General features: G+C 38.4%; 1 long non-coding RNA gene across 1 annotated transcript; it reads right to left on the reverse strand.

Moving 5' to 3' along the window:
- Nucleotides 1–49,403: 49,403 nt before the first annotated feature.
- Nucleotides 49,404–121,535, reverse strand: LOC119625872 (uncharacterized). The gene is made up of 4 exons (XR_005242071.2): nucleotides 121,423–121,535; nucleotides 118,694–118,742; nucleotides 59,484–59,669; nucleotides 49,404–50,209 (listed from the first exon to the last, which is right to left on the reverse strand). It is a non-coding gene; the product is annotated as an uncharacterized lncRNA (long non-coding RNA).
- Between the last annotated feature and the right edge of the window lie 9,321 nt (nucleotides 121,536–130,856).

The raw sequence follows: 130,856 nt of genomic DNA on the forward strand, positions 1-130,856 counted from the left end.
ATCCAATAATTCTATTTTCAAAATACTAAGCATAAATGATTGTTTGAGATATCTGCAACAATTGTAATACGATTTGGCAATATTGCAATTTTCATAAGTAACAAAGTCACAGTTACTGTTTATCCTACTGTGGCTTGTTTCCAATAACTACAAAAAAAAAAAAATGCTGCATTTCAGTTAGAAGTTAGTGCAAAGAGAAATACCGAGTTTGCCCATCCAAGTTCATGGGCACCGGATTATATCCATGAAATTGGAAAGGTATGAACCCCAGGTTAAGAATCCCTATTTGGACACAGACAGCAATAAAACCATGACAACGTCTCTCATAGCCAATGTTTCAGATATAGATAAATTATGACAGAATATCCATCTATTCAGATCTTCACTCCAAAAAAGACAAAGGACCTTTATTGGTCTGCTCAAGCTGCTATAACTGAATACCACAGACTAGGCAGCTGAAACTACAGAAACTTATTTTCACACAGTTCTGGAGGCTGGAAAGTCAAGGTGCCATCAAGGTTGGTGTCTGGTGGGGGCTCTCTTCATGGCTTGCAGACTGCTACTTTCTTGCTGTATGCTCACATGCTTTTCCTCTATGTGCACACTCTCTTCCTCTTTTTTTTTTTTTTTTTTTTTTGAGATTGAGTCTCACTCTATTGCTCAGGCTGGAGTGCAGTGGCATAACCTCGGCTCACTGCAATCTCCGCCTCCCGGGTTCAAGCGATTCTCCTGCCTCAGCCTTCCAAATAGCTGGGACTACAGGCAGGCACCACCATGCCCGTCACCACGCCCGGCTAATGTTTGCATTTTTAGTAGAGACAGGGTTTCACCATGTTGGCCAGGCTAGTCTCAAACGCCTGACCTCAAATGATCCACCTGCCTGGGCCTCCCAAAGTGCTGGGATTACAGGCATGAGCCACCACACCCGGCCTCTTCCTCTTCTTATAAGGACACTAATCCTATAGGGTTAGGGCTGCACCCCTGACCCCATTTAACCTTAATCATCTCCTTAAAGGCTCTGCCTGCAGATACAATCACATTGGGGTTGTGGCTTCAGCGTAAGAATTTAGGGGAAACACAATTCAGCCCATAACAAGACCACTCAGCAGAGATGGTTAACAAGGAGCCCACAGTCAGACCCAAGTCAAAAATGAGATTTGTGTGTCTGCATAATGTTGGCCCACACATAGACTTTTGAACTCTGTAAATTAATTTTGAACATTAAGAAATCAGTATCTTTCAACCAAACAGATGTGATTTCCAATTTCTCTAGATTTGGAAATCTCGGGCCCAAATTTTCACATCTTATTTGGTTATAGTCACTAAAGCATGGTAACGACTACCCCGTTTACAACACCAGGCCAGCCTTGCTCTCATAGATACCCACCTGGACTCTGTTAGTATTTGAGAATGCAGCCCCTTGTAGAGATAGTATTACCAGGAACCCTAAGAGGCCGCAATGATGCCCAGAACAGCCTCTGATCGGCAGGTAAAAAAGAGCAAACAGCTAGATCTTCATAGAGTTTGATTTAATAGACTGTTTAAAGGTATTTTTTATTTTATGCTTCATTATTTGTGGGAAAGGGGAAGGGAGGCCAAATTACATGTCTAGACTCTTATCTCATTACTGAATTATTCTAACATCACCACATCTTTCAACTTTCTCTACTACTGTCCTGAATTGAACTAGGGTCTGCATATATAAATATTCTTCCAAAACAACATAATTTGCACAGAAAGGATGAGGCTGCACAACATACAAAAAATAATTTTTAGAAGAAAAGAGAAAATAACAGGGTTGATTTTTGTGAAGGTGGATGCAGATGGCAGATTATCTTCTTAATTTCCTTGTTATAAATTTTACACACACTGAAAGGGGAAGTAAAAGGCAACACATTGTGTTCAGCCAAAAAAAATAGATTTTACCCAGACATTAGGATCAGCTCCTGTTGGAGCCTTGAGAGTATCATTCCAGGAAACATAAAATTTACCAGACTCACTATTATATCTCAACTTAGCCTGAAAACAGGTGTTGGACTTCCCCTATTTTCCTGGCGAAATTTGGTAACAGTCATCCTAGCACAACACACCTGTTCATCAACCTAAGCTTGGTAAATATGGCCTTTCATACTTGACTTTTCTTATAGCATGCATCTACGGTACAACATTTACATGCTCCATACTTGATTTTTTTTACTTTTATTTTAAGTTCAGGGGTTCACATGCAGGCTTGTGACATAGGTAAACTTGTGTCATGGGGGTTTGTCATACAGATTATTTCATCACTCAGGTATTAAGCCTAGTACCCATTTCCTGATCCTCTCCCTCCTCCCACCCTCCATCCTATGAAAGGCCCCAGTGTGTGTTGTTCCCTTCTGTGTGTCCAAATGTTTTCATCATTTAGCCCCCAGGTGGGCTATAAGTGAGAACATGCGATATTTGGTTTTCTGTTCCTGCATTAGTTTGCTAAGGATAATGGCCTCCAGCTTCATACATGTCCCAGCAAAGGACATGATCTCATTCTTTTTTATAGCTGTGTAGTATTCCATGGTGTATATGTGCCACATATTCTTTAATAACCTATGCTTTTTAAAAATGTGTTCACTTTGAACATTTTTCAAGCTTGTAGAATATTTTCAAGAATAGTATAAAGAACTACTCTATACCTTTCACTGAGATTCACCAACTTTAATAATTTGATACATCATTTATACTCTGTCTCTTCCCTCTCTCTATATATATATACACACACAAACACATATATACATACACATATAAATAAACCTATGTGTATATATACACACATAAACACGTTTTTATTGTAATTGTTATTTTCTAAAACATGTGAGAGTAAGTTTCAGTGAATTATTTTGCCCTGAGAATATTTCTATTTTTCCAAAGAGTGTTAACAATGGTTAAGTTCATAGAACTACCTAAGACTCCATTTAACCTATGCTGGTTTGTCAAATTGCAATACCAGTAGTAACACTGAATACTAAGAACACTGTAGAAAAAAGAGGGATGAAAGAGACCTTGTGTGTCTTTGGTGTAGCCCTAATTAAATTTTTGTGTAGGAATTTTCTTTCACGTGACATTGCCCTTTATATACTAGGAATATACTCTGAGATCAAAATGCACCCTCTTTCCCCCTCAGATTTCTCTTGGACCACCCATTCCTTGGCTTTCCTAAAGGTATTGCATGTTATATGGCACCTTCCCATCTCCAGGTACCCAATCCCTCACTGTGATTGACTTTACCTAAAAGTGTTAAGAGCGGATAAGCTGATTGACCCAGTTTATACTAATATGGGAAGGATGCTGTTTACATTCTCAAAGACATTTACATTTCCACAGCGACTTCACTGATACAAATTAATTTCCTCCGTGGTGAAAATAAAGGAGATAAATTAAAATCAAATGGAGAAATAAAGACATGAGAATAAGAAGAGTTGGAAACTGCCACCTAAACATGAAAAGGCTGTCTCTGTAATCAACTATCTGAAACTATTTCTTTTTCTTTCCCTGTATGTAAATCTAAGATATCACCAAAATATATGGACACTGAAAATTGGCTGATATTTCTGGCATTTAAATAAATCAATAGCTTCCAAATATTTGTCTGACATTCATTTAAAGTAAGGATTAAGACACTGCATGAGGGAAGAATTGGGAAATAAAACCACTTCCCTTAAAGTATTGCCATCCCAAGCAATTCAACTCTGACCTCAAGTTTGCATTCTCCTTTCAGCCTAACGAATGGACCAACCTTCTTAGAAGGTGAATTATTGAGATAAGTTTTTGCCAGTTATGGTGACTCAGCTGTCCCATTGGCTGTATTTGACCGTTCTTATCACTATCACACTGCCCAAAGCACACGCACACAACTACACAAGGCTAGCTGATCAAATTTGCCCTGCCAGTCACATTCAGCAGAAGTTTGAAACTTGTGACCTGGGTGCAATGTGTTTTGCCTGATCACTGGTTTATAACAAAATTTGAGTTAGATGCCTGCTTTAAAAAATCATGAGAGTTTAACATAAGAATCTACATTTCCTTCTTCTTTTAAAAACCAAACGATATCTTCACCCTGGACCCAAATTCTTGCACAACAACAACTGACTAGAGCTCAGCAGCAACATCACCTGGAGACCTTGTAACCAGGCAGAGTATGCTCCCCAATTCCCACCTGCTGAGCCCTTCCTCCCTGCCCTAACTGTGCCCACAGGTAGTTACATCTGCAATCCTGACATCTGAAACTTCCCCTGAGAGAAATCCTAGTAGAGATTATTTTTCCATGCCCTTACTTTTAGAGTGATGTCTTATCTTTTCCAATGATATTCTTTGACATTGGCACCTTGGCAAACTGCCCAGATTGGCCATTAATTGGGGTCAGAAAAAAAGTCTCTAAAACACAGATTTTTAACAAGAGTTTTTGTGGCACAGCAGCTGTTGGGGTAGAGGGATGAGGAAGGAAGGCAGAGACGGGCTATAAAAGGTGGCCTTTATATCCTTGACAAAATTATGTCAAGGACAGGCTATAAAAATGGACTTCATGATTTTACAGGCCAGTTAAATAGAAGTGAGCAAGCTGGCTTATTCCCTTTTCTTGAACGTCTACGTGGAGTTCTTGTATTCACATTGTTCTTCCTCTTAGAGCAATTCAAACAATCGATGGAGTAGGAGCAGTGGGAATCAAAGTCCAAATTCCAGAGTCCTGTCAAATAGAAATTCTCTCAATGATCAATTTCTATCATTTAATCAAATCATTTTTTAACTAAGCAGGAATCTGTCAACTGGTGTTCATTTCATGCCCCATAGCTCTGGTAGAAAGATTTTTTTCCCCTTTTCTGTTGCTTCCAACCGTGTTAAATTGGCAATTTTCAGAGAGGTGCCTCCTGCCAATTATTAATGAGAATCAGTCTTGACTTTTGCAGATTCAATTTTATAAATTGGTTTTATTGAAAGTGAAAAATAGCATAAAGAACTACAGAAAGGAGAAAAATTAAGAGTGTACCCAAAGAACAGAGGCCTTGTTATAATCTGTCTTTAGAAAAGTGATTGTGTGCTTTGGGTCTGGACCTAGCATGAGATGGCTTATGATTCTTTTCCAGGTTCAGACGCTGACCTTTCCCATCCTGATCTATACACACAGGACAGTAAATTATCATCACTACATGACTCTGAGGTACTGCAAGGATTAATGACTTACAGATCAACCTGCATTCTAGGATGTGAAGGGTCTCATTGCAGAGAAAATTATTGTCATATTTCTTTGAATATTACATTGTTCACCCAAAGAGGTGATACTAAAGAACTCTACCCAAAGCTCAACCCAACAGAAACATTTTCTCAACTTTCATTACTTACTGTGTCAAGATTATAAAGAAGCCAACTTTCTTTGTTTTTCCAATGTATATATATTTTTCATATTCTCTTTTAAAAAGTCAATTTTGAGGGTTGATGCTTTATACACAGAAATTTAAATTGGTCTAGCATATCTGACTTGTATCTAGTATTTCTTATTTCTCTTCAAAGAAGAAAAGATGATTTATGGGGCAAAATTTGACGTAGAATATCAAATCCCGCTGATCTACTTTGACAAGAATGCTTCATCTCATCCAAACACATAAATCTACTTTATTTTAGCATGATGTGATTTTCAACACAATGTTGTCATGAAATGAAAAAGAATAGCAAATACGTATTGAATACTTTAGTGTACCATGAACTGTGCTAAGCAGGCACTTTAACTGCAGTAAGTAGCTTTATACAACCCAATAAGGTAAAGATTAATATTCTCCTTTTTAAAAAAAGAACAAAGAAACTGAGGCTTGGGGAGATGATATAATTTGCCCAATTTCCCACAGTTATTTAGTAAAGGAGCTGGGAGTCAAACCAGGTGGTCTACCTCCAGCACTGTACTACAAAATAAGGCTAGTGAACCTTTGTATCCCGTGTGCCCTCCTCTTTGGGAGGATATAAGCAATGCCCTGTAGTATAGAAGCCTGTCTAATTTCCCTTTACCTAGCATTTCTATAAGTTACTTCACTGCAGAACCTCTTCTCCCCCAGAATGCTGATTAATATTAAGAATCTTCAGAACGTAGTCAGGGAAGTTCTGCCTTAACCATCTGAGTACAGATTATCACACCACACTTGCTCGCTCACACAACTCTCTCTGCCTGGGACGCTCTGTCTCCATATACTCAAACACCAGTCATTTAAAGCCAGCCTGGCATATCTTTTTTAACTTCCTTTGGGATATCTTTCCCAAAGATCCAGAATGTACTTTCCCTTTGCTTAACAAAAACGAAATAAGCAATAGCACTTTTCTAGCACTAGAACATTCTCTTGTTACTGCCTCATTCTATGTTTTTCTCCTCTATTTGACTGTGAGCTCTTTAATGGTCTGCTTGAATTGTTGTATGACTAGTGGCAACCACAGACCTTGACACAAAATAGATACTCAATGAACACTGATGGAATAAGTTATTGGTCCTTTTGTAAGGAAACAAAGTATTTCACAGTTATTCTTGTTCAAGAAAACAGAGGCGAAAGAAAATGGTGAGAAGTTAAGAGGAGAAAAGAGGTAAAAAAATAAATCAAGCTAAAAATACAAAATACTAATATAATCTTTACTTTTGAGATTTTTAATTTTATTTTTGCCAGTGTATAAATGTGGTATGCTGTAACTCATAACAAATGACAGGAATAGAATTTTTTGAGGGTTTACTATGTGCCAGTCACCACTCTCCTCTTCACACGTAGGAACTTGTGGAAGATCATCCTCAACGAAGTAATTGCAATTCTCCCACACAGTCTCCACCAACAAGGAAGAAAAAAGTGGAAATTTAATTCCCAGTTTATAGATCGCTCCAGTGAGTTCTGAAACAGCAGGCAAAACAGATGTTGCCCTGACTTCCACTCCCTGGAATGTGACAGCCACCTTGATTGCCCTTTTCCAGCCATTTAATTTGGTTATTTAGGGAGGCAGTGACATTGATGCATCTGTAAGAGGTAGGCTGACATAAATCAGATCCTCTTACATTTTCTAAGGAAAAACCTCCACCTTTCCATCAGACTATTGCATTATTTCTACAGTGATACTGAAAAAAGGAGAGAGGTGATTCGTATTCATCAGGATTCTAAAATAAATGAAAAATCTGCTGGCCTGGCAAATAGGTAATGCTGCTATTCAGAAGACTTGCACATATGACTGGATTACCAACAGATGCCCATAAAGTGCTCCTTCTCACCTCTTGTCACCTAAGAATGAATTCTGTATGTTTCTTTATCCTTTACTAATTTCCAGAACATCCAAATCCGTCTGGTATTGGTGGGCCCTGACATGCACAAATAAATAAAGGCCCTTGTCGTCAAATCATTCACTATTGATTAGAAAAGGCAGATACATCAATAGCTAACTACCTTCCATATACACAATGGTAAAACTTCAAATGGCTCCTAGCCAATAAGGACCAACACTTTGCCAGGCTCAATAATGTATTAACCGTCCCATAACGAGGATGCCAGCTGTCAGCCACAGGAAATATTAAAACAGGGAATAGAATATTTTCAACAATTCAGTTAATGATTTCCAGAACATGCTTGCCAAAGCCCGCGCAGCATCTTTGGATCATATTAAGGTCCCTGCTTTAAAATCTTCTCTGGCTCCTAATTGCACACGGGATAAAATGCTCACTCCTGTTCTGCATCACATGGTGGTATGGTACTGTAATTAAGAGTTTAGCTTCTGGAGTCAGGCATGTTCTAACTTACCTGCTATGTGGTCTGTAAATTACTTATATTTGGTCTTCTCACCTGTAAAATGAGGGCAATAGTAGTACCTACTCAAAGGGTTTGGAGAAATTTAAATGAGATAGTCTATGTGGAACGCTTAGTATGTAATATATGTAGAAATAATGCTGGTAGAGTAAGTTGTGGTGGTGGTAGTGGTAAAATAGTAGACAGGTAGCAATTCTAGTTTTTAGTTTTCCACAATATAATACAACATTATATTAATATATTTGTGTGTATGTATGTGTATGTCATGTATTTATATATTTATATATTCATATGCACATATGTATGTGCATATATGTATAATTTTAATTAGACTATCTTATTTTGAAATAACATTTCTTCCATTTATTTAATATTGGACATTTTATTTAATCTAAACTTTGCTTTGATTTTCTATCTATAAACCGGAAATCATGATAATATCTACCTCAGGGTTATCTTAAGGTTTAAATGGCATGAAACATGTAAAGTAACTGACACGTAGTAAATAAGGGCCCAGTAAGTGTTTATTTTCAAAAATACCTTTTGCAAAATATCTTTTGAAAGATAAAGTATCTTTGTTTCTATGGTAGGAAACATTATTATTATTCTTATTACTTCCAATTCATAAAAATTATTTATTTCCTGACTCTCCCCTTGAGTTTGCAAAATTCTAATAAATTTGACAGGCATACACGAAACGACATACTAGCAGCTGTACTCCTAGGACACATATGCAATTTCTGTAGTATGAGAAACTTCCAGTTTAAACCTAGAAACTCTGAGTTATTGAAGTTGAAAGTATAGAAATCTACTCTGTCACAATCACTTTCAATGAAAACTACAATTTATGACAAGTTCCATAAAACCTGCTTAATTCAACATTTACGAGAGACACTGAAGATAAATGAAAGGTATAGAAATGGAAACCTTTCTAATCAGTCATTTGTCAAGAATAAAGGACAAGAATGATAGGCATGAAAACAGACTAGATGTGCATATAAATAACCTACTGGAAATAAATGATTAAATATTTTTATAAATTTAGCCAAAATAGTCTTTGGTCCATAACATAAAGCTTAATTTACGTGCCTGTAAAAGATCAGGTGCACTGATTCATTCAGCACACCTAGGCAGGCACAGGTTAGAGTTTGGGGAAGCATGTACATGTCACATATTTCAACAGGAGTAAAAGAAAAGATAACAAAGCTGATTTCATAAGACTAGAAAAAATCTCCTCTCTCCTTTAATTGCCATGGTGGGTGAGTTGCAGTATGTAATTAATCCCCTGGAGGAAGTTTTGTAGCTGTGTTATATTGTTGGAAATGAGTTAACATTGAAGCACAAAAAACAACACTATCAAAGGAAGTGGATAGTTCTATAGAGTGAGGAAGATGCCACAGGTAGACCACTTTTTGAATGTCCCTTTCTTTAACCCAGTAGAAGGGGCAGGTGCAGGAAGATGACATGGCCAGATGACTGGAGCTCAGTGGGGAATGGGAATATGGTTTACCCTATACTGTTGGTCTTGGCCCCACAGGGGAGCTTTTGTGAAGCACCAGGGATTGGGCTTTCTCTATATGTTCAGTATCCATTTTCTCAGGACTTTAGGGAATGATAAACTGCTTGAGGAGTGATTTGATAAGTCTCCCAAGTCATGTTATTTTCCGCCATTAGAACTTCTGGTTTCTCACACTCTCTACCCCTTGGGTGAGTCCAATGAGTGCTGTTGTGCTCAGTGTGAGGAGTGGCACGAAACCACCCAGCTCAACCCAGCCAACATTCTCCTAGACCAGAGGTGCTTGAACACATTCCCCAAATGATTGTAATGTACACCCAGGTGGAGGAACACCACTCAGCCCTTTCTTGACTGAAGGCTTCAGCCTCAGGCTGCCTCCGTATCACTTAGCTCCCTTCTCCCTAAGAACTGATTGTCCCTAACAAGTATATCTGCTCATCCACCAGTAAGCTTAGAAAGTCTTCCTACTGTTCTAGTCTCTGGTCAAAATGAGCTGACCTGCCTGTCTCATGGACAAGCACTCATTTGGCCCAAGGTAGCTATTTTAATTTTAATTATTTTTAATTTCACTTTTGGGCTGCAGGCTAAATAACAAATAAAACTGATACTTGCTTTTAGGTTTGTCTAGATTCTCAAAATGTGGTTCTCAAATGTGCTCCCCAAATCAGTAGCATCAGCATCAGCTTGAAACTCATTAGAAACACAAATCGTCAGGCCCCACCTAGGACCCAATGAATCAGAAACGGTGGAGGTAGAACCTAGAAATCTGTGTGTTAACAAGCCCTCCAGGTGATGCTGATGCACAATCAAGTGTGAGAACCATGATTTAGCCTCCCGATGGTTCTCAGACTGTAGCTGGGTGGGGTTCAAAAAAGAAAGTTTGGCATGTTCCAGCTTCTTTAGAGTATTACAATGCCTACAAGAAATCTGAACTTTAGTAGGTGACCTACTTTTATTTAAATTTGTAGACAATCAAACACAAACTCAAATATTTATAGAGACCAAGAAAGTAAATAAGTAGATTGAGCATGGGCACATCACTTAGGGATGCAGTGGGATCCGAGTGAATTACAGAGCACTTGTCCCACTTAAGATATTGACAAAAGAATATTCAAAAACCACGATGCAGACAAAGCAAACCATTTCCTTGGGGTCTCACTTTGTCCTGCAGGTAGCTTGTTTGTGGTCTTGATTATATATCATATCTCCTGCTATAAACAGGAAATAAGGGTGGCTGTTCGCTGGACCAAGTTTTTTGGTTCATACAAAAGGGAATGGTTATTTTAAAACAGGTTTAGTCCTCTAATAAGGTGAAGAATTTTGCCTCAATATTTATAAATCCTGTGACCAAGGTGCGTGCTCACGTTGGTATTGAGTCTAATACCATGATGTCCTGATGAAGGAGGTCCTACAGCCCTGAGAGGAGACTTAAGGGAGAACATTCTGTGGGAACAGTACATGGACTACCTTATCTGTTGCTTGGGCATCAAAAGACGTTTCATTGCTTCATCTTCCTCTCAACAAAATTTACTTGCAGTATGTGAGCCTCCAAAAGAAGTATAATTAACTCACATGAAGGGGTAATATTTAGTGATAATATGTTACCCACAGAAGGGCCATTTGCATTTAGAAAGGATGGAATCCTGGAGAAGAAATTAAGCATCCTCTAATTCCAAGTATTGGCAGCAGCTTACGGTGAAGTTGTAATCAGGTCTATTAACTATATATCCATGTAGTGTCAGAATTTCTGATATTACTTTATGATTTTTGTGTACAATTAAATGTTTTAGTGTATTCACAGAGTTGTATAACCATCATCATAATTTCAGAACATTTCATTACTCCAAAAAGAAACCACATACCTACCAATATTTACCCCTCAATACCTCTCCCCAACCCCAAAGCCCTAGGCTACCATTATTCTGCTTTCTGTCTCTACAGATTGGCTCATTCTGGACATTTAATATAAATGGAATTATGCAATATTCAGTTTTTGTGACTGGCTTCTTTCACTTATAGTGTTTTCAGTGTTCATTTGTATTGTAGCATGTATCACTACATTATTCCATTTTTATTGATGAATAATATTCCACTGAGTGAATATAACACATTTTGTTTATCCATTCATCGGCTGATGAAAATTTGTTTACACTTTGTTTATTATGAATAATGTTGCTATAAACATTTGTGTACAAGTTTTGTATGAACATATGTTTTCTCTTCTTTTGGATATATACCTGGGATTGAAACTGCTAGGTCATATGGAAACTATGCTTAACCTTTTGAGAAACTGACAGACTGTTTCCCAAAGTGGCTGCACCGTTTACATTTCCATCAGCACTGCATAAGGGTTCCAATATGTCCACATTATTTGTCTTTTTGATTAAAGTCATCTTAGCATCCTAGTAGATGTGAAGTAGTAACTGGCAATCTTGGTTTGCTTTTACCTGATGACTAGTGTAACTTTGCTGGTATTAAATACAAATAGTTGTAGAGGATTTACAATGTACTAAACACTGGGAATACTAGAGTACACAAAGCTTAAGTGGATTGTGTACATGTCATATTCTATTGCCTTATGAACCATGTATATCTGAACAATAGTAAAGATTTTGGTGGTTTAATGGAGCAACTTATATTCATTGGGTGCTTACTATGTGCCATGGAGTATGCTTTAATGTCTCATAGGTATGATCACAATTATCTCCCACAATAATTCTGTTTTTAAGTAGCATTTTAATTCCCACCGAACCTATAAACAATCCAAGGGATATAGAGTTTATGTGATTGTTCCAGATGAAGGAGTCAAATGTTGATATTGCACCCATACAAGCTCAAGTCTGGTTGCCCCCAAATTACGTGCACTTTACTTCTAAACTGCTCATCTCATATTTTCAAGTGAAATTTTACATGTAGAAAAAATAAAGCCAGTAAAATGTGCTGCTTGACATTGCATTTGGTCATTCATTTCACGAGAACCAAGCAAAGAGTTGAAGCTACGAGTTTGGTTACTTGGGCAAGACCTGAACCAAAAATTCAAGAATATGGTCTTAATCTCATTTCTGGGTTTAATTGAAAATGAGCAAGTTTACTTATCCATCTCCCTCTCCACACAGGGGGTGTGATTAAGTCCAAATTTCCAAGTCTGAAATAGAAAATATTTTGATATTGCTCAATGAATTACCCATGGCAACCTGTTGGATTTAAAATGGGTTTTCTTGGGTTTGTTTGCTATAATTTAAATTTAAATGATTTCTGTGACAGTAACCAAAGCACCATGAAATTTCATTTCATATCAGTTTTATTATTAAATTGACAATGTTACATATGTATTTATATGCTCATCTTCTGACAACATTCTCTTTACCCGCCCACCATTTGCAACCAGTTTACTGACTCGGAATGAATGACAGATTAATTCTAATTATAAATATGAATACCGTTTCTGAAGTTTCCATTGATTTGTTTTTGTCAGCTAAGATACTGTAAATGTCAATGCTCCTTTTGATTCTCACAAAAATCTATGTGTATTAAAGGCAGCAATTTCCTGAACATACTGATTATTCCTCATTGGCCAATAACAAGAGGATTTATGATGTCAAAATAACATGGGCAGAAGTACTGATGACAATACATTTCTTCTCTATTTTTACACTAACTAAATTAAGCTCTCAGAAAAATTTTCTCTTGGTGCTTATTGCATTGATAATTTCTCCTTCTAACAGGCTAGGAATTTTTGTTTGCCATATTTTTGTTAGCGGTTTTCATTGTCATGTGTGCCATTTAAATTCCCAGACTCCCTCATCTAATTTCTTCATGAGTGTCAGTTTGGCATCTCTGCTTGTTCAGTGAGTTCACAGCTTAGTTAGGCTTACTTCTTTCAGTCACTGCAAGGAAAGTGATATACTTTAAAGATTTTTAAAAGGCTAATTGCTAAAAATAACCTGAATAAACCCTTTGAACAGACCAAGCATATTTTATGATTTAAAAAAAAATTCTGGCATTAGAGTAGCCAGTTGTAACTATAAAGTTTACATATTATTTCTATATTATGTTTCTAGTCAAGATTTTATTCAATGTCACCTTCCTACTGAGATATCTGAATTTCCATGATACATGTTTTTCTTCTCCGCAATGACTAATAATCCCCATTTGTTAATCACGGATGTGTTCCTGGTGGTCTTTGGCTAGAGGTCATTGCCAAGGGAAAATTGTGGATTCTGCCAGAGATGTCCTTAAAGTACAGGGAAGATGTGACAGCACACAGTCGAAGGCAGTTATTGCCAAAAAAAAAAAAAAAAAAAAAAAAAAAAAGGACCATTTCATGCTGGTGTCCTGTCCTGTTAACACTGTTCAATCAACTGGTTATGCTTATTTTACTCTTTGTTCGCTAAAACTGAAGATACAAGAGTAAACTCCAGTCTAGTTTCAACCTACAAATTTCAAATTGGTCATGTCCAAATTAATTGGTTGTGGCTGTCTGTTATTCATTAATGCACTTCACTGTTAAAAAATATTTTTTGAAAATAAAATGTAGCCTTGGGAAAATTTAAAAGCATGAACACATCTAATCCTCACCAGCAGGAGTAATGGCTTTTATTTCTCCTACTTCCAATTCAAATCTGCCTTTGTCCCCATTTACATAATCACATGTAATAAATGTTACTTGACTTGCATTGGCATGTATAAATGCACAAAACGTACTTAAAAATCAAGTTTGCGATAATAGCATCAATGAAATGAAAAAATTAGAAGAGCAAGGCTAGCTTGAAACTGTGACCAATTTGATCCAACTAAATCCTTATTTGCATGCAAGTAACCTTAAAATTTCTTCCCGGGGTTCATTCCACCTTTCTCTTTTCCTTACTTCCTAATAAATGGACGGATAAATAAAAATTAAGACAAGCTTATTGTTAAGCTAGAATATTTCCTCTTTTCTCTCTTTTAAAAAAATCTTAGTATAGTACTTTCTCTCCCTACTCTCGGTTGCATTTCTGGGTCCCCAGTTTAAAATATTTTGTACTTCAATTAAGATATAGACCTCTTAATACCATCATTTCCAAATAGGCTATTTATCCCCCTCTTCCCCACCCCCCACCCATAGCACCACTTTCTATTGCTTTTAAAAATGTATACACATCATGTATAATTCTGGCTCTGAGTTATAAATAGACACAACCAAGTTATTCATTAAATGGCTTTCTCTTAAATTTTTTAAGACTAGAGATGGTGAAATCTGACGAACTTCAACTTGTTACTCTCCATATTCCTTTCCATATAGCAGAATACTGGGGAGATGATAAGTTTATGTCAAGGATATATTTTTTTGGTCGATAAGGCTAAATTTAATCCTCAATATAACTGTCTGAATTACCCCTGCCAGGCCATTTGAAACCAATCTCAAACCCTTTTTGAAATAACACTAAGTATAAATAAAATAACAAAGATTTTTAATAAATAAGTGACTAGAATTGATTTCAAGAAGCAAGATTACTATTAAATCAATACTTCTTGACCTTAGAATCCAGTAAATTCTGTAATTTTTTATCCTTCATTAATAATATTGCTTTTTTTTTTTGAAGGAGCAAACATTTAATCCTATAGAGTAAATATTAATTTTAAAGAAGTTATTTTTATCTCCCTCCAGATTTCTGGAGTAACTAAATTCCTCAAAGGAGAAAAGTAACTATTGTCCATTTAAGCTCTTATCGAGATAGAAATAGCACTGGGTAGTTGCAGGTGTATGGGAAAAAACAAAAACCAGCTAAAACAAGAACTAGGCAAAGAAACCACAGGCTAATAGAAAACCCAAAATAAGGAAGAGAAGACAGCGAAAATCCCAATCAGGGTGACACGCCATGACTCTTCCAGGCAAACCCAAACAAGGGAGAAAGGGGGTGGCAACTGGAGGGGGGTCCCTGAAATCCCCTCCTTTTCCAGAATACCTAATAATTTATCTCACACCCTAATTAAAGAAACACTCATAAAATTAGAAACCCAAACTCGTTGTGAGTGACTCCTCAGGACCACACCTGCACTTCTCTGTTAAGTGTGTACTTTTGCTTTGCAATGAAAGCTTCTTCTGACTTGTCCCTGAATTCTTTCTCAAGATGGTGTCAATAATCTGGAAAACTGGCTGGGGCTAGAGTCCCACCAGCATCCAGAGGCCCTCCTGAGCCTTCCAGCAATATTATAATCATACTACTTTATGCATCAGGGTCTATCCAAGTATGATATGGAAGGATGTACTACTAATGGGCAAAACCGTATGTTTGATTTGTCTCAATGAAATGTACAGTGTTTAGATTATTATGAGCTGTTATAAATGTGGACAGACTGTCAAGATGGCTTTCCCTGTCTGTTTTGGCTCTGGTCTTGAAGCTGAGAACACCACAAGAAGTGCCAGGCCACTATAGCGGCATACGATAAAAAGTTTGTAGAACTAGTTTTGTAAACTTTTAGGTTATCAGCCACTAACTAAAAAGGTATAAGAAAGAAGTATTTGCAGACACAAAAAAGAGGACATATGTTGTTTGACTCCACTCATCTGAGGTACCTAGAACCAGCAAATTCAGAGATGAAGTAGAATAGAGCTTACCAGGAGTTGTCGGGGAGCGGAGAATGAGGAATACAGAGTTTGTTTGGGATGATGAAAAAGTTCTGAAAATAGATAGCGGTATGGTTGCACAACATCATAAGTGCATTTAATGCCATTGAATTGCACACTTAAGAATGGTTGGAATGGTACATTTTATATTACATATACTATATCACAAGATAGGTATGTAGACAAATAGATAAATGAATACATTAACAACATGGAAACTTAAAAATAAAAAGTGCCTGGAAATAGAAGAAACAGGCAGCTTTTTCCTCCTCTCAAGAAAAAACAACAGATGCTATCTGTGGACGTGCTCCTTCTGAGTACGTACTACCCAACAGATCCCACAAACAAGCATGTGTAACTCTTTGACTGCAGGCTTTCTCTAGCTGACTTGTCCTGTACACAAGGTGGGCAGAAGTGCAGGGGATATAACACCCTCAGTGAAAGGCAGGGGATCTATAATACCCTCAGTGAAAGGCAGAAAGGAATTGGTGGACGAATGCCCCAGCTCATCTTTCCCCAATGGGGATGACTCCAAGGACGTGCAACACTATCTCCCAAAACTCCCCAATGAGAATGAGTCCCAGTTGCTTTCAGTGGTATAAATTGCTTGATAATTTTCCCCTTATTGGATTCCTGTCTTTCCCTGTCTCAATCCCCTAATAGTTATTCCTGGGATCACCTCTCACATAAATAACTTGCACTTAAATCTTGGTCTCGGAGTCTGCTTCTTGGAGAATCATTCTGAAACTTGAAATGTTGAACGAGGATTTTAGGATGCAGGGTTGGTTCCTGACACACACCAGAGAGACCTGCCTGGCAGGTGAGGAGAATCTGAGTTGCCAAAGAACAGCTTGCCTTCCTGAAGCATGCAAGTGGCAAATGTGCTCACTGACGTGGACCAGGGAGAGAGAATCATCATAAGAGCAGTCCTTCCAAGAGGACTCCCTGGAGCCCAAAAGAAGGGCGGTCTGGCAGAAACCAGATTCTGAGGGGCTAATCATATCTACAGTGGGCTCTGCTTGTATTAGGGACATTTGTAAGGTTTCTGAAGAACTCACAAAATTACCCAGAAAATACAGAATTAGTTCTGGACATTTGACATACCAAGAGGTCACCAAAGCAAATGGTAGTTATACCAGCCTGATAATGTATTTTTTGACACTAACTTCTTTCTCCTTCTGCTCCTGCCCTGGGGAAACGAGAGGCAGCACAGAAAGTCAGACAGTGGATATCAAACATAAGGTGAAGAAATTACAGAAGAGCCTGTGAGACTTGCCCCAACTCCCTACTCCAACCCGACATCAGATTTATAAGCCCAAGCAGGTCTGAATTGGAGGAGGCAAGTTTTAAGCTGGATGAGAATCTGGGATATTTATATGAGATGGGTCAGGAAATTTGTGAGACTAACCTGAGATTTCAACTAAGAGGTGGAAAGGCACATGTTCATCAGAATTAGTGAGCAGATGCCATTGTAAGAAGGAATAAGCTTATTTTCTGCTTGATTTCTATAGATTATGGTTTGCTCAACAAGCTACTACATAAATATTTTTTCCATTTTGATTCTTTAAAATAATAGCAAAATTACATCTATAGGATATCTAACAGAAATGTTAAAAAGGGTTATCAAAGTTGATTCACACCCACATTGTGCACAGAGAAAAACTGTGATGCTCTAAAATCTCATAGTATTCACAGTGTGCTTTTTGCCATAGTTGCACTAATAGAAAATGACCTAATTTTCCTTTGTTCCTTTGGAACATTTAATCTGTCTTCTACAGCATCTTCAATGAGCATGTGTTGCTTGTATAAATAGAAAATAAAATGATATTAAAAAAGAATATCATGCTATAACAATGAAGATGAGATGGAGAAAGTTAAATTAATAGAGGCAACATTGATATCCATCATGTTATTAACCAGATCAACAATGACCAACAGACTGTATTCCATCACTGGAAGAAATAATTCCTATTTATAATTTTAAAAAACCCTGAGGCCACTGGAAGATCCTAACGCACCTTCCAATTGTTGAATGTAGATTGATTTCCAAAGCGAATTCTTTGAAAACTAGTGTAGTTTTTGTACCCAAGGTAAAAAAAATACAAGGCTGCTCGATTTACTAGAAGACCCCACAGCCTACCCTGCCAAATCACAGAACATAGTATATCTTCTTTTAAGTCCTAGTATACACAAAAAACATTTTATGATCAGAAAACAGGCTTGTATCACTCAGAGTCCTCTACAGTTCTCTATTCTCAGAAATTCTATTGACCATTTTGGCTACCAAACCTTCTTATTTGGACATCCCTTTTGTACAGACATCTCTAAATGTTCAGCTGAGAATTTCTGCTAATTAATTTTCTTCTTCTACAATAATTAAAGACCTTTAAAAGTCATGATCTTCTCTTTTCTAATTAGATGCAATGATTAGAAAATATTTTATATTACACAGCACTTTGCCTCTAATTGACTACATTTTCCCTTTAATTAATTTTTGTACAATGATAAAGCATTTTTGCCTTTGGGCCCTTGTAAATGTTTGTGTGCACATAAAAACACACATGCAGTATACGTATAAGTGCTGCTATTTCGCTGACTTTGCCCCAAGTACAGTCTTGAAAGGAGAAGCAAATAAAATACATGTTATATGTGATATGAATATTGTCACCATATCTTACTGTTTGTTTGTTTGGTCTGGTTTGAGGTGTGTCTTTAGCACTGTTTTCATTAATTTTCTTGAAGCCCTAAGCATTTGAGGAATAAGTGTTTATATGGCATTTTCTAACTTTTTCCACCTTGTTTTCATCCCCAAACTATTAAGAAAAGCTCATCATTTTGTGCTTGGATGGGCTTGCAATCTGGGGCTTTGAAATACCATAGAACCCAGTTCATACTTCAATGACCCCTTGTAGCTCTTCCCTGCCCTAGTGAGAGATGCTGAGTTTGGGGTGCCTAAACTACTACCTACGGCACTATTTCCCTCTCTCTGCATCTTCCTTCTCATCTTCACCAGAGATCTTAGTGACTTCACCTATAGAATTTCAGATTGCATGTCTCAGAGCTCTCCTAATCTCACCATTATTAGGAAGAGCTGTTTGTTTTGGCTTCTTGAGATGGGACATTATATGTATAGTGGCCTATATGTGAGAAGAAAACAAACACCTATGCAATAATCACCATGGTCAATGGAAAGACAGCAACTTCCCTCCCCTCTCTGTCCTGTAGAAGCACTGATTTTTCATTCTGTACACTTTTGCACTTTATTTTATTCACCCTTGTATTGCTCACATATATGTCTTATTTATGTGTGCTTTGTCATTCTATATAAATTGTAAATTTCTCAAAGGAAAGACCTACATTGCATAGCTGTTGACTAATGTGGAGGTCAGGAAGTACTTGCTCAACAAACTTGACTGAATCAAGTTTAATAGTCCAATGGTCAAAACACAGGATTGGAAAGCAAAAATTCTTTCCAAAGAATATGATTACTGCAAAAGATGCTATACTCTCTTTATTCTCTTCATTTGAAAAATGATCTGAATATTTTTAGTATTATTTTTTATTTTTTTTATTCGCAAAACTCGAGAGTGTCAATCAAGTCTGTGGTCTTCAAACCAAGTGTGGTCTTCAAACCAGCAACATCAGCATCACCTGGGAGTTTGTTAGAGATAAAAACTATGGGACGCTACTGAAGACCTACTGAAGTGCAATGTGTATTTTAACAAGATGCCCAGGTGGCTTTCACATACATTAGTTTGTGAAGACCTGTTGTAAAATACATGGCCAATGTTTTCCACCAACACCATCACCACCACCATCTCTACTAGTAGCATTGCTAGCACCACCACCATCGCTACTATCATCACCAACACCACCATGACCAGCAACACCATCACCACCATCACCATCTCCTGTTATACACTGAGTATAAACACATGCCAGAAACTGCACTAAGCCCTTCATATGTGTAGTAGTATGTTCTCACACTGCTAATAAAGACTTACCTGAGACTGAGTAATTTATAAAGGAAAGAGATTTAATGGACTCACGATTCCACATGGCTGGGGAGGCCTCACAATCATGGTGGAAGACAAAGGAAGTGCAAAGGGCTCATGGTGGCAGGCAAGAGAGAATGTGTGTAGGGGAACTTCCCTTTATAAAGCTATCAGACTCGTGAAACTTATTCACTATCACAAGAACAGCGTGGGAAAGACCTGCCCCCATGATTCAATTACCTCCTACTGGGTTCCTCCCCCAACACATGGAGATTATGACAATTTAAGATAAGATTTGGGTGGGGGACACAGAACGAAACCATATAAATATGCATTATTCTATTTGTGCACAAGTACTCTGTTTGACAAATACTACTTTTTTCTCATTCCACGTAACAAGATACAACAGCTCATAAGTGGAGGATCTGAGTCTCAAATACAGTTCTGTTTGGGCCTGAAAATCTGCTCTGTATCCCAGTGCCTTTCATTTTCAAGTGAGAGTTTATATCAATTACAGAGATGGATCATTTTGGGTGGAAAAACCATCTAATTGACAGAAAAAGAAAGGCTGTTCTTGAATAAAAAAGCTTTTCCTGCTGTATAAGTGTCTGATTAATTTCTGTCGAAATGTAACTTAAAATTTTTTTAAGTATTTTTTCTCTTTGAGTTTTTATCCCCACAACCCCTTCTGTAATTAGCCTTCAGTTGTTATTTTGAGAAAAGGAAGCACTAAAGAGTTTATAAATTATAAATTATCACAATCTGTAATTTTGTTGAACCTCTCAGCTTTCATTTCTTCCTTTTACAGGTTGGTGCAAAAGCAATTGCAGTTCTGGCCATTATTTTTAATTACTTTTAATGGCCAAAACCGCAATTACTTTTGCACCAACCTAATACTTAGGAAATTTATCTTTTAAAAAGGGAGGGAACAAATGCTGTGTCCTCACATGGCAGAAAGCAGAAGGGTAAAAAGGGGTAAAGGGGGCCTAACTAGTTATCTCCTGCTCTTTTATAAGGCATTAATTTCACCTATGACAGTGGAGACTGCATGGCCTGATTGCTTACCTCCTAAAGACCCTGCCTTTTTATGTACTGTTACACAGAGCATTAAATTTGAACATGAATTTTTGAGGGCACATAAACACAAAAACCATAGTAATAACTATATACCATTTTAGTTGCAATATTCTATAATAAGATTACTATTTTCTTGGTTGATGTCATTTTGCATTCCCTATCAAGAGCTAAAAACTTTCTAGTTCATCTCAAGCCTAGTAAAATTCATAATCCTCTTCCAAACATTGTCTCCAGCAACTAATCTTTGTCCCACTGCTCTGATTTTCATAATCTCTTGCAGTAATCTCAAAAATGATCTCTCTGACATTCCATATACCCAATCCATACTTCCCAATGCCTTCAACTCTGTCCTTATCCAACACATATGACATTATCTTCCAATTTAAAATTTTTTTATGGTTCCACATTGCCTGTATTAGTAATAACTAACACTTTCCTCATACTAATTTAGTACTGCACAGAGCTAAATGTCTGTGTGCATTAGGTCATTTACTCCATCAGAATTCAAGTAAGGTAAGAATTGCTATCATACCCACATTACCAATGCATCTCTGAGAAACCCAGTAATTTGCCTAAGACCACACAGCTATTAAATGTTGGCTCTGGGTCTCAAACTCAGTTTTGCCAGATTTCAGACTCTCACACCTGTAGCTCCCATGCCTTATTGTTTGCAGAATAGATGGCAGGCCATGTAATCTGTTATCCAATACTCTCTATGCTATGTCTTGATGCCATCCTCCAAGCTGTGCCTTCTACAATACTCCTACAGTATAGAGCTCAACATTTCACTGTCTTTGAACATCCCTTGGACTTTATTATGTCTATGATTTATTTATACTATTCCTTCACCTCTATTGCCATTCCCCCTTTTATACATGTTCAAATTGCCCACAGTTCTTGGATGCCAACACCTGTATTATATTTTCTGCATTTTTTTTTTTTTTTTTTTTTTTTTTTTTGAGATGGAGTCTCTCTCTGTCGCCCAGGCTGGAGTGCAGTGGTGCAATCTTGGCTCACTGTAAGCTCCGCCTCCCGGGTTCATGCCAGCCATTCTCCTGCCTCAGCCTCTCAAGTTGCTGGGACTGCAGGCGCCCGACACCACATCCAGCTAATTTATTTTCTGTAATTTTTAAGTAAAAGTTAAGTTCCCCCTCTTCTATATCCTAATAGCACTTTTTTCTTGCAACACATGTAGTTTTAATTACAGGTGGATTTGCCATGTAAGATTCTTGAAAGCACAGTGCTCAGTAAATACCTCTTGAGTAAAATTGAATACAAATTTATTCTCATTCCACCTCTAATTTCTAACCTTAAAAACAGATGTAGTTTAATAGTTTAAAAAAAATTGTTATTGGGTGCAGTGACTGATGTCTGCAATCCCAGCACTTTGGGAGACCAAGGTGGGAGGACTGATTGAGCCCAGGAGTTTGAGACCAGCCTGGGAAAAATAGACCCTGTCTCTACAAAAATAAAAAAATAAAAAATTGGCCAGACATGGTGCATGCCTGTGGTTCCAGCTACTTGGGAGGCTGAGGTGGGATGATCGTTTGTGTCTAGGAGTTCGAGGCTGCAGTGAGTCATGGTTGTGCCACTGCATTCCAGCATGGGTGAAAGAGTGAGACTATCTCAAAGAAAAATTAATTTTTAATAGGTTGTTCACCTGGATTGTGTAAATTAGCAAATGGAAATCAAATCTCATATCTTTACCTTCTTTTGGGATCCTCCTTACATTAAACTAAAAATTGACTTTCGATTGAACTATTATTACTTTTTGTTTTTTACAGTCATGAAATTTTACTAAAAGAATTGTCCCCTCAGTGTGTAGAAATTTATTTAGTAGGTTCCCTCTTCTTAACCAAGAGGCTAAAAAGAAAGTGTCAACACATAGAAATTAAAGACTGGACCTGTGAAGTCTCCCCAGATGTGGTACCTGGTGGTGGACAAGGGTCACGGGGATACTTTTCTGTTCTTTGTAACTTTATGAAAGCACAAAACCTTAGTTACTTTTGATTTATAATAGTGGCAAGGTCATCCTTATCATGAAAATAAAAAATAAAAAAAAGAAAAACAAGGTCTATATTTTCAGACCCTGAGATTCAATTTATCATGAAGATCAATGACAGTTTTATTCTCTAGAAAGATGAACTATTCCTTTTGCTATAAAATTATCACCTTTGTTCAGACCTTATGTTGTTGCTAAAGTACTGTGAAGCTGGAGTTGTAATAGAATACTTTATCAATAGAAAAACATTACATTTGAACCTTCGTTTGTATAGCCGCCTTCTCTTTCCAAACAAAAGATAGTATATGAATCCACTGCTTGAGTTGTGAGGACTAAGTGAGAAGCAGCCTACCTCATTAAACTGGTAATGTAACTAGAAGGTTGAATGTTTTCTGAGAGCCATCTAGGGGATGAGAAGACAAGAGATAAGGCCAGAAATATTTGGAGGAGAGTTCAGGGGGGCAAAACAGCATAAAAAGTAGAAGAGAAATCTTTGCTGACCTAAAAACATTATAGAGCAAAAGGGAGAAAGAAAATAAATTAAAGCTCTAAATAGGAAGTATACTAAGTATCAGACATTGTTTCTGAATTTAAGACTTCAAAAACTAATTGAGGAATCACGTATACAGCCATTCTGTCATTTATTCATTCATTAAAAATTTACTCAAAATCTGTATACTATCTACCAGGAACCAGGATGGGTGCTGGGGAATAAGATAGACACAAGCCCTACCCTCACATCACTGTCAGTTTAAGGAGATGGACAGGCACTATAAATGTCATCTCAATAAAAAACATCAACAGCAGGGCTGATTCTAGCAGCTTGTCTCACATTTACATTGCCCAGAATTTACATGATCAGAAGAGCGGGACTCCACTTTTTTCCTCCAATGATTTTCTTTCCCAGGAGTCATGCCAAAGAATGTAAGTGTAGCTTAGTCTTGTGCAAACATCAGTCCTAGCTGCCATGTGCTCTTGCTAAGTAGATCTGAAATTAAGACATGACCACTGGATGCTGAAAGAGTCACAGTTTATGTCAATGCTTGTAGCCTCAAGCATTGAACGTTGTTGCTACTGCTTCTCTACCTCTTGATGTCACACATTGGTGAAATTACTGGTGATGGATGCTCACTGCTAAATGTTATAACTCCTAATTAAAACCTTTAAAATCACTCCACAGACTTTCCTGTAGGATGACAAGGTTAGGAAACAATCTCTCTGACAAAATACCAACATTACTCTTCCGTATAAAACAGTTTTCAGAGAGATTAGTCCATTAGTCCCAATTCCTTCTACCTTGATTGTGAATTATTTTAAGGGCCTCTGTGTACTTTCCTACTAGCAGGTCATGGCCAGATCCATCTCTGTTGATCTGATCCTTAAGTATTAGGTCTCAAAAGTTACTTGATCATTCTCCAATCCCAGAAGACCTCTCTGCTCCTCTGTAATTTTATGTAATCTCCACTCAACCCTAGGCAGCAATATCCACACTCCATATTCCCAATGAATCTGTTAAAAGTGTGGCAACACATCTCTGTCTGCTTATAGATTCTGTGTCCTGAAACTGGCTCACTCTGAATGTCCTGTCAAAAAGTGAGTAGGGTTAATTTTTGTAAGGAAGGGGTCCAGTTTCTGTTTTCTGCATTGGCTAGCCAGTTTCCCCAGCACCATTTATTAAACAGGGAATCCTTTCCCCATTGCTTGTTTTTGTCAGGTTTGTCGAAGATCAGATGGTTGTAGATGTGTGGTGTTATTTCTGAGGTCTCTGTTCTGTTCCATTGGTCTATATGTTTTGTTACCAGTACCATGCTGTTTTGATTACTGTAACCTTGTAGTATAGTTTGAAGTCAGGTAGTGTGATGCCTCTAGCTTTGTTCTTTTTGCTTAGGATTATCCTGGCCATACGGGCTCTCTTTTGGTTCCCTATGAAATGAAAAGTAGTTTTTTCCAATTCTGTAAAGAAAGTCAATGGTAGCTTGATGGGAATAGCATTGAATATATAAATTTCTTTGGGAAGTATGGATATTTTCATGATATTGATTCTTCCTATCCATGAGCATGAAATTTAGGCTGTGGAAAAATAGGAACACTTTTACACTGTTGGTGGGAGTGTAAATTACTTCAACCATTGTGAAAGACAGTGTGGTGATTCCTCAAGGATCTAGAACCAGAAATACCATTTGACCCAGCAATCCCATTACTGGATATATACCCAAAGGATTATAATCATTCTACTATAAAGACACATGCACATGTATGTTTATTGCAGCACTATTTATGATGGCAAAGACTTGGAACCAACCCAAATGCACATCAATGATAAACTGGATAAAGAAAATGTGGCACATATACACCATGGAATACTATGCAGCCATAAAAAAGAATGAGTTCATGTCCTTTGCAGGGACATGGACGAATCTGGAAGCCATTATTCTCAGAAAACTAACACAGGAACAGAAAACCAAACACCACATGTTCTCACTCGTAAGTGGGAGTTGAACAATGAGAACACATGGACACAGGGAGGGGAACATGATATAGTGGGGCCTGTTGGTGGGTGAAGGGCAAGGGGAGGGAGAGCATTAGGACAAATACCTAAGGCATATGGGGCTTAAAACCTAGATGACAGGTTGATAGGTGCAGCAAACCACCATGCTACATGTATACCTATGTGACAAATCTGCATGTTCTGTACATGTATCCCAGAACTTAAAATAAAATAAAAAATAACTAAATAAAAATGATTAGGGTAAGTAACTATAGTACAACAGTAAAAATATATACATGATGGAATATAATCAATTATAAAATGTGCAGGGCTGACTGTACATCTCCTTGGTCCTCTTCTACACCTTCCCCACAGGAGCTGTACTTTTTCTCTCTCCAAAAGTCACTATCACTGTCCTTCAAATAAAGCATCACTCTCCTATGTAAAGGACAGAAGAGTCACGTATGAGTCAGACGAAGAAAGATGAGAACTGGTAGCTGATTCAGGCTTTCCCATGAGTCTTTCCTGATTGGTCCTAAGATTTTACATAAATGTTGTATACTTGCAAACATAAAATAAGCCTCTAATAAATGTTTATTGAACTGAATTGAACATCGCAAAAACTACTATGAGTATACATATATACACTGAAGTTGCATCATCACATTAAATTTTATTAAATATTGTCACTTCTCCTTTTCTATAGAAGAAAAATAAAGCAAAGAGACCACCAATTTAAATAACGCAAAACAGGTAAATAATTAAACAATGCTGACAATGCCACCCAACAAGCACATGCCCTAAAGTGAATGGGCATGAGAAAGATGTAAAACTGCTCTGCCTAAGCATGATTTAGTCCCTATGGAAATACAAACTGCCGTAATCACATCATGCTGAGTGTGAATTCGAGGGTTCACTGTATGCAATGTTTATGCAATATGGCACCTCCACATGAGCTGGGTCCATAATCTTTAGTTGTTGCTCAACTGAAGAAAGCAAGGTCTGTTTCAGTGTTGGAGGAAAATTGACTATGTTGGACTCATTGAGAGACTCAATATCAGTTTCCAATGTGGTAGCCAATTTTGCATCCACATTACCAAAAATATATAGAACAGAAATGCATTAAGCCATGGTGCCAAGTACTCTAATGACTACAATGTTGAGAAATGAAGTGAAAGACAATAGTAATTTGACCACATGTGATATTCACCTACCCGATATCTTTAGACTAACACCCCAGGGAGATGCAACTCCATCATATTTATGAAATTGTTCTAAATCTAAGTTTTGGAAATATGTTTTTCACCTACCTGATATCTTTAGACCAACAATGAGGAAGATGCAACTCCATCATATTTATGAAGTTATTCTAAATCTAAGCTTTGGAAATATGTACTTATTAACACATGCCTTATTTTCATTATAATTTAATTTAAAATACACATAGCATAGCTGTGTAACTTGAACTAGTCACATAAATTCTGTTTCCTCATCTATAAAACAAAAGGGTCAGACTTTGAACACTCATATCCCTTCCAGTAGTGTCATTCTCATTCAGAATACATTAAATTCCATTCTATATGCAGAATACCCTAATTGGGAGATTACTGGTTGAAGCTTCATTATGAAAATCGAGCTAGGAAGTCATTTCTGTGACATGGAGAATAGTCAGACAGAATTACGTGTATGAGCTTGGTGAGTGAACTATTAAGATTAATACTAATGAGATTCTGTTTTTATAAGTTGTCCCTTGACAGCAATTCTTAAATAAAAAGATAGGACTAATGTCTCAGGCACAATTCAGTACACAGTCAGCAAATGAAGAAATACCTTTGTTAAATTACCTTTGTGTCAAAAGCCTGTTGTCTGTGAGATTAGTTCTTATAATCATTTTTTATGTAAAAAAAAAAAAAAGCTGCCATTTATGGACAGGTGTTTATTTTGAGGTCACATTAGAAAAATATTTAAAACAGTTTTATATACCCAAAGAATTTATTGGGCACATTTGAAATTCCATTCACAACAAATGCAAGAGGAAAACAAAAGTATGATTTCTGATTATTTTCTAGAAGCACTGGGAACTTAACCCTACCAGTTCCATAGTGAAATGATGAAGCCACTCTTTAGTTATGCATATTCTGCTACTCTATTAAGGCATTTGCTAAAAAGTCAATTTTTCTAGAGCACATTAATACATATACTAATAGAGGTGTTTCACAGTATATTTTTATTATAAAAGTTTACATTTTAATCCAGATTTCAGCATTGCCTATACTTAGAAGGAAAGACTGTCTGTCATGGAAGGAAAATACCATACCCTGTTAAACTCCTTGAGAGAAATTTCTTTTCTAGTAGTTATTTGCTTTGCTCTCAGAAAGCATACTTAGTCACATTTTAATAGTCCCTATGACCTCTTTCTATATAGACAGCTGTGGAAGAAAATACTGAAACTCAGGAATTTGTCAAAGTTAATTGAAAGCAGCAGAACCAAAATTTCAAATTTAAGTTATTTGAAATTAGAGTTCAGATTATTCATATGTCATCAGATAATGCTTTGATGTCTTGACCTATGTGTTTTTTGTTTCTAATATTTATTTCGATTTCATGACTCTTCCCCCATTTAGGCCCTAGCTTAAGTGTTTTATGTTCAACATCTCAGGAAAGAATAAAAAGGATGACTCAGAAGAACACAAAATGATCAATTTTTGGCTTTTGGCTTTTAAGATAGCATAATCGTGTAATGACAAAAGATGAGTGCTTTATGAAAGAATACTTTCTGACCTTTGGTCCTTCTCCCTAAACCCCATCACATTCATAACCAAGGGCTGTTAAAACAGGAGAATTCGTGAGGAAAAAGAACGTGGACATGGGTGGGCTTCACCAAGGACCCCTGAACCCTTGGCTGAGCCCCAAGATGGGGACAATGGAAAACCTACAACTGCATGTTCTCACTCATAAGTGGGAGCTAAACAATGAAAACACATGGACACCAGGAGGGGAACACAAGCAACAGACACCAGGGCCTGTTGGATCCCCCTGGGACAAGGGGAGAGAGAGCATAAGGATAAATAGCTAATGCATGTGGGGCTCAATATGTAGGTGACGGATTGATAGATGCAGCAAACCACCATGGTACACTTTTACCTAGCTAACAAACCTGCACATCCTGCACAGGCATTCCAGAACTTAAAATAAAATTAAAAAAAGAAAAAAGAAAATCTAGAACAGGAAGGGAGGGCCTTGTCCTAGGTGTAGCAGATTCTCCTTGGTTACCCTCAACACATACACCATATCTATCTTCCCTCTCTCTCTCTTTGTTAGCAATAGAGATTGTACATTTTAATCACCACAAAGCCTTCCAGCCAAAGAACTGTATTTCCTGGCATTCTGTGCCGCTGGCTTTGATCATGTGACTAAGTATGGCCTATCTTCTCTCTCCCTCATGACTTAAACAAAAAAGAATAGTGAAAACCGGACTATGAGATAAAGCCACTGCATGAGGATAGCAAAGCAACAAGGTAAGTGAAGCCTTGAAAATGACATATTTAAAGGATTTTATCAGCCTTAAAACAGCGTATTAGCACAGAACCACCTTCCAGTATTTTCACATGAAGGAGAGATGAACATCTACATATTCAAGTGACATTATTTTGATGTCTCATAAAATAGCTCCAACTACTATCCTAATACACTAGCTGAAGCCCAAAAGATGGCCAGATATGGTTTATTTTTTCCACCCAGCACAGTGTGAACACAGAAAATTTTTCTGCGACATATCTCTAGGCAGATGGGACTGAGACCTCCTCAGAGCATTTCAATGGCCACCACAGAGTCTGGAAGGGCAGGGAGCATAGGAGCAGAGATCCCCAGTACTCAGAGTAGTGCAGGAATGGGGGATGGTCTACCAGGTACCCCCAGATGACAGAGAGACGGAGGACTGGAAAATGTCTGGCAGTTAGAAGCAAGGAGGAATTGCAGTAGCCACATGGACTAATGGCCAAAGTCCATATGGAAATGGCAACTTACCAGCAAATGCCAGTGCTAAGAGCTAATAATGACCCAAACAATCTTGTGCCCACTCCCACTCTAAGTTAATATGCTCTGACATTACAGACACCCACTGGAATTTAGATACAACCCCAGAAAGGGAGAAAATGGGGCAGCCCTGAATTTACTGAAATTAATTTTTTTTACCACTTAGAAAAATAGAATCTTGTAACAGACATTAAGTTCTAAAACACTCAAGTTCCAAAAACTAAAATTGTTAACAGTTCTTACATTTCTTGGTTTGTGGTCTGTGACTTGTACTTGATACCAAAACAATTGTTAGGTGGTGGAGGACAGTGGAGTTAAAAGTTATTAAATAATAACCAGTTTCTGGATATTCATTGCATTCATTCATTTACCAGCCCTTACATAATGTATAGCACTCAAATATTTCTAAATATCTGTTGAATTATTCCATTTCACTGACTGTGGTATTATATGAATAAACTTTCCTGAATAAATTATTACAGGCAAAACTTAAAATTGTTCTCCTCCTCTTTTATATGTGGAGAAACTGCCTGAAGTTCCTATAAACACTCTGTAATCTATACACCAACTAATTCCTTGAATATACATGTCCAATAGTAGAATGTTTTTTGTTATAGCCTAGCAAATTTAGTGACAATATTGGGCAACATTTTTCTTTTCAAAGCTGTTTGAGTGGTATTTTGCAGGTGATGAAACATTTAATATGGCATTATCCACAGGTAATCTTCCAATTTCCCTTTTTGACCTCATAAACTATTACATATTGTATTAGTTATTTATTTAACACATTTTTAGCATTCATTGTATATCAGGGACTGGGTTTTCACTGCAAAGACAGCAAAGAAAAAACCCATTGAGGCTCTTACAGATTCAATAACAAAGGAAAGCATTAAACAGAAGGAATAACTGTTTAAGATGAGGCCTGATAGTTGAATTACATTTACCAGGCCAATGGGGTAAAAGAAGAGAGAAGGAGAAGGGAATATTTTCCAAAAAGGAGAACATATTTGAAGTCTTAGGTAGAGGAAACTATGTCTGAGGAATTCCAACTTCAGTTGACTGTATCATAGAAGGAGAAAGAAAAAGCAAATGAAAAATGAAACTACACACAAATGCAGATTTGAGGAGCCATAAATCCCTAGAAGGAACCTATGGGGAAAAGTCCGCTTTCCTAAAAACTATTCTAGAAAAGCAGAGTCCTGCAATCATAAGTCAAATGCGTGCAAACTTGAAGCCCCCTTGAGGTGCCTGAGATGAAGTCAATTGTTTGCCTTTCCACCTCTCAGGAGAAACTATCAAAAAATCCAGAGGGAAGAGTGACCAGCAGATTTGACCACTTTTACGACTGTATATTTTAGCAATTATTTAGATCCTTGACATATACTTTAGATTAATTTTATTGATTTTCCCAAGATTTACAGTTTATAGATTTTTTAAAGAAAGTTTTCCCTATTCCCATTGCCAGTCCTCAATATGAGCCTGGAAATCTTTTTAGAAAGGAGATCACCAGTTGAGACGAACAGAAAGGAAAATTGATTTGCCTTCCGTCCCTCACACTGTTTTACTCCAGAAATGGGAAAAGGGAATGCCTGAATAAGGGATGATTGTTGGGTGCAGAATTCTTAAATTCAAAAAGCTAATTCAGTTCATTAATAGATCGTTAATAGATCATTAATAGATCTTCCCAAACCAACAGAATTTAAGATCATTCAAATGTATCAAGAGATGGAAAACTTACGAGTGTTCAAGGAAATAAGAGTATACTTTAGGGAAAAAGTCATATTTCTCAAATTCTAAACACTAACTCATCATGGCAGGACTGCAGCCAGATTCCCCTGAGGACTTTTGGAGAAGAAACACCAATTAAACAGATGATGACAGAAGGAATCTGAACTTATAAAGCAATCACATTGCACAATATTCCCTTAAAATATTCCCTTAAAAAGTTTAGGCAGAATTAAGGGGTATAATGACTGCTCCTCAAGGAAGACAGACCAGAAAAATTAGTACAGAATTCCAGAGTTTGTAAGATATTTACTATCCTAGACTACTACATCTGAATCAACTAGTTCACTGAATTGTAAGCATTCAAGGCTTAGAAAATAATTGAAAATAGTGAGAGAGGAAAGAACAGGAGAATATTTAAATTCCTCAACTGTGCACAGTTCAAAAACTGGCCGTAAACAAGAAAAATATAAAATACACTACATGAGACCCAAAAACCTTTCCCTTAAAAGAAGATTGTTCAAAGATTCAAAATTATAAACAAAAATAAAGTTTGATTAAATAGGAGACTTTAAAAAGAGACTTCAGGTAACTTTCAAGCAATATTCTGGGAGCAGACTCAACCGTGGAAGTCAATAGAACCTATCCTGTCTTTTGTAATGGATTCAAATCTGAAATGAGGACTTGGTCAGAAAAATAATTGGAGTGAGGTATCACCAGTTTAGAAGATCTGCAACATGTGGCTGAGTATTTTCAAAAAGTTCTAGAAAGTAAATAAGCTAGAAATAAAAACAAATATCTGATTATCAGATAAGACAACTGACCACCCAAAGAGCCAAGGATACTCTGTTCTCTTAAGAATCAAGAACCTGTAAATGAGGACACTTACAGATATTGCAAACAAAAGTGTTACTGGAAGACCCATGTTACTTGTTGGTTGAGAAACAAAGAGTCAGCTGTACAAATCTGTTGAAAGGTACCACTCCAAGAAAACTATTGGAAGCTACCAATTCCTGTCCTTTCACTAAACCCCAGAGGGAAATTGTTTACAAATATAAATGAACAACAATACACTTTTCTTGTTGATCAGTGCCACTCTGTACACCATCAATCCCACTAAAGAAGCAGATCTCATCCTTTAGAGCACTAAAACTACTAAAATGGTGGGATTTTCTAGTGATTCTAAAGCTTTTCCAATGTTCCAACTTAAAATTGTTACTTCGAGACCAGTATTGGAAAAACCCTCCTTTCTTTCCTGACACAACTTTTGCAAATTTAATAGGTGAAGATCTACTTTGCCAGTGGAACTGCCAGATTAAAAATACTATAGAAGTATTATTTTTAGACGTTTCAGGAAATTCTCCTGCACACAATGAAATTACGACTGATACGGATGTTAATATATCCTCATTATGTATGATTCAAAAAAATCTTAGAATTTAGCTGTGGTTCCAGAAACACTATGGACAAAATATTCTTCATACATAGGCAAAAATAACTGAGAAGAATCTAAAGATTCCAGATTGATGTTTCTAAAACTTTACCTAAATTTTCTCAATGGCTTCTTAAAGCTGAAGCCAATGAAGACCTTAAACCAATTGTGACCCCTACCTGGGACATTCCAATTTATGAAACGATTGTAAAAAGACATTTTACTGGTGCAGTTATTTGTAAATTATGTAAGGTCTTACCCCTTACTCACAGTCTTCACTGTCTTTGTTATTCTCAATACTCTGAAAAGGTAGGAAAAAAACAAGTAAAACATTAAAACTGAAATTACCTAACCAATCAAATGCCTTTGAGCTCCCCTCTAAGTTCTTTTCATCCTATCTCCTTTTCCCTTCAGGGTCTCAAACATTCTCTTCTTGCGAACCATGAACTAGTCCGTGCCAGACACATGTGCTAAGGGATAATGTCACCTATGCTTGGTTCCAATCTTTTACAAGTTCAATATAATAAAAAGAAATTAACCCAATATACTCAGTCCTATCATTAACAGGCACAGACTATCTTTTCTCACCAATTACCTAAGCTGTGTTTCACGACCTGAAAGTAAGTGAGCTAGTGTACTGGGAAAGAGTGATGTACATTCAGGATCTCATACAAATCTTGCAGCAAGTCTTCAAACTAGGTTTTATTATTATCTCCATTTGACAAAAGAGAAAACTCTTGGTTAATTCATTTGCCCAAAGTCCGATGTCTGGTATTTGAACCCAAGTTGTCCAAAAAACCTTAATCACTTAGAAAAATGACACATGCAAGGATTTGGACATTAATTGAAATCCAATTTCATCAACACTGGTTAGCTCTTCAAAACTGAAATTCAATTATGCTTGATGTTATATTCCATAGAACTATGGCCAAATTTATTAATACTTGCCAAAGCTGTTCAGTATTTGAGGTAGTTCTTTCTTCTCTCCCTTATAGATTTGGTCACATTAGTTCATTGGAAATTGTTATTAAAAATGTTGTTTATCATGTGTGAAAAGAACAGGGATAAGTCTTAAAGCTAATGATAAGAGAATGCACAATCCAGCTGTCATGCAAGGACCTAACCAAAAACAATGTTGATTTTTGAGAATTGAGTGATTAGTAAAAGAAGAATGATCAGGTTTTCAGAGTTCCAGACAGTTCCATCATTTTGTGGTAGTGATTATGAAACATGGCCTGACTTCTTGAGTACACACGGGTGACTGTGATTGGGTGAAATTTCCTCCTCCAGCACTTTCTTCTGGATTTCCAAATATATGACACTGACAGAAACGAAGCTGGCAAATCAATACATAGAGAATTGTCTCACATATGTAGCTCTGCCCAGGTCATACATATGCATATTGTTTTCTCATTAGCATGTACTGAAAGGAAAGAGCATACAATAATACAGGCACATTGGCAATCTGTAAAGAAATGGAAATAATGAGGGTCTCATCGCTTTTAAATTTCTTTAAATATATTTTTAGAAGGCAATTTCTGTTGATCTGTATATTCACTGGTGTGTGTGAAAAAACTCTCCTGGATTTGTTTTTGTTTTGCCATAGACATGACATGCATTTTCCGTAAGTCTGAGAAATTAGATGCAGGCCCCACGTGCTTTTTTCATGCTGAAACTTACAAGCACTTGATTTATGGGTCTTTTAAAAGTGCAGAACACCCACAGATCTGCCAACTGACTTTTATTTATTATCAATTTTCTCTAGTGTGGACTGAAGTAACTCCATCAGTTATTCTCCACCATTACCATATTCACTATCATCTACCTATATTCTTTTTCATTATGCAAAGTATTAATGTTCCTTTCAAATCCCTTTCTGCCCAGTGCTTCTCTTCATTTTCTTTCCCCATCTTTGCCTTTCATTTTCTACACTAAATTTTTACTTATCTGATGATTGCTTTCAAACCCTTTTGTATTAACCTTAGATTTTGAACTTTGTCATAAATGTTTTATAGACCCATTTTCATTACCCCAAAAAAAAGCATACTTGGGTTTCCAAATCCATTTGATTGTTGAACCCAACCATTTGACTTCAACAGGGATATGCGTAACAAAGGATATATTTCAAATGTACAATATGTCACCAAAATATCTGGATTTTGGCAGGATCAGTTTTCTCATTATTCCATAGGCTCTAACAACTGAGTCAATTTTAACTGAATTCACCAAAGAAATATTCCTAAATTACTAATGCAATGTGCAGCCTTTGCAAGAAGGACCTGTACTTTGTCAGGAATTTATGCAGCCCATGAATAAGCAAAATCATGTTCATTTAAAAGTCTTGTTAATCCTGAGTGAATTATTTAGATTCTGCCACCAGTCATTTTGTAAATTTAAGGTGTCACACTGATTTCATAAATGAATGAACAAATGAAAGGGCTGATAGAGCTATGACAAAAAATTTAAAACCACAGACACTAAAGAAATAGCATATTTTAAAGCCTTTTTACAAAAACAAAGGAAAAACACTTTTCTAGGCATCTCCAAATTGTGATCCCAGCATTCCCCCTAGTTAGCTAATAAGTCTATCTAACTTCTACTCATTATAAAGTTAATCATTGTGTTGTAGTATATTGTTTCTTTTCAATTCTGATATCAAAATTACCCTTGATAACTGCTATATTTGAAGATGATTGAATGGAACTTTTAATCTGATTAATCAAAGAGTTCAAAATACAATCATAGTAATTTTATATAGGAATACATTTTGCTAGAAATCACAGAAAAGCCTACCACAGTGGCTACAAACATATTTTGGTATGGTGATCCAGGAGTGCCATGGCAGTTCAGTGGTATCAACAGGGATACAGGCTCTTCTGTCTTTCCATCTTCAACCTGTAGGCCTTAACCTTCATTTTGTTTGCCTCATGATCACCAGATAGTTGCTATGCTACTAAACCTCACATCTGTAGTTCCAGCAGGAAGGAAGAGAGAAGGCAAAGAGGCATAGGTTATTCTTTTTTTCCTTGATGAGATTTTGCCTTTATTTCAATAAAGAGAATCCTGCCTAGGAACGCTGACCTCATTGGCAAAAAATGGTATCACTTGACCAACTCAAAACTCTTCCAAAACCAAGAATGTGAGTATTTTGGTTTTCTTGTCTGTCTACTTGAAGAAAACAAAGGTGAATAGGACTATGAATGACCATGGTGTAATCTATCTGCTGTATTTCCAGTTTATTCCTGTTGTAGAATCTAAAAGGAGAGCATGAGAGACTACTGAAGATATTTGATAGGAAAGACAAGGGGATCACAAAGACAATAATAATTGAGCATAAGATATATGGGTTAAGATTGGTGGAGTATGGTGGGTGATGCAGCTAGATAAGTTTGAACCAGATGTTGAAAACCGATGAAACCAAACCAAAGATATTAGATGTGATACTATGGACCACTATTCTCCACTGGGCTGTACATTAGAATCACTTAGGGGGCTTTCCAAAAATGTTAATGCCAGCTAAATCTGAAATTCTGGGGATATGGCTTAAATATCTATATTTAACATTTTCTTCATGTTATTCTTAAGTGCATTTAGGGCTAAAAGGGTGACTCTGAAATTTATTTTGAGAACTGAAGATTTTAGAGTAAACCATCAATGGAGCAAACTATTTGCAGATTCATTCAAAATATAAATATGGAGAAAAATTAGCTTGTCAATGTAAGTGTCCTTTACAGAAAACTCAAGTAAATATGTCCTTAATGGATAGAGCTTAAATATGGATAGATATTTAGATCTTGAAGATCTGTTTAGAAATTATTTGAAAAAAAAGTACTAGTATGTCATTGTTTGTAGTTTTAATGCCATTAATCATGAAGACCTGAAAAGCCCAAAATTTATCAATGTCAATTCTCAATTATATATTTTAAGGAAATATTTCCTTCAAAACACTTGAGATATTTTGATTTGTGCAGTAGAGTCATGAGTATAATGTTTCAAACTTTAGGGATTATCTATTCACATTTACTCTGCAGATATTATTTTAAATTGGTCAGGACAGGCTAACTTCTGTGACAAACAACCCAAATCTCAGGAAATAAAGATTTACTGTTCTAAAATAAGGGAAAACAGTGAACATGGAGAAGAGAGTGGGAAGTTTTAAGGAATTGGGCATGAACTTGGCTTACAATCTATTGTCCAGAGCTAAGTCAAATGGCCCCACCTAAATGCAAAGGACACTGAGAAATATAGTCTTCCGTGCCCAGGAGGAAATGGAAACAGAAGGTAGGAAACACATGGCATTGCATCTGCCCCAACTACTTAAACACTTTTGAAAGTGACCTTTCGAATAATCTAGAAAAAGCCATAGAACTTCTCCCTAGGAAAACGCATGCTTTCACATCATTTTATGTATAATTTCACAGGTTGTATGGATCCAGCTTAAAAAACCCCACTCTCCAACTCTGAGAGTTGATTATGTAGATTTGCCATGAGTACTTTCCATAACAAAAAAAAGAATCATTGGACAATTTCAATGATTATAAAACATGTATACTCTAGTCTGTCTTCCATATCTCCCAATCGTTCTCATAGGAGTGAACTGCACGTATAAGAGATCTAGGTTGGATACTCTTTATGAGAATCTAATCCCTGATGATCTGTCAGTGTCTCCCATCACCTCCAGATGGAACCATCTAGTTGCAGGAAAACAAGCTCAGGGCTCCCACTGATTCTAGATTATGGTGAGTTGTAGAGTTATTTCATTATACCTTACAATGTAATAATAATAGAAATAAAGTACACAATAAATGTAATGCATCTGAATCATCCTGAAACCATCTCCTCCCACCACCCCAACCTTCAGTTCATGGAAAAATTGTCTTCCACAAAATTGGTCCCTGGTGCCAAAAAGGTTGAGAACTGCTGTGTTAAGCCTTTCAAATATTTGAAGAATTTTTTCTTTTGGTTGCCTAAGTCAGAGGTTACAAACCACCTAAGGACTGGAATGGGCTTGCAGACAGGTGCTATTTAGACTGAACTCCTTTTTTAGGCAATGAGCTTGAATGCCTTCACACCAGGCATTTTCTACTCCAGTTTCCACCACACCTTACTTTATAACCAGTGACTTTCTTCATTTAAGTTCATGCCTGGTGCCTGAAGGTATGTGATTTTATATCCTTTCTAGGTAAATCAGGAGTGGTAAATAAGTTGATCTCATGTGCCAATTTTGTGAAAAATGTCAAAAGTGCATCCAGATACAGTGGGAAAGAATCTTGTCACTGAAGGATCATGTCTGTTGTGAAGACAGGAGATGGGAGGAATGGCTTATGTACCATTTTTTGTAATTCCTGCGCTAATCATTTACTGTCCCCTCAAGCATCTTTTAATAACTTCATTTCTAGACTTGACTTTTCTCTAGTGCCCTAGTTTATCAGTGAACCTTTTAAATATGGTTCGAAGAATGTGGATACTACATGTGATACAAACAGCAAATGAGATGAAATGGACTATGACTTCTGTAGACCTGAAAGTATTATGCTAATTCAACCTAAGTTGCATATTTGGTATAAATGTCATATAAGTTATTTGTGTCAAACAGATAGTGCCACAATATCCTGGAGTATTCTTCACACAAACTGCAATAGCATCTGACTTTTCTTTATGCCATTTTGGGGATATGATTTTAAATATTTTATACATCTATATGTGTGTGTGTGTGTGTGTATGTATATAATCTAGCCCATTAAAATCTCTTTGAATTCTATCATTTTGATCTAAGTTATTTGCTATCTTTTCTAATTTTACCTTTTTAAATTATCTGTTAATGTGATAACCAGGCATTATCATTTAAGATGTTTTAGTTGCAGGAAAAAGAAGTGCGAGTCAAATTTGTTTAAATGGTAAAGGAGACTATCAGCTTATTACCAGAAGTGCTGGAGTAGGTACCAGAAGTTGCTTTGGATATGGATGTTTGATCTGTGTTATAATATGTTATCCAGGACTCAGGGGTTTTCTACTCTTCCTTCAGCAACAGTGTCAGCAGCATCCTAGGGCTGTTCTTCCTTATAGTCATGGGTGCCTGCTATAGCAATTGGGGCTATACATTTCCACGCTTACATATAAGAGATGATACACCTTCTATTCTAGTGACAATTTCCCAGAAGCTCCAAGAAAATATCTCATTGTTTCCCATGGGGCCACCTCCTCTCAAACCCTGATGTCAGGGAAGTGCCATGAACTGAATGACATAAGCCTGGATTCCAAACCAATCATTGGCAAGGATTATAGGATGGTTATGATTGATTTAACTAATCAAGTCCAATGCCTAGAAATGGTATCAGCATCTATACCACTTAGTCTTTCACAAGGAAGTTGGTATGCAATGAATATCAGCAAGGTAACATCAGTGTCCAATATGCTGGTCTCTTCCATCTTTATCCAAGTCATTGATGTATTTTTTTCTCCCAGGAGTCACATTCTTCCACACTCACGCTTGCAGTTTACCTGGTTCTGTTTTAGTTACCTTTTCTCTCTCATTCAAGACAGCATTTTCTCCATACACGTTCCTTAAGCTTCTATTACTTTCTCTCTTTGGTGACCCTATACATCCTATAGAACCCTAATCCTGTCATAGTACAGTATGGTATAGTATGTATTACTTGCTATTGTTAGCATGTTCTTCTTTCTTTGGTTTCTCACACTAAACTGCAAGTATCTTGAAGGTGAGACCATGTCTTAATACCTTTGGCATCCCCAATGCCTACCCCGAGCACCTGACACATGATAGGACATCTATAAATATTTATTGAATGAAAAAATGTTGAAGAAGAAGAAACTACCTTCAGATTGTGTGATCATACCACCTAGAATGTTTCTAAAGTAACATTAGTTAATTAATTACTTATATTCAGTAATTTAATTTAAATAATAATAGTTTAAGTATGGTTGGCCAAAGAAGTGGCAATATACCTAACTATATTACCACCCAATCCAAATTTCTCCAAATGGATATCCTGCAAACCTAAAACTAAGCTTTCACTGAAATAGACTATCATTGGTTCATTTCAAATTTAGCAAAATGAAATTCATTTGTGGGACTGGTTCTTAGTAAACCTATTCTAGTTTTTTCTCTTTTTCTTTTTTTTTTTTTTTTTTTTTTTTTTTTTGAGATGGTATCTCACTGTCACCCAGGCTAGAGTGCAGTGGTGCGATCTTGGCTCACTGCAACCTCTGCCTCCCAAGTTCAAGCGATTCTCCTGCCTCAGCCTCCTGAGTAGCTGGGACTACAGGTGCATGCCACCACGCCTGGCTAATTTTTATATTTTTAGTAGAGACAGGGTTTCACCATATTGGACAGGTTAGTCTCGAACTCCTGACCTCGTGATCCTCCCACCTCAGCCTCCCAAAGTGCTGGGATTACAGGCATGAGCCACTGCGCCTCGCACCTCTTCTGGTTTTCTAAGATTATTGATGATTTCCTTTCTTTTATTCCTACATGTCCACAACTAATCTATTCATTAACAACATAAATAGAAATATTCAATATGGTATCACAGATCTAAGTCGAATGATTCTAGCCATTGTAATGTGAGGCCAGACTTAAGCACAGAAAAAATAGTGGATGCAGCAGTTTGTCATGTTGCTAACTGGGTCTGAAGCATGGTTTTTACTTTCTATTAGTGTTACTTTCTAAGTATTATCACTCCTCTCCTCTCAGATTGTCAGCATTCCTGCCTGTTGTTATGTGGGGGAATTTCCAAGTGTATGAATAATGCATGTTTTTCTCTTGTTATAAAATTTTTCCTGGATTTTTCTCAGGGAGACTAATTTCACATAGTATAAATTAAAATTACATATTTCTATAAGGCAATCCAGAGCAAAAGAAAAACCAAGGAAAGCAATGTTTTACACGAAGCCAATAAAAAGCAGGCAGATTAGCTCTAAATCAACTTGCAGTGTGTCAGAGAAGTAAATTTAACTGCTCAGAGTCACAGAGGGAGAATCCATCTTGGTCTCTGTGGTTTAAGTAAGATTTTGACAAGAAATTTAATAACATGAAAGAATAAATGTGATACTATACACAGTGGTTTGTTTCATGAAAGAAAAGGATGAAAAAGTTACTAGATGTAAGTCATTGTTCTCAATTCATTGTTTCTAATTCATTGCATCTATTCAAGAAAACAATCCTCACTCAGCCTCTATGACTTTGGCATTTGGAAATAAAAATGGAAGGGGAGAAGGAGTTCCCCAGAGTTTTTGACTGTCTGAGTGTCTGGGGCCATAAACACCAAAGCAATACATTAAATACATACTGTACCATGAAATGCAATACATTCTTACAGACTGAAATTAAAAATAGATTAATTCTAGATTTTCTGATGGTAAAATTTTGGATAAGTACATCAGAACTAAATGTTTATCTTTTCTCTGGTATTCAAGTTTTACAAGTCTAATAAACATATGCCTGAGAGTTTTGCCAACCGTATAATCCCACACTGGAATTTATATTTGTTCCAATGGGTTTCTACTGTTTCTAACCATTTCTTAGCAATGGGAAAGATACCTAAAACATCAAACATCTTGCCACACCTAAAATGTGCTGTGTGGTTTACATGTATGCTTTATGACTATATGCTTTATGGAAGAATTGCATTATTTCTAGAGCTTTCCTGGAGTAAGATGTTTCCTAAGGAGAATGTGCAGTTTTCAAAGATAAGGTGAAGGATTTTCTTGATCTCCGAATTTCTTAATACCTAATGTAATGTCTGACACTCAGTGGTGCTCAATAAACATTGCTTGAATAATAACAGAGGTTGGAAAGACCATAGTTTCAAAACCATTAAGACCTGAGTTCAGATTCTAACTCTTCTACTTATTAGCTCAGTGACTTGGAGCAATTTCCTTTTGCTCTCTGAGCCTTAAATGAAAACAACAACATCAGCTTTGCCGATTGTTCTAAACACTTGAGACTGTATGTGAAGGGGGAAAAAAAAACAGTAGGCATGTAATACAATTGCAGCTGTCAGTTGCATTGTGTCTCCCTACATTTATATGGTGAAGTTCTAACCCTCAGTACCTCAGAGTGTGTGATCTTATTTGCAGACAGAATCTTTACAGAGGTAATAAAATTGAAATGAAGTGATTGGTGGAGGGAACCTAAGTCAATGTGACTGGTGTCCTTATAAGGAAAGGAAGTCTAGACACAGATTTGCATATAGGGAAAATGATATTAAGAGATATAGGGAGAAGACAGCCATCTACAAGCCAGGAGAGAGGCCTGAAATGGGTCCTTCTTTCATAGGCCTGAGAAAGAACCAACCCTGCCAACACCCTGATCTTGGACTTCCAGCCTCCAGAACTCTGAGACAATAACTCTCAGTTGTTTAAATCACCCAGTTGAAGCCACTTTACTATAGCAGCCCTAGCAGACAAATGCACTGGTTCAATGAAACCGGTTTATTCCTCACACATGTCTCTTTGGTCTCATTCTTTTATTGCATTTCCCTTCCTTGAACCCCCAGCATTTTCTCTTTGCTGTGTCTGTGGATGTCGTCTTGAAATGGCCCAGAGTCATCAAATCTTGCTCTGGTCCACATTGAATCTTGTGGCCAACAGAACTTAATCACAATCATCACTTTTTGTGTCCAGCTCATACCTGTCTCATGCCAATTAAGTGGCTCCAATTTAGGCAAGAAGGACAATAAATGGAATACAAATCAATGGTTCTTGTGTCTAGAAATAAGTAAAAGGTTTAATATAATTTTATCAAGATATAATTAATGACTCCACAGTGGTATAGTGCTACATTTTCTAAAATTAGCTTCATGTCAAAGAATTAAAATTAAGAATTAAAGAAGAGTTTAGAATCTCCTGGATTTGGCTAGCTTGATTCAAGAGCCCAGATGATAAACCACTCTCTCAACCATTTTCTTGAGTTCAAATTTCTTTCCTGTGTACTTTTTAGTATAAAGATAAAAATTGTAACCCTGCCTAGTGCCTTCCTTGGGTAGAAATAAGAGATGTATCACAGCTTAAAGATTCTGACCCTGCACTAAAATTGCATTTTGTCCACAGCAAATGGACTGAGGATTTAGTGGTCTTGAATTCAGAATCTTTTAGCTGTTCCAACTTGACACAAATGTGCATGTAACTAGCATCCTGGCAAAGAAGCAATTCCCTACTAGGAATTAACTAAATGATGTCTGTTTCCATTATTTGGATTTGCCTCCTTCGGCTAAATGCATTTTCATTTCCCCTTGAGTTTCACTTCTTTCAATATTTCTTGGCTGTGATTGGTTTGATTTCTGACATTTTGGCAGCCACAGTTCAAGAGATGAATGCAACTAATTTGGTAGATAAAATTCTAATCTTTCCTGTCTTGATTGTCAATTTTTGAAAGGTAATCTGAGATGATGTCTCTATCCTGTAATTTATTTTGTCTAGATTTGACTAAAGCCAGGTTTGAGCCGTTGATTACATTCTCTGATCCAATCACCTGAAGGCTAAAACCAATGACACAGGCTCTAATTGAAGCGGGGGGGGGGGGGGGGGGGGGAGGAAGCACAGCTCTAAAATCTTTTGTGACAAAACATTAGCCCTAAATTTGTCAGTTGAAAAAAAGTGTTGATGAAGTTGCTAATGAGTGAACTTGGCTTTCTTCCTTGAAGTCTGCCTTCCTCTGCTCTCCCTGGTCCGGCAGAAAGCTCTGTTGGCATATTTATGAAGAACTGGGAAAGATTTTCTTTCAGAGAGAATTCCCTTGACTCCAAAGAAAACTCCATTCCACAAAGTAAACTTGATTTCAGCCTAAGCAGGTGCCAGATGCTGGTATCTGGCACTAAGAAATATATTTATTAAGTTACACTTTTAGTTCAGAAACCATTGAAAACTGTTTCTACAATTTTAAGTCATCAAAACTGCTTGTATAGCTCTCACTTTTTATTTTAAAATTATGTGTGTACATATATACATATAGATGTATGTATATATGTGTGTATAATGTATACACACACACACTCCTTTGGAACTCACTATCCCTTAAATCCTTTAATCTCTTCATCTTGAAAGATTGTTTACACAAATGACTTTGAATGTTTTCACTCAAATTCTGTGCTTTTCTATTTAAGCCAATAATGAGCTTACCCATCCTTCTGCATTGCTAAATGGAAAAGCACCCCTGGTGTCTATTGACGTGGTCACCCCACGCTAGGCCAAGGCAACATCACTTCGACTTTCTCAGGTTTAACCTTTAATGTAGCATGCAGCATCCTGGGACCTGCATGCATGATGAATGGAATCTCTGGCCCGTCTGAAAACGAGTTTGTGTCTGCAAGAAGATTTAGTATCCCCTGTGCACCCTCAAGATAAAAAATCATCTGGGCTTGTGGGAGTAATTTGTCTAAGAAGAGTAATTTTAGAAATTCTTGCAATGACTTTAGAGGGGCTGAATTCATAGTGGTTTCCCCTTGATTTTATTTCAAACACCTGTTCGTCATGAACAGGCATAATTCGAAGCCAAGGTAATGGGGACCCACGGATGCACAGAACATGCAGAACTGACTTGTGTCCTTTGTGAGGCTTCTCTCTACAGATCACATGTGAGCCCGTGTGTGCTTGAAGAACATTTGCTAACACTGGGTCCTTGCATTTTCAAAACTACAGTCTATTATGAGGCACTCTCAGTGTGATAAGTCTGATAAATTATGGAAACAAAAATAGAAAATTGATAGCTGCGATAAGTCTCTTTAGTGCACAGCTGGTGCAAGCATCTTGCTCTTCCATCTGTGTGTCAGCGTCTGCATCCCTTTTCCACCACCACAGGCACTTCTTTTCTTCTCTGAAGTAAATCTCTTTGCCAAAAGTCTGTGTTTGTTCTGCTGAACAAATGGCACATGTTCTTAGTATGAACCCTCTCCCAGTTTTTCACAAGAACACTTTCAAACATTTTTTTCCCCTTTTACTTAGACTTTTGACCATGTACAGAATACTACATCTTCTCTAGGTAAGGCAATACTATGAGCAAAGTGTGTCTCTGGCCTCCTTGGCATTTCTCTCAAAACCCAAGCACTGCGACATTTAGCCCATGCAGTTTGTTCTACCGCCCTTTGTGAGTCGGCCAGTCTTTAGACACCATGAGCACAGGGCTCTAAATATGGAGACATGCAGTCTCTTAGGTTTGCCAAGTGTGTGATCTCAGAATAATGACTCCATCTCTCTTTGGGCCAGGTTTCCTCATCTGTCTTTGTTCACAACAGAACAACAATGACACTTGTCATATATGAAATACAGGCAGGAGATTAATTTGGACTAAAGATAGACTTTATAACACAAAGACCTCATGACATTAATCCAGTGGCTTAAATAACAGAGAAATTTGTATTTTCCACACCTAAGTGTCTGAAGGGAACATTGCAGATTAGTGGGTGGCTCTATTCAATGCAATCACTCAGAGATCTTCCATTCCACAATGTTACTCTGCTATCCCCTTGAAATTCATTTTTATCTTCAAGGTTCAAACAGGCTGGATTTCCATGGGTTCTAGTTTGCTGAAAGGGGGTCAGAGCATCAAAGAGACCTGCCCATAGTCTTATGGCATCAGCCTTGGCACCAAACATATCACTTCCATTCATTTTCCACTAGGATGAACATAGTCACATGACTACACAACTGCAAGGGAGGCTGGGAAATACAGTTTTGTCCAGGAATATGGAAGACAGGTTAAGACAGACACAGTTAAGACACAGTTATTGCATCTCTATCATCATAGGAATAGACTCTATCTTAAAATCCCAGAAGATTAAATGAAATAACATATATTTGAATTTGACATATAGTCAGTGGTCAATAAATGTAAACACACATTACTACTAGTGGTAGTATTTGACAAACTCAAGTGTTAGAGTGAAAACAGACTATACAGGACTTAGTTTCACTTAGTACTACCACTAATACAACTCACATCTGACAGGCTCTTAGGGATTTCTGCCCCATCCAAAAAGGGATCTGGAGTGAGTCTACATCTCAATGCTCACTGATCTGGAACACATGTGAGGTAACTTAACTGCTAAGCTTCCAATATGGCTCAGAGTCCCTCTTCAATTCTTTGCTAGGCTAAGACACTTCCCACTCCACCCAGTTCCTGCCAGTTTTTTTTCTTCATGATATGGATCCAGCTTCCTCTAACCCCAAGCATCTAATTGGCCTCCCCTGCCTATTTGGCCACCAAATATAGATTAGGATGGAGACCAGCAGGCTAGTTCCTATGCTCTCTGGTGCTATCATGTCACATAGTTCATCTTATTGTAACTGCTTGCTCACTCGACTTCTGCCCAAAACAATGAATTAGCTGAGGACTAGGACTGGGTATGCCTTATTTACTACATATTCCCAATGCTCATCAAAGGACCTAGCATATAATAAGTGCTCAAAAAATATCTGAAAGAATAACAAAACAGAAAAAAACAGAAAAATGTCCCTAGAAACTCAATGTATCAGTTATCATTCTTAGAGATAAGCAGCTGAAGTAGACAGTGTAAAGATTAAGGCAGATAGAGAATTTATTTGAAAATGCTAACACATGGGAAGTCACAGAATTATTGAAATTGGCCAAGTGACCAATGTAGCACCCAGATCCACACTAGAACCTTGGTCAGAGGAGAGAACTGGCATCACCATTGATTATGATGACATTTGTATTGCTGCTCTTTCTGCTCTCAGAACCACCACCAAACCATGCATGGCGGCTTCTGATTGTTTGAGGCTATGTCACTTGCCAGGCCCCTAGGAGTGCTAAGCATTTGTGGTGTAATTTTGCATCTGCTTTATCCCCAGTAAACTCAGAGAGGGTTAATTGGCAAAAAAAAAAAAAAAAAAAAAAAAAAAAAGATAATTATTCATTACACTCAAATATACCTCTTGCTATTTTCATGCTCCAATCCAGTCCAAAAAAAGCTGACCTAAGACTCAAGAAAAGTTCCAAAGTCCTATCTCACTTTGTCTTACTTTCTCAACTCTACATGCATGAATATTTCTGAAAGATGTATTAATTTATTCATTGTGGTACCAAGCCATACTTTAGCTCTCTCTGTACATAGAGAAGAATTGAATGAGGAGTTATCAAAATCCACTACTTTACAAAGACAAGTGCTTATTCATATGTACAAAATTAAGAAGGAGGCAAAGCCTTGGCATGCTGGTGTGTTTCCTCCATGAGAGGACACAAGACATATTTTGTATTTGTATATTTATGTATTTGTTTATTGCCTTGTCCCTTACAGAATACAGTCTTTATAAGGGCAGGGACAAAGGCATTTGTTTTTGTTTGTTTGTCTTACTGCTGTATCCCCAGAACCTAGAACAATTTATGATACGGGGTTGGCACTCAGTAAATGATTGATGAATGAATAAACAGATGGGTATCTGTTATAGGAGTGGAGTGGTTAGCACACAGGTGAACATTCTGACCGGATTTGTTTCTTCTTCATGAAGCGTTGGTCTTTACATGTTATCTTTCCATTAAGTAGGATAGGGGGTTATAGAAACCCAAGAAGAATGTAAGTCCTGTACTCTCCACCTCTGACCTAGTACCTAAACCTCAAAGTCTCCAGTTCTGAAATTTCCTTCTCTGAACAAAGGCCCCCTGCTCCCACTTCTCTCTCCCAACCTCCAACCCTCCTTTGGCTCTCCAAGGCCTCTAGGTTGTTACTATTCATCATCACCCTTGTCCCTTCTTGACTGCCCTGGCAGTACTCTACAGTCATCATGTCAAAGATGCTCTTACCAGCAGCACTAGGTTGAGTAGTGGTCTGAAAACCTCATGTTAACCCAGAACCTCAGAATGTGACCTTATTTTAAAATAGAGGTTTGCAGTTACAATCAAGTTAAAATGAGGTTATATTGCATTAGGGTGGGCCCTAAATCCAATGACCCATGTTCTTATAAGGAGAAAGAGATCTGGAGCCACAAACAGACATACAGGGAAGAACACCACATGAAAACAGAGAGAGATTGGAGTTAGACTGCCATAAACTGAGGAATACTGAAGATCTCCAGCAACTACTGGAAGCTTGAAAAAGGCAAGAAACCATCCTCCCCTAGAATCTTCAAAGGGAGCGTGGGCCTTTTGACAAACTGATTTCAGACTTCTGGCCTCCAAAATGTGAGAGAATGAATTTCTGTTGAAGCCACCCCATTTGTGGCACTTTGTTAAGGCAGCCCCTAGGAAACTAATATGCTAGCCCTGGAGTCTTCACCACTCTGCCCTCCAGCCACTGTCACGATTCCCATCCCCAGCCCTGAGTCCTTCCTGTTTCTACTGCTGCTTTTCTTTAGCTGAGAAGCCTGCTGGTAAAGCCACACATAGGCACATTTTGTATTTGTATACATACAAAATCCCTCCCTCCCACATCCCTGCCCCCATTCCCTCCACCTACTCCAGCATCTTATTCCAGCAAAATACCTACCTCCCACAATCCTGCTTCATCCAGAATGCCTCTCTCTCACTGGTCCATTTGTAAGCTTGCTTACCCTGAAAAAAGACCTCCCTATGTCCCTCTGACCTCTATAGGACTGCCTTTCTTCTCTCTCCCTTTTGCCAGGCTTCTTAAAAAAATAAATGTATACCGGGCGCAGTGGCTTATGCCTCAATCCCAGCACTTTGGAAGGCAGAGGCAGGCGGATCATGAGGTAAGGAGTTCGAGACTAGCCTGGCCAATATGGTGAAACCCCGTCTCTACTAAAAATACAAAAATTAGCCGGGCATGGTAGTGCATGCCTATAGTCCCAGCTACTTGGGAGGCTGAGGCAGGAGAATCGCTTGAACCCAGGAGGCGGAGTTTGCAGCAAGCGGAGATTGTGCCACTGCACTCCAGCCTGGGTGATAGAGCAAGACTCCATCTCAAAAAAAAAAAAAAAAAAAAATGCAAACTACCTCATCTTTTACACCTCCAAAACACCCCCATAAATGTTATTTACCATCCTTGACAGCTCTGTGGTCTTGGGCACTACTGAACCCTCTCTTCTTCCTAAAATCTGTCTCATACATCCAATTCTGAGACTCCGTTTTGTCCTGCTCTCTTCCCACCTTGACAACTTCTTTTCAAATTATTTTTCCTCCCTGCCATATCCCTTAATATAGGCACTCCCTTAAGTTTGGCCTTTTATCTTATGTTTTTTATTGTTTTCCTTGATGATCATACCTACTTTCATGAATTTCTCTGTCCTTTCTGCTTAATTTATCACATACTTTGGAAAGACCTTAACACATAAATGAATGAAACCCAAAATCTTGATCTTTCAGATCCACATTTCTAAATGTATACAGAAATAGGTTTTCTTATGTGCTTCTAATGCCTAGGTGTGTTATTTATGTGCTAAGTGAATGAGAATAAATGAATAGCTATTTTTACACAAATACCCCGCTGGCAAAAAAAGAAAAAAAAAATTTCAATAAATCCAGATTTCTCCATCTGTACCCACAAGCCAGCTCTTCCTTTTGACTTTTTTCCCCGGCTATGAGTGTTTCAACAATACTAAGGGTTTGCAATCTTGGGATCATTTTTCATTTTCTCTCTTTCTCTTATACTTTATCTGTTTCATAATCTTTTAAATTCCGTATCTTTAAAATATTTCAAATATCTCTTTTTTTCACAGTCCCAATGCTTGTGCTCTAGTTTAGCATTCATTTCTCTAGTGTTTTCCATGTTCATTTTCCTCCATCTTAAATATCATAATTATAACTCAATGTATTTGTCTGGTTTTCATTGCTTATAATAGAACACCCAAAACTGGGTAATTTATAAAGAAAAAATTATTTATTACAGTTGTAGAAGCTAAGAAGGCCAAGGTCAAGGGGCTGCATCTGGTGAGGACCTTCTTGCTAGTAGAGAGCCTCTGCAGAGTCCTAAGGCAGTACAGAGCATCACATGGCAAGGGCGCTGAGTGTTCTACCTCAGGTCTCTCTTCTTCTTCTTATAAAGCCACTGTTCCACTCCCATGATGATCCATTAATCATGAATGGAGTAATAAATTGATCAGGGCAGAGCCCTCATGATCCAATTCTGGGACTCCATGTTAAAGACCCCACCTATAAGTACTGTTACATTTGGGATTAAGTTTCAACATGAGCTTTTGAAGGAAAATTCAAATCATAGCACCAAAATTCTCATATCTTATCATTTTCTATCCAGCCTGATTGTCAAGAATATCAGTTAGGGTGTAAGCTGGACTCAGACAGAAACTCATCTCTGCCACTTACTAGCTATGTGATCTTGGGCAAGTAACATAATCTCTCTGAGCCTCAGCTCCTCTTTTATAAAATAGGGGAAATAACAGTCCCCTATTTCACAGGTGTGGAGCATGGTACCTGGCATATAGAGAGTGTGCAGTAAATAGGGGGTTCATGAGGATGAAGGTGGTGGCTGTGGTGGTGGCAGCAACAGTAGCCAGAGGTCTGGTCTCCATCCTCCCTTGTTTGTGCAGTAATCTTTCAGGAGCTCCTGAAAAACTCTGTAATGACCAACCAACCATTCATTCACAGGTAGCCTTGCAGATCCTGTGAAGAAGAACACAAATGTCAGGAGTCGACCAGCTAAAACCAATTGCTAAAATCAGTATCAGAGAATTTTTATAGGAATTCAAAGAGAAATTTTGTATTAAAAAGGTCAACCCAGTGTCTGGCCTAAATTAAACAGTCAAGAAATGAAATTATTTTTGGAGACATTTTAGAGGGGTATGAATTGTAGTACTAAAATGAGGATGTGTACTATGGTAACCAACTGAGGAGACTGTAGCAGACATGAAAAGATTTGTGTCTTCTTGCCCTCTTGAATTTGGTCATGTCCAAGATATTTGCTTTGGTCCATGAAATGCTAGCTAAGGTGACCTTTATTAAATCCAAATAGAAACATTTAAATGCTAACACTCAGTTCTCCAAACTTCCCCTGCCAGGCAGAAACTCTTCACCTTCAATGGAACATTTAGTGTGAGCAAAAAATAATTATTTGTTTTTCTAAGCCACTGCAATTTGAGGGGGGGGGGGGGGGAGTGTTTATTACTGCAGCATAACCCAGCTTATCCTGACTGTTAGGGTTGATAACCAATGTCAGGGAGAAATTATATGGCCTCAGAGAACCACTTAAACATTCTTCTTAACCTTGACCTATTCTTATTAATAAAGTGGGCTACACAGTTTTTAAAGTTGAATTAGTTAATAAGATCCTTGGGGCTTTGTCTTTAATGAGAAATAACACTGACATAAGAACTGGAACTTGCTGAAAAACCAAACACAACAGGAAGCTCATCTCTGCTCTTTAGCTTTTATAACTATTCCACTGTTATTCCAGAGTTTCCTTTTGGCTTATGTCTCCTGCTCCCCACTTCACGTCCACCCATTCTGCCACAGCTCCTCAAGTTACACTAGATGAATATTATCCTAATAACTCCATATTCCCTTCCTTCCCACATGCACATTCACTTTTCCCTCCACCTGGAAGAACACCTGGGGGGCAGAGCTTGCAGTGAGCGGAGATTGTGTCACTTCACTCACTCCAGCCTGGGCAATAGAACGAGACTCCATCTCAAAATAAATAAATAAATAAATAATCATTCCTTTATCTGCATGTCTAAATCTTACCAATCATTCAGGGTCCATCCTAAGTACTCTCTCTCTAGAAGACTTCTTGCCCTTTCCAGCAGGGAGTTACAATCCCTTTGTGATCACCCTGTGGCATTATATGTATATTTTCTTTGACTTACTATTTTTATATTTTATATTTTTTTATCAACTTATATATTTTAAATCCCTTAATAGATTCAAGCTGTTCAAAGGCTTGATCCATGACTTACATATCTTATCCTGGGCAATTTAATAGATTTCTTTGGCCTTAGGATGTCCTCATAGATAATTGTAATGAATGATGATAAATGGAGTATTGATATTTAGCTGTATGACAAGACTTGTCAATATATAATACAAGAAATAAACGGTAATAAATTTTTTAATGTCACAATTTGTAGAAAACCTAACCACTCATCATTACCTCTTCCAAATTCTGACTTAATTTTGAAATTGGCCCAGAAGCTTTGAGTGATCATCTTTGTTAGTGGTGAAACTGAATTGGAAAAGGTAATTTGGATTGAAGGTCAAAATGGGGCTTCCTACAGAAGGCCTCTGGAACTGACTGTGTCCAACCAGTCCCGGACACAGCAGTTGGAGGTGTGCAGGCCTCCCTGGCAGACTGGACCAGGAGGGCCTGGTCCTGGTGAGATTATGACATAATGGCCAGAGTCACAGGTAAAGCATGCAACACTTGTTGCAGGCTTAAGAAAGAACCAGGCTCTAGGCAAGACATGAGCAATGACCTTCATCCAGACTCACCAATGAAATAAGAAAGGAATAAGGTTTAGACAGAAGTATTTCCTACTTGAGAGGATCAGGAAGAAACTCAGGAAGAAAAAGAGCAGAGTTCATTAACAAAAGACAAGCTCATAAGCTTAGGTCATAAGAACTAAACTAAATCACTTAATCACAAGATATAAGAGTACAGAAGGAAGGACACACAATTTTTCAAATTTCCTGTGGGTTTGATGTCAGATTTTTAAGACACAATACATATGCTAAGAAAAATAGACTTTAGATTATGTTTGGAGAATCATATATGCTTGCATTCTCCCAAGTAAATTATTTAAAAACATCAATTTTGTACTCTTTATTCAGATACCAGCTTTGCACTTTAATTAAAGGATTATATTGTTGGAGGTCAGAAGATGATACCCCGAAATGAAGGCCTCAGAAGCAAAAGATTCTCTCCAGCCTTCCCCTGCCTTCCTGTCTCTCAGTCCGGTTCTCCCTCAAGGCTAGCCATACAAACTAGAACCCCTCTTCCCCAAGGAAGGTGGTCATAGACTCCAGAACCCCTTTTTCCCAAAGCCAGCCATAAAACATAAAATATTACTCTAACTTTTGTGCTTTCCTTTCTGTGCAAAAACTGGCCATAAAGAAATGATCTGACCTATCTTGTTTGATTATAGGTCATAAGACCTTCTGCCCCATACCCAGAAGGATGACATGTTGCATAGACAGGCCAAGAAGAATCTAGACAGACAAACCATGCTGGGATCCCCACTCTCAACCTGTTAGCACTAAATCATATTTTTTTAATCCAATCATATTTCTACATAGCTCCTCCAACTTTATTGATTCTAAGCAAAAAAATGGACAGTTTCTCCTGCATGTTTTGGTCTTCATTCTGAAGGCTCCTGTGCCATGTAAAAGCATGATTGAATAAATTTGTATGCCTTTTCTCCTATTAGTCTACCTTTTGTCAGTGATTTTCAGTGAATTTTCAGGAGGCGAAGGGGAAATGTTTCCTTGGCTTCTACAATATTAACTGGGATGTGTTACATTGACCAAAAGTCTTAAGAAAAACAAGAGCTTTGAATAGGCACCACTGTCTACCAACTGCGCCATTGGGCCCAGGAAGATCATGGTGGCATGTATACACAAATGAGGTCACATGTTCATACTTGAAATCTGCAACATGTTCACTTCTGACACTACAATAATCCTGCCTGACCCAGAAATGCAAACATTCCATGTTTTTAAGGAAGAATATCAATTCTAGAGATGTAGCAATTCATAAAGTAGATGGCTTCTGTGGTGAAAAACTACATTAGATCCCAATAAAATACATTTTATTAAAACTTAGCAGCAGGACAAACATGTGTTATTGCTTTTATTGTCTCCATTGTGTCTCCTATGTGGGTTTGTTATGCAATATTTCATGTTAGGGCATTTACAAAGAGTTTTCAAATCATTAAAAGGCTATTGTCAATAGAGGGATGGAAAAAGAATGAGAAAGTATCCCCTCCTCCTCCACAATCCTCAGCCCTCCCCAAATACCAGCACCTGGAGCAAGCCATGCTGTGCCTTCATAAAAAGCTATCAGAAGCCTGAGAAAAACAGGCAAGATAGAATTAAGAAAAATGGACGTATCCCACTGACCCTGAGTATAGAAGAGAAATGTAGAGAATGTGTGAGTTATTAGCACAGTAGAAAACTCTTTTATTTAAGAACCACATCTTCACAGCTCTGTCTGAAGGGTTTCACTCAAACTGCAAAAAAATAAGTGTACAGATTCAAAGCTCAGGATACTCAAGGATCTATCATGTTGTGTGTAAAAGAATCATAAAATCATCAGCATAAAGAAGGACACAGTAGGAGTCCCAACTTGTAAACCATTAAGCTCCTAGGCGTCCATCATACTTCATCCTAAGGGACAAAAAGAGGAGTTTCAAGTGAATTTCCCAGCTTTGTTTATGGCGCGGCTCTTTCTGACAATGAGGTTTATCTTTCAAAAAATCAAAGTCAAGGTTTGGCTTGGTTTTGCTTGGCATTCATCTTCAGCAACAAATGAAATACATTTGCATTTTAGGTCCTCAAAATAAAAGATTTCAGAGAACCTATTGCCAATCCTTATCAAAGAATTAAAGAGAGAGGAAAGAAAACAAACAAAAACTATATCTTGGCCATTAACATAGTGAGTCCTTGAATGACAATTCGCGAGTAACCAGGACAAGGGCTATGTCTAAGAAGTACACACAGCTGCCCAAAAAACTGAGAACTTGATCTTCATCTATGTTAAATGGTCTGTCTGCATTTGCTCACTTCATCTGCACAACAATCCTGTAAGCTGGTGCTTACAGAGAGATAAAACCATCTTTCTCAAGGTCACACTGTTTGTAGATGGCAGAGCTGGGGTTTGATTTCCATCTCTGACTCTAAATATATGCTTTAAAAGAGGGTTTCTCATCTTCATCACTATTGTCATTTGGGCGGAATATTCCATTGTTGTGAAGGACACTACACTGTAGGGCATTCAGTAGCATCCTTGACTTCTATCCACTGGATGCCATAGCACCTCCCACTCAGTTGTGACAACAAGAAATGTCTCCAGACACTGCCAGATGACCTCTGGGGGGCAAAACTGCCTCTAGTTGAGAACCCCTGCTCTAAACTAGTTTCACTCAAAAACGTAGACTATGCTCTGATTAAGAGACTGTGAACATAAGGAGCCTGTGCCAGCATGCAAATCAACTATGTCACTAAGCATACTGTTTACTTCGAATGACATTTTTCTTTTCAATAGCAAGACATTTTTAGTAAGGAAGTAATGTGCGGATTTTCATTTTGGGGCAAGCTCTTTATCTCATCAATGACCAGCGCTATGGAAAGGGCTGCTATAAATTATTGTGGTATATTGCCTCCCTGAAATAGTAATATTCAATAAGGATTTGATAAATTACTTTTAAAGTTATTTTCTCCCTTAAACCTGTATTAGATAGTCTTTATTCTGGCAATACACTTCTCATCAATGATCAAAAATTACTGTAAAGCCGAGTTTAATAAATGGCTCTTAGGTTTGGTTTGAGTGTTTGATTGTATTGCTCTCTCCCCGACCTTCAGGCTACTAGATGACATTCCTGATTGGAGAAGCTCAGTGCCCAGCTAGACAGCTCACCCCACATTAGGCTATTATAAAGTCTGACAACTTAGTCCAGAACAGTCATTGCAATCTGCAAGTAACTGGAGGCTGTGTGGTTCCCATCTTCTCCCACTCCCCTTAGGGACACTGCAGCTGGGGAGGATGGGAACTACAGAGTCTCCAGTTACCTGTAGATTGCAATAACTATACTAGCTCTTTTCCCAATAACAATTCTATTGTCTTATCCTTCTTTACCATCTCAGCAACTAATACTTATAAATAGCAATACCTTCTGAGAGTTAAAGTACTAACAGCAGCAGTAGCAACACTATTTAAGAATAATTAAATGCTTCATTGTGTGCTAAGCATTAAAATCTGCATATACATGCGCTCAGATAGTTTTCACAATAACCATATGAAGTAGGCACCATTGTAATATCCATTTTACAGAAAAGGAAACTGAGATCAGAAAAACCCAGTACCATGACAGAGGTATTTTGGCTGGAATCAGCCCAGATAGAACTCTGAAATTTGTTCTTTTGTGTGTGTGTGTGTGTGTGTGTGTGTGTGTGTGCGCGTGCGCGCGACAGAGTCTTGCTGTGTCGCCCAGGCTGGTGTGCAGTGGCGCAAAATCTCAGCTCACTGCAAGCTCTGCCTCCTGGGTTCATGCCATTCTCCTGCCTCAGCCTCCGGAGTAGATGGGACTACAGGCGCCCGCCACCTCGCCCAGTTAATTTTTTGTATTTTTAGTAGAGATGGGGTTTCACCGTATTAGCCAGGAAGGTCTCGATCTCCTGATCTCGTGACCTGCCTGCCTTGGCCTCCCAAAGTGCTGAGATTACAGGCGTGAGCCATCATGCCCAGCCGATTTGTTCACTTTTTTCTTTAACTTTTTATTACATAGAATTTCGAACACAGAAGAAGTAATAGGCAGAAGAATATAATAAACTTCATAAATAAGTCACCTGTTACAGCAATTAGCAACTCATGGACAATCTTGCTTTAACCCAAAACCAAATCTGCTTTCTTTCCCTTATTACTGGGAAGCAAATCCTACACAGCATCATCCATAAATATTTCAGTACATAAATCCAAAAGATAAGGACTATTTTTAATAAATGTAAGTTTCAAGTCATTATCAGACCTAAAAATATCATTGATAATATCTTAATATTATTAAATATCATCAATTGCATCATAAATGTTATGAATGTTTCTTTTTCTGTTTTATGGTTGGTTAGTTTGCATCAGAATCTAAGTAAAATCAATTCATTGCAACCAGTTGATCTATGACTTCAGTCTCTTTTAATCTCTCCTTTTATTTGCAATTTATTTGTCATAAAAGTTGGGTTGTTGGCCATGTGTGGTGGCTCATGCCTGTAATCCCAGCACTTTTGGAGGCTGAGGCAGGCAGATGACTTGATGTGTCAGGAGTTCAAGACCAGCCTGGCCAACATGGTGAAACCCTATCTCTACTAAAAATACAAAAATTAGCCAGGCATGGTGGCGTGTGCCTGTAGTCCCAGCTGCTCAGAAGCTGCTGCAGGAGAATTGCTTGGACCCAAAAGACAGAGGCTGCAGTGAGCCAAGATCACACCACTGCACTCCAGGCTGAACAACAGAACAAGACTCTGTCTCAAAAAGAAAAAAAAAAGTTGGAATGTTAACCCTATATAGCAAGCATCTGTGTCACATATTCTTTATTTTTTCCAACTTTTAAAAATATAAATAAATACATACATAAAATAGATCAATAAAATTTAAACCCATCTTTAAACCATTCTTAGCTTGAGGGTGTACAAAAACAGTCCAGGGACAGGTTAACCCCTATAGTAGAATATTCCACAGTCTGGATTTTGCAGATTGCAACTTCATGGTGTCATTAACATGTGTATTAGTCCATTTTCACACTGCTATAAAGCTACTACTTGAAACTAGGTAATTTATAAAAAAAAAAAAAAAAAAAAAGAGGTTGAATTGACACATAGTTCCACATGGCTGGAGAGGCCTCAGGAAACTTATAATTATGGCAGAAGGTGAAGGGGAAGCAAGGCACATCTTACACAGCAGCAGGAGAGAGAGAGTGCAGGGCAAACTGCCACTTTTAAACCATCAGATCTTGTAAGAACTCCTTCACTGTCATAAAAACAGCATGGGGAAAACTACCACCATGATCTAATCACCTCCCACTCGATCCTCCACTTGAGGATTACAATTCGAGATGAGATTGGGGTGAGGACACAGAGCCAAACCATATTAACGTGTTTCTCTATTCTTTGTGCTTTCTATACATTGTGGCTGGATCTAAAGTTTGATGAGATTCAGGATCAATTCTTTTGACAGGCTACATCATCGGTGGTGTATTCTTCCACTAAGAAGGACGTAATGTCTGGCTTTTATTCTTCCCAAATTTTGTTTTTAACATTAATGTTCTGTATAAGTACTTTGCTTTAAAGAACTCCAAAGTATTTTATGGGCACATAAAATAAATATATATAAAAATATAACAATATCAAATAAGTGGTTTCCTTATTCTTACAGTGTTTTTTGAGTGACTTCTCTGCTAGACATTGAATTAGGTATGTGGTATATTGAGATGAAAAAGCCAGAGGCTCTACCGTCAAGGAGTTGTCTTGTGGTAAGTGTTTCACTAATGCCATATACCACCACCAGTCAAATAACAAACCTGGCTTGTAGTGAACCAGGAAAGCTGCACCCAGCAAGAAGGAAATAGAAGGATAAACATAGGAAATAGAGATCAGGTTCTCTTGCTCTGGGACAAGGATACTTTGTAGAATCATGATGTGAGTTGGACTCAAGACAATGGGAAAGACTTAGAGAGATGAGGTCAATCATCTCTGTAGATTCCAATGAAGAGGAATCCTATGAGCTGCAGTACCAGTGCAGGGGAGCGTAGGATGTGTTCATGGCCAGGAAGATGAGCATCTGGGTGAAGCAAAGGGGCTGTGTAAGGGTTATCATGGGCAGACCGATCATTTTAGGCAATCCTGTTTATAAAATCTCCAGAACCCGACAATCTTTTGGTAACCATCTACTTGAGTAACAACAACAAAAACAATGACATCAAGCAAATTTTTATTATTTTATTGAGTCTTCATGCAATATCATTGATTAAGCGTTATTAGTCTCCATTTTATAGCTGAGAGAAAGGAGTTCCAAAATTCTTCATTCTCCTTCTACTCGTTTACCTAAGTTGTAAATGCCAAGGCAAGGATCTGAACTCAGGTCTGTGCTACGATTAATTTATATGGGCACAGATTTCCCTTGAAATAATACCATGTTGACCCATGAAGGATGTCTTATGTTGGGGGTTATTCAGGATTCCCCATCCCAGGAGCGGCTACCACATTCCTTCTTCAGATACTTATTTCTTCCCCTAATCATTTAGATGACTTTAAAAACATGTTTTTTTTTAAGAAAAGAACAATAGGGTAAAATAGCAAGCTTGAGAAAAGAGGAGTAAAGCAAATAAATTATCAATCTGGTCAATACAGTTGCTCTGATATAAAATCTGTCTCTAGGCACCAAGAAAAAAAGGGAAATAGAAGTAAGAAGTAAGAAGAAACTCATACTTATTGAGCCTGTCTGTGCCTGGCACTGTCCTGGCACTAATTATTTAACATAATTCAAATAATGTTAAAACATCCCTGTGAGGTAGCTGAGAGATGATAGTTGTTTTTAACTTTTATTTTAAGTCCAGGGTGTACATAGGCAGGTTTGTTATATAGGTAAGCTTGTGTCACAGGGGTTTGTTGTACAGATTATTTTATCACCCACCCAGGTATTAAGCCTAGTACCCATTAGTTACTTTTCTTGATGTTCTCCCTCCTCCCACCTTCCACCCTCTGATAGGACCCAGTGTGTGCTGTTCCCCTCTATGCGTCCCTGTGTTTTCAGAGAGATAATAGATTTTTTAAAGACAAAGTTCCTACACATAGACCAAAAGAAATTCCTCACATAGGAGGATATTGAGTTATGCAAGAGCCAATGCTACAGTATCAGCAAAAAACTTCGCAAATAGCGCACACAGGGACACCACTACCAGTTAGTACCCAAATCCCCATCCTCGGCCACCTTTGCCTGTTAATGCCCACATGTTGGCAAACTTATGTGAATGAAATGATCCCACTGTGCAATTTTAGTCTGTCCAAGATTTATATGGGTTCAGACTGAGGTGAATAGTAAAAACTAGCAAGAGCCAAGAAAACTGGTAAGCAGAAATAATAAGCAGAACAACAATAATTATAATACATGCAGACAAGCAGGTAGTCATCTGAAAAATGAAGTGGAGAGTGGAGAGTAAAATAAGGAAAAAATGCAAACCTTTATAACTTGAACTCCAAAGGCAGATTGGTAAGGCCAACTTCCCCACAGCAGACAGCCTCAAGAGAATGGATTTCTCTAGTTCAAAGTAGGATTCTGAAAGACAGTTTTCCCCATAGATATTTTTACTCAGTCTAATCAGTTTAGCCTCAGTAGCATCTGGTGGTAGGAGAACCATGGGGTATCCTGTAGAGACAGAGGAGATGATTTGATTATTCTCGTAAGAATATTCATACACAAGAATGATATGGCTAGATGTTAAAGTTGAGGTGGGAGGCCAGGCATGATGGCTCACACCTGTAATCCCAGCCCTTTGGGAGGCCGAGGCGGTTGGATCACGAGGCCAGGAGATAGAGACCACCCTGGCTAACACAGTGAAACCCTGTCTCTACTAAAAATACAAAAAATTAGCCGGGCATGGTGGCAAATGCCTGTCATCCCAGCAACTTGGAAGGCTGAGGCAGGAGAATCATATGAACCTGGGAGGTGGAGGTTGCAGTGAGCCAAGATTGCACCACTGCACTCCAGCCTGGGCAACGGAGCGAGATTCCGTCTCAAAAAAAAAAACAAAAACAAAAAAAAGTTGACGGGGGGAAGATGTCCTTTAAAATATTAGTTCAAGGTCTCTCAAATTAAAGTATTTCCCAAACAAGCTGAAAATAACATTCGTTAAATGAAATTAAATATTTGTATTGAATTTGGCCATTCCTTAAATGTTACTAAACTCAACATTTCCTGTGGTCAGACCATGCAGATCTCCTCTTATGATAAATGGTAATTGCTGAATGATTATGGGTAAATATTCCCCTGTCATTTCTTTTGAGAGGGAACCTACTAGGTTAATGTGAGCTGGGCTAAAAGTATTGATTCCAGAAATGAGTATGAAATGTTGTGATTTCCAATTATTCTAAGAAATTGGTCTTTGAAATCTTGAATTATGAAAGGATAAAGTGGCTCCAATTTAATCTGTGAAACAGGACTCTATTTAGACTCCATGGTCAAGTTTCTAGGAAGAAACTTAAGACAGGAATAATGGTTGGCATGTAATATTGTTGACTGCTGCCCTCCAGTGGCAAAACTTGATGGAGTTTTCAATCCAGTAAAATTCAAAGCGTCTTCTATTTCAATTCTCAGGCCTTTTGAACATTTGAGCCTAAACTTCTTAAGAGCCCAATAGTTGGGAATAAAACCACAAAGCCTTTAGACTGTACTTGGTTTTACATTGTATGGTCATAAAATGCTAGAGAAAAAGGTTGTTTGCCTTTAAAGTAAGACTGGAAAAAGACTGAGAGCCACAGGTGATTAAAACAATTTGGCAGGAAGATATTGGGCAAGCATTTTAGAATCTTCAGGCTGTATCCTCACCCTTTCCCTGTTGTATCAAATTCTTTTATGGTATTTCCTGTTTGGCTGGAAGGAATGACATATCCCCAAATGCGCTGGGATTGAGGAGATGCCAGTTATCCTGCCTGTTAGTATGAATGTGCCCTGAGGATACTGATGTTTTTCACATGACAAATGTCTAGCTTTGGATGTCTTAGTCACACTGTGGGTCATTTATTTTCTTTCTTATTTTAAAGTCTTTTCTTTGGGAGGTCAATACGGTGGATCACTTGAGGCTGGGAGTTCAAGACCAGCCTAGGTAACATGGTGCCCAGCTATTCAGGAGGCTGAAGCAGGAGAATGGCCTGTACCCATGAGGCGGAGGTTGCAGTGAGCTGAGACCGCGCCACTGCACTCCAGCCTGGCCAATAGTGTGACACGCTGCCTCAAATCATAATAATAATAATAAAGTCTTATCTTGACCTCCTCAGGATGCCATGTCCCTGGGTCCTCTCTGTTTCCTTTCTGATCTCCTACATTGCTTTCCCCCGCCTCCCCCCGGGGTCTTCCTTTTAGCATCCATCCATATCCTCACTTCCCTTTGGGTCTGAAAGGGAAGACAAGCCTGTCAGCCATCAAGAGAGGACCAGACCCCCTCTAAATTCTTGAGGACCTTGATATTTTAAAATATAAAGAAATGCCAAGTTCGATTTAGTGGTATATTTTGTTTCCGAAATTGGAGTCTGTTTTCCTGTTAATAATTTTGACACAAATGCAACATAATTTTCTTATTTGTAAGATGATTACAGAGTATTTTTAAAAATCTAGCTCTAAGTGTACTAAGAGAAGGGTGCTCCAGAACTAGGTCACAGATATGAAAGCATATGATGATATCATTCTCCTTCAATCCTACCAATACATCTCTCTGACAGTAAGTATGAATTTGTAGAGACAATATGATAGCATCAAAATGTGATTGTGGCTGGGCATGGTGGCTCATACCTGTAGTCCTAGCACTTTGGGAGGTGAGATGGGCAGGTCACTTGATCTCAGGAGTTTGAGACCAGTCTGGGCAACATGGCAAAACCCCATCTCTACCAAAAATATGAAAAATTAGCTGGCATGGTGGTGCATATCTGTGGTCCCAGATACTCAGGAGGCTAAGGTGGGAGGATCACTTGAGCTGGGAAGGCAGAGGTTGTAGTGAGCTGAGATCATGCCACTGCACTCCAGCCTGGGCAACAGAGTAAGACTCCATCTCAAAGAAAAAAAAAGTAATCTAGTGGGTTCATCTTCCTGCCCACTGCATGGACAAATTGATTAACTGAGACTGCAAGCATTGCAGTAAAGAGTTTAATTGACACGAGGCTGGCCACATGGAGATAGTTACCACTCAAATCAGTCTCCCTGAAGGCTTGGAGATTAGGGTTTTGCAAGCATAATGTAGTGGGCAGGTGGCTAGGGAATGGGGCATGTTGATTGGTTGGGATGAAAGCACAAGGATGTGGAAAATGGTCCTTGTGCACTGAGTCAGCCTCTGTGTGGGGACCACAGGACCAGTTGAGTCATGAGTTGCGAGACTTGGTGGAGTCAGCTGCTTGTCAGAAATGCAAAAGTCTGAAAAGACATCTCAAAAGGCCAATCATGGTTTCTACAACGGTGATGTAACCTACAGAAGAAATTAGGGAAGTCATAAATCTCCAAACGGTAGCTCGTTATCACGTAACTATACCAACATCTTAACAGAACTCAGGTCCCTCTCATAATTCTAACCTTGTGGATTTTCATTGGTTTTACAAAGGCAGTTTAGTTTGGGGAAGAGCTATTATCATTCTTGCTTTAAGGATAAACTATAAACTAAATTCCTCCCAAAGTTAGCTTGGCACATGCCCAGGAATGACTAAAGGACAGCTTAAAGGTTAGAAGCAAGATGCAGTCAATATGTCAGATTTCTCTTCCTGTCATAATTTTGCAAAGGTACTTTCAAAAAGTATAAAATTATATATCAATAGTCTAAGCCCTTCCTGAATGTGAACTGTGGCCCAAAGGGTGGCTCAACCTTCTCTGGGAGAGGGAGTAAGAAGTAGGTATATCTATGCGACTAAACAAGGAAGCCAGTTTGGGCACAGAAATGCGTCAGTATTGAGGAAAGTATTTCAATTAGGACAGATAGTTAGAAGTCTCTTAGTAATATCCAACCACAGAACCCACAGTTAATTCAGATTCGAAGCACACAAATTTTAACTGCACAAAAAGAATGCGAGTCTCCTCACCCCTGTATCACAGATTTGGGGAGAGCGTGTATCATTACAGTGAAAATAATCACCTGGGACTGGAGCTGATGGTTAAGGACCTTTGTTTTTAGATTCTCACATCCACTACAGATAGTTTATATTCTAATGATTTTATCAACTCTTACTAATATTTTATACCATCTAAAGGAAATAGGAAAAGCTAATTATAGCTTACCTTCATTTTCCTTGTCATCATAGTTAAACTACTCCAGTCTGTGTTTGCAGATTGACACAGGCAGTTAAGCAGACTTTTGAGTGTGAATCAGAACAACTGTTTTAGGAAGTAGCGTTACTATTCTCTGTACCAGTTATCTCCCTTCCTTCTCAGCACCCTCTGAGAAAGCATGGGGGTCATTCTCACTCAGCCTCGGTCACACAGCTGCCTAGAAGATGTGAGTTTCTTGACTCCCAGTCTCATTCTCTTTCCATTTTGCCAACTTGAGAGTTCAATAAAATGACTTTCGCATTGCTAAAATGTTATACAGAATCCCTCTCCATTGCTGAAATATTTTAACTAGAATCTACCCCTTCATGGATTTTCTTGCTAAGTAATGCTTGAAGAGAAATGTTCAAAATCAGTACTCCAACACTAAGGAATCAAGACAGAAAAGCAATGGTACAGTTCAGAAAGACCAAAGTTTGGGGAGGTCATTATGGAAATTTATTTCATTTTGAAAGAATACAGGCAAATGCTTGTATTTGGGGTGTGAACTAATTGGTGATGTGCATATAGTGGCATAATTTCACATCTCCTTCTATTCAGTCAGTGATTCTTAGCCTGTTTTGGATCACAGACACCTTTGATGAGCTATAGAAAGCCATAGGCCCTTTCCTCCCCACTTCACCCCTGACACAAATCACACAGGCACTAAAGGTTGTATTCAGTTTCAGGGGATTCACTGACCTAGTTTTAGAATGCTTATTCTAGATACGTGGCTCCCGACTGGACAGTGTTTCCCTTGAGGGACATTTAGAATGTCTGAAATACTTTTGGTCTTCACAACTGGGAAGGCACTACTCACATCAAGTAGACAGGTGTCAAGGACATCTGCTAAATAGCCTATCATGAATTGTGCTGCCCCTACAACCAAATACGTTTTTGTTCATAGTCTCTAAAGTGCCAAGGTTGAAACACCTGCTACGGATCTGCACTGCCCAATACAGTAGCTAGGAGCTACATAAAGCTCTTGAAATTGTGGCTAGACTAAATTGAGATGTACTAGAAGTACAAAATACATACCAGATTTCAAAACCTTCATACAAACCTGTAAGACATTGTGTTAATGTTTTGTATTGACGACATGTTGAAATAATATTTCAAATTTACTTGGTTAAATAAAATGTATTAACATAAAGTTCATCTGTTTCTTTACACTTTTTGTAATGTGGCCACCAGAAAATTTAAAATTGCTTATTTGTCCACAGCTGCGGATCACATTACATTTCATTGGATAGACATGCTCTCGATGCTTTATAAAATTGAACTATCGAAAACTAATTAAGATTCTGATTCTAAAGCGAGGGTCAGAAAACTAAAGCTAAAGTTCGTCCACTAGCTGTTTTTGTAAGTAAAGTTTTATTGGCACACAGTCACACACATTTGTTTGCCTATTGTTAATGGCTGCTCTCACAACAGCAGAGCTGAGTAGTTGTGGCAAATACTATGTGGCCAGAAAACCCTAAAATATTTATGATCTGGCTTTTTACAGAAAACATTTGCCAATCCCGGATCCAAGGTCACGTCCACTGCAGGAGCGGGATAAAACCTTTGTCATCCTGACAGTAGTAATATTTTCATATTTAAAGTAAGCAAATTTGGGACATTCGAAGAAGAGCTGGCTGAAAGGATGGAAGGCAGGTGTAACAGAACACACTAATTGGCTATGCTGTCCTCATATGATTGTATTTTATGTTGCTATTCAACAGGAATATGACTCTCTATGATGGAGAATAGAAAAGATAGTATCTCCTGTTAGAAATGGGTCATTGAGGCCGAGCATGGTGGCTCACGCCTGTAATCCCAGCACTCTGGAAGGCCGAGGCGGGCAGATCATCTGAGGTCAGAAGTTCAAGACCAGCCTGGCCAACATGATGAAAACCTACCTTTACTAAAAATACAAAAATTAGTTGGGTGTGGTGTGGCGCACCTGTAGTCCCAGCTACTCAGGAGGCCGGGGCTGTAGAATCGCTTGAACTTGAGAGGCAGGGGTTGCAGTGAGTCAAGATCACACCACTGCACTCCAGCCTGGGTGACAGAGAGACTCCGTCTCAAAAAAAAAAAAAAAAAAAAAAGAAGGAAGGAAGGAGGGAGGGAAAGAGGGAGAGAGAGAGAGAAAGAAGGAAGGAAGGAAGGAGGGAGGGAGGGAGCGAAAGAAGGATGGAAGGAAGGAAGGAAGGAAGGGAGGGAGGAAAGAAAGAAGAGAGAGAGAGAGAGAGAGAAAGGAGTCGTTGATTCAGCCAACAAGTATTTATTGAGCACCTAACATCTGCTAGGCACTGTTCTTAGAGGTGGAAATACAATGGTGAACAAAAATAAAGTCCCAGCACTCCTGGGGCTTATAGTCTACTGTGACAGAACACGTGTCTGAGATAGGTGAAATATTGATAATGTCAAGTATATCAAGAAGAATACTTGAGTATGTCAAGCGGTGATAAGTGCAAAGAAACACAGAACAAGTTAATAGAATAAAGAGCCTTGGGGTGGAGGTGATACAATTTAATTCGGAATGCTATGGTCATGGAAGGCTTCTCTGAGCAAGCACATTGGATGTTGTGGAAAATACAATTGTAAGCCTTCCCTGAGGACAATCTGATAATACGTGTCTAAATCTTAAGTGTGACCCAGTAATTCTACCTAGTTATTTAACACAAGCAATTATGGGAACTAGTATGCCAGAATGTTCCCTGGAGCATTTCCACCATAATTTTTTTTAAAAAAGGAAACTACTTAAATATTCAGCTACATTATTAATATAAACAATGTACATGGAGGATCACCTAAGCCCGGGAGGTCAAGGCTGCAGTAAGCCTTGACCACACCATTGTACTCCAGCCTGGGTGACAGAACAAGACCCTGTTGAAACTGCCTTTGCAAAAGTATGACTGAGACGGTGAAAGAGATCTAACTGACTCCACCTTGCTTCTAACCTCTAAGCTATCTATTCATTCCTGGGCACAGGCTGAACTAACTTTGGGAGAAACTTAGTTTTTAGTTCATAGTTTAAACAAAGATGGTAACAGCCCTTTCCCAAAGTGTATCTCCTTGCCTGGGCACTAGACTAACATTAGCCACAGGATTCGAAATTATGGTTTAGGAGTCATGCAGCTGGAGGCTGCAAGATTCTGACTCTCCCTCAGCTGCTCTTAAGATCAGTGCTTGAGATATTTTGCAGATCCTGCACTTGACAGATCAGCTGGAACCACCCAGATTGGTAAACTGGCTTATCTGATCTCGTGGCCCCCACCCAGAAACTGACTCAGCACAAGAAGACAGCTTCGACTCCTTGACTTCATCCCTGAGCAATCAGCACTCCTGGCTCACTGGCTTCCCCCTACGCACCAAGTTGTCCTTAAAAACTCTGCTCCCCAGTGCTCCAGAGACTGATTTGAGTAACAATAAAACTCCAGTCTCTGCGTGAATTACTTTCTCTATTGCAATTCCCCTGTCCTGGTGGATCAGTTCTGTCTAGGCAGTGGGCAAGGTAAACCCCTTGGGTGGTTACACTGTCTAAAAAATAAATAAATAAATAAAAATACGAATAAAAGAGAAAGAAGACCAAATTTGTCAAATATGCACATAAAAATTCCCTTTAATGTTAATCCTAAGTATGATAATATTCCATTGAACCATCAGGAACTGACAATGAGGAGTAAGAGAATTAACTTAATGAACACAATGAATTGTCTTTTTAAGCAAATCTAGTAGATTCTGGACACTGTTCTCTTATCTACCAGAGAATTAACGTCAGTCCAGTTAATTCCTTATCATGCAGCCATGTTAAAAGGCCCAGGATGTCAATGAACCAATGGGAAACTCCAGAGAAAGCAGACAACACCCACCAATTGCAGCTGGCAGTTAGAGATACTACACTAACCAAGACAACTCAAAGTTTCTAGAGCTTCTCAAAGTTCAGTCATGGGACCTCTACAGAAGCATCATTTGATAATGGTGATGGTTAGGGAGAGGGAGGAGAAGATGTGTGTTTAAAATGTGGAGTCAGCCAGGTGTGGCGACTCATGCCCATCATCCCAGCACTTTGGGAGGCCGAGGCGGGCGGATCGCCTTAGATCGGGAGTTCAAGACCAGCCTGACCAACATGGAGAAACCTCATCTCTATTAAAAATACAAAATTAGCCAGGCGTGGTGGCGCATGCCTGTAATCCCAGCTACTCTGGAGGATGAAGAAGGAGAATCACTTGAACTCGGGATTCAGAGGTTGCAGTGAGCCGAGATCGCACCATTGCTCTCCAGCCTGGGCAACAAGAGCAAAACTCCATCTCAAAAGAAAAAAAAAAAGAGTGTTGGGTCCCACCCACATTACCCGGGTGGGGTCCATATTTTGCACGTTTCAAAGGTTCTTTGACTAATTCTTATGCAGACCAATCTCTTTAAGCTTACAGCTGCTTACATTGGGCAGAGAAAAGGAAAACGTCTTCTGACTATCTAGAGGGATGCTATTTTTGATCAGAGTCCTTGAAGAAAGAAAAGACAAATTGGGACTTGCCTAATTATCAGTAAATTATAGGAGGAAGGCCTCTTGCTTGTGTATGGATAAGTCTCAGTTCTCCCTACAGGACATTGTAAGCAAGAGTCCTTTGGTCTACTTTTGAATATTGCTGATACGTTTTGTCTGAGAGCTGACACCAACCTAATTTCCTGCCCCTGGTGAAACAATTCTGGGACCAGGCATATTTTCTCATGTGTATATTAAACAATATTGAGAACAAGCAAAAATAAATAGCTGCCTGTTTCTGGAAGAAAATACTTATTCCTGAAAGCTAGGACTGCCTACAAATTAAAATAGTTTACTTATCAAGATGCATGACTTGCTCATTAAGACTTATTCAAAGTCAGGTGCTATGGCTTACACCTGTAGTCCCAGCTACTCGGGAGGCTAAGGCAGGAGGATCGATTCAGCCCAAGAGTTTGAGGACAGCCTGGGCAACATAGCAAGACCCTATCTCTTAAATAAATAAGTAAATTTTAAAAAAAGACTCAATTCAAAACCTTCTTCTTTCTGAGTCCTCCAATGAAAGCTAATATGTCATAAAATGCCCAATCCCAACCATTCCCTACCTCGCAAGACTCAGCTTAAAAGCATTCAAACCCTCCATCTCTTCCCTGTCTTTCCTGTTTTAAAACACTACAAAGAATCTGCCATGTTGGGAGTTTCCCTTATGGCAACGGGCCTACTACACATGGTTTGGCTTAATCAGTAGCCTATTCTGATGGCCCTTGAGATTTTGAAGGTCCAGATCTCATCATTTTAGTTGATGTAGGTTGGCATACTTCAGTCTCCCTGAGGTGCCCGCTGTATATAATTCTTAAAATTCTGTTTTCAAGCTTCACTGTGTCCCTTTCAAGAAGACTTTTAACTTCTCTTATTCCCAGCTAAGGCTCTTGGCAAACATCCCCAGCTAAGCTTCTATGTATCAAAGTATCCAAATAAGGCCAGGCGCGGTGGCTCGCTCCTGTAATCCCAGCACTTTGGGAGGCCAAGACGGGCAGATCATCTGAGGTCAGGAGGTCAAGACCAGCCTGGCCAACATAGTGAAACCCCATGTCTGCTAAAAATACAAAAAGTAGCCGGGCGTGATGGGATGCGACTGTAATCCCAGCTACTTGGGAGGCTGAGGCAGGAGAACTGCTTGAACTTGGGGGGCGGAGGTTGCAGTGAGCAAGATCACGCCACTGCACTCCAGCCTGGCGAAAGGGCAAGACTCTGCCTCAAAAAAAAAAAAGTATCCAAATAAAAAGCTGAAAAAAAAGGAAAGAAAGAAAGAAACCAGATCTGTTGAAGTTCCTCTAAGAGTCTCTTCTAGTTTAACTTCTAGAGATGCTTGTGAGCAGGGGCAGCTGAGTTCTACCTTCTGTTAACTTTTGTAGTGCCACAGCTGTGTTACTGATGCTTAGGAATCAAGAGTATAAGCCCCAAGCTTAGTGGCGAAGACAGACGAACATAAGAGAAGTCATCCTAGCCTTTCGGGAGGCCGAGGTGGGTGAAGGCTTGAGCTCAGGAGATTGAGACCAGCCTGGGCAACATAGCGAGACCCCATCTCTACAAAAACACAAAAATTAGCTGGGCATGGTGGTGCAAGCCTGTAGTCCCAGCTACTCTGGAGGCTGAGGTGGGAAGATCACTTCAACTCAGAAGGTTGAGGTTGCAGAGAGCTGAGATTGCACCATGGCACTCTAGCCTGGTGCCAGAGTAAGACCCTGTCTCAAAATAAATAAATAAAATAAAGCAGCAAAAAAAGAAAAAAAGAAAAAAAAATTGCACAAATTAAGAGCTTGGGCTTTAAGTCAGACATATCATAATAAATATTTGTGTCTCCCCTTTTCTGCCTATGAGATCTTTGGCATCTCAATGTTCCCAAACATCAATGTATTCAACTTTAAAATGGAGGAAAAATTGTACAGTAGAGAGGATTACATGATAAAGCTTAAACACAAGCTCTAGAAATGGTAGCTATTATTTTATTTTTATAAACCATACCTGAAAGCTCTCAGATGAAATTTGAATGCTATAACTTCAGATTTACATTTTAAATATTGGTTCTGTCTCTTATTAGCCTTGTGTCCTTGGGTAATTGATCTCTTTAAGTCTTTGTTTTCTCATCTACAAATCTGAAAACACTACTATCCCCTTACTATGGTCTGAAAGTTTGTGTCCCTGCCCCCATCAAATTCACATGTTGAAACCTAATCATTATTCAGAGGAGGGACATCTGTTTTTTGTTTTTTAAGGAAAAGAAAAGAAACCTAATCATTGATGTGATGGTATTACGAGGTAGGCCTGTGGGATGCAATTAGATCAGGAGTGGGATTAGCACCCTTTAAAGGAGGCCCCAAAGAGCTGCCTGACACTTTCTACTATATGAGGACATAGTAAGAGGGTGCCCTCTATGAGGCAGGAAGTGGGCCCCCACCAGACACCAAATCTGCTGATATCTTGATCTAGGACTTCCCAGACACCAGAATGGTTGGAAATAGGTTTCTCTTGTTTATAGCCACCTAGTTTATAGTAATTTGTTAGAGCAGTCCAAATGGACTAAGATATCTCTCAATAATAAACAATGTATTTAAAACACTTAGCACATTGATCCATTCAATCAACTTATATTGAAAACACAGACTCTAGAGTCAGACTACTTATATATAAAATTCCTGTTTACTCTCACGTACCTTGTTCAAGGTCTCTGATATACATCAGTTTGAACTCCAGCCCGATTTTCAAAGAACAAAGAAACTCCTACGGTTCTAAGTCTTTGGCTTTTATCTGTGAATCACAGCTACCTTATTAGGTTTCTCTCCCTTTGTCCTCCTTCTTTTTCCTTTTTTTTCTATGCTTCTGCATGCATGTTTTAATGAGAGATTTTTTTTAAAGAGACTTATCCACAAAGTAGTCAAGAAAGAGAATTTTAGGACCAGTGATCTGATACCTCTTCCATCACTGAAAATTATAAAATTGGAAGTATGTTAGGAAGAAAATATTTCCACAGTCTGTTAAGATATTCAAAAGCTTTTCACTAGAACAAGTTTGCATTATTTAATTTCTCCAGTAGCAGGCAAGAAAAATATCAAGAGTCTGCCTTTGGGGAGATGCCATTTCATGAGCAATGAAGCAGTAATGAATGGTAAAGATGGAATATCAAGGAATCATTTTCGAGAGGGAAATGCAGCTCTAAAGCTATTCGGTTCAAGAGACTGACATAGGATGTCCTTACTTTCAACTCTATTATTTCCAAACACCTGTCTTTCCACGCATATTCATTTAGTGACTACACCAGGTAGTGTAGTATTGAAAAGAAATTACAGGCCATTCACAATGATTCATGCCTGTAATCCTAGCACTTTGGGAAGCCAAGGCAGGCGGATCACCTAAGGTCAGGAGTTCAAGACCAGCCTGGCCAACATGGCAAAACCTCGTCTCTACTACAAATACAAAAATTAGCCAGGCATAGTGGCGGGTGTCTGTAATCCCAGGTACTTGGGAGGCTGAGGCAGGAGAATCGCTTGAACCTGGGGGTAGAGGTTGCAGTGAGCCAAGATCATGCCACTTCACTTCAGCATGGGTGAAAATGAGAAACTCCATCAGGAAGGAAGGAAGGAAGGAAGGAAGGAAGGAAGGAAGGAAGAAAGGAAGAAAGGAAGGAAGGAAGGAAGGAAGGAAGGAAGGAAGGAAGGAAGGGAGGGAGGGAGGGAGGGAGGGAGGGAGGAAGAAAGGAAGGAGGGAAGGAGAAAGGAGGAAGGGAGAGAGGGAGAGAGAAAGAGAGAGAGAGAGAGAGAGAAAGAAAGAAAGAAAGAAAGAAAGAAAGAAAGAAAGAAAGAAAGAAAGAAAGAAAAGAAAAGAAAAGAAAGAAAGAAAAGAAAGAAAGAAAGAAAGAAAGAAAGAGAGATTATAGCAAGTGCATTGAAGTTGTGTCTAGAAGGTAAGCACAATGAGACAGCCCAGGAACCTGAGGCTAGCATCAATATTGAGTATGTTGGGACAATGACAGTAAAAAGGAACTGAAGGGAAATTATACACAGAACTTACTTCAGACCACCTCAGTCAGATGGAGGACAAGGATAATGTCCTATTACAAATTTGCAAAATTAACTTAAAGGCATGATTCAGTAGAGATGTGAGGTTTCACCTATTCAAGTACATGATGTGAATTCGCATCTGATCCTGAAGTCCTTGCTTTTAACCACTACGCCAGTGTCCCCTTTAAAATATTTTGTATGACTGAACAACAAAAAATCATTGATAAAGTCCCTTCTAATCACACTTTGGTATCTTTTCTTCTCCTTCTCTCCTTCAGCCTTCTCTGAAGGCTTCCCAGATTCATAAGTCTGTTTTAGCTTCCTGCCTTTGTTCTCCCATAGCAGCCAGTTCCTCTTCTAAAATGACTCCAATCATTTCATATCATTGCTGCCTTGTCTGTCTCTCATAATAGGATACAGGTTTCTTAAGACCAAGGACCACCTCTTGTTCTGTGTAATCTCCCCCATGCCTGCCATATTATGAATGCTCAATAAGTGACTGTTGAACATGAGGATGGATGGGCCAATGGGTGGATACATCTGTAAATGATTAACACACTGAGGGAAGGCACCACATAACTGTTTACCCAAGAGATGTCTACGATTATTAACATAAAGGTAAACAGTAGTCAAATTGGCTACTGTTTGTCAACTTAGATGTCAGTTATTGATTGAATTGGAATTTGTATTCCAAGGTATAATGGTAAGTTTAGTCTCAGCAAGGAGGCGGTAATTTGATGGTTACTGCTCCATTCTGTCATCTCCAGAGCCAGGCTCCCTGCCTCATAACCGCAGCTCTACTGTCATCCCCATGCACATGTGTGGGGATGAGTACATACAACTTTAACTCAAAGTGGCTACTGTTCAACTTTCTCCCTGTGATCTAGCCTCAGGCAAGGAAGCAGCTAGAGCTCCTCTGCTGCTCCTTTACAACTCTTTACACCATGCTAATGGGGAACAAGGCAAGTTATAAAACACCATTCACTGTAGGACCCTGCTTGAGTTAAAAAAAGAAAGTAACTTACATGTGTGTAGAAAAGATAGAAAGGGCATGCCCACATGATAATGATGGGTATTTCTGGAAGTAGACGACAGATGGAGAATTTTCTGGCTTTTTATCCCTATTTCCTAATCTTTCCTATAACTATACTAGATTTCTGATAAAATAAAAACAACACTTAAACAATAGCAATTCTGAATTCACAGCAACAATTGTGATGACTATTGCTTTAACATTCAATATATACTGCCTTTCCAATTCACAGTAAGTTCCTTGGAATCCGGTCATGTGATGCCCTGAAGTGTCAACTTCTTACCTTTAGCAAAGGGCTCTGCAGAGTAGGGTCTAGATAGCAAATAAATGAACTCTTTGTTTCTGTTTCTAATTCAAAAACTCAGGCTTAGGAATTTTTCAGATTCTCCTCTAAAATATTGTGAAAGTCTTAAGGATATTTGTACATTTGGGGATTGTCAGTCCTTGGAATAATGTTGGCTTGAGGTCAGAAAGAAGAGAAAGTAAATGCCGAGTCATTTATGCAAAAATATGCATTGATTCTGACCAGCTTTTAATGGTAACCCTTTTTCATCTTTCTTCCTCATTTTTTGTAAATACATTATTTTCCATTGCAAAGCAGACCTGTCTTCATGGTGTCTTTGTGCATAGGCTGAGAATCCAGGGAGAGCCAAGGAGGCCAATGTTTAATTTTAAATTATTCCATCTCTTCTGAAAATGTCAATTGTGCATGGCCACAGCAAGACTGACAGGGTCTTACTCAGAATGCATTTCATTAGGACTGTCATTTTTCCTGGGCTTCCAGCAGACCTGGTGAAGAGCTGACCTCAGACCTCAAGCAGGGTCAACTTCAATCATAAATACCAAAGATGGGTACAGTACAGGCAAATTATCACGGGGCTGGATCTTGATCTGTGCCTCAAGAATTAGGGCTATGTATATATCTTCCAAATGGAATCAAGAGAGACTTTTCACACAATATGGAAAGAAACTTCCAGGAGAGAAGGGAACAAAGAGTTAACAGCATAAGCTTTGCCATCGCGTAAACTTTAATTCGTGCTACGCTCCACTGGACCACTGTGGGTCAATGTCTCTTAACCTCACTTTCCTCATCTGTAAAATGTGGATATTGGTTATTCCACAAATTCCCTAAGAGGTTTAAAACAGATGACATGTGTGTTTCACTTAGCAAACTGGGAGTGCCCAAAAGACATTTTTATTAACATGAGCAGTTGTGGCACAGCAAACTTTTTCTAGATTTAATGCTTCGATGTTCTCCTGTAATTACTCTAGGCAAGGAAGAAAATACATGTGCAATAGTTGAAGAAAAATGCCAAAACACCATAATGAGAGAGAGGCTCTGGGTCCAATCTCTATTTTGCCACTAACTACATCATCATGGACAGTTGTGTAATTTCTGGTTCTCAGGTCCTTCATTGGTGAAATAAATAAGTTGACCTGAATTTAGGATTGCAAACTGGCCGACTACCGATGTGGTTTATTTGGAAATTGGAGAGATTCCCCCCAAAATTGAGAAATTTCTCTAAAATACCTATATGCCTGGTTTCTAACAAAACTCAGGAGAGCATTTCCATATGGCTATAATTGAGCAGCAGAAAGTTTTTAAACAGGGCATCTACTCTCCAGTTCACCACAGTCTCCAAAAGGTCTTATATGAAGATCACCTAATTAATTTGCATTAATTTCCTGCTCCCTGTAACCATTTAGGTTTGCAACCCATGGATGAGACCAGTGGTTCTTAACTTGGGTGCATGTTAGCATCACGGGACCACTATTTAAAAAATAATAGTGCTGCAGTCTCCCCTAGACCAATTAAATCAGAATTGTCAGTAGAGTCTGGACATCTGTATTTTTCAAAACCTGTATTGTTAAACAGCCCTTCTGGCATTTGAAATTCACAACCAGGATTAAGAACTGCTAGACAAGGTGTTCTCTATGATTGTGTCAATGAGACAGTATCTTGATTTCAAAATCATTCATTTTTATACCACTCTAGCCTACATGTATAGACAACTATTATATGAAAATTGTAATATATGTTCAAAATATAACTACTATTCATTAAAACATGATGAAACACAGCAGATGAGAACCTAATTCCTTCTGTGTCTTCCCTTTAATAGCCACAAGAACTTGGAGATGAATTTTTTGCTTATCTCCAAAATCATTTTATTTTTTTAAAAATATACAATCTTTGTCACTTTTATGTTTTCTTTTTTGCATCTTATTAGTTGCCAGTTCCTATATGAAGCTTTAAAACTTTTTCTAGATTTAATCCTTCGACGTTCTCCTGTAATTACTCTAGGCAAGGAAGAAAATACATGCTATTACTCACATGCCCCATATTGCAAAGTAACATTAAAAGTAGCCATTAATTTCTTTAGAGAGGGACACCATCTCCAAGTTCCAAAATATTTTCTTTACCTTCCTTTTTCCTTTTGGTTCCTCTGAATATTTAGAGATCCCTCTAATACATTTTCTCATCTAATTACAACTTTTAGAAAGTTTATTTTAATGCTCTTAAACTTTTAATTAAGAAAAGGAACATGTCTGATTTTATTACTTGAATTCACTTAGAGTTGAATTTTTCATTTCTATGCACTGTGCTCTCTACAGAGTTTGGAGCAAAAAGTTCAAAAGCAAAATTAAGGTTGATGTAAAGCAGTGATTTTCAATCCAGGGAGATGTTGCCCCCCAGGGGGCATTAAGCAATGACTAGAGATATTTTTGGTTGTCATGATTGGGTGTTGATGCTGCTGGCAACTAATGGATAGAAAATAGAAATGGGGTTAAACATCCTGCAATGCACAGGACCCCACAACAAAGGGTAGGCTGGCCCAAAATAATAACGATGCCTAAGCTGAGAAACCTGATATAAACCTTTTTTTTTTTTTTTTTTTCACTTTGCTCCACATGAGTAAATAAGTTGTGGGTTTTCAATCCCTGACCATGGAAAAATCATTAAGAATATGCCTTCAGTTTAAAAACGTGAACTGTTATTCCACCCCCCTTCAAAGGACTTTGTGCTCTGAAATGAAGATATATGTGCACATTCTGGCCAATTAGTCTGTGGCTTATTTAAGAACAGGAAGAGGACAAGGTGTAGCAAGGACTCAGGAAAGGAGACAACCAAAAAAAAGTATTTCATTATATTTATGCTAATTCTTCATGCTTTACATCTTCATAAACATGGGAAATTCGTGCGGAGAATGATAGCTCTTTCATGGGAAATGAGAACTTGCTGGTATTAATCAACTGGCATAATTACAAACTGGCATGGGGGATCTGTGCATTATACTGTTTAAAACAATGCGTTATCCACAAAGAGTGACCAGAGGTCTGCTCAAAAGACATATGGTCAATGTCTAAGACTTGAATCCTCTGGCTTTTAAGATGATGCTGTGTTGAAACGCATATTCTTGAATTAGGAGTTCTCACGGACCACAATTATACAAGATTCATGAACTTGTTTTTAAGATGGCTTTTGAAATGTGACTAGGATAAGATGAAAAACACCCTATAACAGACTTTTCTTTTTCTTTTTTTTTTTGTAGAGACATGGTCTCACTCTGTCACCCAGGCTGGAGTCCAGTGGCACGACCTTGGTGCTCACTGCAGCCTAAGCCTCCTGGGCTCAAGCGATTCTCCTATCTCAGCCTCCAGAATGGGACTTCAGGCATTCGCCACCATTCCCGAATAATTTTTGTATCTTTTTGTAGAGATGGGGGGGGGGGTCTCACTTTGTTGCCCAGGCTGGCCTTGAACTCCTGGGCTAAAGCAATCCTCCCACCTTGGCCTCCAAGAGTGCTTGCAGGTGTGAGCCACCACACATGACCCCAAAACACTCAATAACAGGTTTCCTTTGGTCAGAACTGCTAAATTTATTTGGTAAAGGGTTCTTCTTGTCTCTAGTTCTACCTGGCCATTTTACGAAGCTCAGTGAATACATCAGGAGTACAAACTACAAACTAGAGAGAGCATGTTCCAGATAACGGTTAAAAGAGATAAGACAGGTAAGACACGTCATGGGACCAAACCAAAGAAAACACACCTTTAGGCTGGGTCTAGCCCACAGGCCACTAGCTTGAAACTGATAGACAAATAAGCTCTAAAGTGATTTTTAGCAAGAAAACTCACCGCTGCTAAGCATACCTTTTAAATATGGTTATTTCCCTTATTGTGCCATTTCCCTGCTCAAAAGTCTACAGTTGTTCCTTGCTGCCCCTCAAATTAAATCCAAGCTTCTAAAAATGCAGAGCTCTACAATCTGGTCCAAGCCTCCCTTTACCCCCTAATTTCACAGCATCTCCTGACATTCATTCTAGCTTTCAGCCCCAGAAGATTTCACGTTGCCTCAACAAAAACGTCACCTTCCTATCATACTTCCCTTCCTGGAGTCTTTCTTTGCTCAATCACTATCTCAAAGCAGACTGTTCTCTCCTACCCTGTCTTGTCCAAAACCCATCATGCTCCATTCTCAAATGTCTTCCTTTTCAAGTCCTTCCTAATTCCCCCAGAGAGAAGATGACTATTATTCTTAACACTTGAATACACCTCTGGCCACAATCTACCTGACAGGGTGAAGTAAATAAGAATTTAGTCCTGGGCATCAGCTTTACCATTCACTAGCTCTTAACTCAGGGCAATTTATTTAACCTATTAAACCTCAGCTCCCTCACCTCGTTAATGAGCATGTCACCCAGGTGTGAGTTGTAACCCTTGTTCACAGCAGGTGACTGCTTAATCTCTCCTTCAGCTGTGCTTCCTTCACAAGCTGGTTTCTATAAGAAATCTGGTTATACCATGCATTGTAGAAGCTCATGCTTTTTAGTAAACACCTCTTTTACTTAAACAAGTATTTATATCATCTTCAAATTCTTCCCTCTACCTAGGCTTTCTTCTCCCACCCCACCTCCTCAGCACTTCAACCACTCCCCCACTTCTGATTTTTTTCTCTCTTGGCCTCTTGAGACATTGTAGATGTCTCCACTTTAATTATGCAGAAAATGTCACTCTGTCTGTGATCCTACATTCATGCTTACAATCCTGAAGTCATCTTCCATCTTCATAAAACAAGGAAATTCTTGGCTTCTTAGAAAGTGCTGGGGTTGCAGTGCTATTTACAATAGCAAAGGCATGCAATCAATCTAAATGTCCATCAATGATGGATAGAATAAAGAAAATGTGGTACCTATACACCATGGAATATGAGGCAGCCATAAAAAAGAACAAGATCATATCCTTTGCAGGGACATAGATGGAGCTGGAGGTCAATATCCTCAGAACACTAACACAGGAAAAGAAAGCCAAATACCACATGTTCTCACTTATAAGTGGGAGCTAAATGATGAGAGCTCACGAACACATTGAGGGTAACAACACACACCGGGGCCTTTTGGAGGGTGAAGGGTGGGAGGAGGGAGAGGATCAGGAAAAATAACTAGACTTAATACTTGGGTGATGAAGTAATCTGTACAACAAACCCCCGTGACACAAGTTTACCTGTCAAAAACCTGCATGTGAACCCCTGAACTTAAAAGTTAAAAAGAAAAGTAATGGAGATATTAACAAATGTTTTCTACTAACAATAGTAGTCCCCATCTTATGGTATTGTCATACAGAGATGTAATCCATATTTATAGTGTTTAGCATAGATCCAGCACATAGTTAAGTGCTCAGATCATAGGGTATTGTGATTACAGTTCATCTTGTTTCGTTTGTCTTGTGAGATTATGGACACGTTAAGGGGAAGACCTTTATTTTATTCATCTTTCAATAAATAGCACAAAATTCTGTTCTCTGCCTTGGCTCCACATCAGTCACCTAGAGACTTTGAGCAAACGCTCAGGTCCCCATTCTACATCAAGCACATCAGAATGCCTCAAGTGGGGCCTGTGTATCAATGTTTTCCAGGTAACTTTACTGTGTACCCTGGTTTGCAACAACCATTTAACCTATTACCTCACATGCAGCCATAATAACTGCTACTGCAGGTCACACTCTTCTTACAGGATAAACCTTATGCTAAGCGCTTTTTTCCCTGGATTACCTCATGGCAGTAGTTGCTAAAGATCCCAGGTAATTCCAATATACAGCTGAGTTTGAGAACCAGTTCCTTATTAAACTCCCACTACCGCCTCTTGCAGTAGAGTGTGTTGTTATCCACGTCTTGCAGTGGAAACTGAGGTTTAGGGAGCTTAAGCAATGTGCTGAAGTCCTTCAGGCAGCAAGTCAAGGGTGAAGATGAAATTCTGACTTCATTCACAGGTCTTTCCAGGCTTTCTTAGGAGGAAACAAGTAAGTGTTGCTAGGTTGAGTTTTCTTGCCCTTAGCCTCACAGCAGTTGTTGCTAAGTGGGAGAAATGTTCTTGTGATGCTCCATTTTCTCTTCCCTGTCATGACCCGGGTCATGTTTTTCACTAGCTGTTCATATTGGTACCGCATTTCTACCCTCTCCATGATGCTTCTTAGCCAAAGAGATTTAAAAGCCCCGATATGTTATTCTGTACCATAAAATAAATCCTGAGATCTTGGCATAAAGGAGGACATGCCTTGATTTCAGATCCATATTTGCAAATAAGAATATTCTCCCTTCCTGTGCATTAGGATATTTGGTAATAATAATGACCTACTTTTATTATAGTACTTTATGGATTTTAAGTGAGGTAAGGTGGAATAATGTCCCTTGAACTCTAAAAGGTTTGCAGTTTGGATTGTAGCTATGCATGTGAGTAAAATTTTAGTTACCTAAGAGATTTAGCTTAATCTCATAAATGATTTTAATGTAAGAGAAAGTAGAGAACAATCTAAGCCAACATTTCCCTTATTTTAAAGTGTTAATAGAAAAAAACCATAATTCTGTAGCTGGAAAGAAAGAAGTAGTCAAGTCATAATGTTGCCAATGCATAAAATCTATGTTTATCAAAATGAAATGTTTTTGGTTTGCTAATTTATGAAGCCGTGCAGTTGGGCCAGGCTTTTCTCACTGGTTCCTCCTTCTCCCTACACTACTGCAAGCATGCAGGCTTCACCTTATCCCCCATTCACCTGCTCTATAGAAGCCCCCACTTCCAACATCCAGATCAGTGGTTCTCAAGCTTTAGGACACATCAGAACCACGTGGCCAGCCTGTTAAACCACAGCGTTCTGGACCCCACCCCCAGAGCTTCTGATTTGCAATTCTGGGAAGTCCAACCATTTGCATTTCTAAAAAGGTCTCAGGCATTGCTACTGATCCAGGAATAACACTTTGAAAACCATTAAGTTATATGATCAACTGATCTATTAAAAGCTGAAACATTTGTGCTTTTTCTGAAATTTCAATCATCAGCAGCATGAGGGTAAAGCATGAATATCTTTCATGTCTAAAGAAGTGCTTTGACTAACAGCTACTGACAATAATACATTAACAAGAAAGCAACAAGTATTTATTGAGCCCTGCTAGAGTCTGAGTAGATGCCCCTGCATCTACTTAACATTGACAAAAGCAACTAGGTTTTGTGAGAATTGTAGCAGCCCTGGTTACCTGTAGGTGGCAGAATATTCTAGCGTAAATGACTTTTTACATTTTTCTCGTAAAATGATTGATAACTTTCAGAAAGATTTACCAAAATCACTGTGTTATTTTTAAAAAGAGAAGGAAACATTTTAAAGTATAATGAATACAATATTCTCTACAAGAAAAGGAATGTTATTCATAATTTGCATCATTTATTTGGCAGGTATTGAAAAAGCAATATTTAATAGTGTTATGAAAAGTAAGTATTAAATACTATATGCAAGGCTATGTATTAAGTGTTTTACATGGGTTCTGTGGCTTAATGCTCGTGGCAAGCCTATAATGTTAGTATTCCGGTTAAATAAAAAAGAAATCTAAGGTTCAAAATTCTACTCATTCTTCAAGTCCTCTTACATGTAGACTTAGTTGTTTCATAAAGCTTTTATTAGCATCACCTTATAGGAAGCAATCTCTTGCCTTCTTCCTCCTCTCCATCTCTCATAGTAGTTTTCATATTCTTTGTTAGATTACTGGTGTTCATGTAGTCATCATATTCCTTCTTTACAAGAATGTTGTAAGAATTGAAATTTTAAATGAGGCAATGTATATGCAAGTAATTTGTAAACACACACACATACAAACTATTATAAACATATTCTGTTTAGTGAGTTGAATGGTGGCCCTTGTAAAAGAAAAGCTCAGAACCCCAAAAGGAAAAAAAAAAAAAAAAACTAAGCTGAAAGCTGAGTCCTGTAAGAAACCGCCTTTCCTTTTTTTCCTAAGCAGATAGCTACAGATGAAAAATAAGATATCTCCACAGGGAGCTGCTCTAGGTTCACTTTATCTTTATGTAAAGTGATGATTTACTGAGCATGAGGCAAATACACAATTGACTATTCTGCTCCTTTTCTCTTGCAACATGTGGATTCAGTAATATGACCATACTCTTCCCTTCCCCCTCCAGCCTGCTTTTCCCCTTTAAATATTGAAGCCCTCAAAATCATCTTTGGAAAAAGGAACGGACCACAGACTGCTTCTGTGATTGTGTATTTCTTTTTCTTTCCGGGCATGTCCTTAACCTTGGCAAAAATTTCTAAATGATTGAGATCTGACTCAGATACTTTTGGATTTAAACCCCTAAAATGATATGTTCACATCCTAATCTCTAGAACCTGTTAATGTAACCTTATTTGGAAAATGAATCTTTGCAGATGTAATTAAATTAAGGATCTCAAGATTAGATCATCGTGGATTATCCCAGCAGGTGCTAAATCCAATGACAAATGTCCTTAGAGAAGACATCAGAGAAGACACACAGAGAGAAGAGATGGCAATTTTAAAACAGAGGCAGAGACTGGAGTTAGGCAGCCAAACACTAAGGAAAGTCTGGAGCTATCAAAAACTGGAAGTGGCCAGGCATGGTGGCTCACGTCTGTAATCCCAGCACTTGGGGAGGCCGACGTGGGAGGATCACTTGAGATCAGGAGTTCAAGACCAGCCTGGTCAACATGGCAAAACCCCATCTCTACTAAAAATACAAAAATTAGCTGGGTGTGGTGGTACTCACATGTACTCCCAGCTACTCGGGAGGCTGAGGCAGGAGAATAGCTTGAAACCAGGAGGCAGAGGCTGCAGTGAGCCAAGATCATGCCACTGTACTCCAGTCTGGGTGACAGAGCAAGATCCCATCTCAAAAAAAAAGAAAGAAAGAAAGAAAAGAAAAGAAAAACTGGAAGAAGCAAGGAATGATTCTCCTCTAGAACCTTGAGAGAGAGTCTGGCCCTGCTGACAACTTGACTTTTAGACTTCTGGCCACAGAACTTTGAGATAATTAATTTCTGTTCTTGCAAGTCACACAGTTCATGGCAATTTGTTACAGCAGCCCTAGGGAATCAATCCACACTGTAACAATAATAAAAGCCAAGATTTATGGAGTTCTCAGTACATGTGCGCCAACCCTAGACATAAGTTCATTCAATCCACATAACCAGCCTATTAGTTGAGTCTTCTTAGAATCCATATTCTACAAACCAAGAAACTGAGGTCTAGAATGGTTAGGTAACTTGCCCCAGGTCACACAACTACTAAAGGGCAGTTAAGAGACTCCAACTCCAATTGCCCTGACTCTAAACACCCATCCAGCCACTACCTTTAAAACCTTTTTGTGTACTATAGGAAATAAAAGGTGAAAAGAGAGACATTCCTCCTTTGTTTAATGAGTAGGTTCATAACTTTTTAATGAAGGAGGATTTAACAAATTCAGAAGGAATGTTTTCTTAGTAACATTGTCTTAATGGCACAGTTATTAAGATTATTAGAAAGAAATTCTGTTTTAGGTCTATTAGCAAAATAACATTGGAGTACAGAAATTGGCAAACCAGACACAGTCCCCAGGATGTGGGAAGAAAAATCAGAATCTCCATGGGGAGGTGATGCAATTATAGTTTGAAGGAGCATATTCAAAGTTACAATTTTATATTTCTTAGGTGACAAGAGTTACTTTTCTTTTTAATATTTGTTTATTAGATGGGGTCTTGCTATGTTGACCAGGCTGATCTCAAACTCCTGACCTTAAGCAAAACTTTCATCTCAGCCTCCCAAAGTTCTAGGATTACAGGTGTGTGCCACCTTGCCCGGCCAATTTTTTTAATTTAAGGAATTTTCTTCTGGAGTCTTCCTTTAAGTTCATGTTCCTCAAAGTATAGCCATTGCTTGTTTGTTTTTTACGAGATAGGGTCTTGCTATGTTGTCAAGACTGGTCTCGAACTCCTGGCCTCAAGCAATCCTCTAGCCTCAGCCTCCCAAAGTGCTAGGATTGCAGGCGAGAGCCACCACGCCAAGCTAGTGAAGCCATTTTACTCCAAGTGGCTTCTTCACCTAAGTGCTTGATTTGTTGTTTTTGTTATTGTTGTTAAAAAAAGGAAACTCACGCCCAGACCTACTGAATCAGAATCTCTGCATGTGAATCTGGGTATATGCCTTTTAACAAGCTCCGAGGTTGAGCATAAGCTGGAGAACTCCTGCCTTCACATTGTCCACAACTATGGTGCCACCAAAGGAAGATTTCATATTACAGCAGCCCTAGGGAATCAATCCACACTGTAATAATAACAAAAGCTAAGATTTATGGAGTTCTCAGTACATGTGCGCCAACCCTACACATAAGTTCATTCAACACACATAACTAGCCTATTAGTTGAGTCCTCTTAGAATGGATTGGTTTTAAATCAGTCAGTGGATTTAAGACAGGGTCTCAATGCCACTAGTCACTTTCTAATCTTGGGCATCAAAACCCTGAAACTCAGTACAGTGAGTGGTGTATCATCTTTATGCTAGGAGAGTAAGGGTGGTGGATGGTAAATTTTAATGTAAAAACATAAAGCAAATATCAGTGATATTTAAAATTACTCTTGAAAAATGAAAATAATTTCAGTTGCCCAGCATTGAGGACTTTCTGCTTCTTCCATTGTAAATGAAGACTTTTTGTTTTTAAGGAGTGTGTGTGTGTTGAGAGGGAAGGTGAATGCATCTTTGAACACCTGACTTGTTTTCACCCCAGTGTGATTTGTTTTTCACCCAGTGAGAGGAACAAAGTGGTGGGGATTAGGGGCAGAATAAATAACAGGCCTACCTCTTCTTCACACCAACTCCTAGACACAAGATCTTTATGTAGAACACAGAGCAAATTTGGAACATCATTTTTTTTCCTCCCTTCTTCCTTCAGCTTCTTTCTCCCTTTCTCATTTTGCCAAAAGACTGTCATCAAATTCCCATCAGTGAAATACATTAATGATGGGATTCCAATACATTCTCCTCTGAAAAATGGATATCACACCTTGAGAGTGTTTTAAATTACATCCTTAGTACAGTGTCTGGCATGTCATAAACATTCAGTAATGGGGAGTAATCTTTTTCAAAGCTGTTCCTGCTACTGTCATTAGTGTCAGGGATATTTGAGAATTAAACAAAATATATATCTAAGAAACCTAGACCATAGTAGATGCTTTCAAAAATAGCTAGTGTAATTATTTTCATGGCATGACCAAATACCTAGGCCTTGAAGATGCTAAAGACATCTCTGCAGATTGCCATCCTGTATATGAGAGGAGCATGTCATACCAGCTACATGAAGGAATTATGAGTTTGTGTTTACATGAAAATTTTTTTTATCTCATAATTTCTATCAAAAAAGAAGTCTTTGCTTTGAGAATAAAACACCTAGGAATCCAACTTACAAGGGATGTGAAGGACCTCTTCAAGGAGAACTACAAACCACTTCTCAACGAAATAAAAGAGGACACAAATGGAAGAACATTCCATGCTCATGCATAGGAAGAATCAATATCATGAAAATGGCCATACTGCCCAAGGTAATTTATAGATTCAACGCCATCCCCATCAAGCTACCAATGACTTTCTTTGAAGAATTGGAAAAAACTACTTTAAAGTTCATATGGAAAGAAAAAAGACCCCACATTGCCAACACAATCCTAAGCAAAAAGAACAAAGCTGGAGGCATCATGCTACCTGACTTCAAACTATACTACAAGGCTACAGTAACCAAAACAGCATGCTACTGGTACCAAAACAGATATATAGACCAATGGAACAGAACAGAGGCCTCAGAAATAATACCACACATCTACAGCCATCTGATCTTTGACAAACCTGACAAAAATAAGCAATTGGGCAAGGATTCCCTATTTAATAAATGTTGCTGGGAAAACTGGCTAGCCATATGTAGAAAGCTGAAACTGGATCCCTTCCTTACACCTTATACAAAAATTAATTCAAGATGGATTAGAGACTTAAATGTTAGACCTAATACCATAAAAACCCTAGAAGAAAACCTAGGCAATACCATTCAGGACATAGGCATGGGCAAGGACTTCATGACTAAAACACCAAAAGCAATGGCAACGAAAGCCAAAATAGACTAATGGGATCTAATTAAACTAAAGAACTTCTGCACAACAAAAGAAACTACCATCAGAGTGAACAGGCAACCTACAGAATAGATGAAAATTTTTGCAATCTACCCATCTGACAAAGGGCTAATATCCAGAATCTACAAAGAACTTAAACAAATTTACAAGAAAAAAACAACCCCATCAAAAAGTGGGCAAAGGATATGAACAGACACTTTTCAAAAGAAGACATTTATGCAGCCAACAGACACATGAAAAAATGCTTATCATCACTGGTCATCAGAGAAATGCAAATCAAAACCACAATGAGATACCATCTCACACCAGTTACAATGGCAATCATTAAAAAGTCAGGAAACAACAAGATGCTGGAGAGGATGTGGAGAAATAGGAACGCTTTTACACTGTTGGTGGGAGTGTAAACTAGTTCAACCATTGTGGAAGACAATGTGGCAATTCCTCAGCGATCTAGAACTAGAAATACCATTTGACCCAGCCATCCCATTACTGGGTATATACTCAAAGGATTATAAATCATGCTACTATAAAGACACAGGCACATGTGTGTTTATTGTGGCACTATTCACAATAGCAAAGACTTGGAACCAATCCAAATGTCCATCAATGATAGACTGGATTAAGAAAATGTGGCACATATACACCATGGAATACTACACAGTCATAAAAAAGGATGAGTCCCTGTCCTTTGCAGGGTCACAGATGAAGCTGGAAACCATCATTCTGAGCAAACTCTCACAAGGACAGAAAACCAAACACTGCTTGTTCTCACTCATAGGTGGGAATTGAACAATGAGAACACTTGGACACAGAGTGGGGAACATCACACACTGGGGCCTGTCATGGGGTTGGGGGCAGGAAGAAGGATAGCATTAGGAGAAATACCTAATCTAAATGATGAGTTAATGGGTGCAGCAAACCAACATGGCACATGTATACCTATGTAACAAACCTGCACGTTGTGCACAGGTACCCTAGAACTTAAAGTATAATTTAAAAAACAACAACAACAACAAAAAACAGAAATCTTTGCTTTAAAATGTTTGCCAGACTAGCAGTCTCCTGAAATACTGATCCACTCCTTACAAGCCACTAATCCAGCTAGATATTTTTTCTTCTTTTTTTTTTTTTTTCTTAGAGAGAGGATTGCCCAGGCTAGAGTGCAGTGGCACAATTATAACCATCCTTCCTCCTTAGCCTCCCCTGGCTAAATATTTCTAATTGGCTAGAGAAAAAAAAAAACTAGTTTGAATGACCAGCCTCTTTCCTAATTTCTCATTCCTAAAGATATTGAGGAAAGAAGACATATCTTGACATGTCTGTACATTAACATGATCACTTTCTCCACGGAGCTAAATTTGACTGGTCATTTTTGGAAACATAATATTATTTATTCATTTAGAAAACCACAGATCCCTGTCTGCAGTTCTGTTCTTGTATCATTAGCCTTCTCCACTGGATGGAATTATCTGCTACATAATTGCATTCTCAGACTCCTCCACGCCTGGATCCCTGATGTGATTGACCATAATGACTCCTCTGGTGCCCAGTGGTATATTTACACAAGCCAATAAGAAATGCAGCAAATCACTCAATATGATATCTGGTTTTAGGCACTGCATTTGGGATATAGCACATCATCCTTAAAAACTGTAAAGAAACCTAGAAATTGTAAGAAATCCAGGATGAGGTGAGATCCATCAGTCTATTTCAGTTTCTTTGGTATTTTTTAATCTTCTACCATTCCCCACTTTATGACATCATCTTAAATACTTCCTTGAAAAAAAGCTATGGAAAAGAAAATAAGAAGGAAAGCTGAAAAACATTCAAATGAGCTTCCAATTGACAAAAGGCAACAGTGAGAACAGATATTTAGACCTCACTGTAGACAAACTACTCAAAGGGAAGAATTTAGAATGGTTCAGACACATTGCTGTTTTTTAAAGAGCTTCATTTGCTTTCCTTGACTTAATTTATTTTAACATGTAAGCTGTATCATCTATTTCGGGACTAACAATTCTTTAGTTTGTGGAAGCAGTATTTCATCACAGCATTTCAAGGCCTTACACACTTAAACTCTAAGGACATACCATACATACCAGATAAGTGCAAAATGGAACAATGTAGGGCTTAATTTTCTTTAACAAAGTAGATATACCCATTTAAGTAGCAATTAGATCAAGAAACAAGACATTACTAGCACCCCAGAAGGCCTACTCAAGCCAAGGAATACCATCCCCCGACAGGTAACCAGTGACCTCTAACACCAGAGATTTACTTCACCTGTTTCTGAACTCTTCTTAGATTCATCAATTTGTGTTCTTTTGTGCATGACATCTTTGCTTGACATTATATTTCTTTGATTTTCCCATGCCATTACATTTGCTTGTTCTCATTGCTTTGTAGGGTTCCATTGTGCAAGCTATAGTACTTTTTACCCATTTTATTATGGATGGACATTTGGATTGCTTCCAGCTTGGGGCTACTGTGGATAGCATTGTTATGGACACTCTAGTACAAGTCTTTTATGCACAGCCTGGCCACTTATTTTGGTTATATAGATAGGAGTGAATTTGCTTACATATGTTTAGCTTTACTAAATATTGTCGAAGAGTTTTCAAAGTGGTTGTATTTATTTGCACTTTTACCAGCAGTACATGAAACTTACGGTTGTTCCATATCCTTACCAATACTTCATATTATCTACCTTTTTAGCATAGCATTTCTGGAAGTCTGAAACAATCTCTTAGGATTTAATGGCATTTTCTTGATGACTGTTGAAACTGAAAACTTTTCCTTGTGTTTTTGAATTTTAATTGACACAAATAATTGTACCTATTTATGGGGTACAAAGTGATATTTAAATACATATATATAACGTGTAATGATCAAACCAGAGTAATTGACATTATCCATCACCTCAAACATTTATTATTTGTTTTCAGAACATTCAAAGTGCTCTGTTCTAGCTATTTGGAAATGTACAATAAATTATTAATGATAGTCACCCTACGGTGCTAATGAACAATAGAACGTATTCTTCCTATCTAGCTGTAATTTCATGTCTATTAACCAATCTCTCCTCATCGCTCTCATCACCCTTCTCAGCCTTTAGTAATTACTACTCTACTTCTCCAAACTCAACTTTTTTAGTTTTCATGTATGGATAAGAACATGTGGTCTTCCTTTCTGTGCCTGACTTCTTCCATTTCATATTATGTTTTCTAGGCTCATCCATGTTTCCACAAATGACATAATGTCATTTTTTTTCTATGGCTGAATAGTATTCCATAGTGTATATATGCCACATTTTCTTTAGTTGTTCACCTATTGGTAGATTTAGATTGATTTCATACCCTGGCTATTGTGAATAGTGCTGCAATAAACATAGGTACAGAGAGATCTCTGATAATACTGATTTCCTTTCCATTGGATAGACACCCAGTTGTATGATTGCTGGATCATATGGTAGTTTCATTTTTAGTTTTTTGAGAAACTTCCATACTATTTTCCATAATGGCTTTACTACTTTACATTTCCACCAACCACGTAAAAGATTTCTCTTTTCTCCACATCCTTGCCGGCATTTGTTATTTTTTGTCTTTTTGATATAGCATTTTAACTGGGGTGAGATGATACCTCACTGTGGATTTGATTTGCATTCCCTTGGTAATTAGTGATGTTCAGCATTTTTTCATTTATTTGTTGGCCATTTGTATATCTTCTTTTGAGAAATGTCTATTCAGATCCTTTGCCCACTTTTTAAAACTAGGATTGTTTGGCTTTTTGCTATTAAGTTGTTTGAGTTCCTTGTATATTCTAAATATTAATCCCTTGTCAAAGGAAGAGTTTACAAATATTTCCTCCCATCCTGCAGGTAGTCTCTTAGCTCTGCTGAATGTTTGTTGTGCAAAAGTCTTTAATTTGATATAATTCCATTTGTCCATGTTTGCTTTTGTTGCCTATGCTTTTGAAGTATTAACCATGAAATCTTTGCCCAGGTCAGTGTCATAAAACATATTCTCTGTTTTCTTCTGGTAGTTTTATACTGTTTGAAATTAAAGTATTTAATCCATTTTTAGTTGATTTTTATATATAATGAAAGATTTTATATATAATGAATTTTTATATATAATAAAAGAGGTCTAGTTTCATTATTCTGCATGTGGATATTCAGTTTCCCCAGCATCATATGTTAAAGAGGGTATCCTTTCCCCAGTTTATGTTCTTCGTACCTTTGTCAAAAATTAGTTGGCAGTAAATACATGAATTTATTTCTGGGTTCTCTATTCTGTTCCATTGGCCTATATGTGTGTTTTTGTACCACTACCATGCTTTTCTGATAACTATGGCTTTAGAGTATATTTTGAATTCAAGCAGTGTGATGTCTCCAGAATTGTTTTTGTTTATTTATTGTTTTGGGTTTTTGTTTTGTTTGCTTAGAATTGCTTCAATTATTCATCATCTTTCATGGTTGCTTACAAATTCTAGGATTGTTTTTCTTTTTCTGTGAAATATATCCCTGGAAGTTTGATAGAGATTCCATTGAATCTGTAGATCGCTTTGGGTAATATTGTTATTTTGACAATATTGTTCTTCCAATCTATGAACATGAAATGTCTTTTATCTTTTTCATGTGTCTTCTTTGATTTCTTTCATCAGTGTATTATAGTTTTATTGGTAGAGATATTTCACCTCCTTGGTGAAATTTATTTCTAGTTATTCTTTTTTGTAGTCATTTTAAATAAAATTGCTTTCACAATTTTTGCAGCTAGTTTATTATTACCATATAGAAATACTACTGATTCTGATTTTTGTGTATTGATTTTTATATCCTGCAATTTTACTCTATTTATTTATCAGTTCTAAGGGTTTTCTGGTAAAGTCTTCTAGTTTTTCTCTGTATAAAATCACCTCTTCTGCTAACAGGGACAGCTTGACTTTCTTTCCCAATTTGAATATCCTTTATCTCTTCTCTTGCCTAACTGCCCTGGCTATGACTTACAGTAATATGTTAAATAAGGTGGAAGTGGGCATCCTTGTCTTATTCCAGTCCTTAGGGGTAAAGCTTTCAACTTTCCCCATTTAGTAGGATGTTAGCTGTAGTTTTGTGATATATGGTCTTTATTTTATTGAAGTACATTCCTACCACATCTAATTTTTTGAAAGTTTTTATCATAAAGGGATGTCAAATTTTATGAAATGTTTTTTCTGTATCCATTGAGATGATTATATGATTTTTGTCCTTTATTCTGTCGATGTGACTTATCACATTTATTGATTTATGTATGTTGAACCATTTTTGCAGCCATAGGATAAATCTCATTTGATCATGATGTACATGATGTATAATCTTTTTATTGTACTATTGGATTTGGTTTGCCAGCATTTTATTGAGGATTTTTGCACCTATGCTTATCCGGAATAATGTCCTGTAGTTTTATTTTTGTGTTGTGCCTTTTTCTGGTTTTGATCTTAGGATAATGCTGGCCTCATAAAATGAACTTGGAAGAATTTCCTTTCTTCATTATTTTAGAATACCTTGAATAGAATTGGTTTTAGTTCTTCCTTAAAAGTTTGGTAGAATTCAGCAGTAAAGCCATCCATTCCTGAGCTTTTCTTTGTTGGAAGACTTTTTGTTACTGATTCAATCTCATTACTTGTTACTGGTCTGTTTATGTTTTCTATTTCTTCTTGGTTCATTCTTGGTAGGTTGTATGTTTACAGAAATTTATCTGTTTCTGCTAGGTTTTCCAATTCGTTGGTATATAGTTGTTTATAATAGTCTCTAATGATCCTTCGTAGTTCTGTGGTATCAGTTATAATGTCTCCTTTTTCATTTCGATTTTGTTTATTTGGCTCTTCTTTTATTAGTCTAAAGGTTTGTTGATTTTATCTTTGAAAAAACCAACTTTTTGTTTCATTGATCTTTTGCATTTTTTTAAAGTATCTATTTCATTTACCTCTGTTCTGATCTTAATTATTTCTTTTCTTCTACTAATTTGGGGTTTGGTTTGTTCTTGCTTTTCCAGGTCTTTCAGATGCATTGCTATGCTCTTTATTTGAAATCTTTCTACTTTTTTGATTTATGTATTTATTGCTATAAAATTCCCTCTTAGTACTGCTTTTGTTGTATCCTATAGGTTTTGGTGTTTTGTGTTTTTAAAATTTCCTTCTTAATTTTTGTACTGACATATTGGTCATTCAGAGGCATGTTGTGTAATTTCCATGTATTTGTACAGTTTTCAAAGTTCCTCTTATTGATTTCTAGTTTTATTGTAATCTGAAAGGGTATTTGATACAATTTTGATTTAAAAAAATATTGAGACTTGTTTATTGGTCTAACATATTGTCTGTCCTAGAGAATGTTCCATGTGCTGATGAGAAGAATGTGTATTCAGCAACTGTTGGATAAAATATTCTGTAAATATCAATTAGATTTATTTGATCTATAATGCAGTCTAAGTCTGATGTTTCTTTATTTTCTGTCTAGATCACTTGCCCAATGCTGAGAATAGGGTGTTGAAGTCTTCAACTATTATTATATTGGTGTATATCTCTGCCTTTAGCACTAATAATATGTGCTTTATATGTATATATGGGTGCTCCAGTGGTGGGTGCATGTATATTTACAGTTATTGTGTTTTCTTCCTGAACTGATTGCTTTTTCATTATATAATGACATTTCATCATATAAATGACACTCGTCTCTTTTTATATTTTTTGACTTAAAGTCTATTGTATCTGATATAAGGACAGCTTCTCCTCATTTTTAGTTTTTATTTGCATGGAATATCTTTTTCTAGCTCTTTACTTTTAGTCTATGAGTGTCTTTACAGGTGAAATGAGTTTCTTACAGGGAGTATATAGTGGAGTATTGTTGCTATTGTTTTTAATCCTTTCAGCCAGTCTATATCATTTAATAGGGAATTTAAACTACTTAAATTCATGGTTGTTATTGATAGGTGTAGACTTACTCCAGTCATTTTGTTAACTGTTTTCGGCTTGTTTCTGGTTGTTTAAAATATCCTATTTTCCTTTCTCCCTTTCTTTCTGTTTGCCTTTAGGGTTTGATGGTTTTTTTGTAGTGATAAGGTTTGATTCCTTTCTCTTTCTCAGTTGTATATCTGCTTTACCAGCACATTTTATTCTTTTGCATGTTTTCATGATGGTAGTTATCATCCTTTTGCTTTCAGATGTAGGACTACCCTAAGCATTTCTTGTAGGGCTGGTCTAATGGTGATGAATTCCCTCAGTTTTTGCCTATCTGGAAAGACTTTATTTCTCTTTCAGTTTTAAAGAATAGCTTTGTTGGGTATAGTATTCTTGGCTGCCAGGGTTTTCTCTCTTGGCCTCTAAAGTTTCTGCTGAGACATCTGCTATTAGTCAGACGGGGATTCCCTTATATATGATTTAATGCTTTTCTCTTGCTGTTTTTAAAATTCTCTTTGTCTTTGACTTTTGACAGTTTGACTCTGATGTGCCTCAGAGAGGATTCAAAGGGATTTTTGAGCTTCATAGATCTAGATGTTCATACCTTTCCCAAGACATGAGAAGTTATCAGCTACTATTTCATTATTAAATAAGTTTTCTATCCATTTTCCCATCTCTTCCGTAATTCAAATGCAAATGTGAGTATTTGTTCTCTTAATGCTGTCCCATAAGTCCTGTTGGCTTTCTTCAATTTTCTCTTCTTCTTCCTCTTCTTTTTCCTCTGCTTCTTCCTCTTTCTCTTTTTCTACCTATACCTCTTCTTTGTCTGTGTTATTTCAAAAGATCTGTCTTCAAGTTTAGAAATTCTTGCTTCTGCCTAGTCTATTACCAAAGCTCTATTCCATTTCAAAATATTATTAACTGAAATCTTCAGTTCCAAGATTTCTGTTTAATTCTTTTTTTATAATAGGTATCTCTTTGTTGAATTTCTCATTCAGATCCTGATGGTTTTTCTGATTTCATTGAATTGTCCATCTATATTTCACTGAGTTTCCTTAAGATCATTTTCAATTCTTTTTCTGGAATTTCATAAATTTTATTTTCTTTGGGGTTTCTTGCTAGAGAATTATTGTGTTCCTTTGGAGATGTCATGTTTTCTTGTTTTGTCATTTTTCTTGTGTGGTGTAACAGTCACTTCTTTTAATTTTATGAGGTAGCATTCATAGGGAAATACCTGTATATGTGCCCCATAGCATTTGTTGGGTAGTATGCTTTGATTTTGGTTATGGCTTGGCACAGGAGTGTAGTTTCCAACAGTATCAGACTCCAGACAAGTGGACCTCTGACCCTTTTCATATGGGCGAGAGGCACAGAAGCTCTGATGCTGGATGGGGTTGCTGACAGCAGCAGGCCCAGGTGGGTCAGTTCTTAGGCTTCTGGGTGGGGGGACATGGGCACTCAGCAGCTCCACCACTGGAGTGGGCAAGATTGCTGGTTGTGGGCCCTAGGCAAGCTGACCCTTAGGCCCCTGGGGGTGGTATGTGGATGCTTAGTGGCAGAATGTGTGAGGTTGTCAGTGAAGACAGGCCCCAGGCTGTCAGCTCTCAGGCCCTAGAGAGTGCATATATTGGCTCCCTCTGTCTTTGAGGTGGCCTCCCTGCTGTGCTGGACAACCCCAAGGTGCCAGGTGCTATGTGGGTTCAGGTGCCAGGTTTATGGCTGCATTGCTGAGTCCAACAGAGGTTGTACCCCTGCAGCCTTTTGTGGGTATGGTAGGATAATGTCAGCACTCCAGAGATGTGGAGACATGGGGGCTATTGGGCCTCTGGGAAGAATGCCTTACATATATTAACCTTTTGGGTAACTCTTTTTGGTCAGCGGCCTATTCAAGTCTTTTGCCCATTTTTCTGTTAGGTCATGTGAATTTTCTCTTATTAATTTGTTGAAGTTATTATATATCTGGTTCCTAATCTTTTTTCTTAATTATGTTCTATAAATATCTTCTACTTTTTCACCCTTAAGTGGTGTTTTTGGATAGATTTTATTTAAATATGATTCAAATTACTATTTTTGTTTTCATAAGAGCACTTTCTGTGTTCTAGACCTACTCTAGGTCAAGGAATATTCTGTTTTATTTTTCTAAAATTTTTATCTTTTTCTTTTTAAAAGTTTTATCTTTCACATTTGGACCCATAGTCAATCTAGAATTGAGGCTCTTTGTATGTTTGTGTGTGCTTGGAGTGAAGTGCTGGTCAAGATTCACTATATGCTATATAGATGTCTAATTCCACAGATTTTGTTCTAGTTACTTAGAAAATTTCTCCACTGAACTATATAAATCATAACTCATTTTTCCTATCATTTTTCACTAAGGATATTTTCAAAAATTGAATCATATTTTACTTATTTTTATACTTTATATTTTGTAACCTAGGTTTTATATCAGTTTATCATAAACCTCATTATAATATAGATCTGCATTACTACTTTTTATAACCATATAATATTCTATTGGATGGCTGTACAATAATTTATTTAATCCATCTTCTGTCAATAGATATTTAAATTGGTCCACATCATTCAGAAAAATAATCAGTGCTATCAAAGTGATCTGTGAATACATAGTTTTGCATATTTATTAAAACACTTATTTTTAATACAACCAAGAATCAGGATATCCACATTTTCAGACTTTTAATCAGAAGCAGCTATACTGTGAAGCTAATGAAGCTTAACCTTCAGAGTCCTTCATTTACTCAGGATCTTTTCACGTTCCTGTGCCAAATTTCTTATTTATAATTTTGTGTCCTTTAGCAGTGATTAGGAGTGGTCATTTTCCTCCATCTTTGCCCCATGTGGCATCATCAACTGAAGGCATCATTTACAGGGTCCACTGTGGCTTTGAGTATAGGCTACCTTGGGCTTGTTAAGTCCACTGATTACTTTTCCCTGCGCTTATTGTCCAACTACTAATTTGTTAATGGGAAGAAGAACTTAGCTCACCCAGTTATACAGTGTGCCTCTCTAAAGGATTTCCGGTGACATTTTGTGCTGATCTTTTCATAATAACAAGGAATGTCACCCATTTCAATCCCATTAAGAAGGATATAGTGAGTACATGCTTGTCATTGTGTTACAAGGAAATAACAGTATTCAGAGGTATATGTGTGACAGTGTAAATAGCAAAACTTTAAAAAATACAATTTACTATTTTTCGGAATTCAAGTGATCTGAGCTTGATTTAAAATGAAAGTTAAAGTCAAACTACCATACCATCTGCTTATGTTGCAGCTTTATGTCTTTACCCATAAATTTTCACTACACATTTTTTCTTCTCAGGCAGATAAAAATAGGAGAAAAGGAGAAATAAGGGAATCTAGCCTGGTTTTGCTGAGAGGTGTGATAAATAGAGTATAATCTGATCTGCTTCTCTGTTTAAATCATTAAAATCTTTATCTAATCTCAGTCACTGTGTAATCATAAGAAATGAGTGATAGAACTTCTCTCTGCACCATTTAAAACATATACCCTAACTACCCTTTCACTTAAAACTTTGAGAAAAAATTAATTTAAATTTTGGAAGCCCTATTAATAAAAGGGACATTGTGGGAGTCATTCACATGGAACATTAATACAAAAGCTACCTGACTTATAAGGCATGTCAATTCGTGTTTCTCCCTCAAACTTACCAAAACTTTTATTTCCAGTTGGTGGCTTTTTTTTTCTTTTAAATGCCCTTTTCCTCTTTGAGTTTATACATACCACTCTTTAACAGAACAGCTTGTTGGCCATTTGTGCAAGAAGTAAAAATGCTTTCATGAATACAAGTTACTCATTTTTTGATGTAGGGTTTGGCTTTGACCATAACTTTAGGTAATCATTGCAGTCAACAGATGTTAGAGGGTGCCGTCTATCAGGATGAACAAACCCAGGCAGTCAGATTAAGTAAAGGCATCTGGAAACAGCACAACTGAGAATAGGTTTTATGACACCTGGCAAGCAGCCTTCTTTTCTTGTAATACCTAAGGGTTTCTGAGTAAAGAGGGCATTGGCTGATAAGCTTTGTAGAAATGTCACCCAGTATTAGGAGAAATGATTTCCTTTCAGAACAAAGACCAAAATGATAAAACAACTCAAATGGGGAATGATATAAATAAAAATAAATAAAACCCTAAGTTTTTAGGGGACCTCTTTTGACGGTGGATTTTTTTTCTTGTCAACTGAATATTTCATAAATTCTATTTTCCATTTTCATAGCCAAATCTACTTATATGGATAGCTTCACTGAACAGGCACTTCTCTGGGCTGGGGATGGCATAGAAAAGAACTAGAAAGGCCCTAAATTACATCATTTCCTTCCACCATAAGAATTTTTTTAAAAGACTCCTGAAAACACTGCATGTTCAATTCCCTACAAGTCCTGAGGGTTCTTGATTACTTTTTAAAAGGTGTTACTGTGAGATATTTCAAACATACTGGTAAGAACAAATGAAATTATAAGGAATACCCGTGCATTCTCCAGTCAACACTGTTATTTCATTTCTTCATTAAAGAATTAGACAAAATATAATTGAGCTCCTCTTGTGAATTCCTCTCTGATTCATGTATGCTTTTACAATTTAACTATTTTATATTCATAAACATTAACTATTGTTCTGACATTTTAGAACATTATATATAGGGTATATTGTACTTCTATTTTTGTAACTTGGTTAGATTTCTCAATGTTGAGTGATTATGTAATAATCTATACCATTTATTCATTCTTCTATTAATGGACATTTAGGTTTCCAATATTTTGCTCTCACAGGTATGTATAAGAGAGGAAATGGAATTGCTCAGATGATAGGTATGAGCATCTAAACTTCAGATATGTTGCCAAGTTACAAATACAGCTGAACAATGGGGTTATACCAATTTCTCCTCATTTCTTAGTTTCTACTGTTTATATTGAAGAGTTTCTATTCATGCTTTCTATTTAAACGTCAGCTATTATTAGTCTTCTTACTCATCCTTTGGAAGTACCATGTCTTTTTTTCTCTGGATACTTCTAAGATTTTCTCTTGTCCTTTTATTTTCAATAATTTGATGATACTAGGTCCCAGAGTGGTGGTTTTTATTTATCCAGTATAGGATTCACTGAGCTTATGGAATCTTTGAGTTGATATCTTTCACCAGTTTTGAAGCATTCTTTGTCATTATCTCTTTAGTCTTTTGTCTAGTCACCCAGCATCCCATGTATACTCCAGAACAAACTGTCTCATGGGGAAAACCAGCCAGAGCTCCACAAATTCCCAATCCATCCGCCAGGATTAAGCATTCATAGAAGTCCTCAAATTTGTTCTTTCCTCTAGTAGAGTCACTGTGTTTGGATTAAGCTTTATCCTGTCTGCAACCCAAATCAGCAGATATCCCAGGAGAATAAATGACTGGTCAGCTCAAGTCTGAAAGTTTTCCCCACCCCAGAATTCCAAGTTATCTAGTCTTTGTTATTTCTATAGCTCCCCATTAGCTTTAACTATATGACTTTGGTAACTTATCTAGCTTTTTCTGGTTTTTGCACTAGGAGTGTTGATCTGCTACGAGTTATATCATCCTACCTGGAAGCAAAAGCATTCACTGCATTGCCTAAAATTTGAGAGATCCAAAAGTTGGCATAAACACTTTACAACTGCCTTTGAGCTAGCTCTTGTCATCAAAACCATAAGCTAATCTCAAAAATTGAATACTATGAAAAAAATTAATAAACTGGGCTTTAATCAAAATTTTAAAATTTATTTTTTTAGAAGACTCCTTAAAAAACAAGGAAAAGGTAAGCCACAAACTAGGATAAAATATTTCCAATAACTATGTCTAACAAAAGGTCCATATCTAAGATTTATATTTAATCTATAAAGACAACTAAGAGGACAAACTCCATTTTTTTAAATGGGGAAAGGTTTTGAACAGATATACAAATGACCAATACACATTTGAATAAGTGCTCAATGTTATTATTCATCAAGTAAAACCACAATGAGTAACACTACAAGCTCACCAGAATAGCTAAAATTTAAAAACTAACACCACCAAATGTTGGCCATGATGTGCAGCCACTTGAAATCTTATTATAGCTCATGGGAATGTAAAATCATGCAAATACTTTGAAAAAAGAGCGAGGTGTTTCTTTTAAAAGTAAACACAAGACTGACCTGGAACCAAGTAATTCTACTCTTAAGGCATTTACCCAAGAGAAATGCAAGCCTATGTCTACAGAAAACTTGTACATGAATGTTCATAAAGCTTTATCTTAATAGCCCCAAATTAGAAACAACACAAACGTTGTCAGTAGGTGAATACATAAGTGAGACATAATCGCCTTTAAAAGAATTACATGGGCCCGGGCGCAGGAGCTCATGCCTATAATCCCAGCACTTTGGGAGGCCGAGGCGGGCAGATCACGAGGTCAGGAGTTCAAGACCAGCCTGGCCCACATGGTGAAACCCCATCTCTACTAAAATACAAAAATTAGTCAGGTGTGGTGGTATGTGCCTGTAATCCCAGCTACTCAGGAGGCTGAGGCAGTAGAACTGCTTGAACCCGGAAGATAGAGGTTGCAGTGAACTGAGATTGCACCATTGCACTCCAGCCTGGGCAACAGAATAAGACCCTGTCTCAAAATAATAATAATTATTACTATTATATGTTATACTTTTGAAACATCATTAATCAAATGACATCATCAAGATTTTTTCCTTTGGAGGAGTAAGGAAGAATCATTATTCATGCATTGAACTCTTTTTGTTGTTGTAGATATCCATTATTCCAGATATTGTACTTGGTAATGGTTTAGATATACAACGATGAACAGATTGGGTATGGCCACTGCCTTCACTTACAATCAAATGACAAAATTTCTGAGGTTTACAAAGACAAAAGTGTTTATGGACTGTTTATATTTGTGTGTTTGATAAGCAGCAAGGGGATAGTGATTATTGATCTTGATGTAGCATCTGCAAATAAGTTTCTATATAAGAATTTGCACTCCACTTAAGTTTGCGTAGGTGAATGTTTTATAGTTTGGGTAGAGAAGTGATGGCCACTAAGAAGCTTGGAGCTTTGATGCTAATCTCTGCAGCTTCCTTTAACAAAACTTAGGGTCATTTGATCTTTTTGCATTCTCATCCCTCCTTCTTTAAAAATAATCCCGATTTTAGGTGTGGGGTGTTATAGGACCTTTAGCCTGGTATTACCACCCACCTTGTATTTGTGACTTTAATAGCACTAGATTGCTTATAATCTGGGCAATTTCTCTGCTTATTTGACTGCTCACTTCAGCTCACTTCAATTCCTTCTCTTCCTTACACTGCATATGTGGTTTTTTTCCCCCAGGCTTCCTTTGCTGTTTAACTGTACTTCATACATGCAGGTATCATCTCTTTATGAAGGTTTTCAAATTAAGGAGGGTACCACTCCCCTCTGCCTGCCTCTACATACCTCTGTGTGCCTAACTTCTTTATATCAATTGATGAAAATCCCACAGCTGAAAATAGGCACTAAAGTACTTCACAATCTGAAGCTGGGTCCAACAACATGCTCTAAAGGCTTATAAGTAGTTGCCCAAAAAGTCCCTATCACAATAAAAAAAAAAAAAAAAAAAAAAACTCCACCTAGTATTTCTAATTCACAAAAACTGACTACTTGAGAGGAGAAGGGAGTCAAAGTCAGATGCTAGATACTTCACTCAACCGTACAATCCCTTTCCATGTCCTCTCCCCAAGGACTTCATCACACTCCACCATCCAAGTGAGAAAGGAGATTTTGAGACATCCATGCACAGAGAGAAGGCATGTATGAAATGAGGGAGAGACTGGCAATTCTTGCCCTGGTTTGATGTCTGCTTAGGCAATGGACATGTTTCTTTCTACTCAAGGGAAAAGAAATCTAGAGAAAGAAGGCACAATCACTTAATTCTTACAGTTTAAGCCACTTTGCTATTAAATCACCCAAGAGAGCTGCCTCCCAGCCAAGAGAGACACAGCTGGAGGTTGTGGCGTGGACCACCAAGAATAGAAGCTGAGGGGGTAGAGGAGGGGGCTGAACCCAAATCTGACTCTGGGCTCAGCTGCTGCTCCCAAGTACCAGTTCTGTACCTCACTAGCTATGTGAACTTGGGCAAAACACTTAATTTTTCTGAGTCTTAATTTTACCATCTGCAAAAAGGGATAGTCTAAATATTGACTTTATAGGATTTTAATGAAGCTTACACAAAATAGTAGAAAAAAATGATGCTTCACACAGCACTTAGCATGATATGAAAGCATATTTAATTGTACTAAATATAATAATTGTGTTCTCTGCTTCTAAAACGGACTTTATCCCAGATCTTTATTGGAGTTGGATTCCTGAACCTTCTTTCCCTCTCTCCTCACCCCTGGCATGCCTCGTCCAACCAGTGCCCAGCTTAGTTTCAAGGTCTCGGTCTTTCTTAGCCAACTGCTGTATATCCTACTGTAGTTTAAGTAACTGTGTCTGCCTGTGTCCACATATCATTAAAGAACCAAGTTTGGTAGTGCAAACATACTTATCCTACTTTCTAGAATACTCTGAATTGTGTGATAAGAATGTACTGTGGAAACTTGCAACAGCTAGACATTTAGCAAATCCCAGTGCCCATACTGTGTAAAGAAAACACATCCTGAGTGTAGCAGTGCTGCAAACCTCATAAGACAGAGCACAGTAAAAATACTAAGAGGCTGAATATACCAATGGAAAATGGCTAGGCCATGTATAATAATAGAACTTTGACCTGCAATCTGCAGCAGCAGTCCAGGAAGCCAGGCTGTTCTAAGTCAGACTTGTAGGAAGCCAAACTGCTATCTCATTACAATCCAGGAAGCCAAACAGCCCCTGTAGCATTTGGTCCCAAACAACCAGGGCTTGATTAGTACCTGACAGCTTCCCTAATTGTCATCCCTGCTTATAACGAACCAAAGAAATCCAAATGTGCACCCCTAACCAAACAGATAGGACGCACTGCATCTTAGCTCACCTACAGCTTCCCTGTGCCAACAGATTCCAATCAGCGCACACTTAAAGCCTGCCCTTGTTGCCTACTATAAAGTTTTCCCACTCTTTTGCCAACCTTTCAGCCTCTGCCAAATGCAAGTGACAGTGACTGACTCCTACGCTACCGCAAGCTTTGAATAAATAGTCTGCTTGTTCTGATTTGGTCTCTGTTTATTCCTACAATATTTAAGTACAAAATCTTATTTCAATTTTATCTTAATGAAATTTGGCCACATATTAAGCTTTGGCTCTGTGGTATCATGCATAATGACTGGTCTCACTGTGGGGCACCACAGAGGGTTAAGCTTAACCTTTGGCATCTCAAAGGCACCCAAAAGTGAAACACAGCTGAATAAGAAATGTCAAGACCCCAGAGTACCTGCCGGAAAGGAATCAAATATTTAACAACCTCTAAAAGTGAATGAGGACTTTCTCTGCCCTATTCTTACTAGGTTCACTCTAGGAGAAGATGACCTGGCTGATCTGTAAGGTCATTAGCAAGTGTCACATTAAAATTAGTTACACAGTCTGATGAACCATTGAGTCCCACTAACATCATCATAAGTAGTCAACTCATTTTCTCTATTTTTAGGTTACCCATAAACCCCAAGTGTATTGGGAATTCTCAAACTTTCTGCAGCAATTTTTATTGGCTATTTTTCCCTAATCCCTGTAAAACATCATTTTTAAAATAATGTAAAGTTAGGCCAATCTATTGTTTAACAAATAGAGTATTTGGGCCTATTAAGAAATGTTCAACTTTATTCAAATGATTATCTCTATTTCTTTTCTTTTAAGGCCAAAAGAACTAAGTTGTTTCAGAGGGTTAATTGGTATGGGAGAGAAAGGGAGATGGGAGACCAAGCCTACCGTGGAACTTGGAAGAGAATTACTCTTAAACTTTTTTTCAAAGTATATTTTGACAATAATATCCCCAGGCTATAGAGCTAAATTGCTTTGTTCATTTATGAGGATCTGTGTCTCCTCAGTGTCTTTAACTCCCACAGGGGAACAATAAAGCCAGAAATAGTGGTCATTATTAATCCCCATTACAGTGGGGAGTTCAAAATAAGGCCTGCTTGTCTTAGACAACAGTTTCATATATTAAGTTGTTTTATATATGTATATAAAGAGAGAACGAGATTTAAATTTGTTCCATCTGCAGCCTCTTGTGCCTACACAGGGAGCGTCAGTGAGTGTAGGTGGCAGCTAACAGCACCTCCCTCTTACTCTTTAGGTCTCAAACTCTGCATGACCATCATTTCCTCCCAGAAGCCAATCCGCCTCCCCCCATCCTCCATCTCCTAACCCCACAATATTCTACCTCTCTTTCCCCTTTTCCCCCACACTTTACATTGTTTCACTTTGGCATTTGTTTAGTATGACTGCCTCTGTAACATTTGTTTCCCTAATGAAACTGTAAGCTCCATCATGGTAAAGAACTAGCACAGTTTTGCTCACTTTTCCACAGTGCTAGGTTCTTAGAAGGGACTCAAATATTTTTTGAGTGAATAAATATATTAGTGCCTGTGGGGTGTGGCTGGAGTGGTAGAAGACTGAGACAAAGAAAACTAAACTTTTCTACTTCAAAAAGCAAGAACTGGGGAGTTAATGCAAGCCAAACAGCAAGGAGACCCTGATGCCCAGGTAATGGATTTAAAAAATGGTGGATGGGCAACATGGCAGTTGGCATGGGGGTGCAATGGAAGCCATGGTGTTAGCTGAAGCCACTTATAAGAAATAAATAGCTAATGTTCAATTTGTAGGTTATTCACTAGCTATGAATGATGGGAAGCCAATCGTATCACAGAAGGACCAATAACGTTCACTATCAACACAGTCTTGAGTGAGTAGTACCCAGTGAGAAAAAAAGAGCACAGAGGCCCAAACAGAACTGAGAGGAAACCTTAGGAATTAACTTGGGACAAATGCTCTTTCCTCACATCTCCAAATATACTAGAGTGAGGTGACCAGGGTCGATGCTAAGGCAAGTTCTGGTACAGAGGTACCACTTGTTAAAGTACAAAATCATTTTCATACTGGCTAGTAGAATCACTGATGTTGACCTTTTTCTCAGGATTTCTTGGAGTGCTTGAGCCCCTTCCTGACATACAGGTGGACTCACAGCAATCACAGAGTTAACACCTAGCATAGAAGAGGGGCTCCAGGCCAGGTATCTATCTTTATTATTACTCCAAGGGGCACCCACCAAGGGAAGACAGAGGCTAATATCTAGGTTTTACTCCAAAGCTGCCTCAGACCTCAGACCATAAAAAACAGAATACCAGTAAGTTTCTGTGGTATCTGTACAATGCTTTCACTTGTTCCACTTTTAGAAATATTACCAAATTGATCATCAATGTGATTGTGCAAGTTATCCTCCCACCTACAATGTATGAGTTTTTCTCCATATGCTCATTGTATGTCCATACAAAACAAACATGAATGTCCACCACAGCTTGAAACGTAAAGGCCCCAAGCCAGAAACAACCCAAACATCCATGCACAGGTGAATGAATAAATGAGATACATGACCTATACAAGGATTATATGTTGGATTTTTAATATACTTTTATGATTATTCACATCCATCCTCAATATTTTAAGTTGATATCTAGAAGAAACTAAACTTTTTCTAAAGTGGTAGTACTACTTTATACTCTCACTAATTATGTATGAGAATTCAAGTAAGTCAAAATAATTACCAAATTTTGTAGTGTTAAACTTTAATTTTTATCATTCAGGTGGATATGTAGAGATATCTAATTGCAGTTTTAACTTGCATTTTTGATAATGAATAAGGGTACTGATAACTTTTCTGTGTTCTTCCCTTTCCTTGTTTCTGTAAGTTGCGTTATTTGTCTTCTCACCATTGAGTTGTAATTCTTTATATACACTGGACAAAAATCTTTTGTCAGATGTATTTTATTTATGTAGTATGTGTGTATGCGCGCGCACACACACACACACACACACACACACGAAAAATAGAAAGCAAAAGAAATTAGAAATTCTTAAGGGCATCCAGAGAAAAAAAGCTCTCTATTTTCAAAGGAGAAGCAGTAAGTCTAATAGCTGAATTTTTAGCAGAAACTATAAAAATGTATATGTTACACACACACAGATATATAGTAACATATATATAATAGATATAGATAAATGAATGTGTATACTCTGAGTTTGGGGCTTCTCTTTTCATTTTGTCAAGGTGTCCTTTAAAGAGCAAAATTTAAATGTTTGATTAAAGTTCCATTTACCATTTTGTTTTATAATTCTCAAATTTTGAGAATGATGTATTTTTTGCATGGAGACTTTAATCTCAGAAACGGTTGCAAAATGTTTATATTGTCCTTATACTAAAGATATCAACTCACAGATTCTGTGAGTTCAGTGATATCCATGCAGGATAAATAAGGAAAACCATGGCTGGATAAACTATTTTCAAACTCTTGAAAAGCAAAAGAAAATAGAAAATCTTAAAAGCATCCAGAGAAAAAAGACTCACCATTTTCAAAGGAGAAGCAATAAGTCTAAGAGCTGAATTTTTAACAGAAATTATGACATCTAGAAGAAAACAGAAGGGTAGCTTCTAAGTACTGAAGGGAAAAAATCATTCTAGAATTCTATCTCCAAGAAAAGTGTCCTTCAGATATTAGTGTAAAATCAAGACAAAAGCACTGAGAATTCATTACCAGCAGGCTTCTATTTCCAGAAATTATAAATGGAAGTTCTTTGGCTAAAGAAGATAATTCCAGATGGAAGCATGAATTAGTAGTGAGGAAGGAGGAGCAACATACAGGTAAAAAATTAGAATGAGAGTCAAAGAATATTTACTGTTACAGTATTAATCCTAGTAGCGTCTTGTGTAGATTATAAAGTCTGATAAAATAAGTGGCATTCATAACTCAGTGGGCAGAAGGAGGATAGAGTTAAGTTCTCTTAAATTTTTTGCTTTGTTTGGGAAGTGATAAATGTACTAATTTAAGATAAATTGTCACAAATCAAGGATGCATGTTGAAATCTCAGGGTAACCACAGAAAGGATTACAAACAAATGTACAAGTCAAAGCCAATAGGAGAGAAAAAAATAAAAATATATCAGAATAGTCCCCTCAAAAAAGAAACCCAACAGAAATAGCAGAATCAAACTGTAAATAGACCACAGAGGTCACCACAGCTAATATAATATTGTATTTCTTTCTGCCAAAGTATGTAATCACAGTTCCTAATCCATTACCCACTTCATGGCCTGCATTCATCCCAGCCTGGTAGATTAGTGTTTTTACGCTGAACATGAAAAAGAGGATTCCTCTTTTCCAGCCACTCAGCTATAAACTTCATGGTCAGAGGCATCAATACTAGGAAAATCTTCTGGCCAAACTTTCCTCTCAGTATCCATTTTTAAGTGTTGATCATAGATAAAACAGGAAAGAGGAGAACAGAATCAAATAAACACACTGTATTAGTTAGGTCTCTTTAGTTTATGCTGCAATAACAACCCTGAAATCTTAGTGGTTCAAAAAAATAAAGGCTTATTTCCCACTCATGTAACATGACAATGGAAATCAACATTAGCTCTCCTTCAAGTTGTCTTCATTTCTGATCCTAGCTGAAGGAGCAGCAAAAGGGAAAGAAAGAGAGATTACCAAACAAGGTCATAACTTAAAGTTTCTGCTCCAAAATAGCACAGGTCACTTCTACTCACCTTTCATTGCAGAAGCAACTCCCATGGCCAAGACTGATATCCAAAATGTTGTTAAATATTGTTCTCCAGCAGGATCAAGCCATATGGGGTGGTGTATTACTTTGTTTTCACACTGCTATAAAGAACTACACGAGACTGGGTAATTTATAAAGGAAAGAGGTTTAAGTGATTCACGTAGTTCCTCATGGCTAGAGAGGCCTCAGGAAACTTACAGTCATGGCAGAATGTGAGGGGGAGGCAAGGCACATCTTACATGGTGGCAGGAGAGAGAGAGACAGAGCAAGGTGAAAAGTGCCATACTTTTTAACTATCAGATCTTGTGAGAACTCACTATCATGAGAACAGCTTGGGGGAAACTGCCCTCATGATCCAATCACTTCCCACCAGGTCCCTCCCTCAACATGTGGGGGTTACAATCTGAGATGAGATTTGGGTGGGGACACAGCGCCAAACCATATCATTCCATCATTGGCCCCTCCAAAATCTCATGTCCTTCTCACATTTCAAAACACAGTCATGCCTTCCCAATAGTTCCACAAAGTCTTAACTCATTTCATCATTAACCCAAAATCCAAGTCCAAAATCTCATCTGTGACAAGGCAAGTCCCTTCTTCCTATGATCCTGGAAAATAAAGAACAAGTTAGGTACTTCCAAGATACAATGGGGGTACAGGCATTGGGTAAATGTTCCCATTCCAAATGGAAGAAATTGGCTAAAACAAAGGGGCTACAGGCCCCATGCAAGTCCAAAACCCAGCAGGGCAGTCATTAAATCTTAAAGCTTGAAAATGATCTCCTTTGACACCATGTCTCACATCCAGGTCATGCTGATGCAAGAGGTGGGCTCCCAAGGCCTTGGGCAGTTCTGCCTCTGTGGCTCTGCATGTTACAACCCCCATGGCTGCTTTCATTGGTTGGCATTGATTGCCTGTGGCTTTTCCAAGCACACGACACAAGCTGCCAGTGAATCTACCATTCTGGGGTCTGGAGGATGGTGGCCCTCTTCTCATAGCTCCACTAGGCAGTGCCCTAGTGGGGATTCTGTTTGGGGTCTCCAACCCCACATTTCCCTTCTGCATTGCCCTAGTAGAGGTTCTCCATGAGGGCTCTGCCCCTGCAGTAGACTTCTGCCTGGATATCCAGGAATTTCCATACATTCTCTGAAATCTAGGCGGAGGCTCCCAAAGCTCAACTCTTGCCTTTTGCATACCCACAGGCCCAACACCACGTGAAAGCCTTGAAGGCTTGGGGCTTACACCTTCCAAAGCAATGGTTCAACCTGTACCTTGGTCCCTTTTAGCCATGGCTGGAACTAGAGCAGCTGGGGCACAGGGGGCCATATCCTGAGCCTGCACAGAGCAGCAGGGCCCACAAAACCCTTTTCCCTCCTAGGCTTCCAAGTCTGTGATAGGGAGAGCTGCCTTGAAAATCTCTGACATGTCCTGGAGACATTTTCCTTATTGTCTTGACCATTAACATTTGTCTTCTCTTTACTTATGCAAATTTCTGCAGCTGGCTTGAATTTCCCCTCAGAAAATGAGAGAAATGGGTTCTTCTTTTCTACCACATGGTCAGGCTGCAAATTTTCCAGATGTTTATGTTCCGTTTCCCTTTAAACAGAAGTTCCAATTTCAGACCATCTCTTTGTGAACACATATGACTATACACTTTTGGAAACAGGTCACATCTCAGATGCTTTGCTGCTTAGAAATTTCTTCCACCAGATACCCTAAATCATCTCTCTCAAGTTTAAAGTTCCACAGATCTCTAGGGATCTGTGGGGAAGAAGCAAAATGCCATCAGTCTCTTTGCTAAAGTATAGCAAGAGTGACCTTTACTCCAGCTCCCAGTAAGCTCCTCATTTCCATCCGAGACCACCTCCCCCTGGATTTCATTGTCCATGTCACGATCAGGATTTTGGTCAAAAGCATTCAACAGGTCTCTAGGAAATTCCAAACTTTTCCACATCCTCCTTTCTTCTTCTGAGCCCTCCAAAGCATTCTAACCTCTTCCTGTTATCCAAAGTTGCTTTCATATGTTCAACTATCTTATAGAAGTGCCCCACTTCTCTTGGTACCATTGTTGGTGGCCTCAGAGGAATGGGTCTGGAAGAGAGGAACAGTGACTATTTTGAACAAATACTATGATCTACCACGTATGCAATATTTCCTAGCCATTATATTTTTGTTATGTCATCATTCAACTATTATTTAGAAATTATTTCAGTTCATGTGAGATTGTAATTAAAATGCTTCTTCTCTAAGGCTGAGGCTAACATGACATTATATCCCATTGCCTTCTTTCCTTATGGATTCTTCTGCTCATTTCTAAACTTGATGTTTCTATATAACATGTATGTATGTGTGTGTTTTTCATGTATATATATTTTCCTAAGAGATATATTTGAACTAAATGTGTTTATCAAGCAATAGTATTTTAAAGTATCCGTTTTTGGCCAGGCATGGTGGCTCACACCTATAAACCCAACACTTTGAGAGGCAGAGGTGGGAGGATCACTTGAGCTCAGCAGTTTGAGACCAGTCTGGGCAACATAGTGAAACCTTGTCTCTAAAAAAATAATAACTTAAATAAAATATTCTTTCTTTTTTTTTTTTTTTTTTTTGTGACAGAGTCTCACTCTGTTGCCCAGGCTGGAGTGCAGTGGTATGATCTCAGTTCACTGCAAGCTCTGCCACCCGGGTTCACACCACTCTCCTGCCTCAGCCTCTCGAGTAGCTGGGAACACAGGTGCCCGCACCACGCTGGGCTAATTTTTTGTATTTTTAGTAGAGATGGGGTTTCACCGTGTTAACCAGGATGGTCTCAATCTCCTGACCTCGTGATCCACCCTCCTCGGCCTACCAAAGTGCTGGGATTACAGGCGTGAGCCACCGCACCCGGCCAAAATATCCATTTTATGTATCAATTCTACCCATGTAAACATGAAGCAGACATATTTTCTCATTTTAACAAGAGCTATTTATCATGACTGTTATTTATCATGACTGTGTGAAAGAAGACGAGTTTTCATCTGAAATCATATAACTTATTTTCCACATAGTTGATGAGTAGCGTAGACATAAAACATGGACTGTATCATAAAGAAAAAATTTTATAGCTGACATTTATTGAAAGTGTTGGACACAGATGCATCCCTTTTAGTAATCAACAATCATGAGCTTAAAACAGACTTCCAGAGTCAAGACATCAAACACCTCTGTAATTCTCTGCCCCATGTTTCCCATAAAATTGCTACCCATGGCATCAGGAGCTAGCCAAACCAGATGAGGAAGAAGGGAGAAGCTGTATAAAATCAATAATAATGGTATCTTACACATACACCATGCTTTGTAGTTCATAAAGCAGTTACATGTCTATTTATTACCTTATTTCAACTTGAACATAACTTCATTGTGAGCAAGACTCATGGTGTTATCTTCATATTATTCAAGAATGAAACAAAACTGAAATATTAAGTGACTTGTCCAAGGCCATCTAGTTTTTTAGATATGATATAACCATCCAATAAAACTCATATGGCAGAAATGTCCTGTGCCCTGTCTTTCCTTGGAGACAGCTCTAAAAAGGTCAAACGCCAGGCCTTGATAGGATGCCAATTCACCAATGGACATTACCAGCTAATACTCCCCTTATCTAAAAATCTACATTATAGACAATTAAGCACTTCTATTTTCTTGACTGAGTTTTCCTTTCCCCTTAGTTCTTTTAAGATGACTGAGCATCAGGATTTGCAAACCAGAATTTTGTAGGACTAATATATATTTAACGAGAGAAGTCAAGAATAATGTTTTAGAAAGATGTTTTTTTACTTATCAGGCAGGTCAATATCAAAGAAAAGTCTCTTAGTGAACAATGACCTGGTGGTTTTTCAAAAACGGAACAAGAAACTTTCATGTCACCATGAATTTAATACTGTCTCTTGTGTTTTCCTTTGCAATTTCTTTGATTGGATTATGTTCAAGGATACACGGGGCTCTTGTCTTTTGAGTGCAGTTAAGAGTTCATTTTCCAGCTTTGACATTCAGTTCAGGAGTTTCAACAGCAATTAATCAGAACTATCCATATCGGAAACATTGTTAATCTTTACCAGACAGAAGTGGTTATGTTTGCAACTAAACTTCAATAGACAATTTGGATGTAGGATTTATTGTTTTGCAAATATTTTGAAAGGGAAGACATGGCTTTGAAGCAGAGTGGGAGAAACAGTTTTAAAGAGTTAGAACCAAAATCCAAGAGTCACTCAACCAGACCTGGAAGAAAACATTTGTTTCTGCTGCAGGTTATAAGAACAGTCACTTCAAGGTTGAACACCATCCAAGCATGCATTAGGGCATATGGTTATTCATCCTCTAAATTTCAGTTCTCAACCCTTCTCTGCCCTCTCCCCTGCATGAGCTCATTTCTTTCTGATTCCAGTTATCACCTCAATGCCTCAGTATAGATGACTCACAGATTCATTGGTTACCTAGCAGGTATTGAATTCCCACTTCAATAATATATGGTACCACAATAGTTTCCATTTGTTGAGTTCTCACTATTTTCAGATGCTGGGCTAACCCTCTCTGTGCACTGAGAAGGGTAAAGTATGGTGATTGGGGTGGTGCATGGTCTGGAGGCCAACTGCCTGGGTTCTAATCATGACACTGCCACTTGCAAATTTTCTTACTTTGGGCAAGTTATTCAGTTCTCTGGCTCTGCTTTCTCCTCTCTAAAATGAATACGAAGAGTACCTACCCATACAGTCTTGTTTGTTTTGTGCTTAGAATTAAATAAAAGATTCCATGTAAGATACCTTACTCATAGTAAATTTTCGAACATTGGTTATAATAATTGTTACTAATTATCACTCTTATTTTTTATACAATGACACAATATTCCTAGGATGTAGGCACTATTTTATCCAATTTAAAAACATGCCTGTCTTCTTAATCAGCATGATAAGGGCCTCTCTAAATTATGGCCCATGGGAATAACCCATTGTTAGAAAAGATATCAGTCCTAGACAGCAATTTGCAAGAATATGCAAATCAGAGGACTGAGATAACCATAAAAATCTCACAAAGTGCTATGAGAGCTCAAGATCCTAAATATCTATCTGTAGCCTTGTTCCCCTAAGCTGTTCAGAGTCACAGAATGTCAGAGCTGAAAGCACAGTAAACACAAAAACATAGAACTGTAATCACAATAAAATGCTCCATTTACAACGAATGGTATTCATCTCAGAGGGTCGGGGGATGTGATGACAGTCGCACAGTTAGCCACACAGGCAGAGCTGTAAACTCTGGCCTCTACTTACTATGTGGATGTCCCACTATCAACACTTTCCAACATTTCAAAATGTAAACATATCAATAAACATGTTCGTTACCTATTTGCTAGTGTTTGGAAAGTCCCATGTTTAGCAAAATGCTCTCTTTCTTACATACACCACATTGCAATTCACCAAAACTATCCACATTGGAAATATTTTTACTGTTTACCAGACAGAAGCAGCTATGCATGCAACTAAATTTTAATGGGGTTCATCATTTTGCAGATGCTTTGAAAGGTGAGGTGATATGGTTTGGCTGTGTCCCCAATCAAATCTCATCTTGAATTCCCATGTGTCATGGGAGGAACCTGGTGGGAAGTAGTTAAATTATGGAGACAGGTCTTTCTTGTGCTGATCTCATGATAGTGAATGAGTCTTACAAGATCTGATGGTTTTAAAAATGGGAGTTTCCCTGCACAAGCTCTCTTCTCTTGTCTACCGCCACGTGAGACATGCCTTTCACCTTCGCCATGATTGTGAGGCCTCCCCAGCCACGTCGAACTGTAAACCCAATAAACTTCTTTCTTTTGTAAATTGCCCGATCTTGGGTATGTCTTTATCAGTGGCATGAAAAATGTACTAATTCAGGAGGCATGGCTTTGAAGCAAGGTGAGAGAAGTGCTTCTATTTGAAGTGCTCAGTTAAAACAAAACACCAAATTGTTTGTTGAACGAGTCCTGGAAGGAATCTTTTGTTACTGCTGCAAGATATGAGGAACTCATCCCCTCATATCCTGTCCAGCAGGAAATTCTGTTGGTGGTAACATATCCAGAATCTGACTGCTTCTCATCTCTTCCAGTGCCACCACCCTGTTCCAAGCCATGAGCATCTCTTGCTTAGTGTACTGTGGGGCCTCCTACTTATACAATCTGCCTTTACTTTTACACCTTAAAGTATATACTTCACAAAGAATAGACTCCACAAACTGATACTTTTAAAACGAAGTCAGATTATGTACTTCCTGTATAGAAATCCCCAATGCCTTCCCATTAGACTCAGAAAAACTCAACTCCCTTCTGATGATCTAGGGTTCTACACTTTCTGCTCCCTATTCCTACCTTCCCTGACCTCATCTCCTACAGCCTGCCCCTCATTAATTCACTCCAGCTGCATGAATCCCCCCACCAAATACCCATCACACACAAGGAATACCCCTGCATTCCTTGCCGTAATTGTTTCTCTGTTTCTCCGCCTGGAGCAATCTTCACTGAGATACCTGTGTGGTTCACTCTCACTTTCTTCAGGTCTTTGCTCAAGTCCTTCCTCTAAGAGACTTCCCTGGATCAGCATGTTCAATTATTGTATGTGGCCTGGAATGTGCACATGTACACACCTGATTCCCATTAACTGCAGTTATGAATTTATATAGCATCTAAAGTAAACCAGGATATGTTTTAGAGTTAAAGGGGATGCTGTTAATAGTTATGCTGGCACAACAGGAATAAACTAAGGCTGCATTGGGCAAACTTGGACATATATCCACCCACATATAACATGCTCTGGTTTTTTTCCCTTGGCATTTATTGCTTTTTGACAAACTGTAATATTCACATATTTCTGATGTGTTTTAGTTATTGTCTGTCTCTCCCTCTTACAGCATAAGCTCCATGAGAGCAAATACATCGGTCTCTTGATGTATTCTAAGTGTCCACAATAGTGCCCAACAGCCTGGCACACAGTAGATTCTCAATACTATTTTTCAAAATAAGTGAATGAGTGATAGAAAGAAGTCAAAGATCATCTCAAAAATTCTTTCAAGCTTTTAGCATCAGATGCATTTTTCAGTTCAATTCTATCAAAAATGATGAAAATGAACAAGATCAATATGCAAAACCAAAATTGGCATCAGAACCATGAAATTCTAGATTCTTAATACTGGATCTGGAAGAGAGATGAATGGATGATCTGTCTCTATTTTCATTCCCTGAAGAAAGCAAATGTTTAAATCAATATTCTCCAGTTATTTCCTGCTGTCCATCTGTATTAGTCCATTCTCACACTACTAATAAAGACATACCTGAGATTGGGTAATTTATAAAGAAAAGAGATTTAATGGACTCACAGTTCCACATGGCTGGGGAGGCCTCACTATCATGGTGGAAGGCAAAGGAGGAGCAAGTCACATCTTACATGGCGACAAGCAAGAGAGCTTGTGCAGGGGAACTATCCTTTATAAAACCATCAGATCTCAAGTGACTTATTCACAATCATAAGAACAGCACAGAAAGACCCGCCTCTATTATTCAATTATCTGACACTGGATCCCTCCCATGACATGTGGGAATTATTGGAGCTACAATTCAAGATGAGATTTGGGTGGGGTCAGAGCCAAACCTTATCACCATCCTTGAATGTCTCTGACTTGCTCCTTTTCATCTTTAAAAATCTCATGTGGAAATTCTTTCCTAAAGTTTCCCATTTTCCCTACTCCCTCAACCTAAGAAAAGTCACACTCGCAAGATGTTACTGTTCTCTTATGATGTTATTTCTGTACCTCATACATGTTCTACAAATGCATATGTCTCCTTACATACATTCTGTCCTGTCACTTTCCACAGTTTACTACTTATAATATCTTCCATGTCTTCCCTGTGCCTTCAGTGGACTATAAGTTTCTTAGAAACAGGTGCTCTAACATTCATTTTTGACTTCACAACAACTAGCACAAGTAAGTGGTACACAGTGAGCATCATATGTGTATTCATCAGTCTGAATTGGACTTCATTTGATGACTATTAGATTGGATTCAATGACAACTACACTAACCAAACTACCTACCCAAACCTGACTGTGTGACTTCTACATTCCAGTTTAACTCTTAAGACTTTACATCATTGTAATATCAAAGGCCCTTTTTAGCACAGTATTTTCAATTACTTATAATTTCTTTCCCTACAACTGACCCCACCTCAGCTATACATGATCTTTAAACACTTGTTGCCATATTAGAGAGGGTTACTGTTTTCCTTGTAATACTACAAATAAGGAGTCTAAATTGTGTCCTTCTATTTATTAATGAATAAAACAATTATTAAAAATGAATTTGAAGCTATCAAATCTAATCTATCTTTACATGAAAACTCCTGCAGTTGTATTGTCAGTCATAATTTCCCACATACATAATGGAATACATACACACCCATGTATCTAATCCTAAAATATATGGAATAGATATTACCAAAACACATATTCTAATTCCTTAAGATTATTTTTTGATTCTCTAATATTTTGATGCCTGTTGGCCAAGTCCTTATTGACTGTGTTACTGAATAATTTGTCCATTTCTGCTCATTTTTTCTGCTTATGAGTAATTCACCACATTTCATCCTGAGATGCTTTTGCCACATGTTCAGTACCGCTCATCTCTGTTTCACCTTAATTATACTCAATGTCTACTGTATTCTTAGCTGGAAACCATCTCCTTTTCATCCCTCAAAGCCTACTTTAGATCTGAATCTCCCAACAATGAAATGCCGAGAAATACCTGAAATACAGCATATCATCTAGGCAAGACTATTCAGACTTGCCATTAGCTGTCAAGTTTCATGTATTTTGCCTTCTACAAATCCATCCCTGCAGCCTTTTGTCATGAAAGTATCCAATGTGAATAGGTGTTAATCTCCATCATTTTAAAATCTCCCCCCATTTGCTCCGTCAGAGAATATAAAATGTAGCATATTTTCCCCCAGACTTTCCCAGCATGTTTCCTTTGTTCAATCTAGAATCAGGCAATTTAAATGACAGGTCTACTTGATTTAAAGTCTGCTGACTCCCCTCCCCACCAGTTATTCCAGATTCTATCTCCCTTAAATCATCATTCCAATGAGGAATGGGGAGAAATAGACAAACATTACTGAAAATCACAAAGGCAAGTTTCTCACCAGGTTGTGTATATCAACAGATGATCTTGACAAAGTTCAAAAGCCACCAGGGGTTTATTGGAAATAGTTGCAAGGTTCAAGCCCTCACAATTACCAGATATTCAAGCTGTCTTATGTATGCGTGGAAAAGATGTGTAACCTACTGGCTCTCCAAAGCACCTTCAGGAAAACATCCTATTCACTCAGATGATATCTGTATTTCAGCAAATGTCAGCAAGTCCACATACTTTGGCAGAACAAATGTTATTTTTCCTTTCATTACTGTGCTAAGAGGAATTGTGCAATCCTATAGATTATCGCATGGAGCTCTCATTGGCATGTGGCCAAGGCTAAATACTCTTCTCCAGAGGAGGCAAATTGTGAATTAGGTTCACCGCTGGCAAATTGCTTTTTGTGTTCGATTTAATTTCGTTTTCATGATTTTTCCTGAGGGCTCATCTGGCCTTGCTCAACTAACTGGTTTAACAGATCAGTTTAAGTTCAGAAAAACCTCAGTATTTCCAAGATTTCAGAATGCCTTTTTATTGAATTCCTGATTAGGACAAGTGAGAATAACAAACGTTTTACAGGAGTTCAATTCTTCAACATAGATATTGTTTAGAAGAAGGGGGAAAATCACAATAAATTACATTGGGCATAACTGTACTCAAATTTGGGAGCTGGGGGGATGGGAAGGAAAGGGAAGGAAGAGAATGAGTAAGCAACTTTTCACTTAAAGTGAAAGTTATATTCTCTGAACAGTGACTTCTTTAAGAGTACATTGAACAGTCCATGAGTAGCAATAATAAGACAACAAAGAAAATCAAGGATACATGTTCAAAAGAAGAGACATGGAGCCATGACTCAAAATGTACAGAAACTTGTTTTCCATTTACACTAACCAGCTAGAACAGTTAGCTGTGAATAAACTCAAGATACCAGACTGGTTCCATTAATGAAACATTATTATTAGGATAATATAGTTCATAAATTTTAATGATAAACTTGGGGGATGTGTTAGTTGCCATTAGATTCAGGTGCCTAGAACACATACATGGAAACAAAAATTTAGTTGAAATGAGGCAGAAATGTATATCTTCTTTACATCAAAGAATTCTGGATAGTCCAATATGGAGGGAATAATTCCCTACTCACCAAGGACACAAACTCTCCCTATCTTTATACTCTACAATACTATTATGTGTCTTCAATTCTTAACGTTGCTTCATGTTCAAAATGGCTGCTGAAGCTACAGCCTTTATGTCTGCTTTCCAGGAAGGAAAAAGAGGGAAAAACAAAAGGCAAACACCTCTTAGCTGAGTCAACATTACTTGTAGAACCTTCCTAGAAGAAACACCCTACTAGCTATCTACATGGAGCGTGGAAAACGCAGTCTTTTAGCTAGACATCCTAACCAAAATATTGGTGGGAATTACATCCTAACCAAAATGTTGGTTCAGGAATATGGCTATTGATTAGGCAGCTTCAGTCTCTGTGACATGAGTAAAGTAATGTTTTTTGAAACCAGAGAGGAGACACTTTGAAGTCTGTTGGCCTCTTTCAATCATTGTGTTTATCTTACATAAATAGTTTCTTAATGCAAATACTTATTTGGTTCTTTTTATTTAATGACAAAATCATCCTGTGCACAAGTAAAATGTCAGGCAAGATGACATATTGCTGGCTTCTCACAAACCGGTAGTGTTACCCTCAACATGGCACCGGGAAGGCTCATCAGACCAAAACCACCCACAATATATTGCCTAAAGCATCTATCATCGAAGTTGTTGCTTCTGCATCAAGATGATGTGCTTTTAAAAAATCTCACTTAAAGTGAGTATGTGTTAACTGTTATGCCATTCAATTCCATTAATCCATTTCTCTGTATTAGTATATCAAATTAAATATCATCATGGAAAATACAGAGCAAGGCTCTGAGGGAATAGAAACAATTAGGTACATTTCCAAGAGGCAGGCAGGAGAGACGTTGAAGGCAGGGTGCGAAAATGAGGGTGAATTTGGGAGAATCCACCTAGCAAGGCACAGTATGTAATAAGAATTTCATTTCTGAATAAATGAATGAATGAAATAAAAATACATGCACAGAATAACTTCTCAATAAACCTTTCTGGTTGACTATCAGATAAATGCATGAAGAGATAGAGGAATGTATGAATAAATCCTCAAAGGTGAATTTTATCAACAATGATTCTTTCATTTCTTCATGCCACTATCCTTGCTGGTACGTGTGCTCCCTATAGCCATCATTGGGAGTTGTTGATTATGCTAATTAGAGTAACAAATACAAAAAGGACACTCAGAACCATAGATCATATCCCAAGCTAAGCGCTGGAAGCACCAATGAGGCTGACCAGAGAAGTAACCATTGGGTTATTACTATCAGCTTTAACATGTAATTCTTTCATCCAGCACTGAAACAGAGAGACAAAGTATAAACACTCAGCATAAGACTAACAGACAAAGACTTTCCTCTCTTGACTATGATCAAATGGGTGTGTTCAACTTAACTATGCACTATATCATAACTTTGAGTAGGACTTCCTTTTCTGGTCTGGAGGCTGCGTGGTATAATAGTTAAACACATCAGTTATAGTTTCAGGAAAATTTGAATTCAAATTCTGTATCTCCACTTACTAGCTGCACAGCCTTGAGCAAGTTACTTAACTGTTTCACATCTAAGTTCCCCCATCTTTAAAATCGGAGGAATGTTATTGCCTACCTTGTGAGTAATTGTGAGGATTAGGTGAGGACTCAGTGATATCAGCCACAGTTATTAGTCATTATGTGCTGGGACCATGAGAGGCTGTATAAGCCAGAGTTCTTCTGAGAAACAGAACCATTAGGAGATACATATGAGAGAAAGACTTAGTTCAAGGAATTAGCTTATGCAACTGTGGGGGGCTAATCAGTCCACATCCGTAGGGCAAGCTGGCAGGCTGGAAATTCAGTTGTGTTGGTGTTGCCGTTCTGAGTCTGTAGGCTGGCAACTCGGGCAGGGTTTGTATGTTGCAGTCTTGAGTCAGAATTGCTGCTTCCTTGGGAAATCGCAGTCTTTGCTCTGAAACCTTTCAACTGATTGAATGAGGCCCACCCACATTATGGACACAAATATGCTCTACTTAAAGTCAACTGATTTAAATGTTAATCACATCTAAAATATTTTCATAGCAACATATAGATTGGCGTTTGATGAAAGAACTAGGTGCCATAGCCTGACCAAGTTGACACATAAAATTATCACAGGGACACAATAAATAAGCCCATCAACACCTGCATTTTTCACAGAGAAAGAAGACATAAGAGTTGCAGATTGGAAAGTGCAACTCTAACCTGTATGACAGATAAAGACTAGGATGGAAGCTGTGGTTTGTATTCGCAGATTTCAATGGTTTCAGGTACTCTCACCCTCAACCCTCTGGCAGGTAAGTTAACACAACCAACCCAAGCAGTGGTGCCATGTAATACTTACAGCATGGAGAAGCTGGGAAGAACTCACATTTCTGCCAATGAGTTCATATCTGAGAGGACAAAAAGGAAGAGCTAGTTTTTCTTCTGAAATTTTCCAACCAGATAAGTCCCTCCTTGCTAGGGTAGGGACAGTGGTGCCACAGGTGAATCCCCCACTGTTTCTGTCAATTGCACCCTTTCACAGAAAGGAACTATCATGAGCCAAGAAGAAACATTTTCCTCAATTCCTCCTCTCCTCACTACTGCCATTGTTTTTATCACCAGTAGACTGTACTGTTTATATTTCTTGTTGGGACCCTCATAGACTTAGCCTCTGAAATAGAAATGCTGGAGGGTTCTGAGGCTTCCAAAACCTAAGGAAATTTTCCAAGACATATCGAGAGAAGTACAATCCTATATTCAACCAACAGCATATTTCCTCTATCCTAGAAATCACGCTCCTTCCCCATCCCCCAAAAACTTCAGTTGAGAACCAGCTGGAGTTAACAGCACCAGGCTTAGTGTGGATCTCTTTTTTTTTTTTTTTTTTTTAATTTATTTATTATTATTAAACTTCAAGTTGTAGGGTACATGTGCACAATGTGCAGGTTTGCTACATATGTATACTTGTGCCATGTTGGTGTGCTGCACCCATCAACTCGTCATTTACATCAGGTATAACTCCCAATGCAATCCCTCCCCCCTCCCCCCTCCCCATGATAGGCCCCGGTGTGTGATGTTCCCCTTCCCGAGTCCAGGTGATCTCATTGTTCAGTTCCCGCCTATGAGTGAGAACATGCGGTGTTTGGTTTTCTGTTCTTGTGATAGTCTGCTGAGAATGATGGTTTCCAGCTGCATCCATGTCCCTACAAAGGACACAAACTCATCCTTTTTTATGGCTGCATAGTATTCCATGGTGTATATGTGCCACATTTTCTTAATCCAATCTGTCACTGATGGACATTTGGGTTGATTCCAAGTCTTTGCTATTGTGAATAGTGCTGCAATAAACATACGTGTGCATGTGTCTTTATAGCAGCATAATTTATAATCCTTTGGGTATATACCCAGTAATGGGATGGCTGGGTCATATGGTACTTCTAGTTCTAGATCCTTGAGGAATCGCCATACTGTTTTCCATAATGGTTGAACTAGTTTACACTCCCACCAACAGTGTAAAAGTGTTCCTATTTCTCCACATCCTCTCCAGCACCTGTTGTTTCCTGACTTTTGAATGATCGCCATTCTAACTGGTGTGAGATGGTATCTCATTGTGGTTTTGATTTGCATTTCTCTGATGGCCAGTGATGATGAGCATTTTTTCATGTGTCTGTTGGCTGTATGAATGTCTTCTTTTGAGAAATGTCTGTTCATATCCTTTGCCCACTTTTTGATGGGGTTGTTTGTTTTTTTCTTGTAAATTTGTTTGAGTTCTTTGTAGGTTCTGGATATTAGCCCTTTGTCAGATGAGTAGATTGCAAAAATTTTCTCCCATTCTGTAGGTTGCCTGTTCACTCTGATGGTAGTTTCTTTTGTTGTGCAGAAGCTCTTTAGTTTAATGAGATCCCATTTGTCAATTTTGGCTTTTGCTGCCGTTGCTTTTGGTGTTTTAGACATGAAGTCTTTGCCCATGCCTATGTCCTGAATGGTACTACCTAGGTTTTCCTCTAGGATTTTTATGGTATTAGGTCTAACATTTAAGTCTCTAATCCATCTTGAATTAATTTTTGTATAAGGAGTAAGGAAAGGATCCAGTTTCAGCTTTCTACTTATGGCTAGCCAATTTTCCCAGCACCATTTATTAAATAGGGAATCCTTTCCCCATTTCTTGTTTCTCTCAGGTTTGTCAAAGATCAGATGGCTGTAGATGTGTGGTATTATTTCTGAGGACTCTGTTCTGTTCCATTGGTCTATATCTCTGTTTTGGTACCAGTACCATGCTGTTTTGGTTACTGTAGCCTTGTAGTATAGTTTGAAGTCAGGTAGCGTGATGCCTCCAGCTTTGTTCTTTTGACTTAGGATTGTCTTGGAGATGCGGGCTCTTTTTTGGTTCCATATGAACTTTAAAGCAGTTTTTTCCAATTCTGTGAAGAAGCTCATTGGTAGCTTGATGGGGATGGCATTGAATCTATAAATTACCTTGGGCAGTATGGCCATTTTCACGATATTGATTCTTCCTATCCATGAGCATGGTATGTTCTTCCATTTGTTTGTGTCCTCTTTTATTTCACTGAGCAGTGGTTTGTAGTTCTCCTTGAAGAGGTCCTTTACATCCCTTGTAAGTTGGATTCCTAGGTATTTTATTCTCTTTGAAGCAATTGTGAATGGAAGTTCATTCCTGATTTGGCTCTCTGTTTGACTGTCACTGGTGTATAAGAATGCTTGTGATTTTTGCACATTAATTTTGTATCCTGAGACTTTGCTGAAGTTGCTGATCAGCTTAAGGAGATTTTGGGCTGAGACAATGGGGTTTTCTAAATATACAATCAGACGACATGAGTGTGGATCTCTTGACACCTCTTGAAACAAGTTCACCATCACATGGGAAAACTGCTCTATTCTTCCACACCAGTCCTGGGAGCCTCTGCCAGCTTGATGCTGAAGAAGCCTGACATCCCCCAGGTAGAGGACAGCCAAGATCTCTTGGGCTTTCTTGGGGCCCACCTAACTGTCCTTTTAAAGAGCACACCTTTCCCTCATCTGTAAAGAAGTCTGAGGGCAGAAACCAGATGTGCTGACCTCACGTCTCACCTCTCTCCCCCTGGCCTGGAATCCAGGGTTGCTCACTTCCTATTCACTAGAAGCAGCTTGCCTGGGCAGGACTGGTATCATACCTCATTTCAGTCAGCACAAGAGAGTGGAAAGTTGCCCTCAAACGGCAGATGAAAAATTAAAGTGATCTTTGACCAGCAGATTCGTTCAAAATGCAAATCCACTCAGCAGCGTAGGAACAGTATGGCACAGCCCCCATGTGGGAGATTAGAATGCAGCCTTTCACCACAGCTCTTTATTCCAAAGCCAGCAGAAACTGGCTAGGCTTGGCATTTATCTTTTTGCCCTAAAGCGCACTGGGGAAATTCCTGAATGAGTCCCTAAAATTCCTGATTGGGGAAACCTGAAGGAGTCTAAGGAGCCACTATTTGCATCCAGCCCAACCTGATTTGAAGAGCTGGATGGAACCAGGAACCAGGAAGAGAATGTAGGCTTTTGAGCCAGTATCCCCAGCTTACCAGCCCTGAAATCTTCAGCTAATTATTTTATCTCTCTGAGAAACATATTAACCTCTCTAGGCCACATCTTGAGGGGACTCTAAAGCTAACATTTTGGTGCTAACATTTCCCCTGACAGAAGAAATTATATATGTATTAGTCCATTTTCACATTGCTGATAAAGATAGACCTGAGTCTGGGAAGAAAAAAAGGTTTAATTGGACTTACAGTTCCACATGGTTGGGGAGGCCTCAGAATCATGGCAGGAAGTGAAAGGCACTTCTTACATGGCGGCACCAAGAGAGAATGAGGAAGAAGCAAAAGTGGAAACTCCTGATAAACTCATCAGATATCATGAGACTTATTCACTAACATGTGAGAATAGCACAGGACAGACCGGCCTTCATGATTCAATTACCTCCCCCTATGTCCCTCCCACAACATGTGAGAATTCTGGGAGATACAATTGAAGTTGAGGTTTGAATGGGGACACAGCCAAACCACATCACTCTACCCCTGGTCCCTCCAAATCTCATGTCCTCACATTTCAAAACCAATCATGCCTTCCCAACAGTCCCCAAAGTCTTAACTCATTTCAGCATTAACCCAAAACTCCACAGTCCAAAGTATCATCTGAGATAACGCAAGTCTCTTCTGCCTATGAGCCTGTAAAATAAAAAACGAGCTAGTTACTTCCTAGATACAATGGGGGTACAAGTATTGGGTAAATACAGCCATTCCAAATGGGAGAAAATTGCTAAAACAAAGGGGTTACAGGGCCCATGCAAGTCCCAAATCCAGTGAGATGGTCAAATTTTAAAACTCCAAAATGATCTTCTTTGACTTCAGGTCTCACACCCAGGTCATGCTGATGCAGGAGGTGGGTTCCCATGTTCTTGAGTGGCTCCACCACTGTGGCTTTGCAGGATACAGTCGTCCTACTGGCTGCTTTCACAGTCTGGCCTTGAGCGTCTGCAGCTTTTACAGGCACACGTTGCAACTGTTAGTGGATCTACCATTCTGGTGTCTGGAGGACGGTGGCCCTCTTCTCACAGCTCCACTAGGCAGTGCCCCAGCAGGAACTCTGTGTGGGGGCTCCAACCCCACATTTCCCTTCCACATTGCCCTAGCAGAGGTTCTCCATGACGGCCCCACCCCTACAGAAAACTTTGGCCTGGGCATCCAGGCATTTCTGAAATCTAGGTGGAGGTTCCCAAACCTCAATTCTTCACTTCTGTGTACCACAGGCTCAACACCACATGAAAGCTGCCAAGGCTTGGGGCTTCCACCCTCTGAAGCCACAGCTGAGCTGTACATTGGCCCCTTTCAGCCAGGGCTGGAACAGCTGAGACACAGGGCACCAACTCCCTAGGCTGCACACAGCACAGGGACCCTGGGCCCGGCCCACGAAGCCAGTTTTTCCTCCTGGGCCTCTGGACCTGTGATGGGAGTGGCTGCCATGAAAGTCTCTGATGTGGCCTGGAGACATTTTCCTCATGGTCTTGGGGATTAACATTAGGCTCCATGCTACTTATGCACATTTCTGCAATTGGCTTGAATTTCTCCCCAGAAAAATGGGTTTTTCTTTTCTATCACATAGTCAGGCTGTGAATTTTTCAAACTTCTATGCTCTACTTCCCTTATTGTCCGTATCGCTATCAGCATTTTGGGCAAAGCCGTTCAACAAGTCTCTAGGAAGTTCCAAACTTTCCTACATTTTCCTGTCTTCTCCTGAGCCCCCAAAACTGTTCCAGCCTCTGCTGTTACCCAGTTCCAAAGTCACTTCCACATTTTCAGGTATCTTTTCAGCAATGTCCCACGATACTGGTACCAATTTACTGTATTAGTTCATTTTCACGCAGCTAATAAAAACATGCCAAGACTGGGAAGAAAAAGAGGTTTAATTGGGCTTACAGTTCCACATGGCTGGGGAGGCCTCAGAATCATGGCAAGAGGTGAAAGACACTTCTTATATGGTGGCAGCAAGAGAGAATGAGGAAGAAGCAAAAGCAGAAACTCTTGATAGACCCATCGGATCTCATGAGACTTATTTGCTATTACAAGACTAGCATGGGAAAAATCAGCCCCCATGATTCAATTACCTCCTCCTAGGTCCCTCCCACAACACATGAAAATTCTGGGAGATATATTTCAAGTTGAAATTTGAATGGGAACACAGCCAAACCCTGTCAACATCGTATAGTGGAAAGAGCTAGTTAGGTCTGGTTTAAATTTAAGATTCACCATGTGTCCCATGTGACCTTAGACAATTGCTTAACCTCTCTGGGCCTCACTTTCTCCATCTATAAAAGGGGAACAAGTGGCCAGGTGCGGTGGCTCACACCTGTAATCCCAGCACTTTGGGAGGCCGAGGGAGGCGGATCATTTGAGGTCAGGAGTTCAAGACCAGCCTGGCCAACATGGTGAAACCCTTTCTCTACTAAAAATACAAAAAATTATCTGGGCGTGGAGGCAGGCACCTGTAGTCCCAGTTACTCAGGAGGCTGAGGCAGGAGAATTGCTTGAACCCTAGAAGTGGAGGTTGCAGTGATACGAGATCGCGCCACTGCACTCCAGCTTAGGTGACAAGTGAGACTCCGTCTCAGAAACAAACAAAAAGGTAGCAGGGAAGGGAAACAAAACCCTTAAAGACTTTGATTTGGAGAACTGAGATTCAAGTTTTCAGTACAGACAACCACCCTTTTCTGTAATTCTTGATTTTTTTTTTTCTTTTGGCTTCTAATATCTTCTATTTCTCTTATGCTTGTCTGGGATACTCACAAGAGGATCTGTGGCAATAGTAATCTGTTTGATTGCTTGATTCCCTAGGGTCAATTCATTCATTGGGTTCTTAGGGAAGGAGTTGAGTAGGTAAGACAAAATGTTCCCCACATTTTTGCCTAAGCAACTTGGCACTGATGAGTACTGGCAGCAATTCCCTGAACTGTGTTAAAAATTTCTGACTGCTGCACAAATGTACCATGTGGGTCAAAGACCAGCAGAGCTGCCAAATTCTCAGAATAGAGTTCATCCTCATCAGAAAACACCAGGAAGGTCTGTAGTCCCGACAACAGAGAGTCTTATACCTAAGAAGGTTATAAAGTAAAAACATTTTAAGATAGAAACAGGCTCCAATAAAATGATAGTAATATTGGTTAGCAGAGTTGGTAAGACTGAGATCAATGGGATTAGTATCTTTATAACAGGGACCCCAGAGAGCTTTTTAGACCTCTTTGGGCTAGAATTGTTAGTGGTATTTTTTATTTTTTATTTTTTAAAGAAATGAAAGAATTTGTGTATCTGCATACTAATCCACATCATATTTTTAAAATACTAGTATGCCATATTTTTCAAGTACTTAATTTTTGTGAGGTGCTTTTCATACAAAACCACATTGAATCATCATAATGATTTTAAGGCACAGGCATAGTGACTGTTCATTTTTAAGATCAGTAAATTAAGGCATGGAGAAGTTTGATGACTTTCCCAAAGTCTTATAGCTACGTGTGAACCCCCTTTATAGCCACTACAATGTAGCACCCTCAAAAATAGTAACTACCACTGATAGAGATACAATATTGGGCTTTATGCCTACTGTCTGAATTCATTTAATGTAATTATCTCTAAAACTCAGAAGATGGTGCAGTTGACTGAATGTCTGTGTCTCCTCCAAATTCATATGTTGAGACTCTAATCTCCACAAGATGGTAATAGAAGATGGAGGCTTTGGGAGGTGATGAGGTCATGAGGGTGGGGCCTTCATGACTAATATTAGTTCCCTTATAAAAGAGACTCCAGGGAGATTTTTGACCCTCTTTCCAAAACAGAGGAATACAATGAGAAGTTGGCAGTCTGTACCTCGGAAGAGGGCCCTCGCTAGAATTCAATTATGCTGTCACCCTGATCGCAGACTTCCAGCCTCCACGGGTGTAAGAAATTTCTGTCACCTTTAGTACTTAGTCAGTTTAGGCTGCTATGCTAACAAAGACAGATGATATTAGTACTCTAAGTTATAGATGAGAAAACTGAGACTCAAATATACAGAGCATTTTCCCAGTACCACACAGTGAGAAATGTGGGACTCGAATCCAGGCCAGATGGCAGGCTTCTATCGCCACAGAACATCCCGAACTTCACATGGACTTTACTGCTTCCATGTTCCTCGCACACAGAGTGCTTTGTTATCTTAGATAAGGTGTTTACAGGTGACCCAAAGAAATCTCACACATGCAGGAATTACATCCCACCACTCAGTTTCCACGAGGCTGGCAAAAGGAATCAGTAGTTCTCACTAAGTATTCCTCAGCCTCTGCCTTCTGCACACACGACAGGATCACACCTCCAAGCCCTTAAGGTTGGATGAGGACATGTGACTGGTCGTGACCAATGAGCTAGGAGCACATGAAACGTGTCACTTTTGGGCACAAGCATTTAATTGTCAATTTGACACCATCCAGAGCTCTTGCCAGCATCATTTGAGATGGCACCTGCTCCATCAGTCTGGATCTCTAAATGACTATCATGGCAATCCTGATGGGCATGTTTCATGAGCAAGAATTAAATGTCTGTTATTTTAAACCACTGTGATTTGTGGGTTGCATCTGTTTGTTCTTACACTGCTATAAAGAAACACTTGAGACTGGGTAATTTATAAAGGAAGGAGGTTTAATTGACTCAGAGTTCCACATGGCTGGGGAGGCCTCAGGAAACTAACAGTCATGGCAGAAGGTGAAGGCGAAGCAAGGACCTTCTTCACATGGCGGCAGGAGAGAGAAGAGCCAGCAAGAGCAGGGAAAAATTGCCTTATAAAACTATCAGATCTCATGAGAGCTCATTATCATGAGAACAGCATGGGGGAAACTGCCCCCATGATCCAATCACCTCCCTCCCACGACGTGGGGATTACAGTTCCCTCCCTCAATACATGGGGATTACAATTCAAGATGAGATTTGGGTGGGGACACAAAGCCAGACAATATCAAGGGTATTTTTAATATAAACTACAATCAAAACTAGTCTACTCTGACACAGAACCAGACCCAAAGGAGCTTTTGAAACCTCCCAAGAGACCCAACAGGTGTTAGAATTCTCTACACCCAGAATCATAAACTCAAGTGCTATGCAGATCACTTTGTAGAGCAGGTGACTAAGGAAAGCAGCTGAACACATGAGAGTAGAAAGGGGAAGGGACTGGGTCAAACTGGTGAGCACATGCTAAGGAAATGTGGGCTCCCTGTTGCTAAATCCTGCAATTTTTCAGAAGAATTTGGATATTTGTGTGACTTTTCCCAATGGATAAAAAATTAAGCAGATCAAACAAAATTGAACTGCAGGTTAATTTCACTCCAGGATTTTCAATTTATAGCCCCTGACCCTCTACCTCAAGTTCACAAACAGGCTCCCATTTATCAGTCATAATTGAAAGATTTAGAGCCAGTCCTGTCAGTTACTTGCTGTGAGACATTGGGGATGTCAGCCTGGTCCTTAGTACTTCCATCTGTAAAATGAGTCCGTGGGAGAAAACGATGGTTCTTTGTCTTTCTCAGGTACTTCTGCACAATAAAATCTCATATACACACAAACATGCAATTTTATTTACATATTTCATGGTTTCCAATGATGCTATAAATCTCAACCCCTGCCTACCCCTCCCCACAATAGACCCATGAAATCAAGGATAAGAAATCTGGGCTATATAATGCCAAAGTTTTCGTCCATCTGAAAATGTCATTTTATCAATGTCAGTGTATCAAGAGGAATGGGATATATTTCTCCCTCCTGGAGATTCTTAGCATGTCTTCTACTAGAAGAACCCATGGCTCTGATGTTATAATTGCCTGTGTTCCCCATAAAAAGATGGGGCTACAGGTTTTACCATGATGTTTAAAATGGGATGGTACCTCTCACCCTTGTACACTATTGTGCATCTAATCAGAGGGAGACCTAATGTGCGAGTAGATATGTTTGGTTATATTTCTCTGGCTTGTGAATTCCTAGGTTCGAATGTAATTCCAGTGGTTCTAATTTAGTTATCTCTTGCCTCCTTCAGCTTCGTAATTCAAACCACCAAATGTATTGCTGCTTTTAAAAATAATCTTTCCAAACTCACATCCAAACTGCCTCCCTCTCAGTGCAGATGATGAGTGGTTTCCACAGAAAGTCTTTAGAATAAATCTTCTGTGGTCACGTTCTCAGCTTCAGCCTATAACCCTTAAAAATATATCCAGATAGGCCTTCAGAGGGAGCAATTGTAATATTTGCGGGGCCAAGAGCATGAAATCACCCAAGTGAGCATCATATAAATGAAACAAAGTTCTATTCCAGGTGGACTCTGATTTTTCTCCCACTTTGATAGCATATGCTGTTAATACTTTCATCAATAGCACCTTTTCCAGCCTGTCTTTAATAAACAGGATTCCCACTCCATTTATCAGGATCCTGAGTATATGAAACTGGTCCCTGGGAACTCCTTGATGTGGTTGGAATGAGACTGAAATTTTTATTAAACAATCATTCAGTGTGAATAAAATTTATCATAAAGGGCAACCCTAACATGAAATCTTTATATGTAGCAAAGAGATCTTAATTTGAAACAAACAATAAAGTGCAGAATTCACTTATTTCAGGCAACACGTCCAAGGTCACAGGATGAATGAGTCATAACTAAAACTTTAAAGCTAGAGGGAGAAAACTAAATGGCATTTAAAACTTGTACTACATTAATGCAAGGTAGCTACTGCAAGATGCAATCGTACCCAAAGGTACATAGAAATTTCTGGAGATAATCTGATTCTTTTTGGCTGTCCTGCCAACTTCATATAATCCTCCTGACAAGAATAATTATTGTATAGTTCCAAATAGCTAAAAAAAATTTTTTTGAATGTTCTCAACAAAGAAAAATATTTGAGGTGATTAATATGCTAATTAGGCTACTTTGATCATTCCGCAATGTATACATGTATCGAAACATCACATTGTAACCCATAAAGGTTTACAACTGTTATTTGTCTATTAAAAATAATACTTTAAAAGGAAAAGGAATTTGGACTGTCTCATTGCTCATATTCTTGAAATGTGTGTTCAATTCAACAAATATGTAATGGGCTAATGGTCCATTTATTTGCAAGGTACCTTAGAAAGTCCTGAAGGGACTGCCAAATAAAAAGACTCCTAATTTAAGGCAATAGTTTCCTAAAGTGGATGTGTAAGCTGGTGACATCTGAGTCATCTTGAGTACCCTAAAAATACATATTCCTGGGCCCCATTCCAAGCCAACAAAATCAGAATCTCTAATGGTAGGATCAAGAATCTGCATTTAAAACATATTCATCAGATGAAACTGACACAGAGTAGGTTTGGTCCTACACATGCCAGAACTTCTCCATTATAAGTGACAGACATCTAACCCCAGCTGGCTTAAACCAAAAAAGGAATCCATCAACCCTAGTAACTGAGAAGTTCAGTGGGGAGACAGGCTTTAGGCACAGCTGGATCCAAAGGCTCAAATAATGACATCAGAGATTGAGTAGGTTCCTGTCAACTCTGCTTTCTTCTGCACTGGCTTTATTCTTACGCACCACAGAAAGTACAATCATAGCAATAATAGAATTTTTACTATGTTTTAGGCACCACACTTTACCTGTATTGTCACATTTAGTTTTTTATGAAGATAATATGAGGTAGGAAGTATTATTTCCATTTAACCAATGATGAAGCAAGCTCAGAGAGGCAACATGATTTACCCAAAGTCACACCGTGATCAAAAGAGATGGAAAGAATTGTATCCAAGGCCGTTTGGTTGTTGCTCCCACTCTCTTACCCATACTTATGTACTCAGAGGTAAACTAGGCCAAGGATACATAAAATGCTAAAAGAAAAAATGAGTGTTAGAAGGCAGAAAGGGCAAGAGAGTATAATTCAGAGGGCAATCCTTGTTCGTGCTTACAGAATGTCCCATATGACCTCTCTATAAGGCTATAATAGGCCCAGGAATCTGTACTTTGACTATTCATTCAGTTGGCCTAATTCACACCTCCTACAACTATAAGAACGGTGTTTCATCACAGCTCAAGGAGATTTGCTGAAGTGTTTGCATCCATCAGCAGCATGCACAGGATTATTGATGAACTTCGGTTTTAGTAGAGAAGGTGTGGGGACTCATCAGCAAAAAGGCAGAGAAAATTGTTCCAGGGCTGCTGGAGGCAGAAGACTAACAAAATCTTTGTAGTTTCTGGCTGATAGGGGCTGATAAGCCATAGACTGGTGGTCTCACTATAGAGGGGGTAAAGGGAAGAAGAATGTAACACAGAGAAGCAAGATTTAATAATTAAAAGCATATAAAGCATGAAGACAGCTGCAAAGCAAATATTAAAAATGCTTATAGGGGGCTGGGTGCGGTGGCTCATGCCTGTAATCTCAGCACTTTGGGAGGCTGAGGCGGGAGGATGACCTGAGGTCAGGAGTTCGAGACCAGCCTGGTCAACATGGCGAAATCCTGTCTCTACTAAAAATACAAAAAGTAGCTGGGCATGGTGGCACATGCCTGTAATCCTAGCTACTCAAGAGGCTGAGGCAGGAGAATTGCTTGAACCTGCGAGGCAGAGGTTGCAGTAAGCTGAGATCGTACCACTGCACTCTAGCCTGGGCAACAGAGTGAGACTCCAGCTCAAAAAAAGAAAAAAAAAAAGTAGTTATAGGGGCTAATGAGTTCCAGATAATTTCTAACTCTGCCTGTCCTAAGAAACTGTGGTGGACTGTGGACCCCATAACCCATGACTTCTGGCGTTCCAACTTTGAGTTACTCCGAAATTGGTCATATGATTTGATTTCTTCATGAGATACATCACATGAGCAGAGACTTGATAAGCACTTGTATATTAAGGATTGTCCTGTTGGAATTCTCCCTCTTGCAATGCTAACTTGAGTCTGTCATGCTGTTAGGAAGTTCAAGTTCACCACATGGAGAAGAAATAAGAT

Source organism: Chlorocebus sabaeus, chromosome 22 (genome assembly GCF_047675955.1).
Source record: "Chlorocebus sabaeus isolate Y175 chromosome 22, mChlSab1.0.hap1, whole genome shotgun sequence".
In the NCBI taxonomy this organism is placed as follows: Eukaryota; Metazoa; Chordata; class Mammalia; order Primates; family Cercopithecidae; genus Chlorocebus; species Chlorocebus sabaeus.